Source organism: Sorghum bicolor, chromosome 4 (assembly GCF_000003195.3).
Source record: "Sorghum bicolor cultivar BTx623 chromosome 4, Sorghum_bicolor_NCBIv3, whole genome shotgun sequence".
Classification (NCBI taxonomy): Eukaryota; Viridiplantae; Streptophyta; class Magnoliopsida; order Poales; family Poaceae; genus Sorghum; species Sorghum bicolor.
The window spans coordinates 54975889-55115518 of record NC_012873.2 but is presented as its reverse complement, the minus strand read 5'-3'; the positions used below and the strand labels follow the sequence as shown (position 1 = coordinate 55115518).

General features: G+C 42.9%; 14 protein-coding genes, 2 long non-coding RNA genes and 1 pseudogene across 19 annotated transcripts; 10 read left to right on the top strand and 7 right to left on the bottom strand.

Moving 5' to 3' along the window:
* Nucleotides 12586-15734, top strand: LOC110435156. The gene is made up of 3 exons (XR_002452832.1): nt 12586-12968; nt 15444-15529; nt 15629-15734. It is a non-coding gene; the product is annotated as an uncharacterized LOC110435156 (long non-coding RNA).
* On the bottom strand, nt 18140-29427 carry LOC8070591 (serine/threonine-protein kinase HT1). The gene is made up of 13 exons (XM_002452332.2): nt 29413-29427; nt 28161-28275; nt 27959-28052; nt 27248-27353; nt 27113-27165; nt 24777-25628; nt 22972-23102; nt 21210-21368; nt 20983-21115; nt 20682-20877; nt 19254-19378; nt 19015-19173; nt 18140-18819 (listed from the first exon to the last, which is right to left on the bottom strand). Exons 8-13 carry the CDS (start codon nt 21338-21340, stop codon nt 18505-18507), a joined length of 1059 nt encoding a protein of 352 aa, XP_002452377.1. The 5' UTR covers nt 21341-21368; nt 22972-23102; nt 24777-25628; nt 27113-27165; nt 27248-27353; nt 27959-28052; nt 28161-28275; nt 29413-29427; the 3' UTR covers nt 18140-18504.
* LOC8070589 (protein NBR1 homolog) lies at nt 32136-38068 on the top strand. The gene is made up of 7 exons (XM_002454062.2): nt 32136-32436; nt 34792-36008; nt 36093-36207; nt 36301-36531; nt 36627-36776; nt 36870-37520; nt 37602-38068. Exons 1-7 carry the CDS (start codon nt 32356-32358, stop codon nt 37704-37706), a joined length of 2550 nt encoding a protein of 849 aa, XP_002454107.1. The 5' UTR covers nt 32136-32355; the 3' UTR covers nt 37707-38068.
* LOC8056465 (plant intracellular Ras-group-related LRR protein 2) lies at nt 38405-40730 on the bottom strand. Its single transcript, XM_002452329.2, has 3 exons — nt 39885-40730; nt 39382-39548; nt 38405-39302 (listed from the first exon to the last, which is right to left on the bottom strand). The coding sequence occupies exons 1-3, from the start codon at nt 40581-40583 to the stop codon at nt 38657-38659; spliced, it is 1512 nt and encodes a 503-aa protein (XP_002452374.1). The 5' UTR covers nt 40584-40730; the 3' UTR covers nt 38405-38656.
* On the top strand, nt 40917-41730 carry LOC8070588. The gene is made up of 2 exons (XM_002454061.2): nt 40917-41177; nt 41280-41730. The coding sequence occupies exons 1-2, from the start codon at nt 41040-41042 to the stop codon at nt 41430-41432; spliced, it is 291 nt and encodes a 96-aa protein (XP_002454106.1). The 5' UTR covers nt 40917-41039; the 3' UTR covers nt 41433-41730.
* On the bottom strand, nt 42700-45983 carry LOC8055817 (inorganic phosphate transporter 2-1, chloroplastic). The gene is made up of 3 exons (XM_002452328.2): nt 45159-45983; nt 44119-44310; nt 42700-43950 (listed from the first exon to the last, which is right to left on the bottom strand). Exons 1-3 carry the CDS (start codon nt 45864-45866, stop codon nt 43132-43134), a joined length of 1719 nt encoding a protein of 572 aa, XP_002452373.1. The 5' UTR covers nt 45867-45983; the 3' UTR covers nt 42700-43131.
* LOC110434692 lies at nt 43826-45176 on the top strand. Of its 2 annotated transcripts, XR_002452327.1 has the most exons (4): nt 43850-43964; nt 44089-44326; nt 44864-44929; nt 45039-45176. It is a non-coding gene; the product is annotated as an uncharacterized LOC110434692 (long non-coding RNA). The 2 variants fall into 2 exon arrangements; XR_002452326.1 differs by lacking the exon at nt 44089-44326 and having other exon boundaries at nt 43826-43964.
* LOC8055444 lies at nt 53316-57359 on the top strand. Its single transcript, XM_002454060.2, has 4 exons — nt 53316-53629; nt 54558-55593; nt 55958-56822; nt 56940-57359. The coding sequence occupies exons 2-3, from the start codon at nt 54625-54627 to the stop codon at nt 56813-56815; spliced, it is 1827 nt and encodes a 608-aa protein (XP_002454105.1). The 5' UTR covers nt 53316-53629; nt 54558-54624; the 3' UTR covers nt 56816-56822; nt 56940-57359.
* Nucleotides 60488-61790, top strand: LOC8055443 (protein MARD1). Its single transcript, XM_002454059.2, has 2 exons — nt 60488-60935; nt 61067-61790. The coding sequence occupies exons 1-2, from the start codon at nt 60688-60690 to the stop codon at nt 61215-61217; spliced, it is 399 nt and encodes a 132-aa protein (XP_002454104.1). The 5' UTR covers nt 60488-60687; the 3' UTR covers nt 61218-61790.
* On the top strand, nt 62611-65517 carry LOC8070587. The gene is made up of 4 exons (XM_002454058.2): nt 62611-63068; nt 63794-64152; nt 64456-64790; nt 65117-65517. The coding sequence occupies exons 1-4, from the start codon at nt 62984-62986 to the stop codon at nt 65232-65234; spliced, it is 897 nt and encodes a 298-aa protein (XP_002454103.1). The 5' UTR covers nt 62611-62983; the 3' UTR covers nt 65235-65517.
* LOC8070586 (pentatricopeptide repeat-containing protein At4g14850) lies at nt 66123-69184 on the bottom strand. Its single transcript, XM_021458413.1, has one exon. It carries the CDS (start codon nt 69090-69092, stop codon nt 66453-66455), a length of 2640 nt encoding a protein of 879 aa, XP_021314088.1. The 5' UTR covers nt 69093-69184; the 3' UTR covers nt 66123-66452.
* On the bottom strand, nt 73843-77145 carry LOC8055442. Its single transcript, XM_002452326.2, has 3 exons — nt 76951-77145; nt 76577-76667; nt 73843-74324 (listed from the first exon to the last, which is right to left on the bottom strand). Exons 1-3 carry the CDS (start codon nt 77048-77050, stop codon nt 74186-74188), a joined length of 330 nt encoding a protein of 109 aa, XP_002452371.1. The 5' UTR covers nt 77051-77145; the 3' UTR covers nt 73843-74185.
* On the top strand, nt 82499-90894 carry LOC8055441 (DNA mismatch repair protein PMS1). Of its 2 annotated transcripts, none has more exons than XM_021460512.1 (12): nt 82499-82853; nt 82965-83288; nt 83412-84626; nt 85251-85501; nt 85596-85722; nt 86510-86578; nt 86686-86759; nt 86941-87006; nt 89884-89987; nt 90067-90248; nt 90359-90458; nt 90574-90894. In XM_021460512.1, the coding sequence occupies exons 1-12, from the start codon at nt 82599-82601 to the stop codon at nt 90585-90587; spliced, it is 2781 nt and encodes a 926-aa protein (XP_021316187.1). In that variant the 5' UTR covers nt 82499-82598; the 3' UTR covers nt 90588-90894. The 2 variants fall into 2 exon arrangements, with proteins under 2 accessions (XP_021316187.1, XP_021316186.1); XM_021460511.1 differs by having other exon boundaries at nt 83412-84860.
* Nucleotides 98477-99293, bottom strand: LOC8055440 (annotated as a pseudogene).
* Nucleotides 101798-106832, top strand: LOC8055439 (armadillo repeat-containing protein LFR). Its single transcript, XM_002454055.2, has 8 exons — nt 101798-102120; nt 103563-103732; nt 104551-104684; nt 104783-105033; nt 105548-105653; nt 105740-105878; nt 106024-106151; nt 106250-106832. Exons 1-8 carry the CDS (start codon nt 101937-101939, stop codon nt 106509-106511), a joined length of 1374 nt encoding a protein of 457 aa, XP_002454100.1. The 5' UTR covers nt 101798-101936; the 3' UTR covers nt 106512-106832.
* Nucleotides 107565-113069, top strand: LOC8055438. Its single transcript, XM_002454054.2, has 9 exons — nt 107565-107958; nt 108058-108285; nt 108711-108832; nt 109510-109570; nt 110587-110727; nt 111280-111387; nt 111589-111817; nt 112153-112401; nt 112534-113069. Exons 1-9 carry the CDS (start codon nt 107830-107832, stop codon nt 112614-112616), a joined length of 1350 nt encoding a protein of 449 aa, XP_002454099.1. The 5' UTR covers nt 107565-107829; the 3' UTR covers nt 112617-113069.
* Nucleotides 117075-122199, bottom strand: LOC110434941 (cyclin-G-associated kinase). 2 transcript variants are annotated; one of them, XM_021460003.1, is made up of 8 exons: nt 121853-122199; nt 120500-121032; nt 120018-120183; nt 119888-119938; nt 119436-119618; nt 119210-119309; nt 117776-118461; nt 117075-117687 (listed from the first exon to the last, which is right to left on the bottom strand). In XM_021460003.1, the coding sequence occupies exons 2-8, from the start codon at nt 120961-120963 to the stop codon at nt 117340-117342; spliced, it is 1998 nt and encodes a 665-aa protein (XP_021315678.1). In that variant the 5' UTR covers nt 120964-121032; nt 121853-122199; the 3' UTR covers nt 117075-117339. The 2 variants fall into 2 exon arrangements, with proteins under 2 accessions (XP_021315678.1, XP_021315679.1); XM_021460004.1 differs by having other exon boundaries at nt 121965-122199.

Here is a 139630-nt window from a genome sequence, read left to right as displayed (position 1 = left end):
GCAGCGTGAGGACCGATATCGGCGCCAGCAAGAGGATCATCGTCGGGAAGAGAAAAGACGCCGACATGAGTGAAATCGGCATAGGGATCACTGGAATTGCCCATTCTTCATCCATTGCTGGGAGGAGAATATCAAACTTCCCACTATCAGAGATTGCCCTGAGTGCAACGGTTATGATCGGTACGACAGGTCCGATCGGCACTATCGTGATAATGATCGGCGTTTCAATGGGTCGATTAGAGGGAGAGCGTCCGTCCATGATCGGCTGGGGGGCAGGCTGAGCCTGCACGATAGGCTTGGCGATCGTGTCCAATATTTTCCCAAGAACCAAGAAGAACTTGAAGAGATGGCTAATGCTTGGGTTCCCGATGAGTTCATATTTTGCAGGGATGCTAATACGTATCGGGTAGAATCCAGGGAGAAACGTCGCCCGACGGGAAGGCAGCAGCAACTTCCTCCCTGGTGTCTGAAAGGATTGACCAGGACTCAGAAGAGAAGATTACAGCGCGAAAGGCGAGAAGAGTTGAGCAAGGGGGAGAACTCTGGACAGTCTGGGGATCAACAGCAATCAGATCCTAAGGGGGGAGGTCCATCGGCAGATGTCAACATGGTATTTATGTTGCCGATGGAGTTCCTTGCACCATCCAGTGATGATGAGGTGGAGTTTTCCGACCAAATAGCTCAGTTGGCCCTGGATCCGATGACAGGTGTATTTGAAAAGCCTGCCGATGATGAAAGGCAGCACCTCAAGGCCCTGTTTGTTAAAGGGAAAGTAGATGGTCAGCCGATGACCAAGATTCTAGTTGATGGTGGAGCTGCTATTAATATCATGCCGTATGCAGTATATCGGAAGCTTGGAAAAGGAGACCATGATTTAACCAAGACCGATATGATGCTCAAAGACTTTGAAGGGAACGTGTCTCCGATTAAGGGGGCAATATGTGCAGAGTTGACTATCGGCAGTAAAACCTTGTCGACAACCTTCTTCGTGATCAGTGGAAAGGGTGCTTACAATCTGCTGTTGGGAAGAGATTGGATTCATGCTAATTGTTGCATCCCATCTACAATGCACCAATGCTTGGTCCAGTGGGTAGGTGACAAGATTGAGATTGTCCCAGGAGATTCTTCTTATGTCATCGCAACGGCAGAGGCAGACACTTATGAAAGGACTAGGTGTATTTCAGGAGAGATTTGGGAAAAGGACTTTCTCAAGGTTGCCGATTACGAAATTCCACCGATCCAAGCAGTCAGTTCGGACGAAGGTTTTTAATGGATATGTTCGCCGATGATGGAAAGTTAGGCTAGGGATTCACATCGGCCGATGATCTAGTAGAAGTAGATATAGGTAGTGGTGATAAGCCTAGACCCACTTTTATTAGTGCTAAGTTAGATCCTGAGTGTAAGCAACAGTTAACTGATTTGTTAAAGGAATATAAAGATTGCTTTGCTTGGGATTATACTGAGATGCCTGGTTTGGACCGATCAATTGTTGAACATCGGTTGCCTATCAAGTCTGGATTTCGGCCACATCAGCAGCCAGCTCGCCGATGTAATCCTAATATTCTTCCTGACATCAAGGCTGAAATAACCAAACTTATTGAAGCCAAATTTATTCGGCAGTGTCGCTATGCCGAGTGGATTTCTAATGTTCTTCCGGTCTACAAGAAGAACGGGAAGCTTCGGGTCTGCATTGATTTCAGGAATCTCAATAAAGCTACACCGATGGATGGATACCCAATGCCACTTGCCGATCTACTAGTCGACGCTGCGGCTGGGCATCGGATTATTAGCTTTATGGATGGCAATGCAGGGTACAATCAAATATTCATGGCTGAGGAAGATATTCCAAAGACTGCGTTCAAGTGCCCTGGTCATGTTGGATTGTTTGAATGGATAGTCATGACCTTTGGCTTAAAGAATGCTGGTGCTACTTATCAAAGGGCCATGAATTTTATATTTCATGAATTTATCGGCAAGATAGTTGAAATTTATATTGATGATGTGGTGGTTAAGTCTGGAGATTTCACAAAGCATCTTGCCGATTTGCGAAAAGTGTTGGAGTGTACAAGGAAGCATGGTTTGAAAATGAACCCCAATAAGTGTGCATTTGGTGTATCGGCAGGACAATTTCTTGGTTTCTTGGTGCACCAACGGGGGATTGAAATTAGTCGACGATCCATTGACGCCATCAATAAGATAGTGGCCCATACCAACAAGACTGAGCTCCAGTCCTTGATCGGCAAGGTAAATTTTATCAGGAGGTTCATATCTAATTTATCTGGTAAAATTCGTGCTTTCAGCCCTCTTTTTAAGTTAAAAGCCGATCAAGAATTTATTTGGGGGAAGGAACAGCAGTTGGCTCTGGATGAAATCAAAAAGTATTTGGTGAATCCTCCAGTTTTAATTCCACCTCAGCAAGGAAAGTCCTTCCGATTGTATTTGTCTACCGAAGAGATGGTCATCGGTTCGGCTTTAATTCAAGAATTTGAAGGGAAGAAACGTGTGATTTATTACTTAAGCAGAAGGTTGATTGATGCTGAAACTAGGTATTCGGCTATTGAGAAACTATGCCTATGCTTATATTTCTCTTGTATCAAGTTAAGGCATTACTTGTTATCGGCCGAATGCACTGTTATTTGCAAAGATGATGTGGTCCGGTACATGCTGTCCATGCCGATTATGAGCGGCAGGATAGGTAAATGGATTTTGGCGCTGTCGGAGTTCGATCTGCGTTATGAATCGGCTAAGGCAATTAAAGGGCAGATTATGGCCGATCTTGTAACTCAACATTGTGGTACGGTGGAGGTTTGGAAATTGTGCCTTGGACACTTTTCTTTGATGGATCTACATGTGACCGGGGGGCAGGAATCGGTATAGTACTAATTTCCCCTCGGGGAAGGAAGTATGAGTTTTCCTTGCCGATTGTTGCCACATCAACAAACAATTAGGCTGAATATCAAGCTTTAATAAAAGGGTTAGAATTGTTGAGAGAGGTCCATGCTGATGCTGTCGAAGTCTTCGGGGATTCTATGCTGGTTATAAATCAATTGGCTGGAAGTTATGAATGCCGAAGTGAAGTTCTCATAAATTATTACGAGCGGAGTATGCAATTATTGAAGGAATTCAAGGATTTCCGATTAGAGTATGTTCCTCGATTGCATAATGAAGAGGCCAATCGGTTGGCTCAGCATGCCTCGGGATATCAGCCTATGATTGATGCAGTATCGGCAATTGGTGCCGATGATTGGAGAAAAGAAATCGTTGATTATTTGAAAGATCCGTCTAAGAGAGTTGAAAGGCGAGTCCGGTTTCAGGCCACCAAGTATGTGCTCCTCGAAGATGAATTGTACTACCGAACTATTGATGGAATTCTTCTTCGATGCTTGGGTGATGATGAAGCTAGAAGTTTGATGGGAGAAATCCATGAAGGGGTATGTGGGGCACATCAGTCAGCTTTCAAGATGAAATGGATGATTAGGAGGAATGGATATTACTGGCCGACCGTACTTGAAGATTGCTTTAAATATTTCAAAGGGTGTCAAGGATGTCAAAAGTTTGGTAACATTCAAAGAGCACCTGCATCGGCTATGAATCCTATTATAAAGCCATGGCCGTTCCGAGGATGGGCTATTGATTTGATCGGCCAAATTTATCCACCATCTAGCAAAGGGCATAAGTTCATTCTAGTTGCCACCGATTATTTCACTAAATGGGTTGAAGCTATTCCTTTGAAGAAAGTCACATCGGCCAATATGATTGATTTTGTGAAGGAGCATATCATTTACCGATTTGGAATTCCTCAAACAATTACTACCGATCAGGGTACTATGTTTACATCAGGGGAGTTCGATGAATTCGCAATCGGTATGGGGATTAAAGTATTGAATTCTTCTCCTTACTATGCTCAAGCCAATGGGCAGGCCGAGGCGTCTAACAAAGGAATTATTAAGCTTATTAAATGGGAGATTGAAGAAAATTCTAGAAGGTGGCACACATTGTTAAACGAAGCCTTATGGTCCTATCGGATGGCTTGTCATGGATCAACCAAGGTTTCACCTTATGAGTTGGTGTATGGGCATGACGCAGTGTTGCCTTGGGAAGTTAAGGCTGGATCTAGGTGACTATCTTTTCAAGATCAGTTGGCTGCCGATGATTATGCTACTCTAATGACAGACGAGTTGGATGATCTAGCAGGGCATCGGCTAAGGGCTTTGATGAGCATAGAAGAGAATAAGAAAAGGGTCGCCAGATGGTACGATAAGAAGGTAAAGGCTAAGGAGTTTGCCGATGGAGACTTAGTATGGAAATTAATCTTACCGATTGGGACTAAAAATTCAAAATTTGGAAAATGGTCTCCCAATTGGGAGGGTCCCTATCGGATAAGTCGATCGGCTCCTGGTAATGCCTATATTTTGGAAACTCTCGAAGGAGTCGAATTTCCCAGAGCATTAAACGGCAAATATCTAAAGAAGTACTACCCCAACATATGGGTCGATGCATAAAAGTTTAAGTGCCGATAACATTCCTATCGGCTGGAGTAAAATATGTTTGGGGTCGGACTTAATGTTGCAAAAGCGATAACAGTCCTATCGGCTAGACTAAATATCAAGAGAGCTGAGAGGCAGGGGAAGGCCGATGTGTTGTCGGTGAAGAGCTCACATACTTAGCAGCGCTTGGATGGCCGATATAGCGCGTAGGCGGATCTGGTTGGCTGCTTCTATTTCTTTGACGTCTTCATCGGCAGAACCTTCTATCGGCTTCAGCTTCTTCTTCAGCTGCAGTGCTTTGCGACCATGGGCGTTCCGTTCTTATTCAAGAAGTTTGATGGTCTCTGGCAACTGACTCTCTTCCTGTCGGGCTTGAGATAGAGCGTCCTCCACTTGCTTGAGTTCTGCCAGCAAGGCTTCTCTTTTTGCCGATAAATCGGAAATCTTCTGTTTCAATGTGTCGCCTGATGACTTCAAGGTACCGATGGTCTTGTGCTTTTCATCGGTCAGGAGCTTCTCTTTCATCATCTCCTCAGAAAGCCGGGTTTGAGCAACTCTATCGGCAAGGCGACGAGCGGCCCTCTGGTACTGCAGTTGACGACTCTCCAGATGTGCGGCCTGGAAGAGGGTTTCCTCGGCATCGGTGGGAATCTGGCCTCTGAGAGCCTTGAACAGAACCTTAGCCGGGTCAGAGTCATCGACCAGTTGAGCCGTGTCTTGATGAAGGAGGGCCGACAATTCTTCTAGCTTGGCTCTGATCTCTGCCGATGCGATCCCAACTGCTCGAGAGGAACTTGCTTCTTCACCTTCGTCTTCGGAGATATCAATGGCGAAGGAGAATAGACTGTCAGGAGAATCTTGTTCCTGAAAAGAAAAACGAAGTGAGTTATTCTATGATCGGAGCATCGGCAAATAGTATTGATTGAGGTTGGATGGCTTACTTGCTTCAAGGTTATCTCTTGCCTGTGACTCGAAGTCACCGATGGAGCCACGGGTTGATCGGCCAGAATTGCCGATGGAGCTACGTCAGCTGAAAATTGACAGAAGGGGTTATAAGACCGAAAAAAATAAGTTCATCGGCAGTAATAAAATGTGTTATCTTGAGGAAGGGCAGTTCTTGTCTGGATGGAAGAGACTACTGATGCTATAATAGAACCTGCTGGATCGGTAGTTAGTTCATGCACGTCAGCCGGTGTGTCTTCTGGCTGAGGTACTTCTTGTTGAGGTTCTTCCACCTGTGGTGCTTCTTGCATTGGTGGGGAAGATGGTGCTTGCTGCGTCTGGACTTCTGGAGAAGAAGGGGAAGACCCCACCGGGATTGGAGATACCGGAGGAGGAGGGGGAGTTGCTACTCTCTGGCGCTTTGCCTGTGCTCTGGTACCTCTGGTACCCTTTCTCTTTTGCTGGCTGGACTGGGGGCCATCGGTACCTTTGCTTTTGGTCCTTGCCGATGCGCTGGTGTGCTGATGCAGAAAAGAAGACTTGTGAGTATCAATGTAGCTGATGTAAAAGGAAGATCGGTATAAATGAAAAGGTTTGGCAATTACCTTGAAAGCCTGTGCCAGAGTAGAAGCAGCTACCGATGGTGATGTCTGAGTTCTCTTGGTGGTAACCTTCTTGAGGCGTATGCCTCGATGTACGATGGCGGCCAAGGTAGGAGCATTGTGGCCGATTGAAGAGATTGGACCCGACGCAAATAGATCAATCGGCTTGCCACTTCTACTAACTGACGCAGGGGTGTTATCGACCTAAAAAGTCACACAAAGAATCAGTTACAGGTGGAAAATAGAATTGAGAGAATTGGAACATCGGTTTAAAGATGCTTACAGTGTCAGTAGGGACTTCGTACTCAGGATCGATCATGCCGCGATACGAAAGAGCTGATTTGCAGAATAGGTGCTCCTTCCATTCTGCCCACCACTGCTTGTACGCCTGAGTGATGAAGGCGGCTGGTACCCACTCTGACAGGTTTACGTCTGTATCGGTACTTGATGGCAGTTGGGCCACTCGGATCCATTCAAGGAGGCTGTTAATGGTTTCTCTGGGCTTTATCACATCGGCATAGCAGAGTGCAATCGGCAGCTGGCCGAAAGCTAACTGACGAGCCAGTGCCGATGGATTGTAGAATTCATAAGTCTGGGGAGAGGTTTTTCCACTGCCAAAGAAGTTCACTGGTATGGCTCTGGGAGTCACCAAGGCCATCATTACTTCATTGTCCTTATCAAGAGCTTCGTCGAACGGGTTGAAAACCAGAGGAAACACGGTGTCTGGGTCATCATAAGCTAACCATGCTCGCTCATCTCTAGCCAAACCTTCGTACAAGGTTTGGAAGAATCGGCTAATCTGATCTGGATTACCCCCTGTGCCAGGCAGAACTATGACAGCTTCACCGAAGTTCAAGGGAGGGCGTGTTGTCGATTCTTCTTCACCCAGCACATGGTTCTCTGCTATGTCCCTTGGAAAGCGCTGTGCAAAGAGATTGAACTTCAGACGCTTGTGCATGTGGAGGCTGAGCCACATGTTAATGAACCACCAGGGACCTCCCAGATTACCGATGGATTGGCCAAGCAAGAGCTTCCTAGTTACTTGGTGGAGGAGGTGATAGGCTGCTCCAAGCAAGTATCGCCCGAGGGGAAATCGGCCACCATTGGCCAGATTTTCTGCTGCTGCTAGATAAACATAAGTTGGTCCTGCCGATCGGCCACAAAACACAAATTTGTCCAGCCACATGTTCAGGAAGCAGGTCTGCTCTTTTACATCAACAGGGCCTGTTTTGCGGTATTTTTGGATATACCCCGACCAGCCGCCGATGGCACGGGATTCTACCTTAGCACTGGGTTTGGTATCGAAAAAGTGGGTGCTATCGGCAGAAGATACATCCAGGCCAGTGAGCATAGCTACATCGGCAAGTGTAGGGGAAGCAGGGCCATGGCCAAAAACAAAGGCATTGAGGGTGTCTGACCAGAAATAAGATGCAGCTATCAACAGTGATTCATTCTTATGCATATCGGCAATGGACAACCTAATGCATTGGTCTAATTTTCTCTCGCCCCGCTGGACTTCATTGGAGTTGCTGACCCTCAAGAACCAATCCTTCCACCCCACGGTAGGGCTGGGCCAGGAACGAAACGTATCCTTGCACAGATCCAAAGAAAAATTCTCTGCTCTAAAAGGGATCCTGTTGGTTTCTGCGTTTATGAGGTCGGTTGGATCTGGATCCCCTAGCGGGCCGAGGCATTGGAGGTGTGGTTGATCGGTGGGGATGACAATTTTATTGGCCAATTCCTAATGGTTTTGGGGGTAGAAAAGAAAACACGAAGAAAAAGAAAGAAAATGTTCAGTGAGATGGATTGCGGATGAACAGAGGTGCGAGAAAAGTACAAGAGATGGTGCGAAGGACTGACCTCAGGAACGATGAAGTTGACGGCCATTTGACCACGGAGAAGATGTTTGAGAGCTTCGGGGTTGGTGAAGAAGGGGCTTCGACGAAGATCTTGGAGCTTTTGGACAGCGCCGCCGCCGGGAAAGTAAAGTTGGAGTTGTGGAATGATGTGATAGAGAAGGAGTACCCGAGAAGGAACTATTTATAGGACAAAACGAGCAAGGGCAAATCTGACTTATCTCTTTGCCGCATCCGTGAAATCCGAGGGTGCTCAGGTAGATATGGTAACTGTTCGCACGGTAATCAAGGGGTTGTACAGGTGATTTGACAGGAAGCGGTCGTTATCCAGAGATATTTTACTGTGCGGGATCTCCTGGTCGGTCCATCGGCAGAGTCTTTGTAACGGTCATATTGCCGATGAGCGAATAAAGTAAAGATAGCCGTTTGAGAGGATAAGGTACGAACATTCTGGTCAGTCCATCGACAAGTCTTTGAAATGATAATATTGCCGATGTGCGACTAAAATGGAAATGCCCGTTTGGAAAGTTGAGGGTTTCGAGGAATGTGCAAAGAAATAGGATCAGAGTTGTCCAGATTAAGGTTGTCGGTTACCAGATTAGGAGCATTAATTGCGGAAAAGGGAATCATTATTGTAGAAAATTTCGGAGCATTAATGATTTCATACTCTGAAATTGGAGGGCATGTGTTGACGCCGTTTTTGGGCACGTGTCCATGTTTCGTTAAGAATAAACCGGCAAGATAAGACAGCGGTGTTTAATCTACAGGACGAGTTGCCGATGAGGATGGTTGCCGATGGAGGAGGGATCGAACGTGATTAAGCCCACGGATGATGATGTGTCTGTACTGATGGCTATGATAAGGGAGTCTGCCGATGATATGGGGGGAGAGCCTGGAGGCTGCCGATCGGTTTGTGGAGGTGTTTCAGTTTGGCACGGGGGGATAGTTTTATGTTTTCCTTAGTTATTTAAATCGTTTTGTATACGGATTCTGTGTAATTTGGAATTTGAGTTCTAGTCGTGTCAGATTGTAGCTCTTTGAGCAGGGTATAAATATAAACCTAGGGGCCTTATAACGAGACATCTATAAATCAATCAAACACAAGTTTTTACTCATATTTCAGCATCTACTTTTTCGACGACTTCGTCATACTTTTTCCTTTTCATTACGAGTTCTTTGGAATTCGTCGACTTAAGTTCGGCGTGTTCTCGAGTTCCGCGTGAGTACCTCTTGGCCGTGACATCCGGACGCATCGCTGTTGTCGGGACCAAAGTATTCGAGTTACCACCTTTGCCGATAGTAAGGTCAAATCGGCTGGCACGACTTAACGTTTGACTCGGGTATTAGCCCTTTGTGTTTGCAGAATAGCTTTTGCACCAACAAAATACCGCTTGGTGTCATATACATACTATTCACCGGCCTTGTTTATTGCTCTTGCCAAAAAAAATTCAGATTATTGTAGCACTTCGTTTGTATTATGAGGTAATTATTGTCTAATTATAAACTAACTAGATTTTTAAAAGATTGATCTTGCAAAATACAGATAAACTATGTAATTATTTATTTATTTTATTTATATTTAATGGTCCATGCATGTGCCACAATATGCGATATGACGAAGAATCTTGAAAAAAAATTTAGATTTTAAGTTGAACTAAGGCCATCATACTAGGCATCGCTATCGATAGAGGAGACATCACAAATCATTCATTGAATATCATTGGTTTCCTTCTTTCTACAACAAAATCGAGGAAAAACCCGAGTAGACATGTTCAACGATAAAAGCTAAGGCGAATTGTATATATGGTTTAGATTTTTCTTGAATTACAGAATAACATGAAAAGGGGCTGATTGCCGTAAGATCGAATTCCACTTTTTTTTTTTTGCGAAGTTGTAGTTCTTAATTACTCTCAAGGGTTTTTTTTTTTCTGTGTCTATCTGCAAGATGTTCAACCACCATATAGCACACAGGAACAGAAGAGCGCCAACAGAGATAAGCGCAGTGACGCAAAAAAGTCCCCAACTCCAAGCGAGCACACGAATTGAAGCGCGCAATGAACATGATGCACGACACGATCATGCCTTTCCAGAAACAAGTCATACAAACCCCTGGCACAGCTTCACCCCCACAATAAAAGTGCGGGTAGTAGTACAGTTATTAGTGGAAAGATGGGTCATCTACTCATCTGTTACTGTAATTATGCGCTGTAGGTGAGAGGCTATAGGCCTATGGGAATGAATACCGTGCCGCGCGCGACGGTCGATGGAGAGGAGAGCTGCAGTCGTAGCCGGCCAGCCGCTGCCGGGCGGCCAATGCGATGCGATGCAAATGCATGCGATGCGCGCGTGGCAGGTTGTTTGTTTCTGGGTAGTATTAATCGCCTCATCATTAGCAGCTCGCGATCCCACTACACCATTACTCCCCCCCGCGCGCCTCACCACCTTCCAAACGAGCCTGCCGGCCGCACGTACGAATCGCACGCCAACGCTTGCATGCGCCAAGCAAGCCAGCGCGCGTGATACTAGACTTTTCGACATTTGCTGACATCGAGCATCGAGCGGGAAGAAGCCGCATCGAGCGGACCGGCCCGGGTACCGGATCGGAGAGCGGATGGGTCGAGTTCACATGCATAAAGCTGGCCTTTTTGCTAGGCAGAGACGACCATGGGATGAGCATGATGCATGGGGGGTAGCTTCCGTTCCGGCTTTGCGCTTTTTCCAGCCTTTGGAACGTGGATGGGGACAAAGAATTGAATCCTTGATCTCCTTGTCCCCCCGTCTCGCTTCCCGGTGCACGGCGGCGGCGCTGCAGAGAGAGCAGGAGAGGAGGTGCCAGTGTGCCACTGCCGCCGAGGCGCCGATCGAGTCTCTCCATTCTCCAGTGATCGCGAATGCATATGCATGGTGCTACAGCATGTCGGTAGCTGCACACGGGAGGAGCATACAGTTGCAGGCATGTAACAACAAGGGGAAGGCGCCAAGCTAGCAGAGCCTCCATTGATGAGCACAGACAAAAGCTCTCACGATAGGCGAAGCATCGAGGAGAGCAGCGCTGGAGAGGTCGATCGGGAGGCTGATCTTCTTCACTCCCGCGCGCTCTGCTGCCCAGCTAGCTGCCTGCGCGCGTGCCTGTGCGTGCTCCTACTGCTAGTACCGTGTGTGTATATAGTAGCCTCTATACGGCTCTGTTCTCTATGGGTGACTGGGTGTACACGCGTACGTACTGGCCGTGTGTTACGGTTGTGCCCTTACACCCTGTCGTGCATGCGAGCGAGCGCGCACATGCAGCCAACAGCCATGCATGCATGCTTGCATTGCTAGGGTTGACCCGAGATGGAGCATCAACTCTGTATCGATCGTGTGTTCGTTGATGAGCGCGCAAATTCAATCATATGGTGTTCGTCAATCTCAATCTGCATGCGTACATGCATCCTCGTTTGTGGAGATGAGTTTTTTGGACGTATCTTGTTGTCCTATACTCCTTGCTAGCTGCTGGTACTACTCCTACTACTGTCCTACGGACTACGGTACACGCCAACATGCATGTGCGTTCACTCGTCATGCATGCACACGCTACACGTTGACATTGATTCGAGGACTGATCCTAGAAAGCACCATGAACCGGATGTTCACCATACTCAAATGTGTTTTTCTCCTTATCCTTGCAGCTGCCTTCATTTTTTTTGCACGTAGCAGTCCGTACCTAGAAAGACATGTGAAACTCGTTTTCCACAATTTTAAAAAATTTGTATAAAAATAGTACCAACAACTATATCTCAAATATGTTTACTATAAAAATATACTAAATGATTAATAATATAATAATACTTATTTGGTATCATAAATTAATATTTTTATACATTAATTTAATCAAATTTGAAGTTGATTAACTTCTCTTAAAATGATACTCAAGTCAAGGAATACAATGCACCAATACTTCTACTGTCTGTATTCACATCTTGCTTTTCGAAGTTTTAATATAATTAGATTCATAAAAAACATCATTAGCATTTATTTGTATCTTGTAAACATGTTAATTATGAAAAAAATATTAATTTAGTGTTACTACTTACTACTACTGTAACACAAAGTATAAATACAAAGGCCTTGTTTAGTTCCCAAAAAATTTTGCAAAATTTTTCAGATTCCCCGTCACATCGAATCTTTAGACGCATGCATGGAGTATTAAATATAGATGAAAATAAAAACTAATTGCACAGTTTGGTCGAAATTGACGAGACGAATCTTTTGAGCCTAGTTACTCTATGATTGAATAATTTTTTGTCAAATACAAACGAAAATGCTACAGTGTCGATTTTGCAAAATTTTTTGGAACTAAACAAGGCCAAATATATTTTTGCAGTGGAAGGAAGGAGTAGTCGGATAGATGCACGTAACGCGTCAGTCCAGAGTCCAGGCTCTACCGACCAGAGGACTGACGTCTGACGACCTGCATTCCCCTGGTTGCTGGTCCCTCCGGTCCCTTTGCATGCAGGACTCCGCACGCCTGCCCGTCAGCCCGTGCGTGAAGGCGACGGCCGGACGGGGAAGCAAACCTTCCTCTGAAAAGGCTGGCCGCGCTGTTCGGCCACAACAAGACGTGTCTTGCCATACGCCCCTGCAGCCCTCCCCTCCCCTCCCCTCCCGCAACGAGCGACGAGTCCCCGGGAAGCGCGCAGCCGCGAGCCAGACAGAGCTCGAAGAGGGAGGGCCAGGCCAGGCTGCAACAAATGCGGCCGCGAGCGCGGGCAACGCTAGTACACGCGCACCCCCGGAGGGCCCCGCTCGAGAAACAACAGCACAGCAGCACGCACCGGATCACCGACCCGCGGATCGCGTCGGATCGGGGAACCTCACCGTGTGTGACGCATCCGCATGGCGAGCGCCACCGGCACGCGCGCGGGCGCGGCGCACCTGCCGGGACCGGGATCCTCTGCCACCTCCTCCCTTGCCGCTTGCGGGCGGCCGGCCCCGCGAGCCGCTGCCGCCTCCATCCCTCGCCTATTTTGTGCGTCCACGGCGAGCCCGCCCCAACGTCCCTTTCCTGCGTCGGAGTCGGACAGTGCAGGCGATAATACCGGGTAATAAACTGCTGCTGCTGCTGCTACTACTACTACCCGTATGGAATGTGTTTTCCGTTATTATGAGCTAGTAAGAAAACAAATGACTGCAGCGTACGTACTGCTTGTGAAAATGGAGTCACTTTTTTTCAAACCCAAATCTGCGCGCAGACGAAAATATGGGGAGCATTTTATGGTTCAAACACCGAACGAAGGCGGAGTGCTGCGAATTCCTTTTGATTTATGATCCAGAGATGAGTGCAGTACATTGACTATACGTAGATTCTCTACTCCTACCTAGTACAGTACAGTACGTACACGTTTGGGGACGTGCGCAGTGCGCTGGTATGGTACAGCAGCATCACGCTTGCGCTAGGCTGCGTAGCGCGCATGATCCGGGCGACCTGACCGCAGATCTTCGAGCGACGACGCGGTTCGACGGCGCACACCGCGCAGGCAGACAGACGTGACCGGGCCCTTCACGTCCGTGTCCGTCTCCTGTGGCCTACGACTCCTGTCCGCCGCTGTCCCCGCCCTGCCTCCCGGCCCCTCACCTCGCCGGCCGGCCGGACGGACGGACACCCCCAAAACAATTCGAGTTGCATGCAAGCTGCTCCAGAGCAGCAGCAGCTCGGACAGGCAGGGCGCGATCCCCGCGGCCGCTTCAAAGCCTCATGCCATCGTGTCCGTTGCGTATGGCTTCGGTTGCGAGACCCAGCAACCGAGCCTGGATCCCTGGACCTCATTCAGGACAGCAGGAGGACGGACCGGCGTACGCAAACTTGTGGCCTTGTTAGTTCACACAAAAAAACAAATTTTTTTTTTAAGATTTCCCGTCACATTAAATCTTGCGGCACATGCATAAAATACTAAATATAAATAAAAATAAAAACTAATTGCACATTATACCTGTCGTGAGAAAATCTTTTAAGCCTAGTTACTCTACCATTGGACAATGTTTGTCAAATAAAAATGAAAGTGCTACAGTTCTGAAAATCAAAAAGTTTTCGAACTAAATAAGGCCTGTGATTTTTTTCTAGCTCATGCGGGATTTTTCTCTGAAAAGATGTGCATTCTCTTTTTTTTAGTTATAAAATCTCTATGACATTCCTATGAAATTCCATCGATGACAGAATAGTGCATTGCAGACGATCAGGGTTGCTCCATGATCCTGACAAGACACTTGACTTGTGGAGTCAATTTTTTTTTTGTTTCTCTATGAGTCAAAAATTTTAGATTTAGGTTTTGTTTAAATTTAGGGTGCAAAGTTTCAAGGTGTTGCATTGTCTGTCACATCAAATGTTATATGAGAGTATTTGATAGTAAGGATAAAACAAATTATATAAGTCTTTAGTACTTTGCGAGACGTTTTTTTTTTCTCAAATACGTAGGAGATCTGCGTATCATTATATTAAGAAGAAAGAGTTTACAGTACACTAACGTGTAACAAGCGCGCTAGGTGGTCAACAGCTGAAACGACCTAGCAAAGAGCTGTGTGGATGGATATCAATATTACATAAATGCGTCAACCAAAACACGCTGGACGTCGCGACCTACGAGTCCTCTTGGAAGAGCTGGCACGCACACCCGTTGAACACTGGGAACAACGCATCCAGGGCCTCCACCTATTTATTGAGCCTAATTCATCCGTCATTAGCACATATTTATTGTAGTTTTATTTAGCACTACACTATCAAATTATGAACTAATTATATTTAAAAGATTCTAAAATAGTCACAATATATGTAATTAGTTATTTTTTTAAGTCTACTAGATATATAACCGTAAGTTGCACGGGATTACCGTACTGCCCACGAATCTTTGTCTGCATCTTCTACGAAGGATTTTATCATATTCAGAAAAAAAACTATTAAATAATTTTGCATCGGAAACCTAAACTATTCTCTTTCAAATACATCCATGTGGAAATATAATTCACGATAATGTAAGTATAAATGTGTGTGGTACTGCTATAAAAATATTTTTGAGTGTGATTTTGAGATCATTAAAGTTAGAGTATCTCCAAAAGTTCCTAGGAATTTATTTCCAAATCATAGTTTTCCAACTTGACAAAAAGTATTGTGAGAAATAAATATGACCATCTCTAACAGTTTCAATAATTCACTACTAAAATATAGAAGACAATTTTGCATCAGAAATATTTTCTAAATTATCTTAGTCTTTTTTTATATTACTAGGCCGTGCGTTGCTACGGGGTATCAAAACTTTTATATTAAAAATACATAGATCGCACGATAAAATAACAATATTGTGAAATTAAATACGAACAATTAAAATGACATTTAATCCAGAAGACAAAGTTTGTGAAATTAATCGTCACAGAGACCATGATGTCGCAGGCTCACAAACTCTACTGTATACCTTTCCATGATGCACCTATTTTATATAATTAGAAGAAAATGTTTGTGTTGCAATGAAAAAAAATCAATATCTCGATAATCTGAGTATTAATGTGCTGTATTTTTACTATATCAGTGTTGAAGAGAAGACGGCTGACAACGTATAACTGATAAGTGTTTCAACTACACCATCATGGGCTAACCGAGCTATGGTGCACTAAGGTTGCCGGAAAGTTGAATGTTTGATAGTTTACTTACAAGATTATGCCAGGCAATTATTTTATCCCCAACTAACGTTTGGCTAAAAAAATATATTGACAGGTGTTTGATTCATGACAATCTCCACATTAACATGTGGGTTAATGGACTTCATTGTATAAAATTGGAGTTAGCATATCAAAATTAATACTAATTATTTCTCAACGTAGACCACGTGCCTGTCCTAATAATGTCCTTCTTAGTTAAGAAGACCTTGCGCACTGGTATTTTGAGCTTCAGTTATGCATTCGGCTCACCGTCTCCTGCTGCCTCATCTGTAAAGACTAATCCCAATGCTGCATAAAAAACACGAATACAAAATATCAGGAACGATGACAACAACAATATTCAGTCCACATTGGTTGTCTATATATATATATGTATATGGATAGGTAGCTAATTCAATAATGGTCCATATCAACATAAAAATCACACATTGATTATCACATATTATTCATTTCATTGCTCTTGAGCGCATATCCAATAACATGTTAAAATTCTAGAACGCATGAATCAAAAGCACACCGACATAAATCATAGAAAAAACTATTAATCCAGACCTGAGCGCACACACGCAGGATGCGCAGCAACATCCGGTCCTCGATGTTGCCAATCTCTAGCGCTAACAGACTCACCGCTCCTCCGCTTCTTCCACATGTGCTCATCCAGCAGGTCCAAGTCGTCTTCTAGCATGTTTCATCTACCAATTCGTCCAGCATGCCCAAGTCATCGTCGTCCCTAGGTCCAGCTACGCCGTTGACACGGTGAATGCTAGGATATGAGCAGTAGAAGCGCCTAACCTGCCATGCCCACCTGCTCGAAATGCACAGTGCATTGGAATCCCTTCCCTCAGTGAGCTGCTGGCGCAGAGGAGGAGGCGGCGGTGGAGGGATACCCTCGTCGCTTTCCGATCGGGAGGTCTCTGGGTCGTCGGCGTCGGGGAAGGCGCGGGTTTCGGGCTCTAGCTCCTCCCTGTCCCTGGTGGGCGACGGATCCATCGGGGGGGAGGGGAAGCTAGGGTTGGCCGGGAGAAATTTGATGGATAGTATACTCCAGTTTGATGGATAGTATACTCCAGTTTGTTTACAAACTCACCTTGATTTACAAACTGTTGCATGGTTCACCAAACTACCCGCAACAACTCCCTGGATGATAAAGAGCAAGATTTAAGAATTAAGTCATATTACGATGATAATATTGAACTTAAAAAAAAGGTTTGGATCAAAAATAATTTCATGATATAGTCCCGTTTCACTTGATCAGCTTTCTCATATTGAAATTGCATATGCAGTGGCCCTCTGTCAATTTTGTTTTAACATTTAGGAGTAGATTCCAATGCAGGCTAATTGGCCTGGACTCAGCATCACCCAGCGGACAAATTTGCTCTTGTCAGTAGCCAAAAGATCCTCTCCTGCAAAATTTAATTCGAGTGAACAGACTAAAATTGATAGAATAAACCATGTCATATTTTCATCAATCAAGTCTACTTCTTCTTTTTTTATATTATTTCTCTCTTACATTTGCATGAGAAAGCCTTTTCTACTTTTTTTTTTCTTCCCCACACTTTTTTACTTTAGATTGGCAAACTGATACACGCGTGGAAGACGTGCGAATATATCTACATGTTTGGTGAATTTTTTTTCAAGTAAAAAGGATTGAGAGCTGAGATTGTGAACTCTGCAAGAACCACTTGACTGCGATTGTCGATGGCGATGCCGTGTGCACGCTTGAAGAACGCGATTGATTTGGAAATGATCCACAACGTGCGTGAGACCGATCACTCTCGTACGTGTTTCGACTGTATTTCAGTATTTGACATGCTCCCAAGTCTAAGCATGCCACTTGCAGAAAGCTGATCCGTGGGGGTGAGGTATTGCGTACGTACTTACGTTTCTATTTTCAGGAGTCTCCGTAGCCAATTCGGAGTATTGGGAGCTGGGCGAAAGTTACCGCAGAACCCTCTATGTTTTTTTTCAATGTAGAGAGATATTTAATATTTTATGCATACGTCCAAATATTTAATGGGAGAGTAAACTTTAGAAGAAAAACTAAACAAGATCTAATTTTCTTATAAACATGTAGTACTAATATTTATAATATCAAATATATCAAATTAATTAATTATAAAATATATTTTTATAATAAATCCATTTAAAGATAAATGTTTTTTTTATAAATGTAGTCAAACTTAAAAAAATTAACTTATCTCAAACCTAATATCACATTCTTTTTTTTTGACAAAGGGAGAAAAAGATTTGGTGATGTTGCACCTCTGGCCAAGGCATGTGTACGAGTCTAGGAGAAATTGCTGCTGTGTTTGTATGACAGCTGATCAAGGCAGGACAGGACTTTTGGGATCCCTGATCGGCTGGCCCTTTTGGCTGTAGCTGCAACTGCAACAGAGACAACTGCTTGTGTGCCGGAGGAGCCCAGCCGATCAGCGATCTCAGTATATTTGCCCTGATCGGGGCCAATGTAACGCATACACACAGCTGAACAGTTTCTCCTACTACACAAATCTTGCAGCTGTGCAGCAATGGGTAGCGAGCAGGCCAAGAACACAAAGTGCTACACAGAACTGACAGCTTCCAGTATCCTTTGCAGCAGACAAACCGATAAATGTGAATTATTGATTTATTTCTATATACGGCATTTTATAGTCGCGCTCTAGTAACTCCATTATACCATATGGTGCGCCGAAAATACAGGGATAAGCTATTTCCATCATTACTATCTGAAGTCAAAAGGTTACCCGTTTTACCCTGCTGATATGCCAACATGTCAGCGATGCAGGAGACCTGATTAGCAGAAACAACAGTTCGACTACACTTCCATTCTTCAGGGTATGGGCTATGGATGCCGAGACTTGATCGACTGGGCATCAGGGGACGATGTTCATTCAGTATTTGCAACTTCTCAGAGTTCCCTTTGGGGTTGTGCTAATAGCACTCACTGAAGCAGAAAAAGAAGCCCCTTGGCTTGTCTTCCATCTTGCCCTTTGGCGTGTCGCCTAGGTCGCCCCGAGAAGCCATTGGCGAGCTCATCCCAGGAGATCCTGGAGAAAGGGTTGTGTTCTCCGAACTGAATGTGCGGTGAGGGGCCAAGGTTTCTTGTGGAGAAAGGGTGGATAGGTAATGTAGGAGCATTTGCACTATCTGTGTGAAGTTTGGTCTGTCGTTTGGGTCTTCCTTCCAGCAGGACGTTAGGATTTCTGACAACTCCTCAGGCAAGTTATCAGCACTTGGTCTGATATTCTGCAGAAAATAAGGCTTTCATCTAGTCAAATTCAAAACACATGTAGTGGTGTAAGAATAAAATAGAGTTCATGTGATGGAACATATTTGAAACACCATGCAAGATATGTGTGTATATATAAACATACCAAAGCAAACATAACCCAGGGATGCCCTTCAAGATAATTGGCTCATGATTAGAGTATCAGGTGTTACCTTGAAAGCAGCAGCGTACGCAGCTTGAAGATTAGACATTCCCTCAAAGGGCAGTTTATTGTGGAGGAGTTCCCACAGCACAATTGCAAAGCTGTAGATATCTACTTTGTGGTTGTAATGCTTCTTTTCTCCATGCCTCAATGTTACTGTGCTGTACAACTGTTGAGATATTCCAGGATATATTAATAATAATAACCAAGAAAATTAAGGATTCAGGCAAATATGAATGCAGTAGAAACCTCTGGAGCCATCCAACGATATGTTCCTGTCTCAGCAGTCATCATCTCTGTTAATGTCTCTTCTCTAGCTAAACCAAGATCAACAAGTTTTACTGTTCTCTGGTCTGCAGTCAGCAACAAATTCTCTGCACGGAGTGGAGGGAAAAAACACAGACTCAAGATCAACAGTCTGAATAAATATATGTCATGTATATCCTTAAAAGATGACATGAGGCAAAAAAATTGGCTCCCAAAATATGAATACAAACCAAGTTAGTTCCTGATAAACTAACTGCCCACAAGATGTCACAGTGCTTCAATAAACCAAATAATAAATAAAATGCATTGTTGGACTGAACATACATGATCTGAAATACGGATACTAGTAATCTCTATTGATGAACAGGACTGCATCCCACTGAAATTAACATCTTCAAACTATGCTTATGGCATGACTAAAAATCATTCAGGGCTACTTAATTTTCTTGATGCGTTTGGAACAGGAAATGACAGTAGGCTGGGAAAGTCATGCACTAGCAAAATGTCAGCTAAATGTTATGTTACTTGATAAATTATACAGTAGAATCATGATAAACACTGCAGCTTCACACTGTCAGATACCTGCAGCCCTACCTACAACTGTAAGAATAAGTCTGTCTAACAGATAACAGAACCATGATAATTTTAATGAATTAATATTAATTATCTATTATAGAACTACAGCATGCTACAATAAAGAATAGGCAAGGGACGAAAGGTTCTCAGATAACCATGGTATGTAATAGGTTGCCAAAAGTGAGTACAATGCCAACAGTTGGCAGTTAACATCTGAACTTCATCTTTGAAGAGAACAGTGGTAGCAGAAATAGAAATGAAGAATAATCACAATGTATATGTATAACATAAGACAGCACACATAACAGGAAACAAAACTTGATGTGAAACAATATATTAGAATATGCCACAAAATCAAAGGAGTCACTAATTTATTAGTCACCAAAACTGGGGACAAACAGTTTTTTTTTAGAAGAATTATGATAACATAACATTCTACAATCTCAATAACATGTAATGGAAAAATTTACCATACAATTAAACAAAACATACAAGGAAGCCAAATAGTCAATTATTATATATAGGATGTAATAGTGCAAGGAGAAGAAACTTCTCATCTGCAAGTTACAACAAGCACATTTCCATCCTGAGCTAGTCCAGATGAATCTCATTACAAGATTGATATTCAACTACAGAATTTACTAATCAACTGTTAAAAGGAAGTAGATATTGCAGGTTAATTATTTTTCCGAAGAAAGTAATAAATATATATACCAACATGGTAAACATGGAGAAAAGGAAAAGGTATATCCACAGTTTGCATACATCCACCTAGTAAGCAGTGAATAATATATAGAGCATGCAATGATCAGATTGTGAAATGAATAGTCTTACGAGGCTTAAGATCACGATGAATGATCCCATGTGCATGCAAGCATTCCATAGCTTGGGCAATGTCCAATGCAAACCCCACTGCTACACGAGGCTCAAGGCTCCTAGGTCGGAGACTGACCAAATACTTGCGCAATGAGCCCCCCACTAGTAGCTCTGTCACCACCACCATGACAGGTTCTAGGCAGGCCCCGATAAACTGTGAAACAAGCAGGCATAGTTTTCAATAAATGCATTAAAAACCTCCTCTTCTTCTTGGTCATCTCCTTGATGAAAGAATCGACATGACTCTGCAAAAGTAGACCTTGACGAGGTTCTTGTGCTGAACCCTTGACAGTATGGTCACCTCTCTCAAGAATCTCCCCTCCTTCTTGGTCATCTCCTCAGGGGTGTCCCCTTTGTGCACAATCTTGATAGCAACATTTTGGTTTTTATACCTGCCAACCCCAGCATCAAAAGTGATCGATTAGGAGAAAATTGATAAATTGAATCAGAAAATCGCAGATGATGGATCAAAAAGATGAGCCTTACTTCCCCTCATAGACCTTTGCATGTGCGCCCTCGCCGATGCGTGGCCCAACAAAGAGAAGCTTCGGATCGATAAGCCACTTGGGATCGATGGAGAGACTTTCCCCTCCATAGAACGCGGTACCAGATTCCATCCTTGATGGTGGCTATCTGTTTTGGGTCCTGTGGGGTCACACGGCCCCAAAATCAACTTTTAGAAAGTACTTGAGGTTTGTTAGAAAGGTATTTCAAAGAGAAGAGATAGAAAACCTTACGGAACATATATAGGTAAAAAGGCTGGGATTTTGTGAATCCGACAAATTTATTTACTTTTAGAAAGTATTCCAAAGTTGGTTAGCACGAGTAGACCACCTTACAAAAAAAAGTAGGGTGCCATCGTATTCTACGGATTACAGTTTTCCGAAAAATATTGGGCGGCAGTATAAGTAAACAGTGGGTACAAATGGTGGAATACCTCATTAGGAAAACAGTGGGTTCAATAGCGGGTAAACAGTGGGTACATATTTCTAGCATGTTTTCAATAATTTCAGAAAAATAGAAAAACAGAATTGTCGAATACACAGGATACTTTTAATTTATAGTTTTATACATATATTGTAGAAGTTAATTTTTTAGACAATGGAAAGATTTATTCCGGCTTCAATCATCCCCTGTCGAGGATGCATCAAACCACAAAAGTTACTAAAAAAGCCACCCACCACTACAGAGATAGGCATACGACCTAAAGGCTACATCTCCTCGACTCCTCCAAAAGATAAACCTATAAGAATAATAATACTTCAACATGCTCATCATGTAAAATTTTCATGTCTTTTTCATGATATCTCCTCCAAAAGAACAAATCTCACAATAAAATGGGTGAAAGCAAAACCTAAGCATGAGCCAAATCCAACATAGTTGAAGAACAACTCCAAATGTTGACTGAGCTCTGACCACCAAGCTGGTAAACCAACATCACACCTCCTCCACAAAGGGCACTATAAATCTAAAAGACAATGACTGCGATTGGAGACACCATATACTCGAACCTGGCAACAGCAAGTCCCCAGGGCGCAAGACAACCACTGTTGAACAATGCGGACATCACACCTCCATCACCTTATGAGGACCCTCCTAACGCTAGGTCTTCAAGGAGAGAAAGACTCTGAAGACACCGTCGCTGCACGACCGGATAAACCAGTACTATGCTTTCACTCAGATCCGCACAATAAGAATGAGTAAAGGCCTCAACGGCGCTTCCACTGAGGTTGGCACTGATCGGTGGGGTATACCCCACCAGCATCGTCCATGGAACCAACATTGCTATGTTGTTTGACCATCGTTGAAGCACCAAAGGTAGGTGCCCGCCACTGGAACTGGCCTGTAGCGCCACTATATCACAGATCCGGTCACAACCCCCAATGCTGACACCCAAGCAGAAGATCAAGGTTGCCTCCACCTGAGATCGTCACCAGTGGTGCGAAACAGGAAGCAGATAAGAGGCGAGTGGATACAGCGAAAAAGTGTGGCCATTTTTTTAGACGCCACCGAGGGCCGCCATATGCCAACCGGCAAGCAGGGTAAGGCACTGATCTAGATTTGTTGGTGCCAGCGGCAGAAGTCCCTCCTGTTGCTGTGTGTTTCTGCTTGTAGTGGGGGTGCTCATAATACATCGGTACATTTGGATACTTCCAAAACGTAGAATTCATCAATATATGGGGCTTTTCTAGGTTGAACCTTATTACTTATGTCGAAGTGATGGAATGTACATGAGGCCCAGGTATACCTTTATAGCAACGATGAAATACTATCCAAAAGTAGAATTTGTCGAACACACAATAGCTTTGTACACGTTAAGAAAACCTCACAGGAAATGGCTGCGTGCTAGAAGGTCCTGTGTATTTGGCAGCATCTACTCTGAAAACATTCACAAGTTTAGTAGAAAAGGCACAAACATAGAGCACATCATGGAAATGGATGCAACAGAATGATCGTGCTACTAAATTCCACATCAGGCTCACACACCATGATAGTTGAGAACTAGAATGCAGACCAGAGAAGTAAAAAAAATTAAGTACTAGAAGCCTAATAAATTCCATAAACACTGAAAATGCAGGAGTGCCTAAACTGAACCTGTGGGTGGCTCAAATGCAGTCCGGCACAAAACTACAGCAATTTAAAACTATAAGCCACTGTTTTTTTTTGTCATGTCAACCAACTATCACGGAAAAAAATTGCACGCGTCATCGCATCACGAGGAGATCATCCACACGATCTGATACTACTATTGACGGCGATAGGCACTAGTACACAGAGGTACTATACAGGCGGTTCGCAACCCCTTTCTACAGGCGGTTTGGCGAACCGCCTACGCTGGTGGCCTGTGAAAATAATTTTTTTCACAGGCGGGTAACTAAGAACCGCATGTAGAAATGCATTTCTACAGTGTAGAAATCTTTTTCTAGAAAATACGAAATCAGTTTTTAGAAATAGGAAAAAAAAGATTGTAACCCTAGGAAAAGCCCACTGGCTAATCGTCCGCCCGTCTCCATCGAAGTTGCAAGTCGCGCACTTTTTCGCGTAAATCGCGTGCTACGCGGTCGGTGGGATTCGCCTGTAGAAATCTTTTTCTAGAAAATACGAAATCAGTTATTAGAAATAGGAAAAAAAAATTGTAATCCTAGGAAAAGCCCATTGGCTAATCGCCCGCCCGTCTCCGTCGAAGTTGCCGTGCTACGCGGTCGGTGGGATTCGAACCTGAGACCTCGCCCTCGCGCTAACCTCCTTTAGCGCCCCACCTATTACTCATTTGTGTCTATATTAGAGTTTAGATCCCCACATATTATCCTAAATCGAGCATACATTGATTATTTGAGACCCTAAATGGATTCAAATGGAAAAGTTGTCAACTACAAAGTTTCATAACTTTTCAAGATCTAACACTTTTATATTGGTAGTTTTTCCATTCGAGATCATTTACAAAATTTGAATTTCAAATTTGAGAAATTCAAACGTAGTTTTCGACGACAACATGATTTCAGATGAAAAAATTATCAACTACAAAGTTTCATAACTTTTCGAGATCTACAACTTTCATTTTGATGGTTTTTTCAAACGAGGTCATTTGAAAAGTTCAAAAAAATCAATTTCAAATTATTTCTACAGGGTAGAAATATGATTTTTACAGGCGGTTCTGTAGAAATACATTATTTCGCCTGTGAAAATTTATTTTCACTGGTGGTTTTTGAGTTGGGCCCGCCGATTTCTTTTTACAGGCGTTCTTTAATTGAAACCGCCTGTAAAAATTAAATTCCACCGCCAGCGTAGAGCTTTTCTGTACTAGTGAGGCATGCTTGGCCCGCGCGATCCTTCCAAAAGAGCCACATTTTATGGGCGGCTTCTACAATAAGCACACAGCTTAATTTAGGAGCCATACTCAGTATACACTTAATACTTTCTTGCAAAAAGAAAATGAAAAATCGACGTTTGGGGCACAATACATGTATACTACACTTATAATTGGATCAGGTCAGATCCGAATACAAATAGCTTGGGTTTGGGTGCAGAACAGAAGATTAGGGGCGGGCATACCTGGTGGGTGCTTGTCACCAGCGAAGGTCCCAAAGATGGAGGCCTGGGCACCTAGCGTAGCGCGGCGGTGGCCGCCTAGTCTCCAGCCACAAATTAACAAAGTTGGCAGCGACGGTCACTCGCACGGAGCACTGACCATTTTCCTTCCCAGTCTCCAGCAGCTGCTCTACAGCAATCACCTCAATTAACTGTACTTGTACATATAGGGAAGAAAGTTTGGACACTGGCCTCATCTGTCCTAGAAATTAGAAAAGCTGGATTGCTGTTCAAGTCGAATCCCAGGGATCTAGTCCGAATTTGAACTGGATCCTAGGAACTCTGAAGCACATCTTTTCTTTCAAGCTGATTCAGAATTCCAGATTGAAAAATTTAAACAGTCCAGATGTTCGTTCGGTGGACCATATGCAAAATTTGCAGCATGTGAAACATTGAATTGAATTATATATGATGTGCTTCTATACAACGTATCGTCCCCTAGCTGATCTTTTCTTGTGAGGTCCAATATACGAAAAACGCAGCAAATGTGGAAAAGAATGGAATAGCCTGGCATACAGATATGGCCATATAGGGACGCAATCTAGACAAGACACTTCAGCTTGACGAAACTTTTAAACAGCTCTACCCGCAGTATTACTAGTGGGTATGAGACAATCAGCTCATCGCCGTTTGTACAAGCATAGTTTCAACTGGGGCCAATCGATGCTCTTTGCCACCTTACTTTTTTCCTGCTGGGGCATGGTAAGCCACTGAACTCAGCATGAAGGCCAAGTGATCTAGGTAGTTAAGGTAGCAACAAGTGAAACTAACCTTTTTCCTGAAGTAGAACAGAGTGAACATTTTATTTTTCACATCCTGCAGAAAATGATACCAACATCCAATTAGAAAGTATCATCAGAATCATCAATTATCAGGCAAATGAAGTGTAATCTTTTATCATCAATAAAAAATGTACTGAATATCAGAAATTATGAAGGTGCCAGAATGGAAGGGACTGAACAAACTTCTAGTCCATTACAGAGGTTCACATGTAAAACATTGAAATCGCAAATCAAAGCAGTTTCACAAACCAGCATTGCATACCAACTCCATAAACAGTAGTTAACAAACTGATTAGTTCTGTGTATTGCAAGGATGCCACGAGCAAAGCTCTCAGAGCCATAATCTAATACTCAATACATTGGAGCCACATCATGCCACCATATATTTAGCCATTTATTAGGTAAACCAGCTATTTTCAATTCTACAGGACATAATGTCTGTGATGACACAATGTAGTTGTGCCTGTCACATGGTATTTACTGCACCACACCCACTAGCTTGTGTCAGACACCACACAAACTATAACAAAAAATAAACCAGGAGACAACAATGAATGGAAAGGAATGGATCTTGCAAGGAAGATATGAAAATTTTCATATCGAATTGACGAAATTCACAGGCAAGCATTTGAGGTGCTCTTTTATCAGGCCACGAATGATTCTTATACAGGTAGTACTGTAGCAGGTGGAAATGTTGTAAGCAAGAGGCAAGCAGAGCGTGTTTGTCCTCTCAAGGAGGCTCTAGAGATTTATGTCAAATAAATTAAAACTTGCATGATTCCTGATCAGCCACCCTTCATATATAGGGTTGGACCATTAGGCCACTAAAACATATTCAAGCTTTACAACCAATCTCAACAAATGTAGTAAACCGAGGCTAACTAATCTCCTAACAATTAGTTAATTTCCAATCCAACTCTATCTCTAAGAGCAACTCCAAGAGCCTCTTTATACCCTTCGTAATGGATGAGAATAGAGATTTTAGTGAAAAAATACCCTCCAACAGCTTCTTTAATTAGATCTCCAAATATAGCTATCCTCTATTCAGAATTTCCCACGAGCTAAATATGGTGTGCGGGGCTCACTCTCTATAGAGCAAACAGGAAATAGAGAAGTTGTTGGAGGGTGGAAAGATATAGAGAGCGATTTTTATTCAAATGACTCTCCAAATGATGATTGAGTTTAAGAAAGACTCTTGGAGATGCTCTAAACACGCCTAATGCTTGCCGATGTGCTTCTTGCATTGCCAATATTGTGGGCCCAGGAAGGCATCCACAACAGGCCATATGGGCGATCTTACATTTACAATTCTGGAGACTGGAAAGCAGATTGATTGGGTCCATACAGAACCAATGTAGTTAGCACCACATGTTCCAGTACTTGCAGGCGCTTATTTTATACAACTACTTCGTAATAATAATTCAAATAAAGAACTCAGCTGAAAAAACATACAAAGCTTTGAAACAAGCGAAAAGACAAGCTGGATAATGGCTTTAGAAAACTTTTCAGGATCAGCACCTCCATTGTTCGGGTCGAGCCTACTTCGCACTTCAGCAATAACAAGCCAACCACTGCGTAAACAAATCTATAAGTAAAGAAAACAATAAGCAGCCCTTTGCAGTAAGAGTTGCAGCAGCTAAAGGTTAAGCAAACCTTGGCTTGAGAACCCTATTTGCTTCCTCTAAGTAACTTGGATAGTTAATTCCATCAAAGAAAGCCAAAATATTGCAACATCAATAGAGGATGGCTCCAATGGAGTCTGCAGAGATGCCAAAAAAAAAGAAGCAGCTTGGTCCAATTAATGATTTGCACACTGGTCAAAGATTCAGTGCCCATTTTATTCAGTTTGACACTTTGACTAATCCTAGGTTCATCCTGGAAAAAATGCAGAATATATAATGGAAGAACATGAGATCCCTTTGGACAGCCTTTTCCATTATCTTAGCTATGTTACCTTCGACTCATCCATCAAAACTAAATATTCAATTAAGCTAGCCTTAACCAAAAAATAAAAATAGAATATTAACATCAAAACATCAAGGGAATATAGTTCTAGAAATTCTTTATTCAAGTAAAAACATAATACAATGGTAGATAAACTGTTCAACTGCAACTCTGCAGGTTCCTAGAAAATAAGTAGAGCTGAAATGGTCTTGTACAAAAATATTGTCAAAATATGGACTATTCTTGTTCATGCAACAAACCCCTAAGATGTTGTTCTCAACCATTACCAATAATCATGCAAAAAACCTCAAGGGTGGCAAAGAACCACCATGAAAACTTTAAGCAAACTATCATAAAGGACAGATAATTAATAATGAAAAGCATAAGAAAGGTATTATGCAGTTTGCAGCCAGTGCTTACATGAGCCATATCACAAGCAATCACTGAAGGATCATCTGAAACAAGATCAATGGAGAAAACCTCGTTCTCCACATTTTTGCAACTGCTGCATTGCCTGGGAAATATGAACATATTCTCATAATTGTGCCAGGGAAATAAAAAGATGGAACAAGGAGGAAACTTGCAAGAAGCATCAGCTACAGGATAGTAAGATTAGTCTTACCACAGCCAAAATCAGCAACAGCCCATGATTCATTGTGACTCTTCAACCAATTGATTATTACATTCACTGGCTGCTCAGGCCAGTGTGACATCTGCTCTTGGTATCCTGTATGATACTAAAAGAGAGAAACGTGAATTCAAGCACGTAACCTCATGGTTAATTAGTTGCTTGAATGAGTCCTTTTTTGAATAATAATCACAGCAATAAATTTCTGAGACAGAAATATGAAATGTGCAAACCACATCCTACTAAAAAAATAAAGAATAGAACAAATACAATGTATCTGGTATACATGATGAAAAAAAAAATAACAACATGGCACTGCATTTGTGTTTTTTCAGAGATCAATTATGAACAACACATCCACACAAAGGCCAATCTTTTGTTAAGTAGAAACAATGCTTCAGCCCAACACACCGAATGACCAAAGATGTCACTTTACAAACTCTGGCCAATACTCAACATAGTCGGCTTATAATACTCTTCTTATTGGGGTAGACTCTTTTGAGCCATGGGAACTTATTTGGAGGACTTGGGCTCCTAGGAGGTGCCAATTCTTCGTTTGGTTGTTTCCAGATAGGTGCTGGACAACCGATTGGTTGGCCCACTGGGGTTTGCCTCACCCCGAGCGTTGTCCTCTGTATGAGCAAGAGCCTGAGACAATCCATAAATATCCTATCAGGTTGCTTCTTCTCCAGGTAAGTGTGATCACTCCTATTCTGTCGTTATGGTTTGCTGGATTTCACCTATCCTGGTAGACAAGGAGTTCTATGGCTGGTGGTTGACGAGTGTTGCCTTGGTGTCCAGGGACATAAAAGGAGGTCTCAACACTTTGCTAACCTTGGGGGCATGGACTTTGTGGAAGCATGACAGCGACTGTGTGTTCAACAGACTATCCCTAGCATTCAGCTTATTCTTAATAGATTTTGGAGGAGGCACACCTCTCAGGCACTACCACACTAGAGATTAGCCATTTGGAGGCTGATGCCAGATAATTGACTGGCCCATTTAGTGTTTGGCTGGGTCGTTTGTTTATTCTTTCAAAGGCACATATTGTATTGTTTCCCTAGCTGAGGGGTGGTATGTGTGTCTGTGTGGGGTGTGAGTGCGTTGTATACTATTTTTCTTCTTAATGCAATGATACACAACTCCTGCATATTCGAGAAAAAAAATGTGATGGCAGGATGGAATCTTTCTTTTAGTATTAGCAGATACTGGTATTAAAGCAGGAAAGAATAAAATAATAACATACCACATCAAAAAGATTAGGGTCATTTTTGAAGTAGTCAAACGCATCCTCTCCACTGAGAAAGATAAAGAATATATATGTGTGTGAAAATGTGAATGAAACATAAAAAAGTGGATTCCAAGGTCTAACAGACCTTTTAGTAATTCAGTACAGTATGCTTTATAATAATATTGATAAGGCAACCAGCATATAAAGTCTTATGGGGAAATTGTTAGCATTAGCAAATCACAGAAAGTAGGAGGTAATGATACACCATATCACTATCATGAACTATCAGTATTTGTAGAGAGAATAGGAGCTAACGAGACAACCATGTATGTATAGTCTAACGAATTAACAATGGTCATATGCAATCACAGAAAGTATAGCATCCAGTCCGGTCAACAGAAAAACAAACCAAAAAGAAGTGTGATGTGTAGAATGCGAACCTGCAAGTGTATAGCTTCTCGTTTAACATTCTGAAATGGCCACCAGATAACCTTGCACGCATCTAAGATGTCACCAATCAACAAACAGATTAGTTAGTTCAAAGAAAACAATGAAAGTATGAAACAGGGATAAACCCCATAATGAAACCATATAGATGCAAGTGAGGTTTAAGTGTTTAACAACTCCTGCCATCAAGAATTCACAGTTTGCTAAATTTATCAAGTAGAACCAAATGAACACCAACTGAGAATTTTTTGTGCGAAATGCAGCAATGTACAGAGCATGGGGGCTTTCTTTCATTTAGCTTTGTTTTCTTTTTCTCTGCAGCTTGTTATAATCAGAGATGCAAAAGGACTACCAGCACAATATCACAGAACTGGCCGTCATATACTATATAAAAACACTAATACATTAATCATCACATAAAACACACTTGTTAACACTGACGTCACATACATAGATTCTAAGGAGCCGAGCTACTGATATTGTTTGCAACCCAAACCCGCTACTGCACCACTGAACAGTCCCTCCAACCCAGACATCCGGGTCAGATAGATTACCTTCTCGAGTAGGCTCGAGGTGTTGCCTCTCTTCGGCATGGCGGCGGCCTGGCCAGCGACGTCCTTGCGCCGCCGCTTGACTGGTGGGGACGCCGGCGTTGCGGGCGCAGCCGCTGGAGGAAGCCCCTTCTGGGAGGAAATCCTTTTGCGATTCCGGACGCCTCCTCGCCGGCGCGCCGTCCGACTCTTGCGGTGGATCCATGGGAGCGGGTCAGCGGGAGGTGGCTGCGCCGAGCCGCGAGGGCTTCGGAGTCGGAGTTCCGAGCTCCACGTTTTCGGTGGGGCTGAAATTTTTTCGAGGGGATTTCGGCGGGGCTGATGCTGCTGATGATACTGGGCCGGATCACCTTTGGGCCTGTCAGCTGTTCTATTTTGCAGCTGCTTGGGCTGCAAATAGCACATGCGATCGGGGCCTTTGGGCCTAATGCCGTTCCATTGGTGGGCCGTTTAAATGTACCTTTATTAATTTTTGCAAAAAAAAACTCTAACCAGTATGATTGTATGAATATTCACACCAACAAATGATATGTTGCTCAAAAAAAATCAGCAAATGATATTCACATTGCATCGGGCCTAGCCGTGCGCTTTCATCGCTGCTGTCCACGACGGCGACCTGGAGGCGTGGTCAATTGCTTAGGGCCTGTTTAGATTGGGGATGAAAATTTTTTGGGTGTCACATCGGATGTGTCGGAAGGATGTCGGGAGGAGTTTTTAGAAACTAATAAAAAAACAAATTACATAGCTCGTCAGGAAACTGCAAGACAAATTTATTAAGCATAATTAATCTGTCATTAGCATATGTGGGTTACTGTAGCACTTAAGGCTAATCATGGAGTAACTAGGCTTAAAAGATTCGTCTCGTGATTCTCAACTAAACTGTGTAATTAGTTTATTTTTTTATCTACGTTTAATGTTACATGCATGTGTCCAAAGATTCGATGGGATGGATGAAAAATTTTTTGGCGGGGAACTAAACAGGGCCTTAGCCCAAGCATCCCAGCAGCTCGCCGTGCCCTTGCACGCCAAGAAAAGGCTCTTGACACTGACACGCATCGTCCAGTCACGCCAAATAATAAATGAGGCCTCGTTTAATTACACCAAAAGTTTAAAAAATCTTCAAAATTTCTTATTATATCGATGTGATATATATAGAGTATTAAATATAGATAAAAAATAATTAATTATATTACTTGCCTATAATTTATGAGACATTTTTTAAAATTTAATTACGTATAATTAGATAATAATAATTATTAAATATAAATGAAAATGCTATGGTGAAAAAAAAAGGTCGGCGTGAGCCTCTTCTCTCCTCACCGTCTCGGCGACAAACTACCAACCGATACAGGTGACAAAAAAAATCAAGGGGCCCACTCACCAGTGGGTCGTAGGCAACGCACGCGGTCCAGCGGGCGAGGAGATCCTGACTTGCGCCCAAAGAAGATGCAGGATCCTGGAATTACCGGAAGTTTTCTATTCCACGACCTTATCCACATACATGTACCATCACTGACACCGAGCCCCACATGCGGGTCCCGCCAAGACAAGCGGGCTGAATAGGACCCCCAGCAGATTCGAAATTCACGGGCAGGCCCCTGGACCCCGGGAAAGCGAGCGGTGGTTCCGTCACTGACGTGCGGGGCCCTGCGCAAGCCGCACCGCCTAGAGAGCTAGAGGGTATCTCTTCGCGTGGAAGCAAACGAGGCGTGATAAAGAGGGGCTCCGGTGTCCCGGCGTTGCCCGCATCGACACTCGACACGCACCGCCCCCGCCACCACCACAAGCTGCGGCTCACGGCTACGCAGCCCGCTCTCCCGCGACTCCCCCGTCCCCTCCTCCTCCTCTCCTTCCTACTAGCACCTAGAGTTTCGCCCGAATCGATCGCCGACTGACTCCGCTAGGGTTCGGCCCGATCGCCACTTCGTCCTCCCGGCTCCCGCGGGGACCCGTCGCCGCGATGTCTGACCGGAGCTCGTCGGCTGGGCCGACGTTTTTCCCCTTTGGCCCGCAGGCCGAGGCGTGGGACGTCACCTTCAAGGTGAGGCATCCGACCGACCGAAAAAACTTGTGTTTCGTACTTTGTTCCTCTGTGATATGTGGACGGTATTCGGTAGTGGCGCGAGGTGCGGGAAACCGCCTTAGTTGTAGTTTGTAGGGTTTGATCGATTTGGGGAGGCCGGGGGGTTGGGGTTTCTGTGTTGAATCGTCAATCAGTCGTAGGAGTAGTGCGGATTCAGGGTTTGATCGACGGGAAGAGGGGTTGTCAGTACTCTTGGTGTGGTTATAGGGTGGTTCTAGGGTTTTACGACTTGGGTTTTGGATTTGTTTGTTTGTGTAGGTTCTTCTCTTCTCGGGGAGTAAATTTAGGAGGGACCATGATGAACACGTATTTTGGTCTGTGGTGGTGTGAAATCATGATGGATATCGGATCTTTTTCTGTCGCATTATTATATTATATAGTAAAAAAATCGTGAGGATGCACCTATATCTATTTATTTTTAACCCTTATTAGGGTATTCTCGGTACGAAGTGATCTTTGAATCACACTATCAGACTGTTGTAGATGAGATCCCTTCTTTTGGGCTTTTAAAATAGCAAGAAAAAGAAATCTTTTGGGCAAGTTAAAGCCGTGTATTATTCAGAACGAGATCTGTTTATCCTTTCTGATAAGATTGATGTTCTGGTCCAGAACATGGTTGTGTAGATCTTCTAATTTATAGTGTGTTTGCAGTAATGTTTGTGTAGTTTCTCTGTGTGCATTTTCATGAGAAATGAAGGGGATCCTAAGGTTTGTTATTACCAACAAGTAACATTTGTAGCACTTGCTTCTATCCTTCCGTTTGAGCATAGATTTCGGTCATGTAATTGTTTCATCAAAATAATAAGGTTGAATAGCATTGCACACTACTTCCCAGCCCTATGCATGCTAGTTGAACACTGTTGGTCAATATATTTGCTGGTGCCCGTGTGATTGTGTTGACTATTGTGCCTCATATGTCATATTAAGTTTTAATATCCTTCATTAGACAAATTTATTTCATTTGTATGATTCCATCATTTAATGGCTTGTTTGGAACTTTGGATGCACATGTATTTACCTCAATACACATATGTTGGAGTGGATTGGGGTGGAACTTAATTTCCAATACACATAGATTGAGTGCATCCAAACAAGGCCTAAGCTCGCTAGACAGTCCTTCCTTTGCATACCCCTCTATGGTCAAGCCTACAGCCCTACAGTTTTACTCCTTCTGTCCCAACTTATAAGGTGTTTTGTCTTTTCTGGATACATTGTTTTTACTATGATATATCTAGACATATTATATATCTAAGTATACATAACAAAAGCATAAATCTAGAAAAGCTAAGACATCTTATAATTTGGAATGGAGGGTGTATATGTTTATCTAGATTGTTCTTACGTATTGTTCTTTTTATGTTTTTCAAAACATGGTCGGTTAGAGTTTTTTTGTTCCTACATGTACCCTGACTTATAATTTGTAGAACTTGCTTCTTTTCTTCTGTTTATATGAGGTTTCGGTCATGTAATTGTTTCAAAATAATAAGGTTGAATAACATTTCACACTACTTCCCAGCCCTACACATGTTTGTTAAACACTGTTGGTCGATAAATTTGCTGGTGTCCGTGTGATTGTGTTGACTACCGTGCATCATACGTTATAGTAAGTTGCCCTTCAGTTAGATGAATTTGTTTCATTTGTATGATTCCACCATTTAAGGGCTTGTTTGGAACTTTGGATTCACATGTGTGTTGGAGAAATTAAACTAAGGGGCTGTTTGGATACCAGAATCAGATCAGTTTCTCTAGAATTGGTTGAAACACAGAAGGGTATGGAAAGGAAGGACAGTTTAGTGAAAAGCAAAACGTCTGGATACATTGTTTCTGGTGCATAGCAAAAGCTATGTATCTAGAAAAGCCAAGACGTCTTATAATTTCAAATAGAGGGAGTGTATGTTTACCTAGGCTGTTCTTAACTGTTGTTCTTTTTATTAGTTTCAAAACATCTGATTAGAGCTTTGTTCCTACACAGGTTTGTCCTAACTAATTTCTGTTCCCACTAACAGCTTAGCCTACCATGGCTTGCTTGGGACTAAAAAAGACTTTGTTGGTGCTAGAGAGCATAGGTCTCAGGAGTTCAAATTAACAAGCTTTTGTGTCCACAACTTATCTATGATTTATGTTCTGTCTTAGGCTAATTCTCATAGCACTGTTTTGATGTTATCTTCTGTTATTATTATTATTATTACTAATTTATTATTACTACTACTACTAATGTTTGCAAAATGATTCATCTTTTTATTAAGTCCTGTGATATATGAGTCTCTTTCGATTGCAACTTATCAGATATTTTCCTTTTTGATATTTAATCAGGTCAAATATGGTGATACTCTCAAAAGGTTTTATGGTTGTGCCAATGGGAATCATTTTGACATGAATTTGTCTGCTCTGCGGGCAAAGATAGCTACTGCCTTTAAGTTTGGTTCTGATGCTGACTTCATTCTGACTTACACTGATGAGGATGGGGATATTGTCATGCTAGATGATGATGATGACTTGCGTGATGCAGCTCTGCGTCAGAAATTAAACCCTCTGAGGATTACTGTTCAACTGAAGAAAAATCAACCAACTGATAAAAAAGATGTCTCTGCACCTGTGAAACCCATTACTCAGGATTCACTATCCCAGATAATGTCAGCTATTGAATTTTTGAAGCCTGTCCAGGAAGATAGTCTTGCTCATATAAAATCAGCTATTGGTGAAGCAATCAAGTCTGTCCCAGAGCCAATACCTGATGCCCTTGCAAAACTTTCTCATGAAATACTTGATGCAGCACCACCACCATTAGCTGAGTTGATGAAACCTTTTGCACAATTGATGGCACCAAACAATAATGGCAATGGGCCATCTGATGTGCATGCTGAGGGGTCATCTACCTCTTCCAGTGGTGTGACACAGACACCGGCGCCGGCACCGGCACCGGTGCCGGCCGAAGCTAAAAATGAGCCCAAAGTTACGCCAAGTTTGGGTCTTAGGGCTGTGTTCAAGGAGGCTGCTTCTCCTGTTCCTAATGCTGGAGCTTCTCAAGTTCAACAGCCATCAATGTACCCATCTGTTGAGGAGTTGCTGTTCCCCCGTAATTCAGTAGACAAACCTGTCTGCAAAGGGAAGACTGATGCTCAAAGTAAGGGAAAATCTGTTATGTCCTCACTTACCCAACCTGCCCCTTACTCTCTACCTACTCATGCCCCACCTCCGCCGCCTCCATGCATTTCAGAATGGTCCCGACCACGAAGAAGTTTACAACACCCATGGCAATATGAAGACAATGCAAAAGCCACTAGTGATTCTAGATGGCGCATTCCAATGTACAAAATGCCCTATGCACCACCTCCTCCAGCAGTGCCACCTCCAGGCTATGGACCTTCTCCACATTTTCCTTATCCAGGCCGCCTCTTGTCTTCGGGACATCCATACGGAGATCTTGCTGGTAACATGGAAAACTCAGCACAACGTAGTCTGCATAGATGGATTCAGTGTGATGGTTGTGGAGTGCAACCAATTGTTGGTCCGCGTTATAAATCTAATGTGTAAGGCCCTGAATAGGTTTCTACTTCAATATGTTTTTGGTTGTATTTGATGATGTTAGCTCTGACATCTTATTTGCCCTACAGGAAGGAAGACTATGATTTATGTGATTCCTGTTTCCAACGCATGGGAAATGAAATGGAGTACACCAAAATAGACAAACCTATTTCACCCCACAAGTTTCTCAGAGATCCTCATGCGGTGGGTACCTCTATCTCGTTCTTCATGGAGTACACTTTTTGTATGAAAGTTCCTCATCAGAATAACTGATTGGATTTTTTTTTTCCTTCAAAGACCCGAAAGGTGCACCACACACGGGTTCTAATGAAGTCAAAACGGGAGAAACTTGAAAGTCGCTTCATTTTGGATGTAACTGTCCTTGATGGGACACTGATGACACCTTCTACCTCGTTCACTAAGATTTGGCGCATGCATAACAATGGGTCTGTTGTGTGGCCACTTGGCACACAGCTTATCTGGGTTGGTGGAGATCAGTTTGCATTGCAGTCATCTGTTCCGTTAGAGGTACCTGCTTGCTGTTTTGATTGCAAATTAGGCTGCAGATTGTAGAAATGGAAGAAATTCTTAGTTGGAGGGTTTTTTTTTTGTTGGTTATGCAGATTCCTGTGGATGGCTTTCCTGTGGACAAAGAGATTGATGTTGCTGTTGATTTTGTGGCACCTAGAAGGCCAGGGAGATACATATCATACTGGAGGTTGGCTTCACCTTCTGGTCAGAAATTTGGTCAGCGAGTTTGGGTTCATATCCAGGTTGTTACCCCACTGCTATCCAAAATATGGTTGTTTACTCTCTGATAATTTTCTTATGTCGCCTGATGTTCTGAACTGCAACTGTATCTGTAGGTGGAAGACCCTTCTTTTGTTAATGACAATAACAGGAGTGCTGCTATTAATCTGAACCTGCCTCCAGAGAGCAATAGTGCAAACACAACCAATTTAATTGATGTGAACATTGAGCCTGTTGACTCAGCCCTTACTGCCAAACGCACAAAAGAGTTCCATTTCTGTTCAACTGATGTTTCTGGGCCCAAGAAATCTCTGCCTGCCACGTTGGTTGCTACCTCTTCGTCTGCAGCAGCTCCTGCAAACCCAACCGGTGATGTTCCCATGTCCAGTGCACCTGCTGCTGCTTTTGTGCCCTCTGTTAATGTGCCTATGCCTGAAGTTGTAACTCATACACCATCACCTGCTATGCCCGTGCTGCCTACAACTATACCTATGTCAGCTCCAGTATCTGCGCCTGCAATTGCCCCTGTGTCTGCATCTGGGGCTGTGCCTGCGCCTCCACCTGTTAGTGCCGTGGTTCCTGAGCTGTCCGACCTAGATGTTCACAATGAGGAGAAGTTGCTGAGGGAGCTGGAGGAAATGGGCTTTAGGCAGATCGATCTCAACAAAGAAATCCTTAGGCAGAACAATTACAACCTGGAGCAGTCTGTTGATGACCTATGTGGCGTCAATGAATGGGATCCACTCCTTGCAGAGTTGGAAGAGATGGTAAGACATATGCCTCTGCCTTATTCTGTATAGTTCCAGCAACTTGCTACAAGCTTCATGATTTGTTGTCCTATGTCCTAGGGATTTGATGACACAGAGGTGAACAAGGAGCTGCTTGCGAAGAACGGAGGAAGCATCAAGCGAGCTGTGATGGACCTGATTGCCAGGGAGAAAAAGGACAAGTGAAGATCGTGTGCCAGTGTGCGCTGTGTGCACATAGCTATCTAGACCTAGTATATATGGGTAAATAATGAGACGGCTGTGCCATTGTGGTGCAGCCCTAGTGCGTCTCAGAGCTTGCTTATGGTGAACTGTTCGTGCTTGCGTGTGGTGTCGATGAACTCTAGTATGTGCGCGTGTGCCTCAGCATTTCTTTATGTGTCTGTCGTGCGTGCGGTGTCGATGAACTCTAGTATGTGCGCTCGTGCGCCTCAGTAGTAAACCTTGGCATGCCCCAGGTATACTGCTTCTGCTTGTATGATATGATGCGTGGACCAATGTTTGATGCTTGTGCTCTCGCCCTTATAATGTATTCCCTTCATTCCAAATTACAACCGTTCCAAATTATAGGATATTCTAAGAGTTTTGAAGAGTCAAAGATATTAAATAAATATCATATGAAAATATAATTAATGAGAAATTTAATGATACTTAGTTGACATCATAAATGTTATTATTATATAAATTTAGTGAAACTTTAGAAATTTGGTTAAACTTTGTTTCGACTCTTTGAGATTGAATGTCTTATAATAGGGATGAAGAGAGTATTATCGCTTGACCTGCTGCTTGTTTTTTCTGCTCCTGGTAAATCGTTTCTGTGGAGCAGTTATAATAGTGATACAGCTACACGTACGTAATCACGGATAAACTGTGCAGCCACGAAAGAACAAATATTCATAATTCGTAGAAGTGGCACAACAGTACTATAATTCACAAGATCCCGTTTAAACCGATAAAGTAGTTACAATTCCAAGAGAGAAATATAAGCAATCAAATTTGAAAAGCAATCACCTAAACCGATAAAAGTAGTTACAATTTCGAGAGAAATATAAGGAATGAAATTTGAAAAAACAATCAAATGAGAATGAGGTCTGATTGTTTGGGTCAGGTCGGCCGGCGGTGGTGCCAGCTCACCTTCAGAACTGCTGCTGCAGGAACTCGTCCTCCTCGTCCACCTTGTCCTGCCCGACAACCTTCACCGCCCAGGTGCTCAGCGAAGATACGCTCCGCGTCAGCCACTCCCTGGGCGTGGACACCCTAGGGCTCTCCGCCACGGCGGCCGCGCTCGCGCGCCGCTGCTCCTCCTCGGCGACGGCCTCGGCCCACCGCCTCGCCATGTACTCGTTCACTGCGACGACGCCGTCGGCGACCACCTCGGGGGGCGGCACGGCGAGCGGATTCTGGTCCAGGCGGAGTCTCTCCAGCTTGCCGAGCCGGCCGAAGCAGTCCGGCAGCGCACGGATCTGGTTGTTGCTCAGGTCCAGCTCGCGCAGGCCCGCTAGGTCGCCGAACGACGGCGGCAGGTCCCGCATGTCGCTGAAGTTGCTGCTCAGGTCCAGCGTCTCCAGCGCGGACAGCTGGCCGATGGCGGCCGGTAGGCCGTGGAGCTCGTTGAAGTGCGCGTCCAGGAGGCGCAGCGATCGCATCTCGCAGACCGACGACGGCAGGGAGCGCAGCTTGTTGAGGTGCACGCGCAGCGTCTGCAGGTGCACCAGCTCGTGCCCGATGCCTGTCGGGAGGTACGCCAGGGCGTTGTAGCTCGCGTCCAGCTCCATCAGCGATCTGAAGCTCCGAGTCTATCACAACACAAGCGTTTCTTGCTGGAACAAGAAATGACAATGGTTGGTTGGCTGTTTATTACCTGCATTTCGAGATGGTGTCAGGCAGAACCCTCAGCCTGTTGCCAGAGACATCGAGGATCTTGAGATTGGAGAGAAGGCCAATGGAGTCCGGGAGAGAAACCAAGTCGTTGGAAGCGAGACGGAGTTCTTCCAGGTGTTCGAGCCCACCAATAGCATCGGGAACCTCCTGCGAATTCAAGGAACAACACTGATGAAGACGCGAAATATAAGGGATTCGTGCGTAAACTGCAACATGTGTGTTGTTTAGATAGATCCGTTTGAACGCGAGAATTTTACAGAAGCCGTACGAAATTTCATGCGAGTCGGGTTAGGAATTTCATAAAATCAGTTTAATTCCACAGAAAAATTAATTTCGCGCAATGTGCAAGAGATAATGCATTTCTATCACTACAATATTGCACTGTCTCCATTCGACCAATGTCAATAATTCATTCAGAAAATTTGTGAGCGTCAATGCACGGTGTAGTCATACGGCGTGAATGCTTAGGTACGAGTCCCTGACCTTGAGCCGGTTGCGGGAGACGTCGAGCGCGAGGAGGCCGCGGATCCGGCCGACGGGCTCCGGCAGTAGGTGCAGCTGCCGGTCGGCGAGGTTCACCCTCTCCACCACCTTCCCTTCCTCCGCGTCCTTGAGCACCCGCACCACCTCCTCGTCGACCGCCCCGGACCGCTCTTCCCATTTGGCATCACCGCCGCCGGCCTCCTTGATGTCCCTCCCGTGCATCGCCATCCGGTACACGTGCTCCAGCTTCTCCTCCGCGGCCCGCAGCAGGGCTTCGTACGCCTCGTGTTCCTTGTCCAGCCGCACCACCTCCCGGCTCGCGGCCACCTTCTCCTCGTCGAGCTCCTTCGCCTTCTCCTCCTCGTCGGCGTCCGCCTTGTCCCCGGCGTCGGCGAGGAGGAGGAGCTCGCGGGCGGCGTCGACTTGCTCGTGGTCGGGCCGGGGCCCCAGGAGGTCGATCGCGTCGCGCGCCGAGGCGACGTCGGCGACGGCGCGGGTCATGGCGGAGAGCACGGACGGGTGGCGCAGGCCCGGCATGCGCCCCACCAGGTCGATCTCCGCGGCGCCCAACGGCCTGCGCGGGGACGGCTGCTCGAGGTCCCGCTCGGGCGCGGACCGCGGCGTCCTCACCGCGGGCAGCGAGGGGAGGCGGGAGAGCACGTAGTTGAGGATCGGGTGTGACTGCGGCGTCGGATCCATGGCGGCGGCGGTGGTGAGCCGGCGACAACGACGACGGCGATCGTTCTCGTTCGTTCCCGTTGGCGGGATCGGTGACGCGCGAACGGAACGGAGGGAGACGAGAAGAAGAGGGAGTCTCGGAGGATTCGGTATCGGGACGACGGGACCGGGAAACGGGGAAATTTTATCCGAGGTTTGGAGTGAACGCCCGCGTGTTCCGGACTCGAGGATTGGCAGCTACGATGGGCCGTATGGTCCATTTGCACGACCCGGCAACGGCCAGCGGCGCACCGAGACGAAAGCCCAGTTCAGCCCAGTAAGAAGAAGGAAGTAGATTATGATTTGACTTGCCTTTTATTTGCACTCATCAGTTGAGGGCTTCGGCTTCCGCAACAGCCGCTCCAGGTCCCTTTCCCCTCCTCCAAACTGAAACGAAGTTGCGGTTGCAGCTGCGGCGGCCGCAAACTGAGAGCAGAGATGCTGCAGTTCCCGGCGCTGATGCGGCAGTGGCCGTCGCCGCCGCTGATCCCGGCGTCCACGCTGCTCCCCGTGCCAGCCACTTCACAGGAGGACGAGCTTCTCCTCGCCATGGCCGAGTCCGACCTCGAGGATAAGGTGCTGTGGTTCTCTCTATTCCCTTGCCCCTTCTCCTACGCTCCCGATGCCGACGGGGGTGACTGACGCTTCCATTTGCTTCTCCCTTTGCTCGGTGCTCAGCTGAATGAGATCCGGAAGACCAACAGCCACCTGGTTATCATCGGGAAGCCCACGGGCGACACCAAGGAGGAGTACGACGCTGAGGTGGAGGACGACGATGCAGACAACGTCGAGGAGTCTGACGGCGACGACTTCGACCAGGAGACCGGTTGACCCAGGCGGCTTCCCCCGTGCTTCGCTGGCTTCCTGGAGCGTCGCCATCTCCGCTGCCCAGTCTGTATTTCGCAATCCCCGAGTCGCTCCTGCTATCTGGATGTATTGTGTAACCCTATTCTGCTGCTGTCTGTTCTCAGGATCTGAGCACTTGTCATGTGGACCTTGTGTATGAAATTACTAGATGATTAATCGGGTCCAATTTAAATGCTATACTAGTTTGCTCTATCTGTGCCAGATACTGCTACTTCTTGCCATTTTATTGTTTGTGCCAAGACCAATAGGTCCTTGTCAAGTTTCTTATATTGTTCTATTTCTTTTCTGGTCGAAACTTCCTATATGAAAATTTGGAAGCACAAGATTTTGGTTTGCTGAACAGAAAAGAGACATCAAGGAGCAAAAATGGAGCTATTAGACTATCTCCAACAATCCTCACCCAAAATACAAGACCCATTTGTCCTTTGGGTAGCGCTACAGGTAAAAGGTTCCATACCTATTTTTAGTCTTCTCCAACAACAAGACCTAAAAGACAACACTCTCTGCAAATGGGTCTCGAGGAGAGAGGATACCCAAATTTGGGTTATGCCTCTCCTGATACCCAAAGTGGGTCTTCTGTATGGGTCCTCTGTTGGAGGCTATAGGTATTGTGTTGGAGACCCATTTTGGGTTTGGGTTCCCAAATGGCTCTCCTGTTGGAGATAGCCTTAGTAATATCGATTTGGCATAGTATTAGTAACACAGGGGTATTGCCATAGTCAGGTGTCATTAACCTCGACATTCACATCGAGGATTCCTTATAAAAAAAAAGGTGGACTATATGAGTGTCCTCTTAGCAGTTGAAAATATAGTAAAGTGTCTGTTGCCGTGCATTGCTGGATGTGCCCCATTAATTTTCTTTGATTGCCTGTTGAATTTCTACACTTGACCGAAAAAAATTTTCTTTAGTTTTGAGTTCTCTAATTTAATAAGGCCAGTTTGTCTACTGTGTTATTTGGTATGCGTACTTTGAAGTTATGAATATCGAACCCATTGTGTCTCATCTTCCCCATTCTCCTTTTTCTGAACCTCTTTACGTAAAATTTTGATCAAAATTTGATGATCCAAAGCCCATTTACTTATTAATGGACATCATTACAGGCTGTACAACACAGTATGGCATAGTTATAATTACTGCAAACTGTTATTTGCTTGTTTAGTATAATAAGTTAATCTTAATGTTCACCTAAAATTTTTTATTCTTGTCAATCTTAAACTTGCTTTTATCTTATAATTTCCTACAGAGGAAGGAGCTCTTATTCTAGGATGATTGGCAATGAGCAAAGTCTTGTGATATGATTACAATTTACAAGAAGAAATTTGACCAACCATTACATCTATATGTATAATAACTCTACAAGAAGTTACAGTATTCGACCTTGTGACAGACATACAAGGTAGTATAAAAAATTGAAAAACTCTGGAGCCTGTACCATGATCATTTGCTGGGAAACCTTTTCCCTAATTGTGATCAGTTGCCAAGAAAATGATTATTTGATCTTGGAAAATCTTGTAAATTTCTGATTGAACTTGTGGAATCAGTTTATCTCTTCAGTCTTCACTTTTGCAAAGAAAAACCTTTTCCACCGATCAAAATTTATGAAGTGATAAACTGATAATGGGCTGTACCACTTAAAAGCAGCTCTTATATTTTACAATCCACTCACATTAAGTATGCCAGAATTTTGGTCAAGATCAATGTGTAGAAGATAGATAGGACAGCACCAACTGGAATTGTGACCAACCAGGATGCCACAATATCACGAACTGTCTCTGCTCTGACTCTATTGAGCCCTCTTGCAAATCCGACACCCATCACCGCTCCAACAAGTGTATGCGTGGCAGATATAGGCAACCCAAGCTTTGATGCAAACAAGACAACTGAAGCTGCTGCAAACTCTGCAGCAAAGCCCCTAGTAGGTGTTAGTTCTGTGATTTTCTTGCCAATTGTTGCTATCACCCTATATCCCCACATTGTAAGCCCTGCAACAATTCCAAAACCACCCCAAGCAAGAACTTCAGTAGGTATGACTATCTCAGCGCTGCTTGCCACACCTTGAAGAATGGACAAAGCTGCAGCCAGGGGCCCTATGGCATTGGAGACGTCATTTCCTCCATGAGCAAATGACATGAAGCATGCCGATAAGACTTGCATGTAACCAAATACACTATACACAATCTGCAACTGAGCTCCTGTAGGGCCAGCAATGTCCGAAAGAAGTCCCGCCTGCTGAACATTTGACTTCTCAGTGGATGCTATCTTTTCTGCTTCTGAAGACAGTAAGTCACCTAGCTGTTTTTTGATCACTCGGGAAACAATGATGGCTCCTATTGCCCCACTGGATACTGCTTGCAGGATGGCAATGGAAAACACCTTACTGAGAGGAAAAGCAGCAAACGAGATTGCAGTGACACCAGCAAAGACTGCGATTGGTGCAGCAGCAGCTGCAGCCTGGCCTGGATTGGGTGCGCTGTATACAAACTAAGTGAAAACAGGTCAGTAACCTTTGCACCTCGTCACAAACAGTATTCTTTATGCTATGTACTTATGACATTTTGATTATATAATCATTTTTGTATAAGTATTGAAATGCAACTGTCTTTTTTTTGTGTCATTTAGCTTATAAAGGGAGGCTATACTAGAACTTACCCTCCGTATGCACTTGTAAACAAGAAAGGAGACTGCTGCACCCATCAATGGAGAAATGACCCAAGATGAAGATACTCTAGCCAGAGAACTCCAGAAAACTGCATTCACCCCTCCATACACCAGCCCAAAACCAACCATAGCCCCAACTATACAATGTGTAGTTGAGACAGGCCAGCCATATGACGAAGCAACCTAAGAAATAGCACAGGTTAATATATGTAGATGCTTATAAATAGCATTAGATGCTTCTTATTCTTTATAAATGTTGGCACCCTGTATTCTCAGGATTATAAAAAAAAAACAAAACATTGGCAGAGACATTACATCGGTTCATGATTTTTTTTAAGAAAAAAACTATTTTGGAAGCTGCTGTTCGTGTTTATTTTTGATTCTTACCCATATGTGTGAATCATGACTTCATTGCTTACATAGATATTAGATGTTAACGCAGTTGATGACACACTAAAACTGTGTTAGTTCTGCACATTCTACTTATTACAAACTTGAGATGCAAGATTCTTCAAATATGTTCCTTGCTGCTATGTTGGCAACTGTTATGCAATGAGTTATCTCTGAAAGTTGGAAATGAAACGCATACTCTTAAGGTGCAGTTTGCAATAATGATCACATATAACTAAACCAATCTCAGCATGGGCATATCAGATTTTTGACATCGCGAAGCCTAAAACCATGATATAGGTAGATGGTTATATTTGATAAGTTGCTGGTTCTTTTCTCTTTGCAGAGTGGTTATTAAAGATGCAGTTAGCCGCTATGATTTGTTTGGAAACATTAACTAGCTTCTATGAGTGTAAGGATTATGAATTTCCATATTAGATATTTAGATTAATCAATCAGTTTTGGTGCCATGATCATGTCACTGATAGTATATCCTAATTCCTAAACCTTCTGTATTGTAGGCTGAAGAAATTGGGTGAAGTCTCAGTAATTCCGTGATCCTCATGTCCACTAGAAAACTGCATGATCTGATTGGCGTGGTGTAGCAAAGCTGCAGAACTCAAAAGGGCGATGGAACATACCTGCAGCCATGTACCGGCAGCAGCAAGGGAGGATATCAGTCCAGCGAAGAGCAGAGAGTCCTTTCCTTGGAAGACAGACGCAACCAGTATTCCCTTCTGCATGGTGCTGGTGACATGGGTCCCCATAAGGAATGCACCGGAGAACTCTAGCACTGCTGCAGTCACCACCGCCTGCCGGAGTGTCAAAGCTCCGGACCCAACTGACGTCCCCATGGCATTTGCAACATCATTGGCCCCAATATTCCATGCCATATAGAACCCTGACAGAAGCGTAAAGTATGCCAGCGCATTCATTTTGAAGGTTCCATGGCAGACCAGTGAGCGCATCGCCAGCGGTACAGTGAGGGCGGCGAATGCAATCATCACAGAGATCGACATCGCCATCCGTGGTGAGATATGGAACGCCTTCGCCATCTCTGACATCTCGCATTCCCCGATCTGCTCCTCCCCAGCCTTCTTGTCACTGCCTTCGGCACTGGAGCCATCTTCGGCATCGGCAAAAGAGGACAGTGTGGCGCGGGGGAGGCTGAGGTGTGATTGCAGTGTCTTGGCAGGTGTCACTCTGGCTGAAGAGAAACACCTTAGGCCATGAATGCTGTGTGGCAGCTGAGAAATGGAGCGACGGAGCAGGAGAGCGGCTGCCGCAGCTCGCCCTCCTGCTCCAGCGTGCACTCGGGCAATGGAGAAGAAAGGAGAAGATTGAGACATGGGAGTTGCAAGAGGAAAAGAGAGGGTCGGCGAGCACGGAGGCAGCAAGATGAAAGAGATGAGATTAATGGGGAGGAGAGGAGGAAGGAGAAGGTGACTATGGGAAGAAGTGAGCACCGTTTTGTGGATGGAGGGAAGAGTTGGTAGTATCTGGTGTGGTGACGGCAGCTCACGCTGAGGTGAACAGTTGGTGGCTGCAAATGAGTGGTGGAAGTTGATATGGGCAAGATTCCTGCCTAATCCATAACCTGTGTTGCAGCTGACCGCCTTACTGTTTTCGGTTGCATGATCCTCTTGGCCTCACCTTCCGTCCAGCCGGTTTTCAAAGATCTGGTTTTGTGTCTGTTTCTGTAGTTGGTCTCTGTTTAGCATGTCACTAGCATCTTAGGCCTGTTGAGAATTCGTGGATTCTGAAATATTTGTCCTGTTCCTTGTGGGGTTTCATATGTAGTGTAGTGCTATATATCCACTGTGCACATTAAGCAAATTGAACGAGCACCATGTCAAGTCTTATTTGCACTAAGTTTGCTGGTCTCAGTTCGTGTGATAAGCAAATGTTATGCTGTTCATATGGTTACTGTTGTCCTAATACAGTGCCTATATTATCGCCGCATCTCCATGGCCACAAATATTTACCAGCACCGCTGGACAAGGTGTGCCGTGAATATTCATGACCATGTTTGCTTCATTGCTTGAGCTAAATATTTGAACAAAATGGTTTGTGGAATTGTGGTCCAAGAATAAAAGGTATGTGATCTCTCATTTGACATCTTTATGTGCTTGTCATTGAGGCCTTGTTTAGTTCCAAAATTTTTTGCAAAACAGATACTATAGCACTTTCGTTTGTTTGTGACAAATATTGTCCAATCATGGACTAACTAGGCTCAAAAGATTCGTCTCATCAATTCCGACCAAACTATGTAATTAGTTTTTATTTTCGTCTATATTTAATACTCCATGTATGTGTCTAAAGATTCGATGTGACGGAGAATCTGAAAAATTTTGCAAAATTTTCTGGGAACTAAACAAGGCGAGATACAAAGGTTTTACGTGCTTGTCACTGAGATACCAAAGTTTTTCTCTGTTGGCGATATGCAAATGGAGTGCTGCAGGGTGCTGGCCCAGGACCACGGAAACAGGATGGAGCACTTGTGCCGCAACAAGCCGCTAAGAATCTGCAGGCTCTTTTTTGTCCGCGAATCAGGTTTGGAATCCTTGTGCTTGTCTTATCCTACGGCTTCGATAATCAGATGATAATGAGAATTTTCTGCTCCTCTCTTTTGTCAGTGCAAAAAATTGCGCAAATTTCCTTGAGCAATTTCCAGAAGATGGTATCCTCCGTATGCTTGACTATACCGGGAGGAGGAAAAGAAATACTCCCTCCGTCTATCTCGTACTTCGTCCGCCGTCATGGTCAATTCGAGATCCTGAGGGTGGGTACTAGGGGTGTAAATAGCAAGAATATATTGTTCGACCATCTTTTTTCAATATCTGATATGGATTTAGATATTTTTTATTACTTTTTCGGATTCAGATATATGTAAGAGAAGGGCACTGTCTCTTGGTTAGCGCGGATATCCAATCGAATAGTCCAAATAGCTCGTCGGGTATTGGATGCAGAGTTCTGTCAAACATTCATGTGATGGGAGCTAACAAGCCCAATATGAATTTCAGCTCCGAAGATAAATGAAGTAGAACATTTATCTTTTCTAAAATGTTTAGTAGAATGAATCACAAAACTAGATTAAAATTTATCAACTTCTTCAAAGTATTCTAACAAACTCAAAATAAATTGAGAAAATATAATGGTTAATTAATGCAAATTATGTATATATGTATATATTTAAAACATAAAAAATATTTGAGAAAAAGGTATTTTGATTAAAATTATATAAAAGTTATTAATCAAAAATAGTTTATAATCCTTTTAAATATTTAGGTTTTTATAAAGTTTTTTTAGTGTTTGCATCCGGCTTGTCCAGTATTTTTTATCATGCCAAAAATAGTCTATAATCCTTTTAAATATTTTTTAGTATCTTGAGACAAATCTATTTTTGACATGATAGGGCTGTCACCTAAAAGTATAGGAATGGATGTCCCGTTATAGGGTCTAGTCCAATATAAGAAGACTGACGGCATATAGGGTTTCTAGTGGATGACTAGTACTACGCAATGATAAAATACAAATCATGCATATTTACTTGCTAAAACCGGATACAAGGTCTAGACGATATAAGAAGACTGGTCAGATATTCTAGACTAGACAAAACACAAAGGATTATATCTATTTAATTAATTCTACTTGTTACCAAGGGTTGTTGGAAATGTAGTGAGTTAATTCCTCCCAAAATCTACAACCATAAGCATAAGGACAAGTAAATTGCGATAAGTCGTCCAGAAGTCAAATTGCACAACACAAACACAAAAACAAAGCAAAAAAGACTGAAGTTCAGATTGACCTATGTGAACCCTAAGTCTCTATTGAGGAGCTCCCATGGGAGTTAGGTTTCTTTCAACCACTTACGCTCTCCAAAGTACCCATGAATACAAACCTTTGCCTTCCATTAAGTTGATTTCTTCCCTCATGAAGTCAAATCAAAATCTTCATAAACTTCTCATGGCTCACCACGAGTTTGTAAGATCATTCGACATTGCCTAGTCATCAAGGAAGCTTCATCCGCAATAGTAACAAACACTTCACAAATTGATTGACAAAGTCCACAATTGCTCAAGGATGAGACTGTTTGTCTCTTGTCTCAATCACCTAGTCTCTAGACAAATCGCACAAGCCTCACAAAGAGTGAATGGTGAGATCTTCTTTGGACACTATAATGTTTTTTTTCATGTTAGAATAAGCTGACACAAGAGAGGTGGGAGGCAAATACACAACACCCCTCCCCACTCCTAATTGTGCTATGACTTTATATAACGGACATCCACTTCTACCAAGTTAGCACAAATTGTGCTATGATATTATATAACAAAACATCCAGTTCTACCAAGTTAGCATAAATTAGCAACCAAATCAGCCCCTAGGATCAAACATCCGGCCCAACTAAACCTCCGGTTTTTGACAATATGAGAAGGCTAATTGGATCTTGGACTAGATATGATTTAGAGTCTGGACTAGTCATAACTCATAACTTTCTATTGTTTTTTATCTTCGTGGTGAAGAATTTTATGTTGATGATCTTCACTATTTTAACTGAAAGGTGGTCTTTGTTTTGTATTAATTTTTTTTTATGTAAACCCATGGATTTGTTCAAAGTTTCGTGGTGTATTATTCTCCTACGGTCTCATACTCCTTCCCATCTTTTTTTTACATATTGTATTAACCATGTCTTAAATTAAATATTTTCATCTTTAACCATTAATTTTAAAAAATTCATGTGGTTTTACAACATGCAAATTACATAGTGATAGTATGATAATATTTTTCATATTGAATCCAAGAATGTAAATCTTATGTTGTTAACATATACTTTTTTAAAAATTGATAACTAAAGTTAAAAATATTTGACTTAGGACAAAGCTAATACGGCATGTAAAAAAGAATGGATGGGGTACTTGGCTGATTACTGGGTGAACCTGCCAATGCTTTTCTGTGCCCTTCCATAAAAAAATGAGTTGCTTTCTTTCTTCTTTGTACCTAGTTCATGCCTTGCTAATACAGAACTATGTTGTAACCTTTGGATCCTTTCATTTTAGAGAAAATTAAAATCTACTTAATGGACTAGGCTATTTGGGTTGGAATTTGATATTTCACAACTTTTCAAAATTTTGATATAAGCTTAACTTAAATTTATAGAGTGGGAGATGAAAACTGCTCACTATGTTATGTTAGAGCAACTCCAAGGAAGTTGGCATTTAGAGTAGGCATTTGTGGTTTTTTGCAAAGTCCCAAATACAAATGCAAAGTCTAAAAATAGGAGTACTCCAAGGGACTTTGCAAATCAAACTTGGCATTTGTCTAGGTAGACCCGACAAACAATTTTTTTTAGCGCGAACGAGTTCCTCGCGCCGCGCGCGGTCTTCTTTTTTCCCGCGATCTTGTTTTCCCGCGCGCCGATCTCCAGTCCTTCGCCGCCGATCTCCAGTCCAGTCCTTCTCCGCCGAAGATCGTCATTTGGGGACCGAGGGCAGCTAGGTGCCGGAGGTGCCTGTTCGTCATCCTCCCCGTACTTGGTGCCCACGATGCCGCCGACAACTCCATCAAACAGGATTGCTGTACGGACAAAGGCCGGCGTGGGAGGGACGACGAGCTGCCTTGAGTTCATGGCGACGGTCAAAGCGATCTGTTTGGCGGCGGCGGCGTGGGAGGGGACGATGCAAGGCGGCGCGCGCGATCTGGAGAAGCGAAGGAACCGCGGCAACCTATTTGTGGCGCGAAGAAAAGTCCCACCGCGCGGGAGTACGTCGTGGCCACGAGAAACCCGCGGATACGCCGTTTGCCAAGCCAAGGAAAGTTTGGCATTTTTGCCAATTCTCCTCCTCCAAATGCCAACTTGCCCAAAATGTCAAACTCAAATGCTAAACCATTGGACCCCTCTTTTTCAGTTTTTTGGCAAATTCTAAAATGCAAAACCCATTTGCAAACTCCCTTGGAGCTGCTCTTACTGTTTTGCAACTTATAGCACGCTCTTCGGCTCACTCCTCTACAACAAAAGGGGCAGCACATAAATATTCTACAAATAACCATATTAGTTTAATTGATTTATATCTAAATTATAATTATTAGAATGGATTTTTAATTCCAAGAATCTAAACTGGATCTAAAAGAAAATAGACATCAACCTTCTAGCTGATGTTGCTTGACAAAAAAACGTTTTTTACGTTTTAAATTTTAGTTGTGATTTATAACTTATTATTATAAATTTCACTTTGATGTTGCTTCCAGGCAGCATACGGATAATTTATTGCCAAAAGCGAAGACAATAAACCAAAGTCTCATTCAGTTTGGCTTGGAATACGTCCAATTACACTAGAAATTATTTTGGCCTAATTGACCGACTTGGAATGGCTGTTCGGATGGCCTGATTTATCTCAAATCAGACCATTCCAGGCCATTCCACTCGGATTGGAGCCACACTCATGAACACATCGAACCAAACCGGCTAGAAACAGCCCGGTGCAGGTGGCAGTACAGTAGGTGAAAAGACATGACCTTTGTTCTGTGGTATGCTCCATCCGCCAAAAGACCAGAGGGCTGCACTGCATGGACGTCAATGATGGCAACGACCGGCTCGTGGGGTGGATCAAATGCAATGTGGTTGCATCTTTCTACGAGGTGGCTCGTGGAAATTTGGTGAATGTTTGGGAGAAGCGTACATTGCAAAGATCGGAGGTTGATCGCATTATGCAACAAATGCTAGCTAGAGCTTTGAGGAGTCAAAGTTATTAGCAGAATCTGTAATAGGTTGGCTTATAAGGGCTTGTTTGGTACAGCTCACAACAGCTTCATGAGCTATTGTGAACTGTTTTTTTTGCCAAATATTTATTTCTAAAACAGTTTCATGGGTGAAGCTGCTTTTCTCCTCCTCTCACAAAGACATAAGTTGGGATGAAGCTGAAAAAAAAGTAGCTTATTGCAACTCTCTCTTATTTCTCTCTCTCAACTATGCATGAAGTAGTTTGTGAAGCTATTTTGCCAAACACTTTTTTCAAAACAGCTCAGCTTCATCTAGAAAGTCAATTATGAAGCTATTTTCTAAAAAAACAGCTTTGCTCTGTGCCAAACAGGCCCTAAGTGTGCGTTTCCAGTGAAAACCCGGTGGAAGAGTGGAATAGGAGGGTACACGGGTACGCCCGGTAGCGAAGCCGCCCCGATGGCTGCGGACGACGAAAAGGCGTGGGCCGCATCGGCACCCGACGGCGGCGACATGAGGGCGAGGGAGGCCGTCGCGGCCTCGACCAACGGTGCGCGTGATCGGATCACTGGCCCGTTACGCGGCTTATGCCTGTGGAGTATGGGCTTCATGCTCATGGTCCTTTCAACACTCTTTCGTGATGATATGAGTAGGAGTATGCTGTATAGAAAATAGGCAGCCCGCAGCCTTGTCCACTTGTTGTCCTCAATTGCTCTTAGGTAACATTAGCATGCATATGAGAATCGCATTCAAAGGTGTGTCCAGCCCCCATGGCTTCTTCAGACTGCTCCTCTGCCAATGATACCTCTCCTGATAAATTCGAATAATAAGCTCAAGCAAACCAATCTCGTTTGGACAGTGAATCTCCAATAAAAAATTAAACCGGCGGTAGTTCTCCCTTGTCACACTCATCATGCTGTGCCGCCCCATATAGTACTGTATGTTAAATGTACGAATCATGATTGCTTCGCAGTAGCACTGTACTGGACTGTGCACTTGATCATCGCCTGGCAGATTGCGCTGCGCTGGCTCTACAGAACAAAATTATTTTGAAGCATTGATGCAAGTGTTGCTGGCTTGTGGTTGACAGTAGAATCAACAATAATCGTTTTTTTTTAAAAAAAAACGCCTAGAGAAAAAACAGTTGAATCAACAATGGCGCGTAGTACAGCGTACTAGGGCATCACACACCGCCAAGCGCGAAGTGCCAAAAAGGAGGGGATCGCAAAAAGGACGAGAGCGGCCCGTAATTTACCTGAAGTTCCATGCTCCCCGTCCTTTGTTTACGCCTTCCTATATCCGGCTTTTACCCTGGCCTGGCCTCCATTTTTTTTTTTTGGGTGCGGAAACATGCGAGCACCAATCAGCAGCAAAAAAAAAAAAAAAAAAAAAAAAGGTCGCAACATCCCAGGTAACCTGCCCGCCTTGTCGCCATTCCAGAGTTGCAGTGCACGGCCGCATCCGCATCGCGCTGGAAGGCCAGGACGGGATTCAAAACAGATTAGCGCCAAACCTCTGGGGTCTGGGCTGGGCTGAGCTCGCCAATGATTCCATGCGCGAATCGATCGTCCTGCCGCGGTAAAATTGCACGGTTTGCACCACATCTGTGGAGTACCAGCAGCGTCGCGGGTGGAGAAATTGCGTTGCTCATGCTGAGGTGGGCCATTTAGTTTGACGGGATGGGGACTCTGATGCTCTGCATAATCATGGATGGAGACATGGACCCCCCCGGCCCTCGCGGTCCCGTCAGCGCCTGTCGGCGGCTGGCTGGTGCAACGCACGGGAGCAGCGTGACGGGCGCGGGGAGGAGCCGAGGACCGGCCTGGGGGACCGTGCCCGTGCGGTGCGGTTGCGCGGCACCGGTGTGTGGGTCGGGTCGGTTGGGTGGGTGGCCAGGCCCGTCCGTCCGTCCGTCCGTCGCTCGTCACATGGCTGGACTGGACCAGACGGATCGACCTCGACTCGACCCCTCCCCCGGCGCCGCTCCATCGTGGCCGTCGACGCGCGAGACGGGGACCTGGGAGTGGGACCGGCGAGTCCGTCCGTCGCCATCATCGCGCACTCCCGTCGCGCCCACGCCCCTCCGCCCAATTATGTTCCCCAAACCGCACGCGCGCGCGCGACTCCCCCCGGCCGCTGTCATCGTCGTCGTCGTGTTCGGGGAGGAGATCCGCCGGGCTCGCCCATTTCCCTCCTCCAAGCTCTCCTCCCCCGCTCCCGCGGCCAGCTGCTGCCACTCCGCGCGCGCCCTCGCCAAACCCTAGCTTGGCCGCCGCCGCCGCCGCCCCCGCCCCCGCACTGCCCCGGCGCCCCACCGAGCGCGTGCGCCGCCCGGGCCAGCGGCGCCGACCGCCACCATTGCCGTACGGAGGCGTCCCGCCACGTTGGAATGCGCTGGTAAGGTGCCATTTTTCGCTGTGCATAGTTTAGATTGGTAGCTCCTGAGGTTCAGCTTGCGGCTGGGATTTTCAAATCTCCAGCTGAGCCCCGTCTCCAGCTATCCGATTATTTGGAGCTCCTTTCCGTGGCTACAAGTTCCAGATACTCGCTCAAGGCTTTCGAAATTTCAAGCTGCGAGTTCAAATTTTCGGATGATGGGCTCAAAATTTCAGCTGATAGCTCGCTCTTCAGTTTGATCTATTCCAACTCTAGATGCAATTTGAAAGTGAGGGACGGAGAATGAGAAGCTTAGACTGATGGTGTCTACCACTTCACTTTTTTAAGTCGGTGGATCCCTTTCCTGAGTGTTGAATCCACTGCCCATTTTCCATGTTCCTGAAACCAACAAAACCTAGTGAACTGGTTGGATTTCTGTTTTGGTTATGTTAGTTTCTACAAATGCATACTCGATGATTTTATTTTGAAAATTCCTGCTTCTTATTTAAGAACTTAAACCAGTGTTAATAAAATAGCAAACAAATTAGGTTGATCTATTCACTAGTATCATCAGTCAGATGGTCTAAATAATTTAATTAATTATACATCTTATTATCATCTCTTGAGATATATGCATTTTTTTTTCATAATTTGGTATGGTCATTCAGTCACTGAAGTCTCAACACTCTAGTGCTTGCCTGATTTTGCTGAAGACGCTTCTTGTGCTCCAGATCTGCTTCCCGATGGTTACCAAGCAGATGTACTCACCGCTTTTATGTAGTCTGGCCCTCCCCAAGTTAGCAGATACTTATAGGAAGAATACACTTCATGAAATGGCATAGTTGTTTGCTTATTCTTGCAATTAGTTTCCTACATTGACAATGCGTCCTGTTGTCCTTTAATTTGTTCATTGGAGAATTTTTAATTTGCTTGGTTGGTTCTGATGCAGTTTGAAGTGTGATCATTGAGGTTGTCATTGAAGAAGTGTCTAGAATCGATTGGCTGCCCTTCCCATAATGGACAAGATACAATCTGATTGCCCTTATCCTGGATGTTTCTTTTGTGTCATGAAGGAGGCAAACCCAAGTAAACGAAGAGCAAGTGTGCTAAAGTTCTTTAGGGAACTTCCTTCCCAAGATGATGATGGTCAAGTTCTCCCTATTAGTGGTCTCTGGAACACAGCAATGGCTCACCCAAATGATCCCGAGTTCATCAACTTGGGCATATTTGAATGCATGGCAGCTCTTATATGGAAAGGGTTGAAAAACAGGCGTTGGCTTGCACATGATCAAAATATTTACATCCCATATTATGCAGCTCACATAATTGGATCATACACAATGAATATGGAGGAGTTTGCAGAGCGTGCTGTTCGTGCTGGTGTAATACCTCCATTAGTCGAACTGTTAAGAGGTAGGCTGACGTGGGTTGAGCAAAGAGTTGCCGTTAGAGCTTTGGGGCATTTGGCTACATATCCTAGTACATTTCCTGCAGTTGCTGATCATGGGGAAGTACTTGAACTTGCCATTCAACTTGCTTCGAGCTCCCTAGAGATTGTGTACTCTCACTTTTACCAATTTGTGGATCGAAGGCTTGGCTACCATTGCGACCTTCTTACTCGTGGCATGGGTGGTGTGGAAATGGAATCCCGCAAAGCTGAGGAATGGGCAAGTCAACTGCAGTGCTGGTCTTTGCAACTCATTAACTGCTTTGCATTTAAGCCTGAATTCCTCCATGATATTTGTAAGCCCGATTTTCTAGTTAAGTTACCTGGAATGTGGGGTGGACTTGTAAATGAGAACTCGCCTGCTGGTGTTGGTTTGCTAAGAACAATCTGCCAGAGCAAAGTTGGCCGAGGTCATGTTGCTAACATTCCTGGTACTATTGATGCTTTATGTAACATTGCTCGTTCTTCAGATGACTGGCAATACATGGCAGTTGATTGTCTGATCTGGTTAGTGCAGGATGCAAGTACCTGTCAGAAGGTAAGATCTTGGGAAATGCATTTTGCTTGCTTAAATTGGTTATGTTTAAGGCCTGATAAGGCTTGAAATATGCACATCAGCTTAGAAATGATGGCTAGAACAGAATAGAAATAACAGAGTTCCTCATAAACAGTAAATAAGAATATTAATCTAATCTTTGAAACACCAGGTCAGGATAATTAATTCCTCCTAATTGAATGTTTCAAGAGTAATTATGCAATGGTTTCCTTAAATAGCATTGAGCTAGAATGCATACATATGTTTTTTTTTTTCTGGTTCAATCCCAATTCAGTTAGCGGAGCTCTATCTATTAACTGTAGTTTTCTTAGCTCTAGTTGCTTATTTTTTTCCTCCCTTTGTGCAGGTTATAGATAAAGTTGCGCCAACACTGATAGACTTAGCAGATATTTCGACACTGGGTGATTATAAAAAACTTGGTGACACAATTGTCACAGTCCTCCAAGAATGTATGCAACAGAGTGGGAACTCACGCGGTGCAATCAGTGCTCAAACCAAAGCAGAAATTGATGAGCTTTTGAGATCCAAGCAAAGTTTGAAATTGGAAAAGAGTATGCCAAAGGAGGATCTTCATATAAAACAAGCTGCAGCATTGGTAGTCAAGTTGGAAGGCAATTCGCTGTTCTCTTCAGGGAACATTGCAGGTGCTGCAGAGAAATACTCTGAAGCACTTGCACTATGTCCAATGAAGTCTAAGAAAGAGCGGGTGGTTCTATACAGCAATCGAGCTCAATGTTACCTTCTCCTGCAGCAGCCATTGGCTGCCATAAGCGATGCTACTCGAGCATTGTGCCTTCATAGCCCTGTGAATCGTCATGCCAAGAGTTTGTGGAGAAGAGCTCAAGCATACGATATGCTTGGTTTTGCAAAAGAGAGCTTGTTGGATGCAATCCTTTTCATAAACGAGTGCTCTCAGTCAAACGATCCTGACTTATCCCTGAAGCAAAACAAAGTTCCTGATTATGCTGAGCGATTGGTGAAGAAGCAGATGCGTGCCGCTTGGCTATTCAGGGAAGCAGCTCTGAAGCATGGTGGTGTCCATTGTGAAGGAGATGCGAGCGATGCGTTTGGTCAAGAGGCTGATGACTCTGAGTGGGAAACAGCTAGCGAAAGTGATGCTGAAAATGATGCCACAGGAGAAGCAGATGATGAAACTGAATGGAAGAATGATGGCCACCAGGAAGATTTCTGTGAGAAAAGCTGAGGAACAGGTCTGGTTTTGTTACATGCTGTTATGCTAATATCTTTGCAACAAGAAATGCTAGTCTCTTGGAAAAAACAATTTCAAGCACTAACATTTTCTCATCTCTTTGCAAAACCCTGTACAGGGCGAGCTGGATTTGTATTCAGAGGGAGTCAAACTGAGCAGGTACAGAAGCAGCTTCTGGACGTTCTGCAATCTGCACCACGAAGCATCAAATCTTTCTAATGGAACGATCTGGTGACATTTTTATTGTCATTATTACCAAAGCAAGGCCCAATTAAATTAATTTCCCACGTCTTCTTGCTGGGTCAGTTGAGTTGTGCCTGTGACCATTCAGTATTTCCTCGTAGATGTTGGTCCTTGTTTGGTGTTTGTAACATGTTTTTCACCAGTTTGTCAACTCTTTGAATCAAGAAAACTGTGCATTGTTTGTTTTCTTTTCTTTTTTTTTTATCCTGAAGTTTGGTGAAGACGCCATAATTCTGGCTTTCTTCCCTTTCCACTGGACCTATCTGGAATGTGAAGGCCACGTTTCCTTTCTTCAGAGTGTGCTTGGTTTTTTGGTATACCATGTCAATCGTTATGTGATGGAACAACTAACAAGTAGAGGTCGTTAGCTTGGGTCTTGGCACTTGCTCTGCTAGTGCCTGCCTGAGGCTTTTTGAGGGTGTTGTTGAGGGCAAAATGCCAACAAGTGTGTGTCAGTGTGTGCGAGTGCGTGCGTGTATGTTGTCATTGACATTGTGTGTTTACGTTCTGTGCTTTACAGTAATAAGGTCTTGTTTAGTTCTAAAAAATTTTCAAGATTCCTGTCACATCAAATTTTTAAACATATGCATGAAGTATTAAATATAAATAAAAAAAATGACTAATTACATAGTTTATTTGTAATCTGTAATTTGTGAGATGAATTTTTTGAGACTACTTAGTCTATTATTTGAATAATAATTACTAAATATAAACGAAAGTGCTACAGTGTTAGAATCTAAAAAAAATTACCAACTAAACAAGGCTTAAGCACATCAATGTTTTTATGTACATTGTAACATGAATGGGTAAATTGTAACTTGAATGAATTATGCTGCGATACCGATACACAACCTTCGCCGATACTCCTACCGTCCTACGCTACGCCTTACCATGGTCTCTGCAATGGGCTGTGGGGCTCCGGCCTCTGGATAATAGCGCCACGTCGAAACAGTAAGCTCGCGCACCAAACGCCTAGACGGGCGTGGCCCGTAGTCCCCGTTCCCGTACGCTCCTTCGCTTTCAGCGGGCTGGAGGGCACCAGCTTCTGCTGCGGCATCCCCCGACCACTCTGCGCCCACCCAACTCCGTAGCCCCGTCTGCTGCGCTTCTTGTCCTGCCCCCCTACTAGTTTGGTTTTTTTTTTTCTCAAAAGTTTCGTTTTTTCCGCCTCGTCTCTCTACGCTTAGGGCCTGTTTAGATGCAGCCAAACAGCTAAAATTTTTGAAGAAATGAGCACTTTTTGAAAGAATTGATCTAAACAGAGGCTTGTAAAACTTAGCTGTAAAGATTTGGAATTTGGGACCTTGGAGCCCCAAAACTGTGTAAACTTGCTTAGGGACCCGTGTCATGTGTCTTGTTGACCAAAAAAATTAAGAAGCATCTAAACATCTATTTGAATGTAAAGTTTACAGCCAAAAGTTTTGGGATGTAAAGATTTGGGATCTAAACAGACCCTTATTGTGTGAGAGATTATATGTCCATTCCTGCCTGATGTTTGGAAACTCGTGTATACTGTATTTACAGGCCAGCATTGGGCGTTTCTATTTTTAACAAAACAGCAAGACACCGCTCATTTCATCATATAACAGTTTTTGCTTTACAAAGTTTTTTTATACCTAGAAACGTCAGTCATGTGTGGAGCGCTAAGAGCATTATGGAGTGCAACCTTTAATTTGTAGGGGTATTTCAAGCACCCAGGACCTACTCTCTATTCCAAATTCTAAATTGTTTTGATTTTTCTAGTTGTTTTGCTATACGTTATGTTTACATACATAGTAAAAATTATGTATCTTTTTCGTGGACGGAGACCAGTAGGTCTTTCTTTCTTTCTTTTCATGTAAAATTTGTTGGTATTATTGCCCCTGGATTCCCCACGACCTCATCACATGGCTTTGCAGCTAGAAGCGTACGGTTGGTGCATCTCATTTCAAAAGACGCCAGAGAACTCGCCCTGATTGGGATACTCGTCTTAGGAGTAATGCATATGTAGCACAACGATCTGAAGAGGAGTACTCCTAAGGCCTTGTTTAGATGCATCCAAAAACCTAAAACTTTACAAGATTTTCCATCATATCGAATCTTGCGACAAATGCATGGAGTATTAAATATAGATAAAAATAAAAACTAATTACACAGTTTGTCTGTAAATCGTGAGACGAATCTTTTAAGTCTAGTTACTCCATAATTGGACAATGTTTGTCAAATAAAAACAAAAATACTACAGTGTCAAAATCCAAAAAATTTTGCATCTAAACAAGCCCTAAGGCCTTGTTTAGTTCACCCTGAAAACCAAAAAGTTTTCAAGATTCTCCGTCACATCGAATCTTGTGGCACATGTATGAAACATTAAATATAGACGAAAACAAAAACTAATTACACAGTTTAGCTGTAAATCACGAGACGAATCTTTTGATCCTAGTTAGTCCATAATTGGATAATATTTGTCACAAACAAACGAAAGTGCTACAGTACTGAAAATTTTTCACTTTTCGAAACTAAACAAGGCTAAATCTAAAAACCATACGGATGAGTGTCCTATGGTCGTGGCAGAAGCATTGAACCAAACAGCTAGGGGCCGAGGGCAGGGGGGCACGGCTGGCCACAGCACATGCGGGAGCAGTGGATCCGTACGCCACGCCACAAGCGACAACAGTGTCCTGTCACCTACACGTGGAGGGAGGAGAGCGGGAAGAAGCCTTGAACGTCACTGACTGTGCAGTACTCGCGGGCCAAGCAGGGCAGCTTTCGCGGGCCGCAGCCTTTGCCTGCTGCTCGGACGGTGCTTGCCCCCATGCGTCGATCATTGTTTGCCCTGGTGTGCATCATCATCAGTGCATGCATGGCAATGGATGTGCGAACGCCTGGACCATTTGGAACACCTACGGTCTGAGCTGAGTGTGTGCAGCCATGGAGCTCCACTGTGATTAGCTGTTGAGATTACTAACTAATGGACTAGTGTGGACAGTCCCAATGGAATATTTAAGGTGTTATTACACGTTGCTAGTCGTGTTAGGGGTGCATCGGCGAACTCACTCTCCAATCAAAATCTGCCTGCTAAGTGCTAACCCTGCTCGGCCTAAGCGCAAGAGATGAAAACAGTATGGATATACTAAATTCGTTTTGAGGGATTTAGATATGTCCGTATTCGAGTCCGAATATTCAACATCCGATACCGTATCCATATCCGTATCCGAATACTTAAATCACATATTTATAATATTGACATCTAATCCTACCTTATCCGATATGATTGACATTATCTGTATTTGAATCCAAATCCAACCAAAAATACAAAAACAAATATAATACCGGTCATATTCATTCGTATCATATCCGTTTTCAATCCTAAGTGCAACGCAGCACTCCCCACGCTGCCACGCACACCCTCCTCTTTCCTCCGGCCTTTATATATACACACACGCGCGCACCAGGCAACCCCCCCTTCCATGGAGTAAAATATCTCCGTCACACACAAAAGGATCCGAGGAAGACAGCAGAGATCTTGAAACCAAGAAAAAAAAAACAGGCTAGATCGAGCATCTATCCTGCATCCAATCCACAGCAGCTGTATCTACTAGTAGGTGCTAGTCTTACTCTGCTCTGGGCCGCTTCTGGCTGGCTCCATGGCCGGGCTGAGCGTTCTCCTGGAGCCCCACAGCAAGAGCCACCCCTGCGGGAAGGGGAAGGCAGCGGCGGCGGCGCAGATCATCAGCAAGGCCACCCTCGTGATCCACGGCCCCAGCCACAACCACAAGCAGCAGCCGCCGCAGCGGGTTCCGCCTGTCTCTCCGACGGCCGCGGGCTCCTTCCTGCAGCGCTGCTGCCTGTGCCACGCAGAGCTCGCCGAGGGCATGGACATCAACATGTACAGGTAGGCAGTAGGCTGTGCTCCGCTCCGCGCCCGTCTCTCGATCGCGCGCCAGCCTTTGTTTTAATTTGTTTTGTACAAGTACTCCGTACGTGTGTTTGACTGGCGGTGTATATGTGATGATGTGCATGCAGAGGCGACCGGGCGTTCTGCAGCGTGGAGTGCCGGTGCAGGCAGATCTTCATGGACGAGGACGCCCTCAGCAACGGCGAGGGTGCCGGTGCCGGTACCGCCACCGTGCGGGGCAGCCGGCGAGCCGCCGGCGGCGGCCGTGTCGCCTACTGAGCGCGGCCTGAACAAACCAAGGTTTTCTCCGTGTAGATGTAGCCGTGTAGGGTGGGGCCAGATCTTCATGGATGGCCATGGGAGCAGAACGAGCGAGAAATCATCCAAGAGACAGAGAGCATAGGTCATCACGCTCCGGCAGTGTGCTAGTATCTGACAGCTCGTCCCCGTGGGACCCATCGCTGGCGCAACAAAAGGAGGAGTAGTACGTGCGTGGCGTCTGGCTGGACCCACTGGATAAGATGGCCATGACTGACTTGGAGCCGCTCTTGGGCCCCACCCCACCACCTCATGAAGTGGATCAGGATCAACCGAGCAGTTAGCGGGCCGGCTCTGCCTTTTGTTATTACGTCTCTCAATGCAGATTGGCTAACCGCGTTCGTCAACGGTGGATATCACTGACCGGAGTTGATTCTGTGTCCACTGTTCAAGTTTGGCGGTACCTGCGGTGCACCTTGAGGGAAATTTCTTCTTATTATTATTAGTTCCTTCCTCTTCTTTGTATTCTAATTTGTATAATTTCTATCTTGTGCAATAATAATACTGTGTCGGTGTGACATATATATTTATCTATCATACTGTGCAAGATATGAGCTCAAGAGCATACGGCTCGGCCACTCTGCGCGCGTGCTGCGAAAAAGATTAGAGCAAAAGGGTGAGATGTGTTTAAATACACAGATAAGCTGGTTCATTGATCAACGTTGCTCAGACTGGGTGTATAAACTTTGCCGTTGGATAATACTTTCTCCATTCCAAATGGTAAGTCATTACAAGAATCTTAGAGAGTCAAAGTATTTTCATATTTGACCAAATTTATAGAGAAAAATACTAAGATTTATAACGTAAAGTGAGTATATTATAAAAATATAATTAAGAAAAAATCTAATGATACTTAGTTGATATCATATAATTAAGAATCTAAAAATATAATTAAGAAAAAAATCTAATGATACTTAGTTGGTATCATATAATTAACAATCTAATGATACTTAGTTGGTATCATAATAATAATTATTTTATCATATAAATTTGACCAAGATTCTTGAAATAAGTTTGAGGGAGTATTATTTTGCTAGTGTTTTGCTGAATTAGCACAAGTAACCACCGTGCTAATGCAGCTAATGAAATCAAACTCTCGCTTTCAATTCCAGATAATCAATCTCTTTGAAGCCCATTGACAGAAAAAACGAACTCTGGCCCAGTAACAAACCCGACTAAGCCCAGAACCAGAGTTTAAGAAACAACGTTTTGCATTGTTTTGGTTGGGGTGCGCCAGACCCTGCCAGCAGTGCAACGGCTGGACGACACTTGAGGGGCCCAGTAGCAAGCCACTGTAACGGGTCCTCCCCCACGAAAAATAATTTAATATCGAAGTGGGCACATAGCCCACATATCAGATATTAAACTGATAAGAACAGATACTACACTTGATCTTAGCCAAAAGGCCGAGAAAGGTATGAGTTGCCCTGGTGTCCTGCCCCTTCTTTTATATCTCGCTCCCTCCGCGCTCCGCTCTCGGTAGCCGAGGTGGCACTAACGCTTCTGCCTCTTTTCTCCAACACAAACGCAACGGCTGGGTCTGGCCGTCTTTTTCTGTTGGGCTTCCCGCCGCATCCGGCCCATTGCTCGAACGGGGGAGGAGCCTGTTGACTTGTACGGTGGTAGAGTCACAGACAACGACGCCGAAGCGCATCGATTCGCCGACCGGCCGTTCCCCCTCGTCGCCGCAGCACAGCCGCCGGCTGGCCAGCGGGCAGGCTGCTTCGATGGGCTCTCCCACGCGGCCGCGGAGGACGACCGGTTTCGCTCTCCTCCTGGTGCTCCTGTTCCTCTCGCCGCTCGCGTCAGCTGGTACGGACAGTCGCCGCTCCTGCGAGTCCTCGAGATCTCTCATTTTTAGTCTGTGTAATAACTTAACCAGTGGAGGGAAGTGTTTTTTTCCCCTAAGTTTTCGCATGTGGTGCTAGAGATTCTTGTTGCCTTGAATGGATCCTTGCTGGTCGTGTATTTGGTTGCTCCGATTGTGTTGGCATGTAGGTTTAATTAGTCTTGGAGTTACAAGTTTAAACTATAGCAAAACGAGAGGTTACTGTTGGCATTTTGCGAAGTTTAGAGATGGCTACCTGTGCGCGCTTTAGGTCTTACTTTGAGGTTACTGTTGGCATTTTGCGAAGTTTCATAATTCATAACGCAGAGGACGGGTTTGGAATGGAAACTGTTAGATGAGCTATGATCATATCAAGTGAAAGCTGTACTGTTACAGGCTTTGTTACATGCTGTATTAAGTTAAGCTGTACTGTGGCAGGCTTTGTTTACCTTACTGTCATATAGTTCAGTTTCTTGATGCTACTGCCGGTTGTTGTAAGACTGATGAGCAAGAGCTATGCAGATTGTCTTGGTTATATATGAATGTTGTGGTTGTAGATTGAATGATTGCTCCTTGTTAAGAATTTAAGATAGATGAAGCTTCTAATTTCTCAGTAGATGACTGTGGTAGTGATAGTCTATTGATTTATATCACATACCTTATGTGTTGACTGTGGTAGTGATAGTCTATTGATTTTTTTTCTCCCCAGGACAACCAAAAGGCGTATGTGTTTCACCAGGTGGACGGTTCCCTGCCTTCTCGTCTGAAGGCAAGCCTCCAGGAAGAGCACCCAAGGGGCGCAGAGATCTAGCACTTTGTAGGATATTCCGTCAGAATACATGTTGCGATGTGACGCAGACATTTCCTGCTCTGGTCTCAGTGAGAAACCTTGCATTGACTGGTGAAGGCAGTCAAGAATGTATTCATTTGTGGGAATTGCTCGAGTGCTCAATATGTGATCCACGAGTGGGTGTCAGACCTGGACCTCCTGTTGTATGCGCATCATTCTGTGATATGGTCTTCAAAGCTTGTTCAGAATCATACTTCTCTGTAGATATGAAAACACAGGTAAACCCTCTGATTAAGAGACATGATTGAGACAAGTGGGTACTGATATCTCAAACATGTACTGACACACAAGTACAAGTGCTGCTGCTAGATTAAGCTTGATAGTTCCATGGTCAGATTATAATTATACACTAAACAATCATGTTCTAGCCCCCGTCTGTTGTCTACATTCTGAATAGCTGTTGATTCTGCTGAAGTTTCCTTTTCTTGTGCTAAGAGATTTTTAGCTTCATCTCGTGACCTTTTTTTGTTGATTATGATTTCATGGTTTGGTTCTGAATATGCTCGTTACTTCAATGTCAGGCCTTGTCTCCTTGTGGTTTAGGTGACATCCTTTGTGGCAAAGCACATAAATGGGTCTCTAATGGCACAGAGTTATGCCGTCTTGCTGGTTTCTCTGTTCAAGTTTCTGAGACCAGCTCTGATGGAGTTGATGACACTTTCTGCTATGGTGGGAAAGCAAGTTTGGATTCCATCTCTGATTCATGGACTTCTTCAAAAGAACGTCCAACATTAAGTGGTGTGGCTTCATGGGATGTTCAAGATTTTCAGAGATGGGCAAGAGAAATGCCTGTCGGTGAAAGAGTTTCATGGGCAATTGGAGGAATGGTTCTTACAGCTGGCCTTATTTTTATCAGGTATTCCATATTCCTTTTCTCTTTCACATTATATATGCATAGATAGGTAAAAAACTGTCTCAATTAGGTACTAAAGTATCTGCATAATAATTCTTGTAGATCTGAGTATATTTTATATTTTTGGAATAGATACTGCATAAGCTATTTATAGATGATGGGTCTACAGGAAAAGGAGCCAAAAAAACTTTGATTTTGTCCCTTTTCAGTGTAATCTTGCTGACTATCTGGCATGATGCCTTAAATTCTTGCTAAGATGGCAGATTGGAAGCTTGCACTTCATATCCCTTCTTTTCTATTGAACTTCAAACTCTCATTTGTCTGTGCAGCAAAAGAAAGAGCTACAGCCATCGCCAGAAGCAAGCTGCTATTGTTCGCAATATGAGATTGAGAAGGCTGGATCCTAGAGCCAACCCACAACAAACAAGCGGAGCTAGGAAGGCATAGGCAACTTAGTGTTACTCATAGAGGATTCTTGGACTTGTGTGTCTACTTTTGTGGATCTATATAATCAATCAACTATGAACAATAGATTGTAGTCTGTGTCCCCCTCGGTGCTTAGATACACCAGCTACGACCTCCTTGTCAGCCTTCTATAGAAGAAGAGTTCTATAAGTTGTCACTGAGTATTCCTGGAATGCAGAACTTATGGGCTGTGATGAGCTCATGTATATATTATTTGGAAATGACTTTTTTGCTGCCATTGATATCTAGCTACATGCCCACATGATTTGTGATCTGTGAGTTTATCTAGGGCAGTAGAGCATATGTATATGTATATCTGTGGAAGACCATTTCTCACGAAGCATGTCTATTTTGTTAACCAACTTAATCCGAACTCATCATATCATATTATATATGCATTTTTTCTTTCCAAGAAAACAGTTTTAGAAGTAAGAATGGTATGTATCAGAGTGGCTCACAGATCTGTAAATTTTGGCAAGCAATCTGGCATAATTTGAAATTGAAATAAAAAAAGAAAAAAAAATATATTTGTTGATTCATGCTAGGGTGAAGCCGAATATACTGGGGAGCTCTACTCCACAGTCTCTCTTTCAAAAAAAAAAAAGAAACTAATCTTGTTCACTGTTTTGCTATGTGAAGGATGTGCGTTTAATATACTGGGGAGCTCTACTCCACAGTCTCTCTTTCAAAAAAAAAAGAAAAAGAAAAGAAACTAATCTTGTTCACTGTTTTGCTATGTGAAGGATGTGCGTTTACACATGAATATTAAGCAATGAAGGTTCCTTCTCAATGGGCAAACGTTTCAATTGACATAGACACATAGTGGTCGGCCCCCTCCCATAGAAATAGAAACACATTACACAGAGAGAAGACTGTCAATAGCTGAATCCAATACTTAGGGAAAGATCTGACTGAAGTTTTTTGTCCCCATTGATGTATCCAAAATAATTGAATGGGAGTGTTTAAAAAGCCATGACATGAGGAATATTGCTATGCTACAACGGCTATGGCTTAGTGCCTACTGCAGATTTAACTGCAAAAATGCATGGCTATGGGCATGCCAAACAAAAAAATGCATTGCATCACTCATCTGATTGGCTACAAAATCTTGTGAAACTATAAGCCTCCATGAAGGCATGTAACTGCTCTAAACATCAGAATTCTCAACAAGCTGCAAAATTTTCATCTGCTGAACCATTTTCACCAATAATCACCACAAGAACATGTCCCATCTGTGAAATGATGGAACCGGTTGATATCCCTGATGATAATCTCCCTTGAAACAATCTTTGAAATAAACTTGAATGCAACATGGCAGTCTCTGCATATGCGCAGATTCTTCTTGACTCTGATTGGGGCCCCAGATGGGGTGCTGATCAGCGCAAACGCAACGGCCAGCCTCTCACTATGGTGAGAAAGAAGCAGCTCCTTTTGGCTTCTGTCTACGTCATGCAGATCAACCTCCACATTTGGAACATAACCAGCTTTATTCATCAGATCTCCCAATTCGGCTAGCTTTCCATATATCTCTCTTGTCCTAGGATGGCTCTTGTCACCAACAATGAAAGTATGCACCTTGTCCTTTATCTCAACCCAGCTCATGGCAGGCTCCTTCTTGACATTACTGTCTTTCATTAACTTCCGCACCTTAGCCATTTCATCCCACATGCCTGCTGAAGCATAAGTGTTTGCAAGCAGGACATGTGTGCCAGACTTCTCAGGTTCTAGGGTGAAGAGCTTCTCAGCTGCCATCCTTCCCAGCTCTGGATCTCGGTGTACTCTTGAGGCTCCTAGAAGTGCACCCCAAACTGCAGCATTCGCTTGGAATGGCATGTTGTTGACAAGCTCCATAGCATCCTTTAGTTTCCCTGCACGGCCAAGAATATCAATCATGCATGCGTAATGTTCCTCAGTCCTGTCAATTCCAAACGCCTCCTTCATAGATTCAAAGTATTTCTTTGCGTCATCAACAAGCCCAGCATGGTTACAAGCAGAGAGAACACTGGTCAATGTGATGTTGTTTGGGGCAACGCCCTCATCGAGCATTCTATGGAACAATTCCAATGCTCTCTTCCCATGTCCATGCTGTGCAAGCCCTCCAATCATTGCAGACCATGAGACAACTCCCTTCTCCGGCAGGCCAGAGAATGCCATGTCTGCATCCTCTATGCTCCCACACTTTGCATAAGTGTACACAAGAGCATTCCCTGCAAACACATCTGATGTGAACTGCCTCTTAATCAGATGAGCATGCACTTGCTTCCCTTGTTCATAGGCTGACAGACTAGCACAAGCATTCAGGAGGCTACTTAGTACAAAAGAATCAGGTTCGAGGCCTTTTCTTAACATCTGCACAAACAGCTTTATTGCATCCTCACCATGGTCGCACTGTGAGAGAGCTGTCATCATGGACGTAGAAGATATAATGTCATCAGAACAGCTTTCTTCAAAAACCTTAATCGCATAATCGAGTCGACCACACTTCCAGTATGAATCAATAAGTCCATTGACGACATGAGAGTCAGATAGGAGCCCTATCTTCTCTGCAAGAGCATGAACCTGTTTTGTGTGACAGATTGCTTCCAAGCTCGCCGTTGACTTGAGAACAGCAGCCAGTGTCGTCCTATTGACATCAAGGTCAAGCCCCTCCTTCCTCATCCTATGAAAGAGTGACAGAACCTCACCATGCCGTCCGTCATGAGAGCAGCCTGAGATCAGTGCATTCCATAAAATCAAATCCCTTCGGGGCATGAAATCAAACACCTTCCTCGCGTCATCCAAGAATCCATCCTTTGCGTACATGTCAACAAGGCCAACAGCAACAAACTCATCAGAATCTGCATCAGCCTTGATCATAAACCCATGGATTTGCCGGCCCAAATTGAATGCACCAGCACCAGCACAAGCCTTGAGAACACTAGATAACGTGAACACATTGGGCACCACTCCTAAAGGCTTCATCTGTAGTAGCAGCTCCAGTGCACGGTGATCATGCCCATGAGTTACACACCCAGCAATGAGAGCATTCCATGAGACAACGTCTGCTGCAGGTATCTTCTCAAAAACCACCGCTGCCATTTCAATGTCTCCCAGCTTCGAGTACATGTCAACCAGAGCATTTGCTGTGAACACATCCTTGTCATATCCCGTCCTCACCACCATGCCGTGCACCTGCCTCCCAGTCTCCCAATCCCTCGATCCTGTGCACGCGTTCACTACACACGAGAACCCAAACTCGTTCGGCCGCTCCCCACTCCACACCATTTCTCGGAACACCCCGACGGCATCCCTGCACCGGTCATTCTTGACGTACGCCGATATCATGCCGTTCCAAGAAACGGCGTTCCTCTCGCCTCCAGGCTCATCGAACATCCTCTTGGCCTCATCCACCATGCCGAACCCACCATACATGGCCACAAGTGCGTTGGTGACGAAGACGTCCTGGATGAGCCTCGTGGCCACAGCCAGTGCGTGCACCTGCGCGCCGAACCTGACATCCGGTGCACACTTGAGCACGATGGGGAGCGCGTACTCGTTGCAAGGGACGCCACGCCCGCGCATGGACCGAAACGCCCAGAGTGCGTCCCGCGGCATGCCGTTGTTGGAGTAGGCGGTGACGAGCGAGGACCAAGAGACGTGGCACGGGTCAGGGATTTCGTCGAACACCGCGCGTGCGGCGCTCGGGAGGCGGCATCTGGAGTAGAAAGAGAGGAGGTGGTTGCTGTAGCTGGCGAGAAGGCCGGACTTGAGGAGGTGGGAGTGGAGGTGGGCTCCGGCGAGCAGCGACCGCGACGCGCCGAAGCGGGCGAGGGCCGAACCGATGGTTCCCGGAGTCCGCATCGGTGTGGGCGTGGCATCCTACAACGAGCCGCCGCCTCCCGGGAAGGCGGGAAAGGTTCCAGGAGGGGGATGCGCCAGGTGAATGTGACGGGCCCGCCTGTCAGGTTCTATGGAGGTCATCGTAGCGCCTCGAGCATCGGACGGAGGCAAGGCACATGAAAATGGTACTCCGTCCGTGCACGAAAGAGTCAATTTCTAGAGTTGTTCTAAGTCAAATTTTTTAAACTTTGACCAAATTTCTAGAAAAAAATGCTAAGATTTATAGTATCAAATTAGTATTATTAGATTCATCATAGAATATATTTTCATATAATGTGCATTTTATATTATAGATGTTGTTACTCTTTTCTATAAAGTTAGTCAAACTTTAAAAAGTTTGACTGCCACGGATCCTAGGAATTGATTCTTTCGTGGACGGAGGGAGTACAAATCTTTCACAAGAAGTTTATACAAATAATGAAGCAAGAGGGTGTTAGCTCATCCCTCCACTTAAAAAATTAATTATAAGTGCTATTAAATTTGTATAGGCTCGTAGGTTAACCTGCTTCTATCTCTAACTATAAATAAGGAAGACAGTATATATACTGAAACTTCTCGAACAACCGGAGATGTTTGGTTGGGTATTAAAATTTAATAGAGAATGTAGTATTTTTTATTTTGTTTGACAATTAGTGTTTAATTATAGATTAATTAGGTTTAAAAGATTTGTCTCATAAATTATTTTCTAATTTTATTTTTAGTTTTATAAATAGTCTATATTTAGTACTTCATGCATGTGTTCAAACATTTAATATGATGGTAGTTAAAAAGAAACAAAAGCAACCAAACAGGGCCAAAGACATCCAACAATATTCCTCTCGAGCTGTCAGAACGTGACCAAAACCATCTCATCTGGGTTCATCGAGTTAGGCCAGTTCCATTTTTTTTTGGTTTTAGGTATTATGGTACTTTCGTTTTTATTTGTCAATTATTGTTCAATCATGGACTAAATAGCCTTAAAAGATTTCATCTCGCGATTTACAGGCAAACTATGCAATTAGTTTTGTTTTCGTCTATATTTAATGCTTCATGCATGTGCCATAAGATTCGATGTGACGTGGAATCTTAAAATTTTATTTATTTTTGGGTGAACTCAACAAGGCCTTATAATAAGAACTAAAATACACAGGGGTCATTAAACTTTCAAGGTATTCTCATCGGGTACTCACATAGTGAGTTTTGGACCTTTGCTTTGCTGCACGGCTGCAATAGATCGGAGACCTAAATAGATTTTTTTTAGTTTGAAGACATAGATAGAAATGCCCCCACAAAGTCTGAGGACTTAGGTGTGCATTTTACTCTTATAATAATATGACTGGTCATTTTTACAACTACAACATGGTGAATTATATGGATTTGTCAATCTTAAGTTCCATTGGGTATGTCTATCTTGTGCTCATTTTTTTCCCAAGGGGAGAGGGACTTGTAGTAATTCTTGGTATAGTATATCCCCAAATTACACATAAAAAAACTAAAATAAAAAATACATAATATTTTATCCAGATTCTTTCTTTATTTTCTTCTCAATGACTTCCCTCAAACGTTTGAGCCAAAGTGTAGTCCTTATGTCGAATCCAACGACCAACTCCAAACATTGGACATACCGTAAGATTCACCACTTTGGAACCAATCCAAAATGTATCTAAATCGCCGAAAGAATATCAGCAGTTGCATCGTCAGATACGACATAGGATGCAGATTCATCACCTCAAATAGCTTGAAATCCTCTCTGCGACCATCAATGATGAGATCGAGGATCCATAGTCGTTGTCCTTGTAGGGGGCTCCCAGAAGCACCCCTCCCCTTTCAAATAAAGGCCATGATTTGGCCGTTTGTTGATGAAGTTGATGCCTGTAACAACGATCTCATCACGGCGATAACTAAAGTCATCGTAGAAAAAAATAGCTCAACTTGACTTGACTCATCGTTGAACCATATCTACGATGTGATATATATTCATTGAAGATACATAAGATAGATAAGGGTCCGGTAAAGAAGGATGTGCATCATCTCTACACTAGAAAAAGAAGATTTTGCATATCAACATTTTGCGATTATGTGCAAAGAACAGAACAATTTACTAGCACGGGCGAAAGGAGGTGATCTTTAGAATTTTAGATGCATATAATTAGGGCTTGTTTGGTTCCAAGGACTAGGGACTAAAGACTAAAAGAGGGACTAAATAACTTGTTTGGTTCTAGAGACTAAAAGGGACTAAAGGGCATTAAAGTTGTTGAACAAAGACCAAAACACCCCTCCCTTCTATTCTCTTTCTCTCTCTCCTTCCTCTGGTTTGCTGGTGCTGAATCCCTCACCGCCGCTGTCATCCTCGGCCTTTGAGTCTGTTAGAGCCAAGCACCACCCTGCGCCCCTGCTCTCTCTGTCTTGCCCTTCTCTGCTGTCACCGTGTTGCCGGAGCGCCGAGGTTATTGTCGCCCTCACTCTGCTCAGCTTTGCTCTGTGCCATCGGCTAGTGTGGGGTGCGGCGCTGGCGAGGTGGGAGGCCCAACCGGCGTGGGGCGGGCGCAGCACATCGGGCGGCGTGGAGTGGGCGACGCATCAGGTGGGGGAGGAGAGAGACTTTGAGGGAGGAGAGGGAGGGGTATGGGCTGTAAATTTGGTCTCATAAGTCCCAATAAACCTCACCTCAAGGGACTTCTACTCATTAGTCTCTAGTTTCTATTTTAGTCCCTCATGTTTGGTTCAAAGGGACTAAAGTCTCTAGTCCCTGTTCCCATAGAAACAAATTGGCCCCTAGTGATGGAACTAAGTATGCCACCACCAGATGATCTTCTAGGGTTTACATAGGTCTCCCATCCCTAGCTCATCTAAAATCAGAAGTTCTCTCAAGCATGTGGCATTTAGAATTTTAGATGCATATAATTAGGGCTTGTTTGGTTCCAAGGACTAGGGACTAGAGACTAAAAGAGGACTAAAGAGGGACTAAATAACTTGTTTGGTTCTAGAGACTAAAAGGGACTAAAGGGCATTAAAGCTGCTGAACAAAGACCAAAACGCCCCTCCCTTCTATTCTCTTTCTCTCTCCTTCCTCTAGTTCGCCGGTGCCGAATGCCTCACCGTCGCTGCCATCCTCGGACCTTGAGTCCGTCGGAGCCAAGCACCGCCCTGCGCCCCTGCTCTCTCCTCCTCGCCCTTCTCTGCTATCACTGCGTTGCTAGAGCGCCGAGGTTATCGTTGCCTTCACTCTGCTCGGCTTTGCTCTGTGCCATCGGCCAGTGTGGGGTGCGGCACTGGCAAGGTGGGAGGCCCAGCCAGCGTGGGGCGGGCGCGGCACATCGGGCGGCGTGGGGTGGGCGACGCATCGGGTGGGGGAGGAGAGAGACTGTGAGGAAGGAGAGAGAGAGAGAGAGAGAGAGAGAGAGAGAGAGAGAGAGAGAGAGAGAGAGAGAGAGAGAGAGAGAGAGAGAGGGAGGGGTATGGGATGTAAAGTTGGTCTCATAAGTCCCAATAAACCTCACCTCAAGGGACTTCTACCCATTAGTCTCTAGTTTCTATTTTAGTTCCTCCTGTTTGGTTCGAAGGGACTAAAGTCTCTAGTCCCTGTTCCCATAGAAACAAATTGGCCCCTAGTGATGGAACTAAGTATGCCACCACCAAATGATCTTCTAGGGTTTACGTAGGTCTACCATCCCTAGCTCATCTAAAATCAGAAAGCTCTCTGAAGCATGTGGCACTTGCCCATTTAAGTGAAAAGTTCTCCAAACTTTGCACTAACACGTTATCTAAAGAAGAGTAACATAGCTTAGGTCATATTCGGATCTAATGTGCCAATAGCTCGCATCTAAGCCTTGTATCAAAAGTCATCTGCTAAGGTGTGCTACCTATTATCGTATTAGCACCTATCAGTAAGGTGAAAGCTGCTAACAGATGTTAAGAGCTACTGGCATGCAAATTTTAAGAGGATACACATAGGCCAATTAGACCTTGCCACCTTGGTGACATAATTTGTGAAACTCTAGCTCATCCAATGTGTCTCCCATGAAAATAAGGGGGTGTTTGATTGGAGTGATAAAATTTGACAGGCACTGTAGCATTTCGTTTTATTTGACAATTATTGTCTAATTATGAACTAATTGGGCTCAAAAGATTCGCAAATTATCCTCTAGCTGTTGTTTTAATTTTGCAAATAATATATATTTAGTACTTTATGCACGTGTCAAAATATTTGATGTGATGGGGTGATAAAAAAATCAAGTCTAATCAAACATGGCCTAAATACACTGTGTACGTATCAGTTCACATATTTGAGAACTAATTTTTCAGGGTAAAGTAAAAACTTGTCAATTGTGAGGCTGAGTGTAGAAGAACAATTGCGTTGCATGATTTTATGGACTTATTTTCAAGTCAAATCAACATCAGCCTATTGCCGTCTACGTTGTGTACGTTGATTCATAAAAGGCATCTTTGTCCAAGAGACGTGTCGATTCATAAAAAGGGCATCTTTGATCCAAGAGACGTGAAGCGACAACACAAATTCAGTGTGACACAACAATTAGTGTTTATTCGGCTTATTTGTTGGGAGAAAAAACATTATATTATACCTGATAGATTGTCCTTTTTTTTGTGCGATCAACCTAATAGATTGTGCTGATAAGTTCAAGCAAATAGAAACTGATAGATTGTGCTGATAAGTTCAAGACAATCCTATTCTGATATCCTAATCATACAAATCCACGATCTCCACATTATCAACTTAAAAACTTTTTTGCATTTGCCTTGTAATCATAAAGCACAGGAACAGAGAACAAAAGTTACAGGGCACAGAGAATTCAAAATTCAGGCACAAATCAGGATCTCCTTTCCTTTTCTCAAAAAATATAAAAATATTCAAAGATGCTGAGAGTCAACAAAGTGAGGTTAGATACGACAATATCTGCATTATACCCTCATTATCATTTCCCTGGTAAGTACACCATCAATTTGTAATTAATAAGACAACAAAAAGAATAAACATCCAGCATCGACGGGCGGGTCATGAGCACCCAGAGTTGAGTCCAAAATTAATCCGGTATGCAGGAACCAACATGGAGATCTTAATCTTTATGCGCATGGGCCAGGTATTGGCTTGTGTATTTGTCCACCTTTGGCCCAGAAGAACCATACTTATTGTCATAGTACTCCACGCATGCAGAACCAACTAATGCAGCTAGGGTTAGACCTTGTGCATGCAACCTGCAAAAATCAACAGTATAATTAGCATAATTGAGTCCAGTTAGAAGTAAAATTTACTAAAAGAGCTACCATTTCTATACTCCACGACCACAATACATGAAATGGCTATGTCCTATGGGCAGCAATGGGTGCTCCGGGCATTCATCCAGCCTTTGGATGGTTTCCCACTCAAGGCAACAGTAATCTAAAAAACAAATACTCCCTCCGTCCACAAAAGGATACAACTATGGGATTAGTCAAAAGTGAATAGTCTCTAGCAAGGTCTACAACGAAAATACATTTCTTGTTAATTTAATGGTACTTCTTTTGTGTCATAAATATTAGTACTTTTTTATATAATTAGGTCAAACTTTAAATCGTTTGACTCCTCGAAATGTGAGAATTGCATCTATTTGTGGATGGAGAAAGTAGCATACAAATTTGCTGTTGGATGCTTGTACCAAATTTACATGCAAACTATCTTTTTAAAATCCTCAACATGTTCTAAACAGATCTATTGAGCACAGTGAAAGGTAAGAAGTGCCAATGAAGAAAGCACAATGAATTACATCACATATTTGCACTAAAAAGGAGCCTAAGAGGCAAATAAATAGTGAAAGATGACACGTGTTACATGAACATATGAAGAGCTAAGACCCAAACACAACTATCAAAATGAACAGAAAGCTTCTAAAGAGTCCATAATATTCTATCCAAAAAAATCTATGTTTATTTAAATATCCTTTTTGCATACTGCATTGGGGGCAAGATTGCTGCCCCTTTTCAAGAGCCACGGTGAAAGAAGAAAGATTATCAAGGATTTGATCTTTCCTATGCAGTTCTATGCATCAACGGACTAAAACTGTGGTAACTAAGCTTGCAAAGTTGGAAAAACATTGAAGATCCACATATTAGAAATTAAATTTGGCATTTTGATCCACCAATTTCATCACCAGAGCCCTACAAAAATTGCCAAAAACTGGGGCCATCAATATGGCGGCAGTCTGGTTTGGTCACATATGGCACAAAAACGTGCAACATCTGCTTAATGTTGGCAGGAGTAGAGACATATCAAACATGTGCTGAGTTTGGTGATGTGACCATAGTGCACACACAGACAAAGTGCCAAACACATGTTCAGCTCCAATTAACAATTAGGATTGGCAGCTAAAGAGTGCAGTTTTATAGGTAAAGAATATTCGAACCTAAAGTAGGACACTCATTCTCATTAAGGATCGGACGGCGCTATTTGCTGAGGTTCTTTCTAGGCTGGGTGGTCGATGAGCATAAGCAAATGCATTGAGGTGCGCAGATAAACAGACAGAGCTTGATACTCTTCCAACTTTACAAGTGACAAGAGGTTGCCTAAAGTACCACTTATACAGCCTGCACTTGTATCAAGCAAATACCAGCAAACTAGCAAGAACCTAATAAATTACTAACAACAGAAAGGAACACATAAAGTCTGTATACCTAACAAAAATAAGTGGATCATCAAGTGCAAGTGCACAACAACTAATAAGCTCATAAAGTTTTGTTTCAAAAAAATAAGCTCCTAAAGTTTAACTTCCATCCAGAATGATCTGGAGTTAAACTGCTCCTTGAACAAAATAGCATAATGCTATCAGTCTGACACCCAAACCTGAACAAAAACTGTGAAACTAAACCTTTCACAGAACAAACAACTGTGCAGCCTTATAAACCCATGCACTGCAATTATGCCGAACACCACCTATTTTAGAATCACTTGGAAACAATTACAACAAATAAAAATAGCAATTTTCCTGCAGTCAGTAAGAGAAATCCAAAATTTGCCTGATCGTTATCCTTTCCCTCTGATGTTAAATAAGCCCTACCAACCAACTGTGGCTGATATGTTAGCAATTACAAAGCTGAATATGCATATTAAGTTATTTCCTTACAGGAATTTCCATAAACTCACATAAGGGAAGTCTTCCCAAGCTTCATATAGATATAGCTAAAATCTAAGTTGACTGGGTCTGTTCATAATTCACATTTAGCTCCTTGGCGTTTCAGGAAACAATCGTTCACACATCACACATATGAAAAACCAACCTTTTTAGCTGTGGTAGTTGTAGCATTTAGAAACCATAGTTTGCTAAGAAATGGTCAAAACCATCTAGTTAATTGCATCTTCATCAAGAAAAAAAAAGAATCGAATGCAGTATCTTGCCTATGATAGACAAGACTGCCTACATTGTAATGATAAACACTCAGAAACGTAGTGAAACTACATGGGAAATGAAACAAACCTTGCGTGGATGATCTTGACGCTAGTCTTCATATTGGGCCGCGACCAGTTGTAGGCGATCGAACTGCTGATCCCACCTAGCCAGAGGCAACCTTTTCTCAAGAAAAAGAAACATCGCGACAATCAGAACACTTTGCATCCAGCAGGTGGAATAATCTAAAATACTGCTTTTCCCCCAAATTACACGAGGAAAACAATAACTAGGTCATAAATTCGTGATAGATTTTCATACTACAAATTTCGAAACTCCGTTAATAACATTAAAAACAGATGTAAGAAAGAAATTGCAGAGATTTAGGATACATCAGAAACCAACGCCGAATAACTAGATCCGGGCGAAGAAAACGAATCCGTGGGAAAGCTGATGAGGCATACCTACGGCTCGGAGCTTGTGGTCGACGACCCACTTCCTCATGGATTCGATCTTGCTCGGGCCCTCCGCCATTTGCTTTGCTTTTCCCTCGGCCTCCGCCATTTGCTTTGCTTTCCCCTTCCCCTTCGAATTTTCGGCGTCTCTTTCTTTTCGGAGTTATTTTTCTCTTCCCGGCTTTGATGAGGGAAAGTATGTCTGGCTCTTCTTATATACCAGAGCGTCGTTCGTTTTTAGTCCTTCACATATGTTAGAATTCGCTTAGTATCCACACGTGGTACGATTCCTTTCACATGTTGCGTTTTGTAATTAAAAAAACTATTTCATTTTTTTTTCTTTCCCAAGCTCTAAGGCTCTGTTTAGATTGAGGATGAAAATTTTTTGATGTCACATCGGATATGTCGGAAGCATGTTGGAGAGGTTTTTAGAAACTAATAAAAAAACAAATTACATAGCTCGTTTGAAAACTGCAAGACAAATCTATTAAGTATAATTAATCTGTCATTAGCACATGTAGGTTACTGTAGCACTTAAGGCTAATCATGGACTAACTAGTCTTAAAAGATTCGTCTCGCGATTTTCAACCAAACTGTGTAATTAGTTTATTTGTTTATCTACATTTAATGTTTCATGCATGTGTCCAAAGATTCGATGGGATGGATGAAAATTTTTTTGGTGAGGAACTAAACAGGGCCTAAAGCGCGGTTATTATGGGTTTGCGACACCACACAACGGTCGCGTTGGCACCTGCACCTCCGCCTCACTAGAGGCGGGTTAGGGTTTAGAACTCTTCCTCAACTCTAAACCCTAAAAATGAGTCGGCAAGTTGGTCTGACGATGAGTGGCGAACAGCAAGCAGGGCGACAAGGCAGTTGAGCGCCACCGGCACAAGCAGCGATGGGAGGTGGGGATAGACACAGGTGGGATTGCTCGTTCCTCCAAACACATGATGAGTCACACAATAATTCTCTTCTTTTTTTTCTTCATCTTTCCTTATGACCAAACAAAGAGCCATTATTGTTTTGTAGTAGACCAAAACTAGTTGTAGTAAACGAGTCTTAAATTTTAATAGACTATGTTGTTGAAGTAGGTATACAAATTAATCAATGATATGATTCAACTGAAGTTATTTAATCTAATGATCGGATATGAGTGTTATGACTGTTTTCTAATATAAATAAAAGGTAGTTGCCTTCCTTAGAAGTGGAAAAAGGCGAGACTACAATCATAATTTGTATTGTATTTCAATCTTGAATATTAGATAACCAAATTTCTATTAGTTAATTTGGTTTTATACCTTAGTTAACCGAACCAAACGAAGAATATGAGATTATAAGAAAGAAGCACATAAATGAGCATTGGTCCTAGCTATATGTAACTCTTCTTCTCTGTTGATCGAATAAACTCACCCCTCCCTTTACAAGCCTTCTAATGTCACTCACAACTTTCCATTTCATTCGTACACCTAACCCCAAAAACCTAGGAAGCGGCGGCGGTTATGTTTATTTCTACACTCTTTGCACTCAAGTTTGGTCAGCATTGCCCCTTCTAGCGATACCTCTCTAGTAGTGGTAGCAATACCCATTCCAACCTATATTCTCCCCCCACTTAGAGTTGGAGCACCTTTTTCTCGCGATATGCCTCTCCAACGGTGATGGTGGCACCTCCTCTAATCTTCGACTCACTCTACCACGATCAACGTGGGTTGTCTACCGAAGAGGTTGTGGTGTCGCGAGCTCCTTCCTTATCTAGTCTATCAGTGCATGTCACCGACTTCCATGGGCATGGTGGTTAGATGGTGTCGTGGTGAACACCTGGTCGGCTTCTTCAGCAATAACAATATTTCTCTACAAAACAAATATGTCATGTAGAGACGTGTTGATCGAGCGGTGATGCCACTTATCGAGTTTCCTTTTTTTTTCTTGTTGCATGGTTCCTGGCCGAACTAACCGAATACAAAATTTGCTTGGTCTTGATAACTTTTGTTAATCAATTGGTTGAGTTTTTTTATTAGTAACCGAAATTTGAGGGGGAAAACCAGATCGATGGCCATCCGGGGGCAGCCTATTAATATTAATATTATGCCATCTTGCGGCTATGAGCTATACATAAATTAGCAGCCGAGGAAGGTGTGATTTGTGAATTGCAAAGAAGCCCAAAACCAACGCGAGAACGTCACATTTGGGTGGGGGCGGGGGTCAAACACGGGTCACAGGCGGTGAACCCGGGACCGTGCCAGCGCCCACCGTCCCAGTCCAAACGAATCCAAAACAGATAGCGCCGGGCGGGAACGCCCCGCGCGGCTCGGGCCGCACCCCGCACGCCGCAGTGCCGCACGGGTGGACTGGCGGCGGCCGTTGCCGGAGTCCTGTGCTTTGGACTCGTCACGTTCGCCCCGTTCTTTGGACGGGACGCGGTAGCGGCCAAGTCGGCCTTGTGCCCATGTGCTCTACCCGCTCAGCAGTTTGGTTTGACCCTGGACGACGCGCTACGATAATCCGGTGGGCAACAGGATGGTTTCAGCTTTCAGCCTTTCGTTGTCTCAAAAAAAAAAAAAAGCCTTTCGTCCTGCGGGCGACATGGACCACAACTGGCCTGTACTACTGTCTACGTAGCATTGGTCGGTTCTTTCTTGGGCTCTTTTGGCTGTGACTGAGTATTTTCAAGCTGACTTTGCTTTGTCTTTTATTTTTTTAAAAAAATATAAAATGGTACAAAAAGTAAGGCCTTGTTTAGTTGATAAATTTTGTTAGTATTAGGTATTGCAGCACTTTTATTAGGTTCAGAAGATTCGTCTCGTAAATTATGGACGAACTATATAATTAGTTACTCCCTCTGTCTCTGAAAGCTTCAATTTCTAGAATCCGTGTCAGTCAAACTTATTTAATTTTGACTAACTTTATAAAAAAAGCATCAACATGTATAATATAAAATAAGTATCTTATAAAAATATATTCAATGATAAATCTAATGGTATTAATTTGGTACTATAAATCTTAGTGCTTTTCTCTATAAATTTGGTCAAAGTTTTAAAAGTTTGACTTAGGACAACTCTATAAGTTACAGCTTTTAGGGACGGAGGGAGTATTTTTTTATCTATATTTAATGTTCCATGGTTTTAAAAGTTTGACTTAGGACAACTCTATAAGTTACAGCTTTTAGGGACGGAGGGAGTATTTTTTTATCTATATTTAATGTTCCATGTATGTGCCACAAGATTTGGTGTAACGAGAAATTTAAAAAAAAATGAAAACTAAACAACACCTAAATGCACGTGAATCTAGTGAGTAGGTACTGGGTCGATAATCGGTCATAAACACTATAAATCAGCTCGCTTCAGATCTGCCACTCTGAAGCGCTATATGCCTACATCATATGCTCGTTTGACATACTGCCACTCTGAAGCACTATATGCCTACATCATATGCTCGTTTGACATAGCTTCACTTCACTAGTAAAATCTTTTATTTTTGTTTCAACTCTATAAATAGCTCTATAGTTAGAGCTAAAGTTGTTTTGATAAATCATTTGACAAAAGAACTTCACATGTAGAACTTTAATGTTCTCACGGGATCCTATGTAGGGCTCCATTAGGGCACTCACAATGCAGACTCTATCATAGAGTCTAAAGTTATTTAGTATCTCGAACAATGTGGACTTGAAGTCTAAATAAGACTTGGAGTCTTATTTTTTCTATCTCTTTCTGCAATAAATATGCTGCCACATCAGCAAAATACCATAAATAATATGTAGTTAATTGTCTTGGACTCTGTGATAGAGTCTTGCATTGTGAGTGCCCTTAGAACAAGGTGAAGCCATTACTTCAGCTCCATCTCAGTCTTTGAACCTTTAAGCCGTTATATTTTACCCTATTTGATGAAAAACGGCTCCCGAAGTCAATGAAGAAACTCCAAATAGGGTCTAATCTAGCGGTGCTACCAATATAGCGGTTATAACAGAAATATGACCATGAACAATAGTCTAGGGATGATCTGTTTTTTAATAAATCAATTCCTAGAATGATTTATAAGTCAAACTTTTCTTTAACTTTAATTGAGTTTCTAAAAAGGAGTGTAAACATTTATGACACTAGATTAGTATTATGAGATACATCATAGACTACATTTTTATAATATACTATTTTAGTGTCACTATTATTGTGTTTTACTATAAATTTAGTTAATACAAAAAAGATTAACTTAAAAGAACTCTTGAAGTTGATTTACTTAGGAATGGAGGAAGTGTTTGTTTATATGTGTTTATAGAGATTATTGTGCATGCATATAAACATCCGCTATGAAACAAGGGTAGCTCTAGTTAGATTATTTATTTTGATAAAGTTTTCCGCACCTTTATTTAAGTTGACTTATTTTCGGAAAGAACAATGATATTCATTATGTAGCACCGTAGTAGTAGGTGATATGCATATGCTTGTCAAATACCTACTCAATCTCTTAAAGCTCTACTATAGTAGAGTTTGTATTGTATACCTGTATTCATAATGGTAAGACATGTGAGCATCCGTGCGCTAACTCAAAATATGTTTGAACAATTTTGTGTGTTCTGCAAAAGGCCCTAATTTAGTGCCCATTTGGATTGCAGATCCTCCCATCTATATCTTCCATGAAAATTTGAACCGATTCTTATAAAATATTATATGTGTACGGGCATTTGCAAAATTTCTGTTTTTCAAAAGCACAGGTAAACATATCTTTTTTTAACATGAGGATCCTAAGTACTCAATTTATTTTAAATTATAAGACATTTTAGTTTTTTAGATATATTTTTCTATATATTTAGACACAATGTATTAAAAAAATTCAAAACGTTCAATCTATCTATATCTCTTATAAAGATAAATTCCACTAGCTATTTTTCTTGCCATGCAAAGTGTCTACACTAATATCCACTAGAACATTCTACCAGCACATAGCACATTCAACTATCTCACCATACAAAGTGTCCACATCAGCATTCACTAACACATCAAACTATCACATACCATTATATCTTTATTTAAACTATTCATATTAGCAAACCATAACGTTTACTAACATATATTGTTGCATTACCAACATCATACATACACATCTTCTGATTCTTAGTGATTAATATTCTAACCTACTTATATTTTTTCTTCATACCCGCGGCAACATGTGGGGAATCCTCCTAATATAATTTGAAACGAACTTTCTCCGTCTCAAAAATAACTGTCGTTTTATGTTTTCATGTCACAAGTTTGATGAGATCTATAAAAAATAAGTACAACGTTTTTATCTCCAACTAAATTTGTTAAAAAATTAGTTTTAAAAAAACTTTTTAATGATATTAATTATGTACTATTAGTATTAATATTTTTAATATATATTTAATTAAAAATTTTATCGGGAAATAAAAACAATAGTTATTTTGGATGATGTGAGTAACGGATAGAAGTGGACCTGAAACTTCTTTATACAAAAGGCCGGTTTGCGGCCGAGATTGGTCGAGCCCACTTGAAGGCCCAACCGAGGGAGATGTGTCGCCACTCCTTTGGCGAACCAACCGCTTGCGGATTTCCTTTGCCCAGTGGCGCGGGTTCGAGAGGAAGGCGACGCCGAAAACCCCCCTTCCTCTCCAGCCTCCACCGCGAGGCGTAGGGTTTAGGCGGGGAATGGCGGGAGGAGGAGGAGGGGGAGGCGACGGGCGCGGAGAATCCTCGCCGGCGATCAAGCCAATCAGTAAGGCGGTGGTGCACCGCATCTGCTCTGGCCAGGTCATCTTCGACCTTTCCTCCGCCGTCAAGGAGCTCGTCGAGAACAGCCTCGACGCCGGCGCCACCTCCGTCGAGGTCAGCCTCAAGGCCTACGGCGAGGAGTGGTTCAAGGTCGTCGACAACGGATGCGGCATATCTCCCTCTAACTTCCAGGTGAGGGCGGTAGCTGCTCCAATGCGTGGAGTCACCAATTCCCCCCATTTCGCTGCTGTAGACGTTGGCACCAATTGCTAGTCGCTAACCATGTTGCTGACACTTTAATAGGCTCTCGCTCTTAAGCACCACACGTCGAAGATATCGGATTTCTCCGACCTCGGATCTGTGGTGACCTTCGGGTTCCGGGGTGAAGCTCTGAGCTCGCTCTGCGCGCTGGGGAAACTGACGGTTGAGACGAGGAGCAAGGATGAGCCTGTTGCGACCCATTTGGAGTTTGAGCACTCGGGCGTGGTGGTTAGTGAGAGGAAGACGGCACGGCAGGTTGGAACCACGGTGACAGTGGAAAAATTGTTCTCCACCTTGCCGGTCCGGAGCAAGGAGTTTAGCAGGAACATTCGGAAGGAGTATGGGAAAGTGATCTCTCTGTTGAACGTGAGTTTTTATGTTTCAGTTTGTAAGTTCTTTTTGGTATGTTTGATGCCGAGGAACTTGCCAAATGATTAAGGTAGCTGCCCCCTAGCTTTGTTACTAATTCTTACATCTTACCTGTGTTAGGCTTATGCCTTGATCGCCAAAGGGGTCAGATTACTCTGCACTAATACTGTTGGAAAAAATTCAAAAATGGTTGTGCTTAGAACTCAAGGAAGCAGTTCTATGAAAGACAATATTATTACTGTATTTGGTCCAAATACTTTCAAATGTCTGGAGCCCTTCAGTGTTACCACCTCGGATGGCTGCCAAATAGAGGGCTTTCTTTCAAAACCTGGACCTGGTACTGGCCGCAGTTCAGGAGATAGACAATTTTTCTATGTGAATGGCAGACCTATTGATATGCCAAAGGTCACTAAACTTGTCAACGAGCTATACAAAAGTTCAAATGCAAAGCAATATCCTGTGGTTATCCTGGATTTCCGTATTCCAACTACATCCTACGATGTGAATGTTGCACCTGATAAGAGAAAAGTTTTCTTCTCGTCCGAGAGCTTGATTCTGCAGTCTTTACGTGAAGCTGTTGAAAATCTGTACTCCCCTCTACAATGCAGTTTCTCAGTCAATCACATCAAAGATCCTGAAAAGGAAGGGGATGCTGTTACTGATGGGCATAATGAAGACACAAATGCTATCACAATGGCAAATGTTTCAGCTTCCAACAATATTGATGAAGATGAAGAAACAGACAGTGAGGACCATGTTTCCCCAGAGAACCAGAAATTGCCTTCTTCAGTGGCAAAGGTAGCCATTGAAGCAACGTCTAGAGATGCAAGCCCCTTGTCAAGAGGCACAGCCACTCAGGCTGATAAATCATCTGCTTGGCTTCCATCCTTTGCATATGACCAGCCAAAAAGATTGCCTAAAGAAGGAAATAGTTTTGCATCGGGAACAAATCGTTTCAGAACTGGGCTTGCTGCAAAATCTACTCATTCAAGTACCATTCAGTCTTCTCTTATGAACTTTGTATCACTAAACAAGCGGAAGCATGAAGACGACTGCACTCTTATTTCTGAAACTCCAGTGCTGAGAAGAGGGACATGCTCAGAACAAGTGAGGAGATCAAGTTTAGAATCAAACTTTGTTACACCAGAAAAGCAGAACCGTGAAGATGATTGCATTATTTCTGAAGCTCCAGTGCTGAGAAGTGGGACGTGCTCTGAACTAGACAGGAGAACAAGTTCAGATGTTGACTTCGCATCACCAAATAAGCAGAAGCACGATGACAGCACCTTTATTTCCGAAACCCCAGTGTTGAGAAGAGGGACAAACTCAGAACAGGTGAGGGGAGCAAGTTTAGAAGCAAATTCAGCACCTTCATTAAGCTCAAGCACGAACAATATTCCTGAGTTCAATTTACCTCTGGAAACAAACTCTTTAAAACAGCATCTCCCACAATCTTTTGGATCTGTGAGGACAGATGTTTCACCACAGCATTCTAAACAACCTAGTATTGTGACCCTTGGGGCGGAGGTATCAGGTCCATGGGATGTTCACACTACAGAATCTGATGTGGTAGGCAAATTGTTTGCTATTAGATAGAGTTTTTGAGGCTTCAATTATATTTGGACTTCTGCCAATAAAGTATACGTGTTCCTGTTCTTATGTTGCTTGCTCACCTTTATTCTTAAGTCTTCTCTTGTTAAATGCTTTGCCTGCTGGTCTTACATTTAGAGTTCATGGTGATTTTCTTGTTTGTAAATTGATTAGGCATCACCAATCTAATTTTGGTATTTTGTAACTCACTTATTGGTTTTGGTTATGTAAATAATAGGAATGGCTTCTGGAATAGTTTCTTAATTTGATATGTTATGATTCAGTATGAAGCTAACTCATAGTTTTTCTTGGGGGTCTTTTACTCTTTTTATCACTTTATTTGTAAGATTAACTGCCAAACCCTTGCAGGATGAACATCGTGGTCGATGCTTTTCAGCGTCTGGTGCTCCTAACAAATATTCAGAATCACGACATCAGAATGCATCGGCTGATAGTCCTTTGCCTGATGCTCAGGATTATGATGATGGTGCTGTAGTATGTTATGCACCTGTACAGTATCCCATTATTCAGTTTACAGTTGCCGAGCTTAGGAGAAGAAGAAAGAATGGTTATATGGTATCCCATACAAATAAACCATATTGTCTTGAGAAAACAACAAGGTAACATTCTTGCTGTTACCACAAACAACTTCTGTTATCATCAGGATTTGTGTTATTATTTTTGTAATGTATAGTTTCACTTTCCTTAATGTAGGTGCTATAAAGCTGCAACACTGGATATTATTGTACCCTTAGCTGACGAGGCAAAATCAAATTCATTAGCTGCAGCCACCAATGAGTTGGACAGGCTTTTCAGTAAAGATGATTTTGGAGAAATGGAGGTGCTTGATATATATATTTTAATATTGGTGCTCCTTTTTGTTAAGGTTCCATGTTATTTGATACAGTGTTCTTAAGGTGTCGCCTAGGCGACGCCTGCGACCCCCCCCCCCCCCCCCCCCCCAGCGCCTTGCAAAATGGTCGCCTAGGCGGGCAAGGCGGGCGCCTAGGCGTCCAGGCGGTGGCGCATTGTCATGCCTCACCTTTACGCCTTAAGAACTATGATTTTATACTATTAAATGAGGTTGAAAGGGATAGACACTCCTTCCAATGATTTTGTAGAAGGGAGGAAGCCCAGGTTGGCTAACCCACCACCCACGATACTAGTAAACTCACCGCAGGTCCCTCCTCAAATTATATTGTCAAGATATGTTGGAGTACCTCCTCAAATTGTACTGTCAAGATATGTTGGAGTACGTTGATGATTTTTTTTTCTGTGTCAAATTTGGACACGTTGACAGTTGCCACTCAGTATTGCCAAATTCTTGAAAACTTGGAAAGTAGCTTACAAGAAAACTGGAAAGTGAATTTCTAGAACTAAAAGATTCTTTTTACTACTGTTAAGGGTAAAATGGTCATTGATCTAATCTAGGGTTTGGTGAGTTCCACATACTACATATATCCCCGTTGGGGACTGTTCAATACATATAATTATCCATCCTCCTCTCATCTTATTCGAATATTTATAACCTATTACTTTATTTGCTTGATACATATTCAATTTTTAAAAGTATTGATTGCGTGAAATTTATACAATTATTTTGTAGAACTAACTATTTCATCTGTTAGGTTGTTGGGCAATTTAATCTTGGTTTTATCATTGGAAAGCTCGACCAGGATCTGTTTATTGTAGATCAGGTAGCTTATTGTAGTTTTTCGTGGAATGTTGTAACACCATCATACAAACCCAAATGCGAGTTGCAACTTGCAAGATGCATTGATTGAAGTTCTGTTTTTGTTATTAGCATGCTGCTGATGAGAAGTACAACTTTGAGTGCCTTTCACAGTCTACAACTTTAAACATACAGCCTCTTCTCCAGTAAGTAAACGAATCCATTATTTTTGCCTGCTATTTCTAGGCATTGAACTCTAAACTTTGTGTGTTTTGAATGTTTCCAAGTATGGATCCATAATGTTGGCAAAATACTTTTCCATACCATTAGCCAAAATTGCCATATGCCTCACTTCTGTTGGGTATTTGTGGGTATATCTAAATGCAGGCCACTGAGACTTGATCTCTCACCAGAGGAAGAAGTAATTGTTTCTATGAACATGAGCACCATCAGGTATTGAATTGTCTTACTTCTTCAATTTGATTTGTCCGCTATTAACTCTAAGATCAAACAAAATAGTGTTGAGTATGCGTCTTTTATGAAGATATCCAGTTGATTATGTGACTAGATGTTTGTTACATCTGAAAAGAAAAAAAAGTACATTTGCTTGTTGAAACAACATCACATTTATTATTTTGTAGTTTGTCTTGTAATATTTGTCCATAACTCACAACTCACATCGTCCATGTATAGTTTTTTCCCCTAAAAAATGCAGGAGATCTGCACATCATTATATTAAGAAAGAGAGAAAAAGGAGTCTAAGAAAACTCATACAAGCCCAATAAGGTTGCTTCTAGTACAGAAGGGTTGCCAAGAAAGAATAAAAGCTACAACCAATGGCCCATACGCCATACCCAACTCCTATGGTCAAATGCCCATGAGATCTTTGGCCCTTGCCATAGCCATACACCATAAATGGGCCTCATCTTTAATGTTCTGTACGACATTAAGCCTAGGTGAGCCCCCCCCCTCAAAAACACAGCTGTTCCTATGTTTCTAAATCCACCAAGTAACTAAGTGACTAACACAACTATAGGGTTGAGGCCCTTGTGCTTAGCCACTTTTTGCCTAGCTTAGCGCTACCATTCAGCAAAGACGGCAGACTAACAAAGGACAACACAACTAACCACACTTGTCTTAAGAACAGGCATGCCCAGGTTTTCCAAATTTCCTTCCATGGTTCAAAATCAACAGCCCCCAAGAAGTGACAATAGGCTGACTTGGTCATGATCTCTCTCGAGGAAGATGATGGCATTGGTGACCAAGTGTGTTGATCCTCAGTTCCTCATTCAACTCCAACAGAGAGATTAACCATAGATAAAATCTCCCATAACTGAAGGTATTCCAGCAAGGCCTCTATTGACAGATCACCTCTAATGTCCTGGATCCAGTACCATCAGTTAGTGCCTCCTGCACTGTTCTTTGCTTCAATGCTCTCTTCTGCACATGCTTACAAAAAGCCGGAGCAAGGACTGACAGGGATAATCCCATGCAACCATTTGTCAAGCCAAAAGAATTTCCTGCTGCCATCTCTGACAATCGAAATGACTGAGAGAACATTGCAACCAAGTGAGATTGTAAAATTGGATTTGTACCATCAAAAGGACCATTTTTTTAGATATATACCATCAAAAGAATCCAGTTTAGATACGTACCATCAAAATATGTCACTTCTTAGGAGATACAGCACCGGTCGCTCCTTCGCGTGGATCAGTCTCCAGTGGAGCCATGGAGGGGAGTGCGGAGCCTCGGGTGCAGGTGGCGGGCTACCTGGAAACTGGAATCACATTGCTGGGGAGCGTGCTGCCAGAGAAGCTGCTGAGAAGAGGCGCTGCTGGCCACTTCGTGTGGATTGACCTCCCGTCTCCAGTGATCCCGTCTTGATACAGATCCACTAGTTGTTTTCATGAAAGGGCAAAATTGGGACTTTATACATATACTAAATCCATAAAAAAACAAAGAACTGCCAATCATGGTAAGGGAAGTTAACAGAATGGTTCTATAGCATCTCCATCCTTTTGCTGGTACATATCTAAACTGGATTCTTTGATGGTATATATCTAACAATAGGTTCTTTTGATGGCATAGATCCAATTTTCCCTTGAATGAAGATTAGCCCATGGACGCTCAGGTTGAATCCTTTTTAGCCATAGCTATCTCGTTTTCAGTGCCCAGCCTAGCAACTCAACTCAAGAATACTTAATCCTCCAAGATCAGTTGGCCTTTTGACCTGGTCCGAAGCAACAAGGCAATGGCCTCCATTAACCTCCTTGCACCCTTTCCACATGAAGGCTCACCTGATCTTATCGATTGCCTTAATAACCCATTTAGTTAACTCCAAGACAAATAGCTGATAAATATGTATGGACTATGGATATAAGCACTGAACGGACAAGCAGTGGCGAAGCTATGTTATAGCTTGTGGGTGCAAATGCACCCACAAGAATTTAAAAAATCACTACTAAAATTAAATTTTCACCATGGTTGTTGCTTATATTTTTACATCTACAAGAAAAATGCACCACCCTCTAAATAGCTCTAGCTTCGCCACTGCGGACAAGGGTAGCCCTCCCTTGCCTGGTGCACCATGGCTGCCTTCTACCTAGACAGGTTATCAGCAATCCTGTCAACAATCGCATAGAATTCAGCATTGGGAAGTTTTTTTATTGACAATGGTAGTCCAAGATATTTACAGGAAATTTCTTGAACCTTGCAAGGGAAGGAAGGTTACCCCAATTCCCTATCATGTTCTCGGCACTGTATGGGGCTCACAAAAAACTTGCTAGTATTGTTGTCTAAACCTGATGCTTCACTAACTTAAGGATCCCCTTGATTAATTCCAAGTCCATGTTTGGCCATGAAAAAGTAAGAACCATATCATTAGCATAAATAGAGACCCGCTGACTGTCACCCTCATGGGAGGAGGGGCTGGAGCATATCATTGATGCTTGCGTTGCTAATGAGCGTATTGAGCACATCCACCACTAAGATAAACAACATGTATAGTTTGTTATCTGTACTTATTTTATTGTTCTCAATTGCTTAAAAGAGAATACACGGTATAAGTAGTATAACTCTTGTTATTCATTGATCATTTCTTTGTGTTTTGCTTCCAGAAAAAAGTTTTGCTGCCTATGTTTAATATTGAAACGATCAAATTCATTCCTGACGTAATCTTCAACTGTGTGCCAACTTGGTCATCTTGATTTTTGCAATGCCTTTTTCCTTAATGTCTTATAACTAATACTGAGAAACACACTGTATGTTTTCAATATTTAACAACAGCTCTTGTTGCCTCACAATGTTTTCTTCCATTTTCTCAATTTTCAGAAAAAATGGTTTTGTTTTGGCAGAAGATTTGCATGCTTCCCCTGGTAACCATTATCTTTTGAAAGCTGTGCCTTTCAGCAAAAATATTACATTTGGTGTTCAAGGTATTTGTTATTTTCATGTCAGAAATTATGTTTTTGTGCATGTCAAACATGGTCCTATTCTGAACTCCCTTGATTTTAGATGTGAAGGAGCTGATCTCCATGCTTGCTGATAGTCAAGGAGACTGTTCAATAATAAGTAGCTACAAGCTGGATACAACCGATTCTGTTTGCCCTTCGAGGGTTCGTGCTATGTTGGCTTCTAGGGCTTGCCGAATGTCTACTATGATAGGTGATCCACTAACAAAAGCCGAGATGAAGAAGGTAATTACACATTCAATTAGCTTTTGATAGGTGTGTCTGCTTGTTGAAAGATAAACATTCGTTTTAAAACTACCTAGTGACGTGCCCTTGTTTTGCTTTTCTACTTTCAGATACTTAAAAACCTGACAGGACTAAGGTCCCCTTGGAACTGTCCGCATGGGAGGCCAACAATGCGTCACCTAGCTGACCTGCGTACCATAAAAGACAAAGGTAAGAGTTAACTCAGACTGGTCATCTCTGCCCTTCTCTAGTTACGAGTAACATATATGGCTATTGCATGTTCACAAATCTCCTTATCAATGTTGCAAAAATTCTGCTGGAACAGATATCGCGTTCTAACGGTAGCGCTGCTGATTGGCTGATTATGTTGGGGCCTATGCTGTGGCCGCTTTGGTCACTCCAAGTCGCAATGGAAGAATGTTTCTAGCTCCGCGGCCAATATATATGGCTTGTAAATTATGACGTGTGCATATGAACCCCGCTTGTAAATTATGGCATAGTATGCATGTTGCGCCGCTCCAGGCCTCCGCACGCGCCCTTACGTGGTGCGCAGTGGTCGATCGGAATGCAAGATCCTTTCGAATTCCGATCAAACGGACTACTTTGCCTGTGGTAAATCTATGGCGTTATTCATTTTGCTTATTTCTGTCCCTCCAGGGACGTATGGTGTTTTGTTTCGGTAAAGAGAAGCTTGTGAATTGGCGAGCTCTAGCCTCTAACTATGTGCTTTCGTTCATGGTTCATGCGTCCTAGATGATGGCTCTACCACCTCTATGCATAAGTACATACCTTATGCCATTCACACAGGATCCGGAACACAGACTGCACGCTATAGTCGCCTACCAAGCAATTTCAGACCTTGTCTAGTTCATTTTTTTTTTGCAAAATATGTAAGTTTATATTTGATAAATATTGTCTAATCTTAGACTAACTAGGTTTAAAAGATTCGTCTTACAAATTACAGATAAATTGTGTAGTTATTTATTTATTTTTATCTATATTTAATGCTCCATGCATGCTTCGCAAGATTCGATGTAATGGAGAATCTAAAAAATTTTGCAATTTTTTTTAGGAACTAAACAAGGCCAGATTCTTTTTCTTTTTCATATTTGCGCCGGAGTGCATAGTGTACTCCCTCTGTCCAAAAAATGACTAATGTTTTCAACTTAAAAGACATTATATTTGACTACTCGTTCAGAGACGGAGCCAGAGAAACAAATTGGGGAGGGCCAAGACAAGGGAAAGATATGAAAATATGACCTCGAAGATCTTATTTCCTTTAAAATGACTACTTGTACTAGTGGTTAAAGTATGAATATATACAAAAGTTGTAGACCATAGGGGGCTTTGGCCCCTTCTAGCCCCCCTAGCTACGCCACTGCAATCGTCTTATTTTCAAAGATTTTGTATAAATTATAAAATAAACACATTATTATTAAAGTATCTTTTTATGCGAACGATTATTAAAGTATCTCTAATGATCAAATAAATCATATCAAAATAGATGATATTTATATAAAATTATTTAATAAGACGGATGGTCAACCAAGATGTCTGAAAGTCAACAACAACAATTTGTTTAGACGGAGGGAGTAGACCATTGTAACTAATGATTGTATGGTATAGCAGATTAGCAGGTGCAGGTTGGTACTTCCGCATGCAAATCATCCATCTCTGAAAATGCAAATCCCAGCCGGTGACTGACCACCCGAATTTTGAAAGGTCCATAACTGATGGTTTCGCATTAATTTAAAGTCAATAAGAAAGGATCGGAATACTAAAGGAATGGCAATTTGGGCCTTGTTTAGTTTCGAAAAGATTTCGGATTTCGGTACTATAGTATTTTTGTTTTTATTTGACAAACATTATTCAATCACGGACTAACTAGGCTCAAAAAATTCATCTCGTGATTTATAGATAAACTGTGCAATTAGTTTTTGTTTTCGTCTATATTTAATACTTGTGGGTTTAATTTTTGTTTCTGCCGGTGTGACTTGAGACGACTTCAACCGGAGAAAACAGAGAAAGCCGAACATGCATGCAGCAAAGCACGGGATCTCTCATGCGTCCTCTGCCTGCTGACTGACTGCTCTCGAGTGCATGCATGACCATCACGAAAAGAAAACCGCGTTCAAACAGGGGTTCTCCGCCCTCCTTTAGTGCCATACCGCTAATCGAAAGCTTAGCAACCCAGCTTAAAATGGAACGCAGCGCGAGCGCGCGCCGCCAGGTCCGGTGGCGCGGGCCTGTCACTCCAGCCACTGGAGGGCAAAAGAGTTGGTGCAGTGACAAAGTGCTGGGCCAGCTGCGGGAGGAACATGAATCGAAATGGAATGAATTGATATTTGGGCCTCAGCCTGGGTTGTGAGTTGGAGCCAGAGCTCAACCGTGTCTTCGACACGGGCAATTGGCCTGTGGAGCTCGCCGCCGAAACGGCGATAGGTCGGGCCTAGGTTCCCCAGCATTTTGGAGGCCTCCTAGATGCTGGGCTCTAGTGTCCATCATTTATAGGCCTATTAGTACATCTCCTTGGGTTTCCATGCGGGATTAGTCCCGTGTGGTTGTTCTGGTTCACTCACTAACCCCTCTCACCAACTCTTTTTTTTGTTCTTTACTTCAACATACATGCAAACGTAGATTTAGTAATTTGGTGATACTATGAAAAAATCTTATTCAGTGATGCAACACTGAAAATGAGGATGAATATAAGGTCCATCGTTCTGAATCGACTATTGGAGTTTTGTCTGCAAAAGTTTATATGTAGTAGCAGCTATGAGCTGTCTAGCTTCAGAAGTTGAGGATGTCTGCCCTACCTGTATGGAAGGTTTGTGTTCAAATAAAATTTTCCTAAGCAGTTTATCTTGGTGTCTGAACATTTTTTCACCAATTCATTATGATTAATTCATTGTGCAGAGTATACACCAGGCAATCCAAAAACTTGTAACTAAGTGCTGTCACCATTTTCGTCTTGGTTGTACTTCTGAATGGATGGAGAAGTGATATATACATGCCCAAACTTTGGAAAGGTATAAAACTACTGATGGTTCTGCACTCTTCTAGTTTTCACATCTCGAACAGAGATCATAATCGGCTAATCGCTAATTATCTATCATCAGTTCGTAAGCTGTATTTACATGATCTCACATCGGGTAAGGGAATATAGTGCCATACTGCCATGGTCTATGAATGCCCGGCCGCAAAGCTTGGTTGGACATCGTGTTGATCCTGAAAGTGCATCACTCCAGAATTACTTTTTGTGAAGTTAAAGGGGTGTTTGGGACTGCTCTGCTCCACATTTTTCAGCTCCGCTTCATATTTTTTAGCTAAACGGTTTCAGTTCCACGAACCCAGTTCAACAAAAAAAAAAGGAGTGGAGTTGTAAGAGCATCTAAAGAGCTGCTCCATAAACTTCAGTTTTTTGTGGAGCTACTCCACAATGCAGTTTGTGAAGCAGAGTTCGTGGAGCGGTCTTAAACATCCCCTAAGAATGCTAATTCAAGCAGGGTTCTTGACACCAGTGGATGCTCACAACCACCTCTGTTTCTTGGCACCTTTCTTGGCCAAGGCGGCTTCACGGACCCGCCCGTGAGGCGCGGTGCCTGTGATCGACGCATGCCACATTGAGTTCTCTGTCCTGCTGGCCTGCGCATGCGTACAGTCGATGTTGGGTTTTTGCCGGTAACTTGAGACTCCCTCAACTTTTATAAAATTCGGCTTTTCCTCAACTTTAAAACCGGACAAACCACCTCCCTTAACTTTTTCAAACTGTATATTTTACCTCCCTGGAGCGGTTTCGAAGTCGGTTTTGCTATAGTGAATGGTGGTTTTCTTACAGTGATGCTGGTTTTGTCTTTTTTCTTTTTAATTATTTCGGCTAAATCTTTAAAAAATCATAGTAAATCATAAAATGAAAATCTAATTTTTTTAGACTCCACGTAAGTAGATCTATACAGTAAACATATAATACGGTATACTTTAACACAAAGTTATTGCTATAAAGGTTTAGTATTTTTTTCTTTTTTTATTTATTTGGCTTAATCTTTGAAAAATTATAGTAAATCATAAAAAATAGAAAATCTAATTTTTTGGAGTCCACGTGAGTATATATACACAATAAACATATAATATATGTATGCTTTAGTCCGACAAAATAACTACAAAAGCTACAACTATGAAATATTTCAATTAATTACAGAAAAGCATAGATCTAGAGGTACAACAAAAAATTTATACTAAAGTATACCACATTATATATTTATTGTGTAAATATGCTCATGTAGAGTCTAACAAAATTATATTTTCTATTTTATATTTTTCCTGTAATTCACTATGATTTTTCAAATATTTAGCCAAAAGAAATTAAAAATAAAAAGACAAACCCTTTATAGCTAAAACTTTATACTAAAACATACCATATTATATGTTTATTATGTAGATCTACTTATGTGGAGTCCAAAAAAAATTAAATTTTCTATTATATATTTTTTAGTGATTTACTATGATTTTTGAAAATTCAGTTGAAATAGTTAAAAAAAAGATAAAACCATCATTACTGTTGCAAAACCACCCTTTACTGTAGCCTCCTTCGAAACCACTCTAAACCACTCTAGAGAGCTAAAATACACGGTTTAAAAAATTGAGGGAGGTGGTTTATCCGATTTTAGAGTTGAGGGAGAAAAATAAAACTTTTGTGATAGTCGAGGGAGAAAAACCATAATTTTTTTTCAACAAAGAAGGCCAAACAGGAAGGCACGAGATTTTTTGCGTGATGGGCCCTCCTGTGCCTAGACTGCTCTCGTGCATGGCCATCACGTAAATAAATAAAAATTAAAAAAACCACGTTATTGTCCACGCTCTCTAGTAGTGCCGTACCGGTAATCGAAGGCACAGCAACCCAGTTTAGAAAGGAACGCAGCCTCGACGAGCGCTGCCAGGCCCGGTGGCGCGCGCCTGTCACTCCAGCCACTGGAGGGCAGGAGGGCCTGGTGAGGCTTTGTTTGAGGCCTTGTTCACACAGCTACAGTTTGGTTCACTCACTGACCTCCTCTCACCAAGCTCTTTTTTTTTTCTTTAGTTAATGTTTTTTTACTAACAACAAACATACAATGCACAACCCAACCATCCTGACTGCACTGTAGATAGTACTACGAGTGAATCCATTGAGGCAGTTACCAAAAATTTTCAAGATTCCCCATCACATCGAATCTTGCGGCACATGCATGGTGCGTTAAATATATATGAAACCAAAAACTAATTGTACAGTTTATCTGTAAATCGCGAGATGAATATTTTGAGTCTAGTTACTCCATGATTGGACAATGTTTGTCAAATAAAAACGAAAGTGATACAGTGTCAAAATCCAAAAAATTTCCCAAACTGAACAAGGCCTGACTTAGGTAGTTCCCAAAACTTTTGCAGATTTTCCGTCACATTAAATCTTTGGACGTATATATGAAGCATTAAATATAGATGAAAACAAAATATAATTACATATTTGCCTGTAATTTATAAGATAAATCTTTTGAGCCTAGTTAGTCCATGATTAGATAAAATTTATCAAATACAAATGAAAATGCTATAGTAGCCAAAATCAAAAATTTTCTAGAACTGAACAAGGCCTTAGAGCATCTCTAACGATTTTGCAAATCGGCTTTTTATTTTTGTTTTTGCAAAAAAGTCTTAAAAATTTATATTCAATGGTTTGGCAAATGAGCTTTGCATTTTTGTTAACTTGGTAAATTCCTGGCTAGGTTTGGCATATATGCCAACCGTGTATTGCGCTTGGCATCGTATAACCCTGCGTGTTTTCCTTCCCCACGTGTGGTTTCCCTGCCGCCGCCGTTTTCTTCCCGTGGAAAGTTGGAGGCCGCGATCTTTCGGTTCCGCAGCGCAAGCCTGCTTGGTGGAGTCGTCGGCAACATGGATTTCGTCCAGGACGAGGATATGGCGACGACGCTATAGAGTACAACAACAGCAACCCCCGGTGGCTAGCTGATTTAGCCCGACCTGGCTAAAGCCGTCTCCGTCGCCCTGATCTTCTAGTACGCTAACTGCATTCCAAGAAGCCCTGGCGGCTGCATGCAATCTCCACCTTGATCTATTCTCTTCCTTCAAGTGCACACACGACTGGGAACTGGAAGGCGGCGGCGCCAGGAATAGCGCGCGAAGAAAGACGCACGACCGAGTTGATGACGCGAAGAAAATTTTCGCCTGAAAAAATAATCGCTAGGTCCACACTTTGGGTTTTGCCAAGTCAATTTTGTCAAACCATTGGAGGTAAACTTTTTTTCTTCTCACTATATTAATTTAAGACTTAACAAACTCTATGTTTAGTCAAAAATAAATTGTAAAACTGTTGGAGATGCTCTTAGGCACTGTTGGGTATAGCAATAAAAAAAATGTTTCTACGAGAATCTGTACAAATAAAGCAAAAGAGTAGCTACAAATAAATTGGTCGGACTCAGCTTCTACTTTTTAGTACAAAAGAGTGTTGTGCATGGAGAAAAATATAGTCAGAAAAAACGTTAAAAATACATACAGTTTAGTTTTAATCTCAACCTTTTGTAACAATAGGCAGCTTATAAGTTATATCAAATATGGCCTTGGTAATACTATAGAAATTAGGTTACTTTTGAAGAAAACATTCATCGGTATAGAAACTAGTGGTCTGTTTAAATGCACTTTAACGCTAACTATGGCCGTGGTTTTGACCCAAAAACTGTTATCTACTTATTGGATATCATAAACTAGGGTACTCAAATTGAGGTCATGAGCACCCTAATCTTCTTTTCAAAATTAAATAACAATAAGGGCAAATGGGTCAGTGGAAAGGCACCCCAATAAAAACCAAACTAAGCCTCAGATTTTTATAGGACGATGTCCGTCTCACCCGAGGCCAAGCCTCGTGCAACTTTCATCTCGCCCGAGGTCTAACCGAAGCCTTGGGTATTCTCTGTCTCGCTCGAGTCCAGCCTCGGGCGCCCCACTCCCAACGAAGTGCTCGAGGCTTCTCAGATACGCCAAGCACCACAGTACGGTGGATAAGATGCAAGACACGTCCCCACCCACGTCGCACGGTACAGGACATGACCGAAACTATGCCACCTGTCCCTGTCACTATGCGTACAGTCGCGTCAGGGGTAATGGGTGGGTCAATCCTAGCCGTTGTAGCCACGACTTCAACAGAGCCCCCTAAACCGAAGGGAAAGAGCCTTAGAACTCAACATAGGAGAATGAACAAGGGTCAAAACATCTTGTCCCTTGAACCGACATGGCTCCGCACTAACACTACAACAACGGGAGCACCCATACCACGATCACAATCAACTACAGCATCAAGAATGAAGCACCTCACCGTCACTTCATAACGCCATACCTTAACTCATGCCTCGAACTAAGGCCGTGGTACCATAGCACTAACATATGTAACCTCTGTCTCCCCTTGAGACTATAAAAGGGGAGGCAGGGTCCCATTCAAGGGGGAACAACACACACATAGACAATCCCACTAGAACACACAAAGTCGAGACCTGCGACGTACTCTCTCTTGTAGCCAGCTTATAACCCCTACTACGAGCACTTCAGGCGCAAGATAACACGAATCTCCTCATCACACTAGACGTAGGGCACATCCGGCCTGAACCAGTATAAACATCTCGTGTCCTTCTTGCATCACCATCTGGGTAAATGGGCACGCAGACACAAATTTACTTGTTAGCGTCAGGACCGCTAGTCCAGACATCGATACTACTATAGTGATAACTACTACCACTGCCGCAATGACTATCAAGCAGAAGCGAATGAACCCCCTGACTTACGTGCCTGTTCGCTTGAGTTTATCTGCCAAATCTGCTAGCCATTAAGCAGTGTTTTACCTTACAACAATCAGCGAATAGTAATTTCAGCTATGACTTTCTCAGTGAATAGTTGCTGAGAAGCGCTGCAACCTATACTCAGAAGGTGATGCTATTTATTGATAATCAAACTCTTGTTGATTTTATATATGTGGGATCTCCACACATACACCCTGGGCATTGGTCCTTGCGGCCATTAATCTCCTAAACTGATGAAAATCACTCAAGAAAGAAGACTACAAGTTTGCAAAATTGCTAAAAATGCACGACTATCGACTCAAGTCTGTTCGCTTAAGCTTATCTGCCGAATCTGCCAGCTATTCAATAGTGTTTTTCTCTCATAACAAATCAGTAAAGAGTACTTTCAGCTATGAGTTATTAGCCAATTGAAGTTAAAATTTATCAAATCTCTACAACTAATACATAGCAAAAGCAATCGTCCACAACGCTCCTTCGCCTCGCCCCGCCCCGTCCCCGCACCTGACTCCCCGCGTCTCCCTCCAGGACTCAACGGCGCGACTCCCCAGCTCTCCCTCGCTCCAACCTCCTTCTCAACTCTCCCTCGCCCAACAATAGTGAGCCGGCTATCTGTGTCTAGCTTCCTCTCACCCATCGCCCACTCCCCTTCTCTGTGCGTGACTGCGAGGTGTCCGGCGCGCGGCGGCGCGGCGTTGCACGAGGGTCGATCTGGAGCGCTGAAGCAGGAAGGTGGAGTTGGCGCTGCCGCTGCTGAAGAAGAGGCACCAGAAGAAGGGTCTGCGGCGGTGCGCCCGATCGAAGCCGGCGCCCACCTGGGTGTGCTCCTTGCCGCGGATCACCGCCAGCGCGGCTGCCTGGGTGGCATTGGTGCTGCTGTTGCCGGTGGCTGCTGCCAGCACGGCCTGCAGCGCATCCTCCGGTCCATCGCGGTCCTTGTGGCAGCCGGAGATGACGTCCACCGTGGGGAGCTCCACGCCGCAGTTGGCGGCGAAGACCTCCGTGATGTGTGTCTCGGGAGGCTGGCACACCACCGTGTTGCTGTTGCCGCTGCTGCAGGCGGCGGCGGGCCCGTGGACATGCACTCGGAGATGTACTGCAGCGTCATGCACCCGAGGCCCCTGCTGTTGCACAGCGCAGGCAGCTTGCTCACCGCCCTCCTGCCGTTGATGAGGGCCACAAGGTTGTTGGTTGGGTTCCTTGCCACGACCGCCATCGCCATCAATTTGAGCAAGCACAAAGCACAAGCGCTGGCAAATCAATTTGAGCACAACCAAGTAGGACTCTGAGATTCGATATTGATTGATTTTACCATGGATCTTTGCAGAGGATATGCCTGTCGGCAGCACCATGGCGCAAAGCAGCAGGAGAAACACAAGCTTGGAGCCGGAGATGCAGATTTGCCGTATTCTACTGTTGTGCTGTGCTGTGCTGTGCGAGATGTTTCCTCTTCCTCAATCGTCAATCCTCATGATGGGTGATGGGTTAGTTGGTTGGTAATAATGAATGGGAGGGAGGAGAAAGTAACGGGAGGTGGACCCTCCACGGTGGCAGCAACAGCCGAAAAGAAAGGAAAGCTGTGGAAAGGCTGGTGCCGGTGCGCGCAGCTGCCGCTGCCATGGGTTTCTCCCTACCTGAACCTGAACCTGAACCTGAAGCTGCAACTGCAGCTGGAGCCTCGCCCTCACATCGAAAGGTTGGTGCGCCTGCGTTTAAGCTATGAGCCTGTGGTATGTATACTGACTAATAATCATCCTATCTTGAACTTGGAGTACTTATCGATCTCATCTCATATGAATCTATCTCTCTGCCTACACTACACTACACCAAGCTCCAGCATGACGGATCTCATCTCATATTGAATTGTTGAATTAATTAGCAGATAAACTACATGTACTGAAATTGATCCATTGTTTTGGGTTACTGGACAATGTTCAGAATTTTTAGTTTCATCAGATAAACAACAAGTCCTAATATAGTTATGAAAGAATGTGAATGGACGTTATTTAGATTCTAGGGAGAAAATTGGATCTTCAGACCTTTGTTTTGAGATAAGTTTCAGAGAAAAACATTTGCTTAGAGAGAAAATTCAGATTAGAGCATGACAAGCTATTAGAAGCAGTGACTCACTTCACTGCAAAACTGTGTGATGAACCAATACTAAGTCCTTGCCTTGATGAGCCGATACATTGCCTGCACCTGCTAGAACACCATCACTTGTATGATCATAACATTATATGAAGCCCTAGCCCCCTTTCTGTTAGCTTGGGCAAAAGCACCATCTACGTTGATTTTCAGCATGTCTAATGGGGGAGGTTTCCAGGTGCATCCGACCGTTGTTGGACATGCTATAGTAAGCTTTCGCTTTCTCTGAATTTCAGTAACCAACTATCAACAGATCCGGCAATAGCAGTAGGGGTTAGCTGCTTGTCTCCAGCATTTACTGCATTTCGTACTATTCACCATTTTCATAATAAAATTAGAATCTTGTTGCACAGCATCTCTGGCATATTCAGGATTTTTGCTACCATCTCTTATGTCCAAATTTTGATTTATGGTTCAGTTGTAGGTTCTCTTGCCTTTAGCGCTCAAAAGGATTTGAGCTATTATTTTTTTTCTATAACCTTTGTATTATCTGATACACCATGTCACTTGCATCTTGGATTTGCAGTTCAGATGATAAACTATAGGGTAGTGACATAATCAAGGTTGGATGTGGGATTATAAAGGCAATTGATACTTTGAAGACTGCATGGGAGTATTACCACTTGCAACTTGCAAGGGTTAGGACTCAACCGTGGAGGAGACGGGAGACTTTCACTGCATGCACCATTATCCTTTGTGTTAAATTACAATATTTCCTTCTCGGTTCACTCTGTTGTTGTTTGAGTTGAGCATTGTGATACCGGTGTTGAGTTGTATATTGTATTATTGCCCTTTGAACTCCAAACTTCCGAGAACCGTCATGCTCGAAGTATTATTTTTTTCTGATAACAATACAACACACATTCATATTCATATTATCATAGCATTATATCTCCCCGTTGCAAACGTACGCGCATTTCAACAATGCTGCATTTTGTTGATATGCATGCCTTGTATAGTTAAGTTTGATTAATATTTCATTTCCACTTATACCGGTGATGCAAAAATAAATCATATATCGCTTTATCTTCATTATTGACGTCAACATCTTTTTGAAAATTTTTTATTGGAGCAATAAACTGAATTAATATAAGATTTCACCCATAGCAATATACGGGCATTGGCATATGATGGGAATTCACAGTGGCGCGTTAGTCCTCTATTCATACGAGAATATCTTACCTGCATAACGGGGATAAGACAATGAAAGAGAGTGGAGGATTTATCTATCATACGCTTATTTTGATATTGTTAATAAATTTGACATTTATTTATTTAAATGTGGATCAAAACATTATGTTGCCAAGCAAGTTAAAAAATTATTTGTCTTTATTTTGATCTACTACTTTTTGATACTCTTATTGTGTTGAAAATTTAAGCTCTTAACCTGCTATTTTTTTCTACTTTTATTGTGTTAAATTGTATTGAAAATTTTAAGATTCCCGTAGCAACGCACGGACATTTACCTATTAAGGAAAAAAACAGACTTTAGGTTTGGAGTTGGGACTGCCATCGGGCCGACCTGAATAGCCAGATCTGTAGAGCAACGGCAAGCAGTCCGTTCAATCTCCACCATCCGAGTAAAGATCCTGCGGCCACCCTTGTCTGCCTCCGTCGCGGTGCGCCAGTGCCCAACTGCCCACCCAATTCCGAGCTCCGACCACGACGTTTTCGATCACTCCGCCTCCAAGCTCCGAGCTCCAAAACCCTAGCTATGCAGAAGCAGTCAGGCAAGTCTGGTGGGACCGGTGGAGGCACGCCGGCGAAGCGCGGCCGCCCGTTCGGGAGCACCACCGGCGGCGGAGCCGCGGCCGCTGCCGCGGCGGCTGCGGTCGTCGACCCGGGTGCGTCCGCCGCGCTGGTTGGGCCGTCCCTCCAAGTCCTATCAGCCCTGTCAGGTAATTCGCCCATTCGTCTGCTTCTGCAGTTCATCTGAGCCTATATGGGTTTCTAGGGCATGGAGACTGATGAACTGGGGTGTTGGTAGGTACTCTGAATTATTGCTCTTGCCTCTGTTCCTTAGGGTAGAGTTGTCAGATGCAAATTGGGGGCTTTAGACTTTGAATAATCCTCTCTTTCAGCTGGAGCTGGAGACGTCAGTTTAATTTTTATGTGCTTGGTATTGACATTGGAGGCATAATGCGTTGGGGTCCAAGATTTTCGCATCTGAGTGCACGTTTTATGGGGGGATCTGGGGTCAGTTTGTTGTGGTTTGTTGTTTTCTCAGAAACAACATCATTGTCATGTTGTCTTATGTTGGCAAAGCCACTATGCTGAGGTATTACTGCAAAACCGTTGTGTTATTGTGTAGACTGTCAAATAAAATCTTAACCATCACAGTCATGCAAACTAAAACAGTGCATTTACCATTTAATTTAGCTTAACTTTCTGCTCCCTTCAGATCCCAGCTCATACTCTTGAAACAGTCCGCAGAGTAGCAAAGTTTGCACATAATGATAAAAGTTTGACCCCACAACTGAACCCTTTATCAAATCAGTGTGATACAATAGAACACTAACGGGCTATCTTTCAGACCACTGCTCCACCTCCAATACTTAGACACATAATTCAGGCCTGGATTAGGTTATAGAGTTCCAAACGACTTTGAATCTGGCCTTAATATCCAGTTTAGACTTTTTTTTTTTCAGTTCCATTTCTTTTTTATTCTTAGAAGTTTGTAATATGCTTCATTTCCAGTTTGAATTGTGTTGCAAGCCAAGTTAGCTGTAATGATTTCTGTTGCATGGCTGCCAAACCTTTATGGCACAGCTCCAGCTCCAGGAGTTGTTGAGGTTGGGTATTCCTTGCTCTAAAATACATGAAACTGGAACTGGAATACACTGAGACTACTTGGTTGTATTGTATCATCGTGTTTCTATTCTAGAGTAAATATAAATATCTAAACCACTTTAATTTGGTTGACAAATTCCATATCTGGTGTGGTGCTGTGAATTGGAGCCCTATCAATGAGAGCTGAGTTTCTATGTGATGACTAAGATTGGACTTAGATATTTTTATACTTGTGCACATATCCTTGCTTGAAAGTGTATGTAGGTGCAAGCAGCCAAGCACTTTTACTATACAGATTTATAATGTGTGTACATGTTTTTATTTTCCCATGGAAACAGCTATTCTGTACAGCTGACAAATCATGGCATGCTACAATTATGACCACCTTCTTTTGTGATCCTGCTCTCTATATTTAAGATGCATAGAGTCTATATTGTCCTCTTGTTTTATCCCGTTTGTTAGAGATGATATCTCATGTTCTTCATCATGTGCTTAAACTGCACAAGTAATCATATTGTAATAACGGTTTCCAGGATTGGCTATTTGACAGATCAGAACAACAAAAGAATTGTCCTTGCATTGCAAAGTGGGTTGAAGTCAGAGATACTGTGGGCACTGAATGCCCTTACAGTACTCTCATTTAAGGAGAAAGACGACCAACGACGTGATACAACACCTCTTGCTAAAGTTCCTGGGCTCCTAGATGCTCTTCTTCAAGTTGTATGTCTCCCTTTTTACTTTCCAGTTTGATGTATCTTTTACTAAACCATGCAATTTCCTTTTTTAATTTTTTTGTCATAATCTTTGTCCTGTCTGGCTAAGGAGTTAATGAGTGCTAGTTTTATTTGCATTAGGATGCATTTGAACTAGATTTAATCAAGTTAGCATCACCGTTCAACATGAAACATTGAAGAAAGTGGTAATGACCTCATGCATACTATGATATGGCACCAATGCACCATTGCCCACTGTAGGTTTGTAGCCATAATACAAAGGAAAAAAGGTCATCTAATGATTCCCAAATCCCAAACCTTCACTTGTTCTAAATTTTATCCTACATGTTGCAAAAAAAAGAGATCAAAGATAAGGCTGCCTAGAGTTCTCCCCATATCCTACAAGGGTTCACCCTTTTTTGTCCAGAATCATATAAAACAGGTGTAAACCATGCCCTCGGACGAGTTTAGGTATTTTTTGGTGATTTTGTAGCGACAACATTTTTTTTTGTCATGTGGCAGTCACATCATTTACATGGAGATGAGAGAGGGAGAGAAAGAGGGAATGCGTCAGATAGATTTAACTGTGGAAGAGTCTGTCTTGTTGATAGCTAACAATAAGCTTCTTCCTAATAAAGTCAGAAGAGGTCCAATTATTACTGGGTCACCCAAGCACTTTCTCATCTCATCTTATTCATATGTTTCTTATACCAAATTAAATTCTAGCTAAGTAATAACATACTAATGTGCCAGGGTATCTCCTCTAAAAGAAGCTACCATCATTTTTCTTTTGCATTCTGTCTTATGCTTTGATATTTTGTGCAGATTGATGAATGGAGAGATATTTCAATGCCTAAGGACCATCTGAAACCACCCAGAGTAAGAACTTTGGGTGCCAACACAACACTCTCGGGCTTTGGCCAGGAGAACATGGAAAAAGTCTACTCTGACACTGCCACGTATGTTGTTACTAGTCTTACCAAGATCCTGACAACTCATCTCAGTATCCATGGCACTTGCTGCCATACTTATGCTCTATAAAATGTGTTAATTACAGTACCTCTAATAATGATCAATCAAAGACGGAAGACTCCAGTGTCACGAAGAAGCGCGCTGCAAGCTTTTGGTTTGATGAGGATGGCTTGTTTAACAATGATGATGAAGGGAGGGCAGAAAGGCAGCAGTGCGCTATTGCAGCCTCCAATATAATCCGCAATTTCTCTTTTATGCCAGAAAATGAGATTATCATGGTTCAACATAGGCATTGCTTGGAGTCAATATTTCATTGCTTAGAGGACCAGAATAGAGGTAAATATTGAAATAGTCCTGTGTCTTTGTTTTTTTGGTTTATAGGTTAACTTGGTGATGATCAAATGAGGCTATGTGAATGTGTTTGGCTCTTCAAGTTTTCTGCAGTTTATGTTTTGTCCAATTATTACCTGCATATGCTCCATCTAGGTTGTTTATTAATCTGCGAAAAATCCCCACGGGGTGACTTTCCCTTGGCTTTGTCTTAAGGTGCCAGTCTGCCAGGCAGGAGGCTCTGCAACCGAGCTATTGCTCAGTTCTCCACAAGCTTGGCAAAGAAACTGGCTATTTATGGTTCCTATTTTAACTTTGTGTTTGGTCTAACTCTGCAAAATATTGATGATGTGAAAGTTATATGTTTTTTTGGTATGTTTGTACTCCTATTCGACTATCTGCTGTAACTTGAGTGAGCTATTTATCCTGGGGCTATGTGACATATCTCCAGCTATTTTTTCCGACAGACTTTAATACATAATTGAGAACTCAAGTTGTACTGGTATTTGTCATTGAACAGAAGATGACGAGCTCATAACAAACATGGTGGAGACCCTTGTCAATTTAGCACCTGTGTTGGACCTGAGGATCTTCAGCTCATCAAAGCCATCGTTCATTAAAATGACGTAAGATGAGTCTAGAAGTGCATTATTCTTTACCGATTCATTTCTATCTTGAGGTTTACTCATTTGCCTGCTCTTTGCCAAGATAGTGAGAAAGGTGCAGTTCATGCCATAATGGGTATGCTTTCTTCTTCCGTGAAGCCATGGCACTGTGCCGCTGCTGAATTGATTGGCCGTCTGATAATAAATCCAGACAATGAGCCATTTCTTCTTCCTGTCATTCCACAGGTAAATGTATTTTTGGAATTTGGATCACTCTTTGCATTTAGTAGTATTTACTGTTGTACCATTATGGTATGCAGATGGATTTGAATAAAGCTATCTGTTTCTCAGCTCTTTAGGTGTCGTACTTACATTGGTTTACTTGATGCAGATATACAAACGACTAGTTGACCTATTGAGTGTACCAGCATATGATGCACAGGCTGCTGCTGTTAGTGCACTCTACAATGTAGCCGAAGTGAATATGGATTGCAGGCTCAAGCTTGCCAGTGAGCGATGGTAAATGTCTACTTCATACAATTAGACAAAGCATCCTAATATCAGAGAAGGGGCATTACAGTCTGTAAAATTTACCATTTCGATGTCAATTGAACCAGGGCTGTCGATAGACTCCTAAAGATCGTGAAGACGCCGCATCCGGTGCCTGAGGTCTGCAGGAAGACGTCGATGATACTGGAGAGCCTTGTCTCTGAGCCTCAAAACAGGATGCATCTCCTTGTGCATGAGAACACTTTTGCTGAGATCCTGACATCAGAAGGGAAATACTCGGACACATTTGCTCGGATCCTATATGAATTGACAGCAAGGCCAAGCAACAAAGTGACCTCGGGGCAGGCCATCTGGGGAAACATAAACTGATGCAACACAATTGCTGTAATATGTTGTTGGAATCTAGACTAGATGACATGTAATGTAGGTACTTCGTTGACCATGTATTATGTTCCTGAGCCCTGACTCTATGTAACAGGCTCTTTGCTGTATGGAGTTGCAGGCTTGCAGCTTGGCAACCTGGCCGAATCTGGATAGTTTCTTTCATGACTCTTCTATCTGTTTGTGTTAGCACTTGTGGTCTGGAATGTTTGGTAGAAAATACGAGTAGCATGTAGCTGCTATGTATTTGTTGGAATCAGATGCCTCAGGCTGGTTTTGCAGCGTTCATAAAGTATTAAAGTCTGATAATTTGCTTCGTGCTGAAGCTCAGCGCTCCACGTGCCGAGGTAGGTTCTCTCATGTTAATTGCAATGGTAGTGAATGAGTACTGTTCTGATCCCCTGCAAAAGATAGCTTATCTCTGCTTAACACAGACGTGACAGCTCTGGAAATATTCGAGCTCGAAATGGAAACTTCAGTTTGAACAGCAACGTTACGTGATGCCTTTCGCAGTTTGCGGCAAACTTGCTAGCACATGTGGCAAAGTTCCCAAGCAAAAGGCGAAACGTAAATTAGGCAGAGCAAGTTGGCAGCCCTTTTCACTCCGGATCACGCCTTTTTGGCTCCCATCCTTTGCAAATGCCGGAAAGGCTGCTGCAGTTTCGTCCCAACCAAGTCTCTCCTTCTCGCAACAGGTCGTAAGGCAAGCAAAGACATGATCATCAATTCACAATGAAGCAGGATTTGCAATCCCCTTGTCTTTTGTTCTTGACGAACCACACGATTTCCAAATCCCGAATTGCTAGCAACAGCATATATAGGTACATTTGCAAATCCCTGCATGTTGTTGTCTCTATCTAGAAACATCATCACGGCGTGTCGCGTGGTTTGTTGACCAAGGAATGGTTAGAAGAGGAGCAACACCACCGCACGTAGTTTTCCACACAATTCCACCGCATTAATTAATATATATATATATATAATTAGTTTAAAACGAAACTGGTGAAAAAGTGAGGCCAAACAAACAAGGAGCTTCCAGCTTTTCTTCCTCGCTCTCTCTTCTAGAGCGTGCGTCTGCGCCTGCCATCGCCATCGGCATCGCCCCCACCACCACACGTCCACCTCTCCCTCGGCTCGGCCTCTCCTGCCTGGGATCCGGCGCCTTGGAAATTGGGATATCCATCCCACCTCTGACCTCTCTCCTGCCAACCTCCCGCAATTGAGAATTCCTCCTCGCCGTCTCGTCTCGTCTCGCCCGCTGCCTGCCGTGTGCTCGCTTGCTCGTACGTCGCTCTCCCTACCCGCAATGGCGGCCACCTTCCCTCTCCTCTCCCTCCTCCTCCTGATAATCCTGTCCTCATCCGCCCGCGCCGACCCCGACGCCGTGGTGTCCAGGATCGCCTTCGGATCCTGTGCCAACCAGAGCGAGCCCCAGGTGGTCGACGGAACGCCCCACGCCGGCGCCATGCCCGCGCATCCCATTCCCATTTCGATCAATTCGTTGTGACGGGGATTGTTTCGTACTTTCGTGCAGCCCATTTGGGACGCCGTCGTGGGGTTCGACCCGCAGGTGTTCGTCTGGCTCGGGGACAACGTCTACGGCGACAACAAGCGCCCATTCCGGGTCTTCGGAAAGGAGCGCACCGTGGGGCCCTGGAAGAACGCGCCGCGCTTCTACCCTTCCACCGAGAAGGAGCTGCGGAGGCGGTACCAGCTCGCCAGGGCGCAGCCCGGGTACGCCAGGCTCAGGGAGACCGCTCAGGTCAGGCCTGGCCTCCTTTGCTTTCTTCCCCTCATGGACGATCGCAGCTGCTCCTGACTAATTGCTTTGTCAGCTTTCGTGTCATGGCCTCATGGGATTTGAGGGTTATATTGATTGATACTACAATAAGATGTAGCATGGATATGCTGATGATACAGCATTACAATAATGACAAACGTACATAAAATCGAATATATGGATTGGTTCTATGGCACTCCACACCCCAGTCCCCACTCCCGAGTTGGTTCTATGGCAGAGAAGAAAGCATTTTGGATAGACTTTTAATCTCCATTTGTGGGCTAGGGTGTCATCTTTGTCTCTTCGTTTATTACAGTTTATTGACAGTTTTCAACACTGCTTCTTCTTTCCTCTTCTGAAAGATGAGAAACTGGTGTGGTGTCACTACTGAAATTCACTAATTGCAGGTTATTGGAACATGGGATGACCATGATTATGGATTGAATGATGCAGGAAAAGAGTTTAATCGGAAAGTGATTACTCAAAGGCTTCTCTTAGATTTCTTGGATGAACCTGAAGACAGTAAACGGTATGCACTTAGAAGCACTGGAGTTAATCTTTTTTTTTTTTCATTTTTATGCTGTGTAGTTATTGTTTGTTAATTCAATTCAAAACGAGTACATTGGCAAGTGATTTGTTTTCTTTAAAGCATTGTCCTACAACCTGTCTCACATACTTGTGTCCACACCCAACCCACTACCTATTTTTCCTCATTACAAAACAGCATCCTTCACTGGAGATACTGCATTTCATCAACACCACATTACTTGGGGAATTCATTTTTAAACTTGGACACTCAAACATCTGTTTAATTTTCTTATATCCTTTCATGTTCCTTAAATCTCTGCTCTTGTTCTGTTCTGTAATAACATATATACTCCAGTTCAATAGCTGTATCAACTTTCTGGTAAATTTCTTCCATTTTTCATTTGTTTGTAGTTTATTTCTTTATTGGAGTTTATGTTAGGATAAAATATTATTGCCATTGTCGCTCTAATGTTATTTCCTTGTTACTTTTGTGGTCACAGTAACATTAAAGTCTTCTTCCAGGATGTGACCAGACATTTCTGTTTGAGTTTCAGGATCTGCATACATACAGACATACTCCCGCAGATGTCTCATAATAATCTTATTCATTTTTTAACGGTCAACAAGGGAAGAAATCTCCCTGCCTGATAATTTAATACTCTATTGTTGTTTGTTTAGGAGGAAGCAAGCTGGTGTTTATGCCTCGTACATGTTTGGCCCTGAAGGAAAACGTGTGAAGGTTTAGTCTCTCTTATGTTATGTTCAATTTTGCTGTTAACTAGAGAAGGTTTATCTAATTTCTTTTTCAAATAGGGTGATATAACACATCATCGTACTCATGATGCAGTGATTCTTTAAGTCTTTGCTATGTTCTCCTTTTTTTTTCATTATTATGAGTCTAGTAAAATTTCCTTCAAAACAAATTCACAAAATGGATCATGTATCTCTTCTGATTATCCTTAGCTCTGTTTTGGCTTCGTTATTTGTTCATTGAATGCAAAATTTTCACAGCAATTGATCCTTTGTATTTAATGATGTCCAAGTTCTCAATAACTTGCTACTTTGTGAATTTGAATCCATTCATTGCTTTGTATTTTAGAGATTCTCAAGATAAAAACAATAGGAAAGTGTGTGTTCAACAATAGATAATGGGCAAAATTAAAGATCAAGGTCAATTATGTTTGCAGGATACAAAGACAAAAAATGCATATTTCTTGTAAACCAAAAAACAGTTATGAACAGTGCGACACATTGCTATACTGTTTCCCCCTTTGATATCTGGTAGCCTTAGGTTCAAATTTTTGAGTGATATAGAGCATGTTCTCCTCTTATATATGTAAACTTTGAGAACTTCACATAAAAATTTTATGGATATTTGATATTTATCCAATTTACACCAGATATTGGCCTATTAAGTTTAGTACATCGCAACATACGCATATGTTACATCTTTAATTTTTATGGATATTTGATATTTATCCAATTTACATCGGATATTGCCCTATTAAGTTTAGTACATCCCTACAACATACACATATGTTACATCTTTGCATGTCCCAATCAATGTAAATCATCATCCCAGTAGCCGTTGCAAGTATCCACAGGTGGTACTGGGCATAAAGCTGGTATAAGGTCTAGAATGGTCATCCATCCGGGCTAAATAAAAAGAAATATGAACTAGTGCCTTTGCCCCTTCTGTAGTAAATTGTATTTTATTATCAATTTTGAATTAAAGGTAACAGCAATGTATTGCAGGTAATCTTGCTGGATACCAGATATCACAGAGACCCGCTATTAAGTGATGGAACTATTCTGGGAGATCCCCAGTGGCAGTGGCTAGAGAGGGAGCTTCATGGTCCTCAATCAGAGATCACCATCATTGGATCTTCGATCCAGGTAAACCTATTATTTCACGTATATATATACTTGGAGAAGTAACCACGTATATATATACTTGTTGAAAACTTAAAAAACTGTACTTCAAAAAATCAAAAACTAATCTAGCCAGGAACCAAAGATGGTCAGGTAGAAATCATATACCACAAGTTTTCACAGCAAAAGCCACCTTAGTTTCCCACTAATGGGCTGCATAGAAGTTTTGAAAAAACTTCACAAACTTTTACAATGTCAGAGATCTGTATACGGAAATGCACCTTACCAGAAGTTTTATTTAGTGATAGTATAAAATATCTGGTATTATTTGGTAGGCTGTTTTTCCCTCAAATAAAACAGATGATACATGTGATTGTATTTGGTAACGGAATTTGAATAATACATTCACCTATTTGGCAGCTCTTCAATGGGCAGAGAATATCCTACTGATTCATCACTCTATATTTTATGTCTTAATGCTTTCACTATAATAAGCAATTGCATTTTCTTTCATTTTTTTATATGCTATATGCATTGTAACTTCCATTTGTATAATAGCTATGTTCCAATGTACAGGTAGTGTCTAATCTTTCAGCTACTATTGGGCCTTTGTTCTATGTGGAGTCCTGGGCACGCTTCCCAAGGGAGAGAGAAAGGCTGTTCAGATTGATTGATAGTAGTAAGGTTGGTTACTATTACTCCTGTGGACAAGCTATTATTCAGGGTCTAAGCGTTTCCGTAAATAATAAAATGCACTAGTTGCTAGCATATCTCCTTCAATTAACTTTTGAGGAATCCTGAGTCTTCTAGAAGATACCATGATACCAGATGTTTATGTGTTCATTACTCTTATGAAACATCTATGGACTGTGTGACTATTTGCAGAGACCTGGAGTGATATTTATTAGTGGGGATGTCCATTTCGGAGAAATCACCAGATTCGACTGTGGAGCTCAATACCCGTCGTACGATGTTACTTCGAGTGGTCTTACCCAGTCTGTCGACAACGCTGTGCCAGAAGTATTTCAACCTCTTATGAGACTTCTAGCAGTACTAACACCAACTACCATGCGAGTTTTGAGCCCAAATTGCCTGTATAAATCATGCACAACAGGTACAACTCTTTCTTGGGTAGAACCTTTTAAGTATGAATCCATCAGTGTCGGATAGCTTGTTTTGGTTTACTGAATTTCTTAGTTTTTTAAGATCAAGAGGTCCTTTCTGTTCTTTTTGAACCAGTAAGCTGTTGATTCTGGACAAAATTAAAACTCTCCAAAAAAATGCGGTTCATTTATACTGTAAAATGTGATCATACGACATCTTAAGGCATTGCTAAGATTTCTCTATGCTTATCTTATTTCCTTCTGTGTTCTTTTTTGGTTATACTTTTTTTTAGCGAAGTTTTGGTTATACTTGTACTGTTAAATCATTTGTGTTTTGCTGTTGCAGGCCTACCAAATTTCGGAGCAATTGAAATTGATTGGAATGCTGTACCTCCCCGGATTAAACTTGAACTAAAAGATGTTGAGGGTCGTTCTGTTCACAGTGTAGAGTTCCCTATATCTGAACTGCAGCCCTCGGGTGTGCACGCAATCAAAAGACAACCACATACATTCCAACGTCACTGTACTCTCGAAACAGAGCTCCCATGGCTAATACGATACCGGCTTGCTCTGATGTTATTTGTCACCATAGCTGGTATGCTACTCACATCCATCTCAATCATTCTAACCATATATATAAATCTACATTGTTGCTCCTCCCCCTTGTAGATGTTTTGCGTTGGACCTTTGGATATCTTCGTAATTCCCCTATTTTTTTTCCCTGCAGTTTTTGCCGTTGCTGTGGTGCTTCTAGCAATCACCTGCTTGTCAAACTTTACTAAGTCCAGTAAGAAAAGCAAAAAGGAATAACTGTGAGATGCGGAGGACAAACCAAGATATGGTCCAGCTAAGCTGGATTTCACACTGACCAGGATCCTATACCACAGACCACGCCTTGAGCAGGCAAGAACTAGATGGCACCGCAGTATCAATGAGTACACTACCGCTGTTCAACTTGCAAAGCGCAGATTGGATAGGTATATATGTTAGCTAACAAGGACAGTAACATACAACCATGTACTGCATCGTGTAGCCTAGTTTTCTGAATCGTTGTTTTCCGTCTCATGTCCTCCGTTCTGTTTGTGTTTCTGGTAACTGGTAAGCATTACACTGTTGAGTAAAATCTTGGTGGTGGGAATGCCCCACAACTACTGTATGTTAGCATCTGAACAATACTTTAGGTAAAGGAAACCACAATATGGGTGTGTTTAGTTCCTCATGAAATGCAAAATACAAAATACCAAGTATTTTGAAATGATGAAATGCAAAATGTCAATTTTTTCATGTGTATGTTTAGCTTCATCCAAAATATCAAAATTTTCAGGGTCTAAAATACATTAAGCTGCTATTTTGGCTTTTTTTTGGAGGGCTTTCGAGGCTAAAATCTAGAATGCAAAATGGTAAAATCATTTTGCCAAAAAATTTGGATGTTGTTTAGTTCCATTCAGCATAATGGTGGACCAAAATATAATTTTTTTGGCCCAAATGAGAAACTAAACAGGCCCTACATAAGAAAAGTCATAGGATACTGAAATATATTAGGCCAATCTCAGTGAAGAGTTTCATAGTGTTATTTCCAAGATTGCCATGTTATGTGAAATGAAATGAAACTTGGATGAAATACCCACTCTCAATGGAGAGTTTCATTCTATGGTTTCATATTCAAGACTCATAGAGAAGATAATCGTGTTCATCTAGATGAAACTCATTTCTTCTCTCTTCTTAAATACACTGCATGCCATCGAAAATGCATATGTGGCAACCTATTTAATGTGAATGAAACTCAGATGAAACTTCCACTGAGACTGACCTTAGAGGTTTAAAAAGAAGTGTATCAGTGCGCGCGGATTATAATGATCAAGTCGTGATTCATAACAACTATACAAAATCCAACTATCTGGATAATCAGCAGGTGTAGCCTTAGACTAAGAACCATGTTTTTTTTGAGTGGATATTAAAGGTTTTATTTTTGGGGTGCCCAGGAAAATATATGTTTCCTTTTTGTGTGATTTCAGGTACAAAATAAAAACTATCATCTCTATGTAGAGATGCATGTAAATATTAGGTGTGTTTCGAAAACCAAAAAGGCAGAACCTGAACAAAGTTCAAATTCTGTGCTTTATACCTTGAGCAATCATCTTTGAAGTTCGCAAACCTTAAATTAACTAACGAAAGATGTGAGTGTAGCACAGGATAAATATACAACACAGTATAGCATGCAAGACTGCTGATTGTTGCACTGAACCTGAAAGAGCAGTGCATTTCTGAAAACATCCAGACAGATTAATTTAGGCCTAGCCCAAAACGATTATATCAATGATAAAACTGCCATCGAACGTTAGGACAAAAGTAAGAAAAGGAAAAGAGTTGATGGGAGGGGTTAGTGAGTGAGCCAGGGAGTGTCCATGCGAGTCCCGATTACCTTAATGGGAAAGATCAGGGAGTGGGTTGTTGCCTCCCTTGACCACCCGGATGGACACATGACGAGACGCAGCTTGGGCTCCGGCAACCCCGTTGGGCCGACCGTTCTCTTATGCCGAAGCGTCCAACGATTCGGCTTTGCCCTACCGTTCAAAGGACGGATGGACCTCGCCAATTTCCTAGGCTCAAGAACTCACAACCCAGGCAGAGGCCGAACCCGTTTTTGGGCCGGGGCCAGAGCCATTTCACCACACCAACTCTTTAGCCCTCCAGCTGACTAGAGTGACAGGCTCGCGCGACCGAGCTCGGCGGCTGCCCCCGGGGAGGTGTGGCTTCTTAAGCTGGGTTGCTCAGAATGTGACTAGCGGTATGGGACTAAAACGGAGCGCTTGGTTTGCAGAGACAGAGTGCGAGAATGCATTTAGTCTGCGCGCGCTTTCGCTAATCTTCTTGTGGGCATGTCGCTCACGGCTCTTTTTGTACCTGCCTACTGGCTGTTGTGCACTGACAGTACATATACTGACTGTATATATACGACCAAAAATGTGGCTTGGAGGCTGAACAGAGAAGAGGACTCGATAGAACTACGGTAGCTTACCAATGCCTGCAACTGTCATAGCTTAGCTAGTGTCAATTCAGTTATAAGTGTATTTCTTAGCTAAAATTTTATATATTTTATTTAACTTGGTGAAATGAGACATTATCGTACCTAACTTGGTGAAATGGGAGATTATCGCACCAACCCCTTAATGCCATCAGACACTAGTGGCACCTGATGAAGCTCTCGCTTCTCGGCTGTCCGCATGGTTCGTACTTGCACTGCAACAAACTAGTTATGCACCATGTCACAACGGCCAACAAACACAGGACCCCCGCCAGCTATTGCTGATGAGGCCGGCCCATCAACGGCAATGATCAGCCTCTTTTGAAGGAGTACTAACTTGTTTATTGTAAACCAATAGTGATCTAATTCACATACAGTACAAAGCAGTACCAAAGAAAATAGAAGCCACTGTTCAGAATTATATCCTTTTCAGAAAAAAAAAACAGAAGAACAAAAGAGTTGGTAGGAGGGGATATAGTTTGCGAGCCCACGCTCCACGAAGCGGGCTGCGCGTGTGGCGCGCACAGCCCGGCGACAACCCTCGGACTGAGGGTTGGCTCAACCCCTTTGCCGCTCTAACTCCGTGGAAGCCCAGCTCGGCGAGATCAAGGGGCTTCGGGCCGAGGGGCGAACCCCCGGACCCAATTAACCCGCCGGCATTTGCCGGCCTCCCGGGCCAATGCCACACCCCCTATTCAGCAGCCCACGACGAATCCCCCCAGAGCATCGAACAACTTTTTACCACAGCGACGACCCGCCGGAGGGCAATATCCCCCTCCGGCGATGGCCCAACTACGTGCGCGCGCGCGCACCACCAACACCTCTGATGTGGTCTTGGTCTGCCTCCTTCAACAACGGCCCAAGTGCTTTTCTCGTCGACCGGCCGGACTGCCTCCTCGCAGTGACAACGGCCCAACAAGAGCACCCGTTCTTCCTAACGGGCCTCTTCAACACAGGTCAGCCCGGCTCACAACTCCTTGTGGCCTACACAGGGCTGCACCCAACAACGACGGACAGCGCACCTTGGCGCCGGGCCCAGGACCCGCAGCACCTCACAACAACAGCAGCTGTGGGCTCTGTTTCTTCTTTTCTCTGCGCCGCGCTGGCACCTTTTTCTCTGACGTCCGGGCGGGGACTGCGCACCACATGCCTTTCGGTGGGCCGGCATTGACATGGGCTCGAGCAAACTCGCCCTCCAACCAACTCTTTAGCCCTCCCAAGCTGGAGCAACAGGCACCCGCTACGGTGCTCGGCTGGTGCGCGCGATGACGGGCGGCTCTTTATGCTGGTTTGCTAGAGGTTCGGTAAGCAGTGTGGTGCTAATGCGGGAGCAAGCGCTCGCGTGTTCGTTGCTGTGTGTTTGCTGCTCCGTGGCGTGAGAAGTCCACCTTAGATGGGCCGGTTGGCCTCCTGCACGACCCATAGTCGCGTCAGAAACGGGATTCGCCCAGTTTTTCCACGGTGCAGGATTGGAAAGGCAGTCAGGCACATAGCATCAACGCAAGTTTTTTTTTCTTTTTGTCATGGCCTTTAAGACCCTTTTTCAAATTTATGTGTAATGTTTGTCGGATAGTTGTAGCTCTTCCTTAAAGAGTTTATTTCTTCCTTAAGTATAAGACAACTTAGTGTATAACTTAGCTCTAAAATGTTGAAACCAAAGAAATAGCTTCTAATAGTTGTTTTAAGTGTGATGTTCTATTTAAAAAAAACTGATTTGATCTCTAAAGATTTATAATTAATTCATATATTAATTAGAGAAAAAATGAAATCATTGCCAATATCTCTTTTATTTTCTATTTGAAATTACCCGAATACCATTTTTTTTTGTTCCTGCTCCTAATGAAACACAAAATAATAATAACTTAAATAAGTAGTCTAACATGACTACGAGGATAAAACAACTAGAACAAATAAAATCTAAATTACTCCATATAGGGTATCGATGGTTCAAGTTTATTTCTTACTGTATAATTTTAAATTAACTAATTATGAATTTTTAGACACTAACAAGTTTTTTTTTTATCTATCTGAGTTCAGTGAATATTTTTTTTAATCTGCTAGAAGACTAAATTTATCCGTTATCTAAAGGTTGTGTGACCAAAGAAAGATTGTTTTCAATTTAAGTAATATAAAACTGGGCGTCATCGATAATGCTATGGTCAAAATGGAATATGACTAGCTCTCGTTTTAAGCTCAGAAGGCTGAGTCTAGTCATGAGACATCTTGGCGTTGGCACTGGGAAGTAGACGTTACAAGTTCAAATAATCATACAAAGAAATACGCACAATGCTGTCAATATATATATATTTACTTATTAACGGGTAATTTCAAGTGATCCCATGAATCACTTGTCTAAGTTGCCTCAACCAAAATGACTTACACACTCAAGATAACCTATTTTGATGGCTCTGTGGCCGGCAAAGATCACAACTCCGTCGGCAACAGCAGCTGAGTAGGGAAGATTGCAAATTTTGACCAGAATGATGGTTAACGCATATCGACGTGAAGTTAAAAACCAGCCCATCCAGATGGCTGCTCTACCTTCTTGGCCACACCAGCATTAAATCTTTGGGATGAGCTCCCTTGGGCAGCGGCCCTGTTGATCTGTGTAGCACTTACTGCTGCTGATGTTCTGAAATTATCGGAACCAAAACCCCACGCATCGGGGGAAGCACCTGATGTTATGTTCTTGTTTATGTTTTGGCTCCCATTAGTTGCATGATCGACCTTTGGTCGGGCTTGAGTCTTTGTGTCAGGGAAAGCCTGCCATGTTTTGGCATCAGAACTGGCTGATGAGTTGCTAGCAAGCATCCCTTGTTCAAGCTCCCACACAGTTCCTTGGATCTTTTCCTTTCGCTGCATGGATTATAAACCTTATGTAAGATGTTAATAAACTTAAGGAGAGTGAAATATGCTGCATTAGACATTGGTGCAGGTCAATCACCTGAGATCCAGAGTCTTGTGTCCTTGAGCTAACTTTGTTTGAGGGAGGCGTAGCCTCAGCAAGATTGCGCTTCAGCTCTTGGATCTCCTGACGCTGTGATCGGCAGATTGCAGATAACTTTTCATACTTGGCTGTCATCTCAGCCTTTTCTAATGTGGTTTTCTTCAACTGCTCCTTCAGACTGGACACTTCCAGTTCAAGTTCGGATGCCTTACCAACAGCAATGTTGAGATTGTGAGTGTCAAAATCTGCAACAAAGCTGTTGAATGGATCCTTATCGCATTTTGGCTTGGGTTGAGGTTGTTGTGCTTTAATTTTCCCAGAATTTTGTATCTCTGTGTCAGAGAGACCTCTGAAACCATTATTGGACAAGGAGTTACTTTGTGCTTTACTTGTTCGTGACATCTGACCAGAATGACCATGCCTATCGCCAGGGATACTGATGCTGGTGTCCACCCAGCTTTGGTTCTGCTTTGATGACAGTGATGTCTTAATTGGCTCCTCATCAAACAAAGGGTTCCTATTATCTGCAGCTTGAGCACCTTGTGCGTGCTGCGTCGCCCAAAATGCACCTAAAGGTGCATCTCCTGCCTTTGAGCTTCCATGCGATAAAGAACTATTAGATTGCTCTCTTGGAGGTGGAGGGGGGTTCCTTCTAGGCATCACAGGTGTTCTTTTATGAGCACCTACACAAGCAAAAAAGATGATCAGCAAATAGACATCATTTGTACAGTTATGTCCAAAAACACATCAGTACAATGACCTTGTTCGTCGATTACACATTGCTTGCAGATCATATGGAACGTAAATCAGGCTAAAATATTTAAATGCTCCTTACAGAAGGCTGCATGCAGAATAGACATTACAGAGAAGGGAAGGATGGTAGGATGGTGGAGATTTTCATAGGAATTTCACAGGAATCAGTTCAATTTCATAGGAAAAACGCAGGAACAGGGAAACAATACTGTGTTCCAAACAGACCCTAAAAGGGGATATTCCAAGAGGGTGTTAGTATGTTAGTTGTAATTATCAAAATTGGAGCCAGGCCACAGAAACAACAAATATTTAAATAGGATAATAAGGAAACAAGTAATCAAAATACACAAAGAATTCTTGTCAAAGCCCACCAACCCAGGAAAATGAACATAATGCATAGCATCGAACCCTACTGCATTTATTCTATCAAAGATGCACCAATTTCTATGGTACATGTCAAGTTATTGTATAACTAGGTATTTATGTCACTAGGTAACGTTAAGTTCTCCCCAAATCCGACTTTTCAATTGACAAACAAGAGAAATAAAATATCATCAGTAAAGATTTGGCCCCATACGGTCTAAAAAGCATTTCAGGAAGTACTGTGAATCAACGGGAACCCCACATGATCAATAAAGTGCCATACTTGTACAGATAAAATTCCTTCTATCACCTCACCTTCATCTTGCAACAAACTCGAGGAAACGGCTGGTGATGGTCCATCGGGTAACCTTTTCTGTAACTCAAGCGGCAGTAGCTCATTAACACGAAACCAGACCTGTCAAATATGCATATAGCATAAGCCAAAGAAAAAAAAAATTATCTGATTCCTAGGGCTACATGCAACAATCTATGACTAACCTAGTATCAGGGAGATGAATGGCCAATCAATCAAAGCTCTTGCCTGCGTGATGTCTGGTCTGGCATTTGGAGAGGCTTCCAGCATATCTTTGATCAGCCCTGTGACAGCAGTGCTATACTTGGGTTGCTCAGGGATACGATAATTGCCATTGAGTACCTGCAGCTTGGATTCTCCGTCAAATGCAGACTTGAAGTAGCATATTCTATATAGAAGGCACCCCAAGGCCTGCCAGTGGTAGGTATAAAAAAAGGTTACAAATTACTTCACTCTTCACAATAGCCCAATGATTAATAATGTGATACTGGAGCCAGATAATTATTAGCAATCACCCATTAACATGAAAAACATATGCCTTTAAATATTTTTACGAACTTAATTTGCCTGTCTCTGATAATCAAATGAAGAACGCAGCACATGATATGCAAAGGTTTGCTTAAGTTCGGAGACATGTATCCTAAAGACCATATGCTCATGTTCATATGCTTTGCACTTACCCAAATGTCAACTTTTTCGCTAATAACTTCTCTTCTGTAGAGATCCCACATCTGAAAAGCCATCATGAAATCATTGAGTCTGTACAAGGTTATTTTATTTTAAATCCATATGCAGACATCTGTCTTTTACCTCTGGGGCCCTGTAGGCTGGGGTTGTATGCTTCCTGATGACATCTTCCTCAATGCCCATCTCTTCTGGTTTGTTAAAGCATTTATGATTAGTTGATGTGCTTCCAAAATCACAAATTTTCCATGCACCGTCCAATCCAAGAAGAACATTTTCAGCTTTCAAATCCCTAAACAATATGGCAAAAATGTTGAACATAAGATACATTTGCTCATAGTTGATACATATTTATTACTTCATAACTTGTTTTAGGAACTGAAAACTAGCCCCCTCACACCTAATACAACACAGTGGTACAAGAATAACTGTTTATAGACAGTATTTGCCCTCCCATATTTCCAGCTACAAGGTATAGAAATTTCAATCCAGCTCAATATAGCACACAAAAGAAAACAAAACACATTTTCTATTTACCAGTAATTGCCAACTAATTTGAAAAATCCCTAACTGAATAGTGAGACAGAACAGCATAGACACTACCATACCTATGTGCAATTGGTGGTGATTGTCCATGCATGGCAAAGACAGCATTGCAGACATCTCTGAAAATCAAAAGCACCTTCTTCTCCTCATAGTAACCACTACCTCTGCTCTCCATTGCACTCACCAAGGACTTCTCACAGAACTCCATTACAAGAAGTGCCTCCTTTGTACGGCCCATGTCAAAAACATCATGGGCAACAAGTGTGACCACATTGGGATGCCCTTTGAGGAGGTTCATAACCTGGATCTCCTTCATGACAAGATCAAGCGATTCTGAGTCATTGCAAATAATGTGCTTCAATGCGTACATCTTTGATGGATGTACTGTGTCGCATGCCAAATATACACAAGAGAAACCTCCTTGTGCAATGGCATTTCGTACTGTGATCTTCACACTTCCAACATCAATAGTGCGACCATCCAGCCCACTCTGTGCTTTACCCCCAAAGGGATTGAGTTTCCACATTATTGGAATACCAAGACAAAGGATGAAATACCGGTGCTTATTTTGTTGGGTATGGCTCTCCAAATGTTTCTGTGTCAACCAAAGGGCAACAGAATAAAACTTTGATAAGAACCATTGAGACAGTTTTGCAGTCATGAAAAATTGTCCAAAGAAAGAAACAAGTCTAATGTTCTGAATTCATGAAATGCAAACAATGGTTCTCTCCATGGAGGTCGCTGAGAAAATATGCAAGGTATATGACTATGTGAGCCCATTAGTACCAGATCAAACGACATACTATCTCAGAATCCTACAGATCAAAATTAAGTCGCAGACTTGATATTCTAAAGCTCATTGTACTTGTTTTTCTCTCACAAAACTATATATTGTATGCAACCCCCCCCCCCCACCCCACCCCACCCCACCTTCAAGCGTAGGTGTGAGGACCAAAATTATATATACTGTGTTATAGCAATGCCGTTCAAATCCATCTTCCACACCCTATACAAGTAGACAATCACCTGATAAGGATTCTGCACCGTTCTGATGATTTTAACACCACACCTATTGTTTGAATAAGCACTAGTGCCCGCATTATTCACGAGAAACGGGCGCGTCACCTAGATAAGCCGTAGCGAATCAGATGCAGCTACTGCTAAGCTAGGGTCACATGGAGCCCACGCATCTGTGTTATCGGGATAATATCAGGCGATCTCGAGGGAATCGCTGGATGCTTGCTCAAAGGAACACCAAAACCAAGGAATCCAGATAACCCGAGGTTCGTCCTCCCGAACTAGACTAGTGCAACACTAGAACCAACTAAAATTTCACCGCGCAGCTCGAGCGCGAGGCGCAGATCACCGCGATCCCGCGCGCATTCACACGGACAACGGAAACGATCCCCACTTACCACGGAAAATGCAGGTCCGGCTCCGATCCCTCCCAGACAAGCCAATCTAACCACTCCAATGTCCCTCGTTCCTTGCCGCTGAAGCTCGCCGAATCTCGGTAAGGAGGCGCACCTCTAGATCGGGGGCGGAGGCCCGCGGTCGCCGTGGGCTCCGGCGCCGCTGGCGTCAGATGCGGGGCGCGATCTCGCCTGGAGATTCGGCGCGCCCGGTCGCAATCTGCCGAGCCAGACGGGAGGGAGGGAAGGAGGAAGGAAGGAAGCAAGCAAGCAAAAGCCGAGACGTGGAGCGGTGGAGCCGTGGCGATGGCGAAGTGGTGGCCTGGTGCCCTGGTCTGGTGGCCGCTGGTGGGGTGGGGTGTGAGCCTGTGGCCACAAAGGGTCTGTTCGGTAGCCTGCCTATCTCCAGGCCTGCTGGGGCTCGGTTGGACCTGTTTGGTTGTTGTTTTTGTCTTCTAAACCAGGCCATCCAATGCCTCCGTATATGGGCTAGCCTGGCTCCTAGAAAACGGAGGGGGCAGCCGTTTCTCTGGGGCCTGGCTTGGGCTAGGCTCGATGGGGCGCCCGCAGAGGTCCTCGGTGGCTCTCACTAGCCACCGTATAAAACCGGCCCCTCACCGCCCCGCTAGGGTTTCCCAGTACTGTTCACTCGCTCGGCGTGGCGCCTTTCCTCGCTCTCGCTCGTGCTCTCGCCCCCTTCCTCCTCCGTCCTCATCGCGCCCCAACTGGTGGCGGTGCACCTCCTCCTCCCCTGTGGTAAGCGATTAAGGTCACTCGTACGCGGCGCGCTGCCCCTCTTCGTCGCGTGTACTCCTTTCTTTCCTCTCTTGTTCCGATTTGCCATGCTCTTGTTGTGGTCAGTTTCTATTGCTCTAGTTCTCGATTTTCATTATGGGAGCTTTGGATCTATGTGCATCATGGATTAGGGTTGTATGACCAAATGTCGAATCTTTGCTGAGCTTTGGAGAACTGGTCAATGATTTGGTAATGGATCTGGTTGGCGCAGCATGTTCTGTCGCAGCCAATCCTAAATCTGACTAGGGTTTAGTTCATACTGCTGCTGCTTTGTATTAATAATTGGTTCCCCATTCTAAGATATCCCATTTGGTTAGCCGTTTGTACCTATGTGATCTAGGTGGCGCATCAGTTTGGTGTCGCAGCCGATCATTGCCTATGTTGTACAAATTGTAGTTTATTTATTGTTTAGCTCCATGGATCCTTCAATTAGGTGTCGCGGGCTCATTGTTAGGGGTGTTGCAATGGTTGCTGTGATGAGTGCTTGGTTCTTTATTAGATTCAGACGGATGACATCCCGTAGGAGAGGGATTACCTATGGTCCAATGTCTGTCAGAGACCAAGAGAGGGCAGCAAACCTTAGGTTCATTCATGACAGTAATGACACTTCTTGTGTGGAGCTTCTTCGGATGAAGAGAGCCCCTTTCTTCCAACTCTGTAACTTGTTTCGCACTAGGGGCCTGCTAAGGGATAGCATTAACTAACAGATTGAAGAGCAAGTTGCTATGTTCCTATTAGTAGTTGGCCATAACACAAGGTTTAGGGTCATCAATCACACTTTCAGGAGGTCAACTGAAACCATCAGTAGATATTTCCAGGAAGTGTTGTATTCTGTTGGTGAACTGAGAAATAAAATGATTGTTGCCCCAGCTACTCTGTCCACCCAAAAATTCAGGGAAGCAGAAGGCAGAATCCCTTCTTCAAGGTGGGACTTTGTCACTTCAGCTATTCCATAGTCACTGTTAGGAGTTAGATGTTGATGAATTTGTTTTCTTTAGGATTGTGTAGGGGCCATTGATGGAACACATGTGTTGGCTAGAGTTCCTGAGAGACATAGAGCGGCTTTCATGGGCAGGAAGCATACTACCACCCAAAATGTCATGGCTGCAGTTGATTTTGACCTATGGTTTACTTATGTGTTAGCTGGCTGGGAAGGATCAGCACATGATGCTAGAATCCTAGCTCATGCATTGGAGAAGGATGATGGTCTTAAGGTACCAACAAGTATGTTGGTACTTCCTTAGTTTTTATACCGGGCAGTAGAAGGGTTTAGAGTCCCACCATTCTAACATTGTCGTTCTTTCCTTCTCTCTAGGCAAATTCTATCTTGTAGATGCTGGTTATGCCGTGAGGCCTGGGTTTCTGCCCCCCTACTGAGGTACAAGATATCATCTTAGTGAATTTGGAGTGAGGAGGCCCTAGAATCCTAGAGAGTTGTTCAATCTGAGGCATTCTTCCTTGAGGGTGACAGTAGAAAGGGCATTTGGGTATCTTAAGAATAGGTTTAGGATCCTTGAAAACAAGCCATTTCACCCCTACAAAACCCAAGTTAAGCTAGTCCTAGCCTGTTGTATACTTCATAACTGGATACTCAGGTATGGTGTTGATGAAATCATTCCTACTGAAGAGAATTGGGTGCCCAATCCTGTTAATCAGCATGGCCCCAGTGACAATGACATGGACAACATCACTTGGGCAGCAGAGAGGGATACTTGGGCCAACTAGATGTGGGAAACTAGGAATGGGGTGCATTCAAACTAGAATTGGGCAGCAGTATGAATGAACTCTATTATGTCAGACTAGTGTTTTATGTATGAGACCATTCCCTAAGGCAATGATGCCATTTTTCATGTAATTTCTAGAGATGTTATTTGATATTATTTGATGTATCAGACTTTGTTGTTGCTTTCATTATTGATCTAATATTATCAAATGTACTATTTATTTCTCTTGCATGTACTACTATTATTTGGCTAGCTATGGCTGGGCTGGATGGGTTTAACATTTTTGGGGATGAGGGCCAACTAAATCCTGAGGTGGCTAAGGTGCAAGAGGTGCAAGTGCCTGCACAAGGCAATGGTGGAGCAGTAAGGCTGAACTGGACCGCTGTCATGTCCACCTATGTTCTCAGCAAGTTCTCTGATTTGGTCAGTGAGGGTGTTAGGACTGACAAAGGCTTCAAAGACTGCCATGTGAATGCAGTGGCTAAGGAACTTCAATCCTACATTGGGCAGCATGTAACTAGGACACAGGTGTACAACCATCTGCGCAAATGGAGGACAAAGTGGGTGAAGATCTGTAGGCTCAAAGACTTAAGTGGAGCCAACTGGGATGAAGACTTGTGCATGATAACTCTAGACCCAGAACACTACCATGGCCATGTTAGGGTAAGGGTCAATCTCCAATGTTAGTTTCTGTAATATCAATGTACTTACTAACTAAGTTCCTTGTGTAGGATCATGCAAAGGATGCTGAGTTCCTCAATGTTCCTATTGTTAACTACCAGTACATGCAGACCATTTTTGGTGCTGGTGTGGCTACTGGTCGTTTTGCAATGGGCAACAATGGGCCACTAGGCCATCCTAGAGGAGAACAAGAAACCATTGACCTAGAGAAAGAGACACCAGCAAAGGACAAGGCAGAACCCTCCAACAGCAAGGTGAAGGCTCATGCAGAAGACAATAGGAAGAAGAAGAGAGTACTCAATGATGAAGACATGGCTGCAATGACTGCATTCACTGATGCCATTTGGGGACTGAACCATGCAGTGAGTGAAGGGAACAACAATGAGGCAACACCTGGTATCTATCAAGCAGTCATGGGTGTCCCAAATATCAGCAGGCCTGAACTGATGATCTGTCTCAACTATCTAATGGAGCACAAGGGTCTTGCCATGGTATTCCTACAGATGGAAGAATGTGACAAAGAGATGTGGTGCAGGCAGCACCTAGAGAAGCTTACCCACTGAATGACAGCATGAGTAGTGCATAGTAGCTGATCAGCAATACATGAATGCCAGCAGTTAACCCATTTTTGGTTCACAAGCTTCAGATAGTAGCATTCTTTAGTAGTGTTTGTCTGGGTACATGTCATGATGCAAAACTTTCTACACTTGTCATGCTTAGCTGCTAGTATTCATGTATTTGTGACTGTTATTTGCTATTATGCTGTGACTCAATTGTATTTATGTGTTGTCTGTGTTATCCTACTTTGTGATTCTGAAATGGTGCATTAGACATGTGCAGTCATGAAGAAGTTTTATGTGGTGTTTGTTGGGCGCAAGCCAGGGGTGTACTTGTCCTAGGAAGAATGTCATGCGCAGGTTGATCGTTTTCGAGGAAATCTACACAAAAGCTACAGATCGTTGGATTTCATGATGATAGCAGCCACCAGGAAGACGATCTGGCCCAGAAGAACGAACTTCAGGTACATCATCTTGCTCTTCTCGATCATAGCAGCTTCATTCTTCTTCTCATATAAAGCAACGACGCGCTGAGCAAGACGTTTGGTGCGAGTGATTTCTTCCTGCAGAGCAACTCGAGCAAGGGTTGAAGCATCACCGGTCTCCAGGGCATCTCGCAATGCTTGGTTTGCCCTTGCTGCACTGCTCTTGGTGGTCTTCAGTTCCTTCCATGGCTTCATCAAAGTCTCCTGAACCCTCTCTGGCCATGGTTACCTGGTTTCTCAGCTTGAAGCCACCGATCTGATACAACAGTCAGCGACTCAGTGTCCAAATACGTGCAAAGAAACTAGATCTGCACATGTATAGAGGCCAGGATGTTATTCCTATGACCTTATCACTGTAGCCACTATAAAAGGGAGGTTAATTTTTGTTACCTCTGAGTTTGAGAACTCATCTGCCAAGGTAATAATCTTGTTATAGTAGCTCTTCATGGTATTACCAAGCTCAGCTACTGCATTATCTAAGTAGTTGATACTCTCAATGGTTTGAGATGCCATAGTGTACTCTTTTAGTAATCGGTTGAAACCTTTACAAGCCTCATCTATGTCTGTTGTAACGTATGATGCACAACTTTCTAACACACCGGTGTGCAGACTGAGATTGTTCAGGGAAGTTACCAGCCGGGACAAGATTGGCTAGTTGAGATCAACTATTTGATATCCAAGTGTATTGGAGATTTTTTTTAGGGAGTAATAAATGGCAAGCACTTCAATCGACGCTGCAGTTTTTTGGGGAACCTCATTGAATCTGCGTGTGGAACCCTGTATGGTCATGAAGGCTTCAAAATGGCATGTGGATGTCTCTGTGGTTGTAATGACACCTTCTTCTCCATATACCGCCTTGGTGACTATAGCATATATAGCTTTTAGTCGGGTGACATAACATGCTGGGACTGGAACCTACACTGGTAACGTCTATGTTAGTTTCTAATATCTGATGTAATCCGTCCATAGAGGTAACAATGTTTCAGTAATATATGGTTCCTTTATATAGGGAGACCATACCTGATGAAACGACAAAATTCTTTTGAAACCATTCAGGTTGATAGGCTCTTCAGATTGTGCTTGAATTAGATGTATGTGTTGACCTATAATGTCATGGTTCATACAAGCATGGTTTGCGTCACGACCTAAATGGCTGGCAAAATCATAGAGGCATCTGTACCTATCATCCACAACATTGTCTGCAAGAGCTTGAATGGTGTCGTGAATGGTGGCAGCTTGGTTCTGGAATTGCCATAGACACCCTTGTAGCAGCTGCTGCATCTGGATGGTATTATTCTTGTATGTTTTGAAACCTCAAACTTTTGGTAGTAGAAGTCTCGTAATTCCGCAATCACTAGGTAGCTGTAGTTAGGTGCTCTAAGGTCATAATCGATGCCTATCATACTGGCATAGGTATCCTTGAGAGCCTGGTTGCCTGAATGAACTTTGTTAGGTTTGAAGTTTTCAGTATCTGGTGCTAAGGAAAAGAGGTGATGCATTGATTACCTATCTGTGTTTGGAACTGGGATGGCACAGGTAGTATTGTCAATGGGTCAATAATGATCTTTAGATCACCCGTTGGATCGGCTGTGTGTTTAGAACAAATAAATGTTTTAGAGTTTGGCATAGTAGTTTACAGATGGTTTGGTAGCAACAAACCATGTCACATAATTAGTTTACCTGTAATCCAAGGTAGCTTGGCTAATTCATGTTCTTTTGACCATGGCACTAATTGCAGACAAAAGCGTCTTGTCCGTAGAGTTGAAGATAAAGTGCCTGTCTCTGTAAGTGATCGATGTGCAGATTGATGATAAAGTTTGGTGGTTTGTATGTTACATCAGAGGCAGTGATATATGTGCCTAGCTGATTTGCCATTGTGTTAGCAATTTCTTTTGAGATCCGGTGAGGCCGTGTTTTGTACGCCTCTGTTGGCTTTGCGATAACAACATACCGCCAATGTGTTTCTAAAACATCGAACGCACATATATTTGTACCAGAAAATGTAGGTGTTGAGATGATAATTATTGAGAATATGAATCTGTACCTTGACTATTTTTTGGTATCTCCATCACCATTGCTAACACGTGCTTAGGCGTCCTGAAGTGGTATGGGGAAATAAGACAAAACAAAACAGGCGTCAGTGTGAAGACATGAACTGGAAATCTATATGAAACTGCTGACTATACCCAACCAACACCCCCAACCACTATAGATATATCGTATTTCTCAGCAAAACAAAGAAGCCAAATAGCCAATGTAAAAAACTATTTCAGTTTTTGACACTACATGAGCTTTCCTTCATGCCAACCAAATCATCAACCTTGAGTATTAATGTTTTTTCTATAAAGTCGTATATGAATTATAAATTAAACAAATCTGTGACATCGTAAAGAACCTTGATGTCACAGTAACAAAAGCTAGCAATCTATTGCCAATGCACACAACAGGAAGAATGGACATCCATTCAGGGAATAGGTTATCAGCAACCTATTTTTTGTTGACTGCAATTTTTCTGGCCTTCAAAATCTAATCTGTAAATAGTATATCAACAATGACATATTAAACCTATTCTGTGGTATCTTCTAATTTGCATAGGTAAGCCATTTTTACAATGACATACATAGTGCATTTGCCCAAAATGGTCTAGACATTTTTACGAAGTCATTTTTACAGTATCATACATAGTTACATCCTATTCTAGGTAAGTCATTTTTATGATGTGATACATAGTGCATCTGCTTAAAATGGTCCGGATCTGTAAAGCACCATTGTTGAGGAAGCATACCTGCACAGCAGGACTGTTCGAGTGCAGGTCCGCCGCAGGCCAAGCGGTGGTCCATCAGCAGCTAGGCAAGCTCCTTCGCAGGCACACCACAGCTCCCCCACAATGCCAACCCGCCGAGTCCCTGCTCCAGATCTAGCACGAGAAACTCGCCGTGGTGAGCGGGACGAGGACGAAGAGGATAAGAAACAGGGAAACAGAAGAGAAAGGAGGGAGGCAAGGAAACCTCACGTAGGCAGTAGAACGAAAGGGCAACTGAAATGGAGGTCTACGTGGACGGTGCGAGCGGGCACGTCCACCGACGTAGACCACGGCTGCCCCAACTCCCAACGGTGCCCAACCCACGAATCGAGGCTAAGGAGCACTACTGCAATGGCAAGCACATGAAGTATCTGATTCATCACGGGCGGTCTTGACTGAAATCAATGTGCAACACATCAACAATCAATGTATAATATAATATCATCAGGGAAACCTTCCATTCAAAAGGCTAAAACTCTACAACCATGATTAATTATATTTCTCCTAATTCCTGAAGATATTTACCTGTAAGGCTTCAACCTAACATTTTGCTGTAGTATGCTTAGCCTCGAAACTCTGAATTTCCAAACCATATGGTGACATAATATAGAAGTTGCATCTTATTTTCCTCGTACCGTCTAATTTTCTCTATAGGGTGTATCTAACTTATTAGTAGGCCACCATAAAAATAACATATGCTGTAAAATGACCTAGATACTAAGCCTTACGCCCTTACCAAACTAATTGCACCAAAACCTCTAGCAGCAAGCCAATAGCACCAAAATCTCTAGCAGAATATCAACAAGATAAGTCCTCTAACAGGACGGCAACAAGGATACACGGGAGGAAATTCCTACAACATATAAATGTATGCGTATGTGTATGTTTATTTTTTTATTTCTTGGGGCCGAAGAAGAAGAAAACTAAAATGCTGAGTAAACATCTGAAACTGTGAACTACGCTATACTTATTGCAGCAGCACTCGTGTGAGGCAAACAATCAAACTAACCTGTACTAAAAAATGTAATGCTATACGTGATGATATATCAGGGTTAGTAGCAGAAACAGCAGCAGCTATTTAATTCAACTGAGATTCAATCATTTGATTAAAGCTAATTTGATTTTTGATGGCAGTAGAAAAATTATCCATTCTATTATTTATATTTTCTAGTATTTTATCATTAGATGCCAATTTTTAGACAGATTATCCATTAGCTTCCCTTGATTATATACTAACTCTCTCAGGGGTGAGAAATTATTATTGTTATTGTAGGAATTATTACCTTAATAATTACCTGAGTAGTTACCTAAGTAGTTAGGCCTCGGTTGATTCCGATTTTATTGAGGACGGTTGTAGTAGTAGTAGTAGTTGTTGATGATGTAGTTCACGTCCTCAAACATCTCAGGGCAGTGATTGCCTGAGTGTCTAGTATCTTCACACTCCTCATAAGTCATGTGAGAGTCGTAGACGTGCATAACTTCTTTCTTGTTTTCAGCTTTATCATCGAGCTTCTTCTGAGCAGATCTAGCTTTGCAGACAACATGTCTACCTCCTTGAGCTGGTGCTACCTCCACCCTTCTTGTGTGTCTGAGTTCTTTCTTCGTTCCAACCTTGGTTGGACGCCATTTTCTCCACAAGAGCTGTAGCTTGTGGTATGGTCAGTGACAAGAATGCTCCTCTAGCTGCAGCATCCATGGTTTTACGGGTGTTGTTACCGAACCCATGATAAAAAGTCTGCATCAGTAGCCAACTCTCCATTCTATGATGGGGACATTCTAGGATGTAGTCTTGGAAGCACTCCCATGCTTCTGGAACAGATTCATCATGTTGTTGCTGAAAACTTGTAATCTTCCCACAGAGAGCATTGGTCTTGCCCATGGAAAAGAACTTGGCCAAAAATTTGGTGGAGCAGAGTGCCCACGTAGTATTCTTCTCCTTTGTTGCATAGAACCACTGCTTTGCTCTCCTCAACAGTGAGAATGGGAAGAGGCGAAGTAGTATGGCATCTCTAGAACGTCTTGAATGGTGAACGTGCTGCAAATCTCTAGGAAGTGTTGGAGATGAGCACTAGCGTCTTCATGTGCCTTCCCAGAGAACTAATTTGCTTGCACCATGTTGATGAGCCCAGGCTTGAGCTCAAATGTCCGGTCAATGTCTATAGCAGGTCCAGTGTGGATGTTGTCCGTGGTGGGAGCTAAGAACTCACGGATTGACTTGTTCGCCATGGCTTCAAACTCTGATGTCAAGTTCCGAATGAAACTTTGGTGATCTTCTTGATTTGATGGAGCTTTACACTGAAGTGTTGACGATCTAACTTTCTTGAGCTTGGCTCTTATTTTTCTGATTATTGCTTTGGGGTCATCAACGAAATTATCTAGAAGATCTCTTCTATTCATACATCACCCTGCATAAAATAATAAAAATAGCAAAGTACAGGGGTAAAGCTGTATGAGAGAATTGATCATCTCAATCATATTAGTGATGTGAATGATGACTCATTATTCCTTATTCATTCCTATTAGTAAATCAGCCTTCCCCGGCAATGGCACTAAAAATGCTTGTTGGGCATTCTTAACGTCATTACCAAAAGTAGACTTAGTTTTCTATTTCTGATAACGGCGCCAAAAATGCCGAACCTATCCCTCATGCCACTTAAACAAAGTTGTCATCCCCAGCATGACATGAGAGACGTGGTATTGAAATATGCAATTGCTCATCTAGATAAATAATAAATGGGATCTGCAAGCACACAGATTAATACCGATGTAGCATTTTAACCGGGAAGTATTCTAGGTATCGTTATTTATATTTTTACCACTGGGAAGGGATTACTAATAATGATGGAATGAAATATGGAACTGAGTATCATTGCATGTGTAATAGAGAGCATTCATCTATCTCATCAATACAGGGGTAAGTGTAAAATATAGATAAAATATGAATGGTGACAAAGATAACTATTCTAATCAGCATAACTAGTCACATATGATAATGATAAGCACCTCAACAAATATTCTAGCAAGTCATTAGCATAGAATTAGGATGAACTACAAGAATATTTTCTAAGTTATTCTTAACTATAAAGTCTAGCATATCATAGTTAGTGCAATTATACTTGGCAATCATTGCAAGACAAGATTACGCCCATGCATAGTGATATTATCAAGGAAGATGAGAAACATAGCAATCACTCCCCTGTAATAATGTTGCTCTACCTGCCCTATACACGAGAGGGGGACTACATAAGAATCAACGGAGCTGTCACCACCGCGAACCACCCCATGATCCGGCATATAGGGTACAATCGTAGATAAATACGGTATAGGCACCACGGCTACACAATACTTATCATTTACCCATGAAAGGTTCTAATATGGCTAGAGGGGGGTGAATAGCCTATTTAAAAATTCTACAAACTCACTAGAGCAAGATATTAGTAAATAACAAAGCGAAGCTTTTTGCTCTAGCTCTAATGGGGTGTTTGCAAGCCACCTATCCAACAATTCTAGTTGATATGAACACTGGGCACACAAGAGCTATGACACTACAAGCTACACTAGAGAACTATGCTACACAAGACAAAGTAAGCAACTAAACTAATTACACTACTTTGCAGTAAGTAAATGAAGAGGATGAGGTATTTATACCGCCGTGTGGGGGATGAACCAATCACCAATATATAAACAATCAATCACCGGGAGAATGTCAATCAAACACAATTGAGACACCAATTTTTCTCCCGAGGTTCACATGCTTGCCGGCATGCTACGTCCCTGTTGTGTCGACCAACACTTGGTGGTTCGGCGGCTAAGAGGTGTAGCACGAACCTCGTCCTCACTAGGACACCGCAAGAACTGACCCACAAGTGAGGTAACTCAATGACACGAGCAATCCACTAGAGTGGCTTTTGGCACTCCGCCGGGGAATAAGCCCAAGAACCCCTCACAAATATCACCTTGATTGGGGGTGGACACAATCACCAAATCCCCTCACCAATCAACAAATCCACAACCGTCTAGGTGATGGCAATCACCAAGAGTAATAAGAAATCCACAATTGCAATCACCACCTAGTGCTGCAAGAATGAAATCACAAAAGCACAACACTAGGGTTTCCCCAAATCCTCTCACCAATGAGCACCAAGCTATGGAGAAGGAGAGGAGAGGAAGGAGATGCTCTTGAAGCTCTCAGATCTATCACTTGAGCTCAATCTCTCTAAGAAATTTCAACTCAAATCTATGGGAGAGATAGAGGAGAGGAGGAACCCTAACTTCCTTGCGTTCCAAATGGGGAGAGAAGTGAGTAGGAAGAAGAGAATAGCTCCCTCATCTACTCAGCTCACGCTCCCAACGGTATTTATAGAGTACCACCGGAAGTTCCGGTGTCTGGGACCGGAACTTCCGGTCCAACCAGATCTGACCGTTGTAGTCTCGGTCCAAGCAGATCTGACCGTTGTGGCCAAGCAGATCTGACCGTTGTGAGAGACTCGGACCCATCAGAAGTTCCACCGGAACTTCCGGTCAAACACCAGAAGTGAATCCAGAAACGCGAGGCCATGCGGAAAGGCTCCTATGCGGTCTTCCGTTCATGGATCGGAACTTCCGATTATGGATCGGAACTTCTGGTCATGGACCGGAACTTCCAGTCAGACACCGAAAGTGTTTTCTCAAACGCGAGCGCACTTCTCACAGCCCAACTGGAACTTCCTGTCAGGCTGACTGGAACTTTCGGTCAGGCACTGGAAGTTCCACCGGAACTTCCGGTCCTGCATTCTCAGCACCATCTCAAACCTTGTTAGGATGCTAACTTCTAGCTCCGAACTCCGAATTCGATGATCTTGGACATTTCGGAAAGCTTACTCAGAGAGCTATACAATCCATATGGATACTCAATCCAAGAGCCATCCTAATGTCCAAAGAACACCGAAACACATCTCTCTCTTCACCAAGTTGATCAAAGTCAACTCCAACACCTTTTCCTTTGCAAATGTGCCAACACCACCAAGTGTACACCACTATGTGCATGTGTGTTAGTATTTCACAATCATTTTTATAGGCTTTCTCATGCAACCCACCACGTCACTAAGCGCTAGGTATATGCAAATGAGACTCACACTTAGTGGCACTAGATAACCATTGCAATTAAAGATTTCCCCTCTTTATAGTACGGTTATCTATCCTAAATCCACTCACACCCGCTAGGTGTCTTGAGTGGTAAAACAAAATGGCCCTAATAAAAATAACTTTGCCTTGAGCCCATTTTGTTTTTCTCTTTCTTCTTTTCCAAGTTGGAGCACTTGAATATCATTTTTTGGTCACCTCCATCACCATGACCATCATCTAGCTCCATCACTTGGTGTGTACCAACCTATCCTTATATTTCACTCATGACAAAGGTTAGTACACATAGGTTTCATCAATTATCCAAAACCAAACTGGGACTTTCAACCCACTTTACACATAGATAAACACTATATGATCCTAAGCATGTATATAATTCCAATCTAACTAAACCAATCATATAACCATGATAAACTAAGAATGTTATAATTGCAAATATAAACAAGTAGAGCAAAGTCATAATTAATATATTGAAATAGAGCAAAGTCGTATTCATAATATTGAAGAACAATGATGAACAAGTGAAGAACAATAGAGGAAGTACCAAGAGATGCTAAACTAGAGATCCTTCTAGTTCTAATCCTATGTAGCTATGCTAAACTAGAGATCTAGTTGATGTGGTGGCTCTAGGGCTTGATCAGAGGCTCTTCTCCTTGGATGAATGAATGAATGAATTAGGGTTTGAGAGTGGCTTCCTCCAGAGGCCAGGGCCTTGCTTATATAGCCCTCCCAAATGAATGTGGGCCGTCGGATCAAACCGACCTGAATCGCTTGGTTTTCCTTGATCCCTTAGGAGCATAATCCTCGAGGCGGAGCCTAATTGGCTCTCAGGCCAAGGCGGGCGCCCTAGGGGGGAGAGCGGGCGCCCTGCCCCCTGGCCCGCTGTTGGCAGTCATTATAGACGAATCATAAACTGCCAACTTGATCCAAAAGGAGAAGAAGCAATCATATTATATACACACATGCATTTTATTACTAACAAGTTCCACTTGTACCATAGTGATTATATTTTGCAGGAGTTATAGTGCAACAAGTGAAAATGTGCCATACCATGAAGAAAACGCAAAGTACCAAAAGACGTATTTAGAAATGCGCAAACCATGAAAATAGAGAAAGGCCCGAACAACGCAGAACTGGGCCTGATCGTAACCACAGGAGAGATCCAGGCCCAGAGCCAAACCGACCACGCGAAGGCGGTGGCCAGGGGGACCCACCCAGGGTGCGGCCGCACCACTGGAGGTGGCAAACTGGACCCATCTTTCTTAGGCGGTTGCATGCCGCCATGCATAGGACGGTTTTACCTACTACCAAATTTAGATGCGATGAATTGTCCTAGTTCCACTATAAAAAGAGAGACACTCCCCCCTTTTCAACACACACATCATTTGGAGTCAATTTACCTCAAACCTCTCACTTGTATCTTTAGTCTAGATTAGTAGTAGAGCAAGGCAAGAGCTAGCAAGGAGAGCTTGTCTCCTTGGAAGAAAGGATCTTCTTGGTATAAATAATATTCAATCTTCTTCCATGAGTGAGTTCTATTTATCTTTATATGATTATGCATATGAACTAGAGTATGGTTGCGTTCTTATCATGTTCATAATATATGTACTAGTTCTTAGTTCTTGTGCTATGTTCTTGATATGTTCATCATTGTTCTTCATTGTTCATCAGGTTAGTATGATTAAGATTAGAATTAGGAATGAGATGATGGTTCACTGTGCTGTGATGGTTGCTCTTAGCCTAGCCTGTCACTCCAAAGGGGTGGGGCCCGTGGGGGTTAGGAGTTGTTTCCAATTACGTGAACATAGTGTTCAGGTATGCGAGAATCAGTGGATGTGCGGGTATCTTTCGGGTAGAGGGGTAGGTGGCAGGGTAGTGTCAGCTCTGTCATCCTTTGCATTCCCCCACGATCAGGTATTCTGATAGGAGTTCTGTAAAGTCTCTATCGGCTGGGTATCTAGTTGCGGGGATCTCCCCTCATCTTAGGCTTAGTTCTAACTCTATTTATTGCTATTTAGATGATCCGCTAACAGTTTTATGCATAGTTATATGTGACCCATGCCTGCTCAAGTAGATTTATTTTTTTATTCTTTATTTATTATTTCTCTTCTATTTTATCATTGAGGTTGATCCAATGTGTGTCCACTATCTTGAATATTATGTTTATTCCTATTTACTCTATGTCTACCAAGCATTCAATAAGTAATGATGTTTACACCATGTTTGATCCCTTTGCCTTCCTATGGGAATTATAAATTCGACACCCTTGAATACTCACGGGTTGAAATGCTGCAATGATAGTTCTGTCCGCTTGCAGTTATATTACTTCTTCATTCATGAACTATCGATTGGCGTACCTAAGTACCGTTACTTAAGATTGCAATCCTTGTGCACTTTCAAGCGTAGTGTCATAGCTTTGCATATCGCAAGTAAGGATGGTTAGGAAGGCCAATCCGACATTCCTAATTATTGTTACCAGACTACACTGCTAAGGCCGGTGCCCCCAAGTTGCCTTGGGTTATCTCTCTGATGTAGCGATAGTTACGGTATGCCAACACCCGACATTTCTGGTGCCATTGCTAAGGATGGATCTATGGTCTATTTTTAGTATTTACGCTAAGAAATGCCAACACCCGCTCGGCCTCCCGCTCGTTTCCGTGGCTTCTAGAGTCTTCTAGATGATGGAAAATTACCGCACATGTTAATATCTCTATGTAAACTCGACGTGTGGGCCTTTTCTCTATATTTCCTGATAACCCCTGTAGAAATAGACAAACACCAAAACTCGTGGAATTCTATCAGATAAAACCCTAAGTTTCGGTGTTGGTTGTATCTAGATCCTTTTCTTTATTTATTCGATGATTAAATTTGATACTTAAGGACCGTCAACGCCTACTTCCAAGGTAAGATGACAGGGTTCACTATGAAGTATTTTGAAAGTTTCTCTAACAAATACTTATGCATAAATGGAACATATTCAATGATATAGAGTAGTAAATGGGATGGTGGTAGGTGTAGATCACTCAACATTGTCATGACATCATTGATGACAGATCTGTAATATTCCCCAATGGGGAATGACCTGTACCCAATTAACTCTTAACCAAACACGCACCATTGTTTACAGTGTTGATGAGGATGTAGTACATATGCATAAATAGAACCAAATCAATGATATGAGTAGCTGATGATGAGACAATTCAAAGATACAAAGTAGCTGATGTTGAGACACTTAGGCTACAATAGGAATACAAAGAGAAACAATATGAGCATCAAGGCTACACACCTTCATTCATATTCATGTTAGACCATGAATGATTTGATCGTGTCCTCACTCATATGCATTATTTTTTAATAATACAAAGGGTACGTAGTTTAGGTTCAAATTTAGGCGTTGTTAAATTATGATTTAGAGTGTCTTGGTTAGGTAGTTTAGATTCTAATTTAAGGCTTTGTTTTAAAGTAACTTTATAATGGGAGACGTGGGTAATTGAGATGTAGATTTTTGGGCAATGGTAGAATGCATGTTTTTTCCTGATGACGATGATTATTTTTCCAAAATTAGATGCTTTTGATTATTGTAAGACTTTCTAGGATTTTTCCTAGTGTGTCTCCAATTAGTATCATTAAGACTTTTTTCTGCATGACATCTTAAATAAAAGGAAAAGATAAAGCAGAACATGCATAATATGACACAAAAATAAGTGTAGATAGTAAGAGCAAGCATAAAAGTTTCCCAGATTACTACCAGTCATTGTGGAGTATATTATTTAAGTCAACAATGACAATTTTAAGACCATCAAATTAGATGGCCTTGAGATTTCCATAGATTATGCACCATTGACTGGATGGGCAGTCGGTCACTTGCGATTATGACTATAGCAATTGGTCTTACACAGCTTAAAAGTGCCATAGCACACTATTGGCCTTTGAAGCGTGCAGCAGTACATCATTTTATTATCAAGTTTCTCCCGTTGACAAAGTGCAATTTTGGTGAGGCTAAAAGCAGCTTGGCCCCTTGTAGTTCCAACAATGATATCCTCATGAGGATGACCTGATAGATTATGTGTTCATGAGGATGTAGTGTGTGTGTGTGTGTGTGTGTGTGTATATATATATATATATATGTCAAGAACCAATTCAAAGATAAAGCGTAGTCGATGATGGGAGACTTACATTGTACAAGGAATACAAACAGAAGCAATATAAGTACCAAGGCTTTACACTTATCACTCATATTCATATTGGAGCATGAAACATATAATTGTTTTGTTACACTATCATGCCTTGAATGCCATATATATACACACGAATAGCGATGCCAATATCATGTGAAAAGGCATCAATTTAAATTATTTTGCTATCTATCTCTATATCTTTTTTTATCTATCTCTATCTCTATATCTATATCTATATCTATATCTATATCTATATCTATATCTATATCTATATCTATATCTATATCTATATCTATATCTATATCTATATCTATATCTATATCTATCTTTTCTCTTTCTTTATCACTATCTTTGTAATTTATATCTATGTCTTTTCTTTTGTTTGTCTATGTTTATCTCTATCTCTATATGTCTATTTCTCTGTCATTATCTCTATCTCTAATTCCTCTTATCTTTCTCTATCTCTATCTCTACCTTAAAATGGATCTAGTTTTTTATCTAGTGAATCTCAAAATCTATAACAAATTTGTTGTAATTTATTTCATAAATTAGATGTAAATTTGACCCAATTCTTAAATTATGGCTTTTAATGTGTTCCTAAAAGGTGTGCAGAGGTGGTTCAAAAGTTGTCCCAACAAATTTTTCATAAACTAGCATGTTGCTCAGCCTGCTTTTGTGTAACACCTAAAAATTTGCAACCTTTGAAATAGGTGAAAAATGATTTAATATTATATTTTCGGTGTTCATGGAACATAGGAAAATAATATTTCTCGCTAAAAAAATTATCATAAGACTTAGCAACTTTGTTGAACATACATGCCTCTACATTTGATTTATTGAGATGAGTGATTTGGAATACAAATTTAAAATGATTTCAAACTGTTTTTGAAATGGTTTTCAAATAAAAAAAGGAAGAAATCTCATCCCCTCTGGTTTGGCCCAAAGGCCCAACCTCTTCACCCCCTGGCCTGCTATCGCAGCCCACGCAGAGGCCACTCGGCCTGGTGCTCCAGCATGGCCCGTTTTCCCCGCTGGCCCAGCAGCAGCTCAGCTATGCAACACCCTTCCTTCTTCTTCTCACTAGCAGACTAGGCCCACTCATCAACGTCTCCTCCCTTTCTTCCTCACAGAGTCTGAGCCGAACGCACGCATCAGCCACAACAAAGTCTAAAATTGTCTGGATTTCCTTTCCAAAGTGCCAACCTAGCACCCTATAAGACTCCTGGCACCCGCACGCGCTCTCTTTTCCCCATCTGAGCATGTAACCAAGCCCTAGCCACCATTGACGCTGAAGACTGGATCTTTCGGAGCTGAGCATGCCCACCATCGTGGGATTCATCTTCACTGCCTATAAAGCCAAAGTTGAGTTGTGGCCGAGCTTCACATCGCACCTACGAAGCTGCAGAGACCTTTGCTTTGATCTCTATCAGCATTTAT

What these genes read in the sequence shown, in the direction of transcription:
- LOC8055439 (XM_002454055.2), top strand. Translation starts at nt 101,937, where the DNA reads ATGCAGAAGCAGTCAGGCAAGTCTGGTGGGACCGGTGGAGGCACGCCG. An exon ending in AGTCCTATCAGCCCTGTCAG is followed by an intron (nt 102,121 to 103,562) that starts GTAATTCGCCCA and finishes GCTATTTGACAG; the next exon opens with ATCAGAACAACAAAAGAATT. An exon ending in CTTAGAGGACCAGAATAGAG is followed by an intron (nt 105,034 to 105,547) that starts GTAAATATTGAA and finishes GTCATTGAACAG; the next exon opens with AAGATGACGAGCTCATAACA.
- LOC8055443 (XM_002454059.2), top strand. Translation starts at nt 60,688, where the DNA reads ATGGCCGGGCTGAGCGTTCTCCTGGAGCCCCACAGCAAGAGCCACCCC. An exon ending in ATGGACATCAACATGTACAG is followed by an intron (nt 60,936 to 61,066) that starts GTAGGCAGTAGG and finishes ATGTGCATGCAG; the next exon opens with AGGCGACCGGGCGTTCTGCA.
- LOC8070586 (XM_021458413.1), bottom strand. Translation starts at nt 69,092, where the DNA reads ATGCGGACTCCGGGAACCATCGGTTCGGCCCTCGCCCGCTTCGGCGCG.
- LOC8070588 (XM_002454061.2), top strand. Translation starts at nt 41,040, where the DNA reads ATGCTGCAGTTCCCGGCGCTGATGCGGCAGTGGCCGTCGCCGCCGCTG. An exon ending in AGTCCGACCTCGAGGATAAG is followed by an intron (nt 41,178 to 41,279) that starts GTGCTGTGGTTC and finishes CTCGGTGCTCAG; the next exon opens with CTGAATGAGATCCGGAAGAC.
- LOC110434941 (XM_021460003.1), bottom strand. Translation starts at nt 120,963, where the DNA reads ATGTGGAAACTCAATCCCTTTGGGGGTAAAGCACAGAGTGGGCTGGAT. An exon ending in CAGCCTACAGGGCCCCAGAG is followed by an intron (nt 119,939 to 120,017) that starts GTAAAAGACAGA and finishes ATGGCTTTTCAG; the next exon opens with ATGTGGGATCTCTACAGAAG. An exon ending in GAGTTTGTTGCAAGATGAAG is followed by an intron (nt 118,462 to 119,209) that starts GTGAGGTGATAG and finishes TTGCTTGTGTAG; the next exon opens with GTGCTCATAAAAGAACACCT.
- LOC8070587 (XM_002454058.2), top strand. Translation starts at nt 62,984, where the DNA reads ATGGGCTCTCCCACGCGGCCGCGGAGGACGACCGGTTTCGCTCTCCTC. An exon ending in CTCGCCGCTCGCGTCAGCTG is followed by an intron (nt 63,069 to 63,793) that starts GTACGGACAGTC and finishes TTTTCTCCCCAG; the next exon opens with GACAACCAAAAGGCGTATGT. An exon ending in GCTGGCCTTATTTTTATCAG is followed by an intron (nt 64,791 to 65,116) that starts GTATTCCATATT and finishes TTGTCTGTGCAG; the next exon opens with CAAAAGAAAGAGCTACAGCC.
- LOC8055817 (XM_002452328.2), bottom strand. Translation starts at nt 45,866, where the DNA reads ATGTCTCAATCTTCTCCTTTCTTCTCCATTGCCCGAGTGCACGCTGGA. An exon ending in CTGCCGGTACATGGCTGCAG is followed by an intron (nt 44,311 to 45,158) that starts GTATGTTCCATC and finishes GCTATTTCTTAG; the next exon opens with GTTGCTTCGTCATATGGCTG. An exon ending in TTTACAAGTGCATACGGAGG is followed by an intron (nt 43,951 to 44,118) that starts GTAAGTTCTAGT and finishes GTTTTCACTTAG; the next exon opens with TTTGTATACAGCGCACCCAA.
- LOC8055441 (XM_021460511.1), top strand. Translation starts at nt 82,599, where the DNA reads ATGGCGGGAGGAGGAGGAGGGGGAGGCGACGGGCGCGGAGAATCCTCG. An exon ending in TGTCTTGAGAAAACAACAAG is followed by an intron (nt 85,502 to 85,595) that starts GTAACATTCTTG and finishes TCCTTAATGTAG; the next exon opens with GTGCTATAAAGCTGCAACAC. An exon ending in TATTACATTTGGTGTTCAAG is followed by an intron (nt 89,988 to 90,066) that starts GTATTTGTTATT and finishes CCTTGATTTTAG; the next exon opens with ATGTGAAGGAGCTGATCTCC.
- LOC8055438 (XM_002454054.2), top strand. Translation starts at nt 107,830, where the DNA reads ATGGCGGCCACCTTCCCTCTCCTCTCCCTCCTCCTCCTGATAATCCTG. An exon ending in CCAACCAGAGCGAGCCCCAG is followed by an intron (nt 107,959 to 108,057) that starts GTGGTCGACGGA and finishes ACTTTCGTGCAG; the next exon opens with CCCATTTGGGACGCCGTCGT. An exon ending in GTATAAATCATGCACAACAG is followed by an intron (nt 111,818 to 112,152) that starts GTACAACTCTTT and finishes TTGCTGTTGCAG; the next exon opens with GCCTACCAAATTTCGGAGCA.
- LOC8056465 (XM_002452329.2), bottom strand. Translation starts at nt 40,583, where the DNA reads ATGGATCCGACGCCGCAGTCACACCCGATCCTCAACTACGTGCTCTCC. An exon ending in TCTCCCGCAACCGGCTCAAG is followed by an intron (nt 39,549 to 39,884) that starts GTCAGGGACTCG and finishes TTGAATTCGCAG; the next exon opens with GAGGTTCCCGATGCTATTGG. An exon ending in GACACCATCTCGAAATGCAG is followed by an intron (nt 39,303 to 39,381) that starts GTAATAAACAGC and finishes TCGGAGCTTCAG; the next exon opens with ATCGCTGATGGAGCTGGACG.
- LOC8070591 (XM_002452332.2), bottom strand. Translation starts at nt 21,340, where the DNA reads ATGGAATCTGGTACCGCGTTCTATGGAGGGGAAAGTCTCTCCATCGAT. An exon ending in ATCGTTGGATGGCTCCAGAG is followed by an intron (nt 19,174 to 19,253) that starts GTTTCTACTGCA and finishes ATATCTCAACAG; the next exon opens with TTGTACAGCACAGTAACATT. An exon ending in CGTACGCTGCTGCTTTCAAG is followed by an intron (nt 18,820 to 19,014) that starts GTAACACCTGAT and finishes TATTTTCTGCAG; the next exon opens with AATATCAGACCAAGTGCTGA.
- LOC8055442 (XM_002452326.2), bottom strand. Translation starts at nt 77,050, where the DNA reads ATGGCGGAGGCCGAGGGAAAAGCAAAGCAAATGGCGGAGGGCCCGAGC. An exon ending in CCACAAGCTCCGAGCCGTAG is followed by an intron (nt 76,668 to 76,950) that starts GTATGCCTCATC and finishes TCTTGAGAAAAG; the next exon opens with GTTGCCTCTGGCTAGGTGGG. An exon ending in GTCAAGATCATCCACGCAAG is followed by an intron (nt 74,325 to 76,576) that starts GTTTGTTTCATT and finishes TGATTTTTGCAG; the next exon opens with GTTGCATGCACAAGGTCTAA.
- LOC8070589 (XM_002454062.2), top strand. Translation starts at nt 32,356, where the DNA reads ATGTCTGACCGGAGCTCGTCGGCTGGGCCGACGTTTTTCCCCTTTGGC. An exon ending in CCGCGTTATAAATCTAATGT is followed by an intron (nt 36,009 to 36,092) that starts GTAAGGCCCTGA and finishes TTTGCCCTACAG; the next exon opens with GAAGGAAGACTATGATTTAT. An exon ending in GAGTTTGGGTTCATATCCAG is followed by an intron (nt 36,777 to 36,869) that starts GTTGTTACCCCA and finishes CTGTATCTGTAG; the next exon opens with GTGGAAGACCCTTCTTTTGT.
- LOC8055444 (XM_002454060.2), top strand. Translation starts at nt 54,625, where the DNA reads ATGGACAAGATACAATCTGATTGCCCTTATCCTGGATGTTTCTTTTGT. An exon ending in ATGCAAGTACCTGTCAGAAG is followed by an intron (nt 55,594 to 55,957) that starts GTAAGATCTTGG and finishes CCCTTTGTGCAG; the next exon opens with GTTATAGATAAAGTTGCGCC.